The sequence below is a fragment of the Bos grunniens genome, chromosome 16 (genome assembly GCF_055505025.1).
Source record: "Bos grunniens cultivar Pamir isolate PY7600 chromosome 16, Bosgru_T2T1.0, whole genome shotgun sequence".
Taxonomy (NCBI): Eukaryota; Metazoa; Chordata; class Mammalia; order Artiodactyla; family Bovidae; genus Bos; species Bos grunniens.
Genome location: NC_141180.1, coordinates 20,255,417 through 20,399,595, shown reverse-complemented (window position 1 = coordinate 20,399,595; position 144,179 = coordinate 20,255,417). Strand labels below are relative to the sequence as shown.

The 144,179-nt window shown below is 39.1% G+C and overlaps 2 protein-coding genes and 1 long non-coding RNA gene across 21 annotated transcripts in view; all 3 read left to right on the top strand.

Moving 5' to 3' along the window:
- Positions 1–54,155, top strand: part of SOAT1 (sterol O-acyltransferase 1) — a 61,131-nt gene extending 6,976 nt beyond the window's left edge. For 2 of the 16 annotated variants that reach the window (XM_086343600.1, XM_086343594.1), the window contains 17 exons: positions 3,494–3,593; positions 4,576–4,622; positions 5,195–5,323; positions 18,959–19,017; positions 36,242–36,390; positions 37,765–37,824; positions 39,127–39,234; positions 39,985–40,267; positions 41,905–41,983; positions 44,010–44,091; positions 44,379–44,424; positions 45,454–45,583; positions 46,826–46,923; positions 48,145–48,243; positions 49,289–49,424; positions 49,982–50,127; positions 51,934–54,155. In XM_086343600.1, the coding sequence (XP_086199726.1) occupies positions 5,200–5,323; positions 18,959–19,017; positions 36,242–36,390; positions 37,765–37,824; positions 39,127–39,234; positions 39,985–40,267; positions 41,905–41,983; positions 44,010–44,091; positions 44,379–44,424; positions 45,454–45,583; positions 46,826–46,923; positions 48,145–48,243; positions 49,289–49,424; positions 49,982–50,127; positions 51,934–51,990 (1,656 nt within the window). In that variant the 5' untranslated portion in view covers positions 3,494–3,593; positions 4,576–4,622; positions 5,195–5,199 and the 3' untranslated portion in view covers positions 51,991–54,155. Of the gene's footprint in view, positions 1–3,493; positions 3,594–4,575; positions 4,838–5,194; positions 5,324–18,958; positions 19,018–36,241; positions 36,391–37,764; positions 37,825–39,126; positions 39,235–39,984; positions 40,268–41,904; positions 41,984–44,009; positions 44,092–44,378; positions 44,425–45,453; positions 45,584–46,825; positions 46,924–48,144; positions 48,244–49,288; positions 49,425–49,981; positions 50,128–51,933 lie in introns of all 16 variants that reach the window. The other 14 variants (XM_086343603.1, XM_086343596.1, XM_086343597.1 and 11 more) reach the window with 7 other exon arrangements.
- An 8,001-nt stretch (positions 54,156–62,156) lies between these two features.
- AXDND1 (axonemal dynein light chain domain containing 1) lies at positions 62,157–141,660 on the top strand. 4 transcript variants are annotated; one of them, XM_086343585.1, is made up of 27 exons: positions 62,157–62,494; positions 62,857–63,048; positions 65,515–65,687; positions 66,683–66,786; positions 69,884–70,004; positions 70,647–70,732; positions 73,119–73,175; positions 77,586–77,688; positions 78,922–79,043; positions 83,227–83,367; positions 84,055–84,159; positions 92,003–92,123; positions 96,668–96,769; positions 97,616–97,779; positions 99,297–99,372; positions 101,955–102,189; positions 104,115–104,316; positions 104,709–104,802; positions 108,338–108,534; positions 109,542–109,638; positions 111,956–112,096; positions 120,480–120,590; positions 128,973–129,086; positions 132,034–132,138; positions 137,770–137,852; positions 138,703–138,941; positions 141,394–141,660. In XM_086343585.1, exons 2-27 carry the CDS (start codon positions 62,970–62,972, stop codon positions 141,456–141,458), a joined length of 3,237 nt encoding a protein of 1,078 aa, XP_086199711.1. In that variant the 5' UTR covers positions 62,157–62,494; positions 62,857–62,969; the 3' UTR covers positions 141,459–141,660. The 4 variants fall into 4 exon arrangements, with proteins under 4 accessions (XP_086199711.1, XP_086199708.1, XP_086199709.1 ...); XM_086343582.1 differs by lacking the exon at positions 111,956–112,096; XM_086343583.1 differs by lacking the exons at positions 73,119–73,175; positions 77,586–77,688; positions 78,922–79,043; positions 111,956–112,096.
- LOC147356293 (uncharacterized) lies at positions 117,765–118,889 on the top strand. Its single transcript, XR_015143201.1, has 2 exons — positions 117,765–117,897; positions 118,662–118,889. It is a non-coding gene; the product is annotated as an uncharacterized LOC147356293 (long non-coding RNA).
- Positions 141,661–144,179: the final 2,519 nt, after the last annotated feature.

Sequence of the window (144,179 nt, the reverse complement as noted above, 5' to 3'; positions counted from 1 at the left end):
GGTTTTTTGTTTTTAATCTGGGCAAAGACTGACTGCTAGTTCCAGTAACTGAATTAGGAAAGATGGAAGAATGGAGTTGGCCGGAACATCAGGAGTTCACTTTTGGTCCTGTTGAAGTTTGAGATGCCCATAGGACATCTACCTACATAAAGGGGTCCGGTAGGCCTTTGGATAGGAGTCTGGAGCTCAGGGAAATCTGGGTCTGGTGAGGAGAGAAGGGTATCATAGTGAGTGAACTGGTGGTGATCAGAGGGTTAGCCACTGGAAATTAGAATTATGGACATGGTGCACTTGTTGGTATCAGTAAGTTCTAGGGGAGGATTTGACTGGGACATAAGAACAGCTTTTTGGAGAAAGAAGGAAGTCTAGGAACTTGGAGACCAGGAGCTTGGATCTAGGAACATGGATGTTGAAGTAAAAAAAAGCGTGGAAGAGTTACTGAAAGGGAGACAGGAGGAGTGAGTGATGTATTCATATTCTTAGTAAACGAGGGGAGTGATCAGGAAGACAGTACATACAAAGAGAAGTATCAGGTGTGATAATCTGACTGACCTATTTTAAGGAAGGGAAGGAGGAACAGTAACTTGGAAATAACAGAAAATGAGGAGGATAACTTCCTCTCCTGTGTTGTTAATAATAGAAGGGCAAGAAAAGACAGTGATCTCACATACAAGGGCAGTGATTCATGCCAGCACCTAGAAACCACTTAGAATTAATGACAGTTTGAATTTTTAACTTTGCAGTAGCTGAAGTAGTTTGCCTGTGTCTAGATTGGTAAGAGTGGATTCAGAGTCCCATCTAAATGAATAGTCAAAAATTCATCTCTCTCCTTCATCTCACCTGGTTACAAGGCGTTCCCTTGCTTACACTCTTGCCCTCCTGTGGTCTGCTCTCCACACAGAGGCTGAAGGGATCCACCTTTGTAAGGAAGGAACAGTTGAACTGAGCGTTACTGTAATTTCCTTCCGTTTTCTGCCGCAACAGTCGTGTACTGTTACTGACATGGATAGCAGGAGGGACTCAGTTCAGACATCTTGTCATAATCTTGGATTTGGTCAAAATTGAGATGAAGCTTAGGTGATAGTTTTCCTTCCTAAATTCTGTGTGTATGACAGTAACAGAATTTATTAATGTTTTCTTGGAAGCCATATGATGCTTGAGCTGCGTTTGAGAAAGTGTGTAATTATGGAACTCTGCCATCATCTAACACCTATTAAGAGCAAACATGTAGAATTTGAGGGACAATGCAACTTTATATTTGTGTCATGTAGCATACAGGGCATAGATATGTAGGGATTGCATTCACTTAGTTAATTTTTTAAACTAGGTTGTTAATACACAGCAGAGTGCCAACATTTTATTATCTTTTTGTGTGTGTGCAGTAGTAGTTAACTTTCTAGATGTAGGATTCAGGGGTTGGAGGATTTACGTGAAGATGCAGTGTAATAGAGCAGAGACATTGACTACCTCTTGGTATTGTGATACCACATCTTGAGTTTTCCCTGCTGTCTTATGGTTCTCTTTTCCTGCTAATGGAGGAAACTGAGGGCAAAGATACTAGTATAGACTATGACATAAAGGTCTTTATGAGGAGTTGCTGTTTTCTTCTTTGGCTCACTCCATTGATCTGTGGCAGTGTAATTGTGCAAACTCAGTACTTGTGCTTTAGCTTGTGAAGTTAGGCCTTACTCGCTAGGTTGATGGTTCCCAGTCTCATCACCAAGGACTCCTTGTAAGTTTTTGCTACGGTGTACTCAGGCTTAGATTTTTTTCCCCTTTTGATCAGTTTAACAGCATTTGTTTGTCAAACTTGGTTGTTTGTTTTTTTTCTTTAACCTCTTTTACTGATTTCTCAGGGAGTTGATACAGTCTCAAGCCACAAGCAAAGTGACATAGCCTGTATTGCTTGCTTTATGTGACAAATGTAAAATTGTCTATTTCAGTTTATATTTGAAATATCCAAAGTAGCTTCCCCAGACCCTTAGTCTGTGGGGCCCCCATCCCCAGTCAAGAACAGCTGTCAATCTTACTGTTGAGTAGAAGGTGTAAAGCTGTTAACCGTGAAGGTGGCGCTCATTGGCGCTCTTCCATTGTAGATTTTCCTCTTTATTCTCTTAAGTTTAGAGAACTGTATCGTATTACTCAGAATAATTGGTTGTGGTATTAACTGATACATCACTTTCTGTATTAATACTTCCCACTAGATTTGGGGAATTCAAAGAGAAAATCCCATTTAGTCCCGGTCTTTAAGAAGCTTATGCTGAGTGGGAGAGGCAGATAGTATTGCCCACTGAGTGTATTAGTGTGACAGGACACACAAGGTGCGTTTGGACCACAGGGGAAGGTGAGGTGATCAAAGAAACCTTAGTGGAGGAGATGAGTCAGGGCCACCTGCTGATTAGAGTAGAGGCTGGGGAATCCAGTAGTTCTGGTTTTGAATCCCTTTTCTGCAGTTTTGAATCCCTTTATGATTTGGAGTAAACTAAATCACCTCCCTAAACTATGTTTTGAGACAGGAAAGAGTATATAGGAAGACATGGTGACCAAAGACAATACTGTGGGAATAAAATAGTTGTATTTACTTTAAAGATTATATTGAAATTAAAATAATAATACATGTAAAACATGTAAGGACTCAAAAGTAAGAGTCCCTATTTTTAATTCCACACTGTTAACCCCTGTATAATTCCTTTTTGAAACATCTTGGTTCTTCTTGCATCTTTTCTTTCTCTCTTCTTTGTCCCTGATTTCTTTTCTATCTCTTGTTGTCTTACTAGATAGAGGGCATCCCTCAGAGTTTAGTTGTCAGTTCTCTAATCTTTCGCGTTGAAGAATTAGATGTTCTTCTGGCTTCCTCTGTCAGTGTTACACAAATGATTTTAAATTTACCAGTAACCCTGACCTCTTCCCTAGGTTTCTCTTCTTAATTGAATCTATTGTTCTCCTAAAATTTCTACTTGATATGTCGGTCTCCAAATTGTATCCATGATCCCTTGGACTGTAGCCCACCTGGTCCCTCTGTCCCTGGGATTTCCCAGGCAAGAATACTGGAGCGGTCACCATTTCCTTCTCCAGGGGATCTTCCCGACCCAGGGATCATGTCTCCTCCTTGACACGTGGATTCTTTACCACTGAGCTCTACCTGGAACTATTCCATAATTCTGCTTCATTTGATTTCAACAACAACAACAACAAAAAAAAAAAAATAGAAGGGAAGTGATCTAGATTTGTCAGATTTTTACTTTGCCAAGCATTGGTATTTAAGAAAACAATCAAATTCACCATGTACTCCATTTTGTATGTAAAGGGCATTTTAACATAACTGTTTTAAAAGACCATAATCTTACGATTTTAAAATAATGTAGTGAATACTTTATTATGTTTTGCTTTAGACTGCCAAAAACTTCTGTATAGTTAAACACTGCTTTGGAGTAAGCATATTATAGTCTTGATATTGATCTGCCTAAAATTTGATTTTGATTATGTTTGTCAGTGCTTAAAATGGCCTGCTGCTAAGTCACGTCAGTCGTGTCCGACTCTGTGCGACCCCATAGACGGCGGCCAACCAGTCTCCCGTCCCTGGGATTCTCCAGGCAAGCATGCTGGAGTGGGTTGCCATTTCCTTCTCCAGTGCATGAAAGTGAAAAGAGAAAGTGAAGCCACTCAGTCCTGTCCAACTCTTCGTGACCCCACGGACTGCAGCCTACCAGGCTCTTCCATCCATGGGATTTCTCAGGCAAAAGTACTGGAGTGGGTTACCACTGCCTTAAAAAAGTCCTAATTTGTTAGGTCTTTACAGTTTGACCCCAGCTCTTTTTTCAAATCTTTTTCTATTATCGACTTAAGAAAAAAGAATCCAAACAGCAGGTGATGTTTGTAGTTTGGATCTGATCCAGGTTCTGATCTGACCCTGCCATTAGCTTTGTGGTCTTGGACAAGTTACTGTCATGAGAAGAAGCAAATAGTCCTGGAGCTGCTCTGGTGCAATCAACTAGGCTTTGGAGTTTCTGGGCGAGCCTGGCACTTGACAGCCAGGTCTTCAGGGTATTCTGTTGAACATAAATGGTTTCACTGAACGTGAGCTTTAGACAAGACCATTCTGTCAACATGATGGATCAAGATAAGAATAAGATCATGTAATCATCAATGCTTGCCCAAGTCACAAAGAATCTAGCATCTGTCTCCCCAGTCTACTGGGAATGATTGTTGCTGTTTTGCCAGTCGCAGCTTTAGCCACCCTCTACTCTGCCTCCTTATAGAGAAGATTTGTTGGTATACCCAATCATCAACCTGTCCTCACTTTCTGATAACCCTCAAGCCAGAGTGAACCCCTGCTTCTTTGGACTCTGCCCAAAATCACTTAGTCAGATCCCAAGCCCTAAATAAATCGCTTCAAATATTCTCTCCCTGGGATGCCCCACAGTTTCCCATGATACACATTCCTAATAAACTAGTCCAGCTGTTGGTATGTTCCTGGTGTATGTGTGGAAGGCATTGACCATAACTACCTGGAACCTTATTTTTTCTCATATGTGAACCAGGAGTAATAATAGGATTTTTTTTTTTTTTTGACAGAATTTTGAAGATTAGACAGAAAACTTAAAGCACCTAGCAGAGTCCTGGTAATTAGTAAAACTCAACAGAAGCTTGTTTCTTGTCCTCTAACGAAGTAGTCTGATCAGTCATGGGCCCCTGAGCAGGGCTTACAAGGACCTTGCTTTCACCCTTTCTCACCCATGGAGTCCTCCGTTCTCATCCTTCAAGACACAGGTCACATACCTTCTTTCCTATGAAACCTTTGCACCTCTTAATGATCTCTTCTGTCTCTGCACTTCAGGTATGTATCATTCTTACCACCCACTTGACTATTTATCGTGTTCTTTCCTGTGGCATCTTTTAACTTACCCTTTACTTAATTCTTAATTTTTTATGTACTTATGCCTTGTTTGTTCAACCTTTTTTTTTTTTTTAAGAATGGGGGCTCTGTTTTGAAACCAGCCAATGATTTTTATCAAGACTGATTTCTTCATTATTTGTTACAGTATCTTGTACTCAGAAAATGTTTAAACGTGATTAAAAGTATAACAAAAGGAAGAAAATATATCATTCGTCACCTCCCCTTAAATATGGTGATATTATGAAATTTACCTATGCCATATCCTTAGTTTAAAGCTTTTTATATCTTCTTTCCTAGACAGCATGGTAGTGGGTGAAGAAAAGATGTCTGTACGAAAACGGCTATCGAAGTCCAGTAACCATGCTGAGGAAGAGGAAGAAGGCCAGAGAGACTTTGCAGAGGAGTCCCAAGAGGCGCCTACTAATGGTGAGGCTTTTACTTTTTCTGAGGTGAATTAATGAAATCGGGAGCAAATTCAGTGTTCCTGAACAAGGATTACCATCTCTTTAGCTCTTAACTCCCCACTCCAGTACTCTTGCCTGGAGAATCCATGGACGGAGAAGCCTGGTAGGCTGCAGTCCATGGGGTCACTAAGAGTCGGACACGACTGAGCGACTTCCCTTTCACTTTTCACTTTCATGCATTGGAGAAGGAAATGGCAACCCACTCCAGTGTTCTTGCCTGGAGAATCCCAGGGACGGGGGAGCCTGGTGGGCTGCCATTTATGGGGTCGCACAGAGTCAGACACGACTGAAGCGACTTAGCAGCAGCAGCAGCAGCAGCAGCTCTTAACTGGCTGTGGTGTGAGGCATGCGGGATCTTAGTTCCCCAACTAGGGATCAAACCTGCATCTCCTGCAGTGGAAGCTTGGAACCTTAACCACTGGACCACCAGGAAAGTCCCTCTTAAGCTCTTAAAAATGGATATGCTGGCAGGCACTGTAAAGTGCAGAGGAGAGAAAGAAATTAAGAGAATAGAAAGGAACACTTCAGTTTCGTTACCAGTCAGAGCCGCTTTTGATACTGCTTGTGACACTGGTATGTGAATCGCTGCACCTCTCATAATAGAGGTGAGCTTTACTGATGAAAGTGGAGTTTGCAGTGTATGGTTTAATTTTATGTATTTGATAACAAAGAAACTAAAAAATAAGCCCTTTTAAAGTGATTCATTGAACAGTTTGTGGGTATCTACTATGTTTTAGACATCATTCATTCATCTTATTCAGTTCTTCAACTGCCTGATTCCTATCAGTATTTACTGGTGTTCTGCTAAGTGGTGCAGCTCCAGCAGTGATCGGTACAGATGTGTTTGCCCTTGTGAAGCTCCAAGTTAAGTGCATGAGAACCCCTCTCTCCGCTTTAACATAATTAGATTATTAGAAATAAGTGCTACTAATTACTCTTTTAATAGCTGACATTAGCATAATGAGCATAATTAGCAGGGTACATAACCTAGGTAAAAATCTTGGGAGAGACAGATGAGGGAATTGTGTTAGTTCTCATGTCCAGGTTTGCTTAACATGAATGCAAAGAAGACTGACACAGTACTTGTTTGTTAAGGTCAAGGTTTATGCTTAAGACTGATAGACTGGTAAACACAACTTCACTTGTTGTCATCTATTGCATCAGGCTATTTATTTTTGCTGTGACATTTGTATAGGTTTGATTTCAGTGAGGATTTGAAATTTGAAGCTTGTTTGGTTAACAGATAGGTGTGGAACTTTTTGAGATAGGTTATCTTTGGCATCCTAAGACTTTTTTCATAAAGAAAAGCTTTTGCTTTTCCTGTTCAAATTTAATTGTAAATTAAATGCAGCCACTGGATCAAGAATATAAATGTTGTTGCTTAAGTTTGCATAATGAAGTTTATTGATTGTTGGACTCTTAATTAGCTATTTATGAAATACTTATATTTGCACATGAGCTAGTTTTAGTGTGGCTTTAAAATGTGAAAATTGTGCAAAATGGTGAGCCAACATTGGTTAGAAACCTTCCCCTTCCATGATTTAGGGACTGGGTGCTAAATCACATTATTTTTATTGAAACTTTCTGCTATCGGATGATTTTCTCTCTGTGTCTCTTTTTTTCTTTTTTTTTAAATATAAAGACAGAAAACTTAAAGCACCTAGCAGAGTCCTGGTAATTAGTAAAACTCAACAGAAGCTTGTTTCTTGTCCTCTAGTGAAGTAGTCTGATCAGTCATGGGCCCCTGAGCAGGGCTTACAAGGACCTTGCTTTCACTCTTTCACATGTATAAAATACTTTATACATGTATTTAAACATGCATAACTTCTACATGTTTTCAGCACTCCTTATTGTCTTAGTTCATTAAGTTTTAATCGGTTCAGATTTTAGTGCGGATAATGAAAATTGAATTATTTAGCCTGAAACAAGAAGTCTGAGCTTCTCCTTGTTTTAATGTAAGTAATGCTGATCTGAAAATAGTGTTTCTCCATTTACTTTAACAATGATTCACTTTGGGGGAGTAAGCAGGCTCCTCCGTCCATGGGATTTTCCAGGCAAGAGTACTGGAGTGGGGTGCCATTGCCTTCTCCAGTTGGTTCCTGCAGGTACCCTTTATCAGGTTGAGAACATTGTCTATCTGTCTATTAATTTACAGATAATACCTATTTTTCACTGCCTTTTATTTTGCTACATTGTTCATTTGATAGCTGATTAATGAGTAAAGGTAATATGATGATAAATGGGGCTTCCAAGGTGGCTCATTGGTAAAGAATCTTCCTGCCAATGCAGGAAATGCAGGTTCAGTCCTTGGGTCTGGAAGATCCCCTGGAGGAGGAGATGGCAGCCCACTCCAGTATTCTTGCCTGGAAAATTCTATGGACAGAGGAGCTTGGCAGGCTACAGTCCATGGAGTCGCAAAGAGTTGGACATGACTCAGTGACTTGAGCATACATCATAATAACTACTAATAGTTTATCATATACCAGGCACTATTTTAAGTGTTTAACAAATATTAACTTGGTTAGTAGACTTCTAGTTATTTGATTTTAGGGTTCTTTGTGATACGTACATAAATGTTTGAACAGAGAGAACAACCTGCCTTATGTAAAAATTGAGAGTCTCTTGGCAAAAATAGATGAAAAAAAGTGAATATCATTGTTCTTGTGTAATTTGGCACCTTCATTCAGTTTATGCATCTAATCATAAAACTGACTGGTCTAGGTAGAGCTTTAATCAACTAAGTAGATTGAGAACACATTTTTTCCCCTTAGGGTAAAACCAAAACATGTTTGTTTTAGAAAGTACAGATAAACAGAAGTTCATGTGTCTATGATTTTTTCCTTGGCTGTATTCCTAGAAATGGTTTTTATTTATTTTGGCTGAACTGGCCCCATCAGGCAGCATGCAGGGTCCTAGTTCCCTGACCAGGGATTGAACCTATGCTCTCTGTAGTGAAAGCACCGAGTCTTAAGCACTGCACTGCCAGAGAAGCCTCTAGAAATTGTTTTTAGGTCAGTGGGAATAAATGCCTGTAAGATTTTGGGGCTGAGTATTGCCAAATCGCCCTCCGGAAATATTGCACTCCCAAGTAGCAATATGAGAGTGCTTATTTTATTTCTTCAGCCTTTCTTCAGTCATGGATGTTATGTAACCTTTTGAATAAACTCTATGGCATTTGAGAGATGACAGATTCCACTTTACTTGAAAAAAGGCTTTGTACAATGAGGCATAATTACCAGCAGCAATAAAGTTATTGAATATTAATTAGTACTTTTTATAGCTTTTAAGGTCAAAAGAGTGAGTTAACAGTCCTATGTTAAAAAAAGGAATTAAATAAATACAGTGACTAAATGGTATAGGAGACCACCTGCAGTGGGAGTAGGGGGGACAGTGCTTTAGAATGAAGGGGAGTGTCTCACAGAGGAGGTAGAATTTCACTTTGATCTTTGAGGAGGAGACTGGGAAGGGGCTTTTAAGAAAGCCAGGTAGAAAGGAATGGGTTTCAAAGGCATAGACTTAAGACTGTACAGTGTTATGTGTGTGGTGTTTTGTTCATTTTTGTAGAGGATTGTGGGGTGAGAAGGTAGTTCAGAGATGGATTTGTGCTGTTTTTATTTTTCTTTTACAGACAAGAGGACAAAATTGGAAAGGCAGAAGGAAATAAGCAGATAGGGTTTGGAGTCTTAACTATATATGCAGTCATTGACTGACTGCTTACTGGGTTGGTTCCGTTAGTGAATAGGTTGTTCAATAAAGTTCTTGGTGAAAATGAAAAATATGTCTTATTTTTATTTAAAACTGAACAAACTTCTTGGCCAACCCAGTACCTATATGGATGACTTATAGCCGTCAGACATACTTAGATTTTTTTTTCCTTAGGCAAAACCAAGGAGAGCAGCTGTTAAAGCATTCTTTCACTAAGTTCAGAAAGGTATTCGTTTATCTTCTTGCTGATGGTGCTGGCAGCTCTTCTGTTGCAGGTCCGAAGTAGATTTAGGAACTCCCTGCTATATAATACACTAGCTGGGAATTTTTTAATCTATGACAAACCTTATAACATTTCTATTAAAAGTTATCTCTGTTGATTTTAAAATAAGATTATATGATATTGTAAAAGTTTAATGGTAATAGGACCAATTCCTCTCATTGCGTATATGGGCAACACATACAGTTGATGCAGGTGTGGTGACAAAAAATAAATCAAAGTTAGCTCTGGTTGAGTAGTGTAGTTCAGGGTTATTTCAGTTGTAGGATAGAAATGTGTTTATAGCTTAAAAATTATAGACCAGGTGAGATTGGTATGTCCATTTATTGCCTTTGCAGTTTACCAATATTATACCTTTAAGATATAGATGAACTTACTTTTGTCCTCATGATAGATTGGGGCTATTTCCTCTTCAGTTGTCCTTGTTGAAGAAGTAAAAACAGTTTGATTTAATTAAGAAACAAATGGCTGAACTGTGCTTATTAATTTTAAAATTTTAAATAATGTATGTTCTTTTTTAAAAAAATCAAATATTGTAGAAGGTTATAAAGTAATAATTCTTCCCTTAAGTAATTCTGTTTTGCTTTTCTGTTTTTTCCTACTTGTGGAATCATATTGGGGATCTTTTCTGCAATTTGCTTTTTCTAAACTTTTAAATTCAATATATGTAAGTGAAGTTGTCTTAAAAGTATCTGTGTAGCACTTCTGTTGCACAGTGAAAATTGCTCAGTCCAACTTTTTGCAGCCCCATGGACTGTGGCCTGCCAGGCTCCTCTGTCCATGGAATTCTCCAGGCAAGAGTACTGGAATGGGTTGCTATTCCTTTCGCCAGGGCATCTTCCTGACCAGAGATCAAAGTGGGTCTCCTGCATTGCTGTTAGGGGCTTTACCATCTGAGCTACAAAAGAACCCTGTTGCGTAAATGCTTAGTAATTTGACTTGTCCCTTTTGGGTGGACATCTGGGTTGCTTCCACGAATTTAGACTATAAAAAGTACTGCAGAGAACATCCTTGAAACCATGTCCTTGCTTACTTGTACTTGTAGGATACATTCTTTAAAGTGAAATCGCAGGATCAAAGAGTTTTTTCTTTTAAAATTTAGATATTACTGTCTTTCTTAAAAATGTTATACCAGTTTATCCTGCCATCTATATTGTTTCCCTGTACTCTTGTTAATATGTCTGCTAATCTTTTTTTAAGCTTGCTAATTTGAAGGGTGGAAAACAGTGTCATATAGCATGAATTTGTTCTTATGACTTATGAGGCAGAAAACTTTTTCCATATATATATACTATATTTTTTCTTCAAAAGCCCTGTCCATTATTTTTTGCCCATTTTTGTTCCCTATCAGATGGCTGTTATTTTTCTTTTGTTTTTGTGAAGAGTTCTTTCTATGTTAAGGCAGTTCCTCCCTTTGACTATCATACACTATGAGTATTTTTAACTGTTTATCTTTTGACTTTGCTGATAGTGCGCATGTGTAGTTTTTATGTGATCACATAGCTCTTGTATTGCTTTTAGATGTCTTGTCATGCTTAGAAATCATCCAAAATTATGAAAAAGGAAAATGGATGATTTTTTTTTTACCTTTATGGGTTTTTTAAGATTCAATGTTTGATCCATCTGGAATTTATTTTTAATAATAAGTCAGCTGGGATCTAATTTACAGTTTTTTGAAATGGCTACCCAATTGTTTCAACATTATTTATTAAATCTCCTTTTCTGTATAATACTTATCACCCTCATTTCTAGTTCAGATTCCATTTCTCTGCAATAGTGTAGATGTGACTAGTAGAGAATTTTGAAAGGTTTTTTGAGGTCAGTGGAGCAGTAGAGGATTTAGATGGATTATACTTTTTTTTTTTAATCTCCCTTTTTGCTTCTAAGATTGATAAATGATTGATTCTTTCAAGGACTACTCCTAAACGCATCCATCCTATGGACATAGGGATGGCTTTCCCATGATGGTTTTAGATTATATATATCTATGTGGAGAGCAAGGTAAAGTTGGGATGAAGGTTTCTGTGGTATAGTCAATGAGAATTTTTTAGAAAATAACCAGGATTTTAAAATGAGTCTGAACTTCTCTAGGAAGTAAAAACTTGCTAGTCAGTGCCTACGCATTAGCTAATTCTGTACTTTACCACAAAGATACAAAGAAACACTAGCTAAAAGAAGTGAAACTTGAAACATGGTTATTAGTCACTACCATGTAGTCCTTAGTCATCTTTAAGAATTTAGTCACTATAAGTAGCACTTGATTTTTTAAATTGTAACTAATGAATTTTTAAAAACTTTTACTTTGTTTTGAGCTATAGCCCATCAACAATGTTGTGGTAGTTTCAGGTGAACAGGGAAGGGATTCAGCCGTGTGTGTGTGTGCGTGTGTGTGTGTGTGTGTGTGTGTGTGTGTGTATGTATATATATATGTATCCATTCTCCCCCAAGCATTCCTCCCATCCATGCTGCCACATAACATTGAGCCGAGTTCCCAGTGCCATACAATAGGTCCTTGTTGGTTATCCATTGTAAGTATAGCAGTGTGTACGTGTCCATTCCAAACTCCCAAACTGTCCCTTCCCTGGATTGAAATTTCCCCCCGGAACCGAAAGTTTGTGAGCCTGTTTCTGTTTTGTAAGTAAGTTCATCTGTATCACATTTTAGATTCTACATCAAGTGATACCATAGGATATTTATCTTTCTGACTTAGTATGATAAGCTTTAGGTCCAGTCATGTTGCTGCAAATGGAATAATTTCATTCTTTTTTATGACTGATCAATATTTTTTTTTCCTGATCTCTATGGCTAGAGATCAGAAGATGGGTTTTACTTCAGGCTCATTTTTTTTTTAAATTTTATTTTATTTAACTTTACAATATTGTATTGGTTTTGCCATATATCAAAATGAATCTGTCACAGGTGTACATGTGTTCCCCATCCTGAACCCTCCTCCCTCCCCCAGGCTCATTTATTTACTGGTCATGAGACTGTGGGCAAGATGGTTAGTGTCTTTGAATCTGATTTCTTTGTTTTGAAAATAGAAATGACACCAGCTGTCCTTTATTTATTTTTGGCTGTGCTGGGTTTTTGTTGCTGCACGGGCTTTTCTCTAGTTGCGGTGAGCAGGGCCTACTCTCCAGTTGCCATGCGTGGGCCTCTGTATACAGTGGCTTCTCTGGTTGCAGCTTCTGGGCTCCAGAGCACAGGCTCAGCAGCCATGGCGCATGGGCTCAGGTGCGCCTCTGCACGTGGAATCTTCCCGGATCAGAGATCAAACCATGTCTCCTGCATTGGCAGATGGATTCTTTACCACTGAGCCACCAGGGAAGCCCCTAGCTATCTTTTTATCTCACTGGGTTGTTATAAAGAATAAATGTGATGAGGTATAATCAACATTTTATAAATATTGAAATTTTGCAGCAAGTTTTTATTTTTTTTTGGCCCTACCACATGACATGCAGGATATCCATTCCCCAAGCAGGGGTTGAACCCAGGCCTTGTCAGTGAAAGTCCAGAATCCTAACCACTAGGCCTCCAGGGAACTCCTTGCAGCAAGTTTAACAAGGATGAGGATTTGGAAATTTGGAGACCATAGTGACTCCAGAAAAGAAGGAGTTACAAAAACAGGTTGGGGATGAATTACTAGTGAGAAAGTGAAGATAGAAAGTATAAATCACTTTTCTAGGACATGTATTGAAAAGAACAGCATGGGTCACAAAAGATGAGGTTCGTTGGAAAGAGCTGCCATTTGTTTCCAAAGGGCATTGTTTCCAAAATTTCAGTTATTTTTAATTTTGCCATTATCTCTGTACTCTATTTACTATTATAAAGATCACTGAAAAGTCCTCCTCCTAAGCAATAAATTCTGTAAAGTCATAGGCTTGTTTCAGTTACATATTTGTTTCTAAAATGATAAGTAAACATGTACTACTGGACAAAAATTCACAGATTTGATTTTGAGTACCACTGATGACATCCATATAATTTCAGCAAAATTTTAAAGACTGCATTGTCTCTGAGTGTAATGTGGGTGCTATAAACTACTCAATGTGTTGAATGATTTGAACAGTTTCTCAAAAGACTTAAAAAGGATCAAGGCAATAGTTTAAAGGGTTAGTCTTGAAAAAGAGATGGGCTACCCCTTTCTCTGACACAGGAGTAGTGGAGAAGAGGATTAAAGATAGTGAACATTAAAATACAAGATATTTTAGGAGTTGGTACCTAAAATGATCAATTGAAGGTAAGGTTGCCTGGTAAGGTTGGGACTTGAAAAAGGTGGAAAATGTTTGGATCTATGCTTGTGATGAATGTTACAGAAATTCATCAAGAGGCAAAGACAGATACTACATTTTTTTATTGCAGGCCTGGTTAAGACTTGACAGCATCAGTTTATATAGTGGGCCTATTTTCTATATTATTTCTGCAAGGTGTGGCAATTCAGAATCAGAAAAAGCAGATAGGCAATATCTGGGATTGGGGTATGGCTTGGCAGGTTCAGGAAATTGGTGGTGGTGATGAGGGAAGGATGGAAATAATGACAGAGGGTTAGTAACTCTTGGCTGGGTAAGAAAACTGGGAAAGCAAAAGAATAATTTCCATGAGAAGAAAATCTGTTTCCTTATGTTTCTTTTTAGAGCAATGAAATCTTTTCTAGAAACTGTCCAACAGACTTCTCATATCTCATTGGCCAGAACTAGGTTATAAATTAGGCTGTCTTCCTTTTGCCTCTTTATTCTTTTCTACCCTACTTAGAGTCCATAGCGTCAGCCTCCCAGGGCACAATCAATCCAATGGCTCCCATGCCCTCTTGTTTCTGGTAGGGTTTGGTCATGGTTGGGTTGGACAGCCCTGATAGGAGATCCAAGGGCAGAGAGTAAGGAGTGTTTTTGTAATGTCAGTTTCCTTTGGGCTGGGTAACCATCACTTCTATTCAGTTCTTTCCAAAGTGTTCTCTTTGGCTTTCCTTGGCTTTTCAGGATAGTAGCAGTTTTTGGTTGTGTGTTACTAGCCCTAAAATCTACACCATCTTTTGTTGTTTTTCTTAAATTTGTTGACACATTTATAAAAAAGTTCCTTCTAAACTCTTCTCAGTAACTATAAGTGGGCCATCTCTAACTGAGTACTCATGCCCATTCTTGAAGCAGTCTCTGGCAAGGGGAATGAGACACATACCCTTGTGAGGGAAGCACCAGCCTTGTTCACCATAGTCCCATGAGATTATAAAAAGAAACTGTGCGTGTATGTCAGCCAGACTTAGAGTAAATTTAGCCATCTAGAACAGAAGTTGTCATACACAACCACTTTCATTCATTTATGCCTGTAGCGCTTCTGGACCATATGGCCCCCCAAACCTAAAGTTCTCTCTGGCCCATTACAGAAAAAAAATTGCTGATCCCTGATCGAGGACTATACTGTTCAGTATGGTGTGGTTGAACACTTGAACTGTTGCTAGTCTGAACTGATTTAATATTATAGTTGTAAAATACATACCACATTTCAAAGACTCACTTGCATCTGTTTTTCCTTTTTCATGTGGCTCCTAGGAAATTTTAAAATACATATGTGGTTCACATTTATATATCTGTTGGACAGCTTTGATCTAGACAGTAACTGGTAACCTAGAAAGTAAGGAATTAAAAGCTGCCCTTTAGCACAAGCCTCTGTTAAGTACAGTAGGGCTTCCTAGGTGGTACTAGTGATAAAGAATGCACCTGCCAGTGCAGGAGACGTAAGTACAGTATTGTAAAGCTGAGAGAGCTTGGCACCTGGAGGCATGTGACTCACGGTCAAGTCCCAGAAGACCCAAGTCCTTACAAGTCTTCATGCTGTTTCCATTGCCTGAGATAATCTTTCCGAGTACCTGTTCACTGTGATTTTTCCTTATCATTTGAGACTCAAATATCAAATATTGACTTCCTCTGCAAAAGCTCACTCCACCCTCATGATTCCACAGCCCTTCTGTGTATTGTAATTATCTGTGTTTGCATATTTCTACTGAGAGCCTAAAGGAGGGGGCAGTTGAAATACATGCCTATCCTGAATGTATTGGGTTCTCAGAGGATTTTTACATCATGAGTAAATATATAATTGAATGAACAAGTGAGTTACTAATTTAATAAGTTTGGTTATTTGTCTTTTCCTTCTGGGTAACACTGGCAATAAATTTGGCCTAGTCGTATAAGTATAGGATTTTACAGGAGTCAGATTTAGTGAAAAGTCGTGAAGAAGCAGCCCAGGTAGAAAAGCATAACTTTCTGGAGCTGTTTAGTATAGGCCCCATTGCTCTCATTTACATTTTAATATCAATAAAAGTATTATAATAGCACAGTACAGTAATCTTTTATTTAACATAAAGATTATGTATAGTACAGTCTTTTTCTCTTTTTAAAAGGTGCTAACTTTAGGAAGGTCTTCATTAAAACTGGTTCAGATTAGATTTTTGATACTTCAGGGAGTGCGTTTTTAAATATTCAGTTCAATGTCGTAGATTCTACAAGTGTGAGGTAGTATTAATGAAGATAAATGTCTCAAGCCTGACTTCTTAGAAATCAGTAGGTTAGGAAAAAAAAAAATCGAGAGTAGTGTTCTTTAAGGATTTATCTTTAGGTCTACTAGTAGGTATTAACAGTTAATGATCAGTTAACAGTGATATTAATGATTTAGACAGATATTTCAGACACTACAAGGCACTCAGTCCTTGTTTATCACTACTTCCGAGTCAACATTTTAGAAATTTAGAAGCCTTGAGTTTACTCAGGTGGTTGGTTGTCTGTATATAGATCCTTAAATCATTGGATATTCGCTTTTATGGCATTATTCTTTTGATTTTTATGACATTTAAGTTTTGGTGGATAGCAGGAAAGTAATTTTCTTCTGAATGTTATATGAGGTTAATTTTAAGGTGAAAGAAAATGAATTTTAAATGTATTTTTCTCTGACTTTATAGAACGTTACTATTACTTGGAGTGGGGCCTTCAGAGATTCTAGTCTAACTGGGAAAAAGTTTCCCAGCTTTCCAATCTCTGACTCATCAAACCAATTTGAAATGGTGGTGATGTTATTTATGGATAGACACATTCCTTTTGGAAGTGATGCACAGTAGTGAGAATTAATCTTTGGTGTCTTCTTCCCCATCTCCCTGTGGTCGTTAGTTGAAGGAAAGAAGCTTCTGTATTCATTTATTTGTGAATCCATGGTCTGATCATAGTAGAGAGCTAAATAAAAGTATTTTTTACAACTGATAGAAAAATCAAGTGGATATTTGTTTCACCTTCATATTTCTTGCCTAATAAGGTACCAGTTTGATACCAGTTTAATAAGGAACCATATCATCAAAACTTATCATCTTTCCACTCCCAGTGCCATTGTTTTGACTTATGGCAGTATTATTTCTTGTCAGGATTTATTGTATTTCACTTCTGTGATCCTTTCTTTCTCTCCTGCCAGAGAGTGGACTTTTCTAATATCAGATCATTTATTCTTTTGCTTAAAATTCTTAATTTCCTCAAAGCTGTTGTGATACAGACCGTTCATGGTATGACCTCCAGCCTCCTTCCCAGTCATAAATTCCACTGTTATCAACGATTAAAGGTATTACTTCACTGCCTTCTGGCTTCTTCTGTTGTTGGTATTGATGAGTCAATACCAGCATAATCGCAGTTCTCTTGAAGGTGATATTTTCTTTCTTGTTGCTTTCAAGGGCTTTTTGTAGTTTGCTTTAAAATAAACCTTTGTGTAAAAGATAAATTAAAAAAAACTCTGTATTATACAGTTTTACTATCATATATCTTTACCCAACTTGGGATTCTTTGATCTTCCTTTGAGGACTGGCATTTTTTAACACTTGTGGAAAGTTTTCAGCCATTATTGCTTCAAGTTTTTTCTCTCATTTTAGGGCTTTTATTAGATGTATTTTGGACCTTCACATTCTCCATGCCTTTTTTCCAAGGTGATTATTGTGAAAAGATATAAATAGAGGATTAAATAAGTTTTATTTCAGTCATAAAAATAGTAGACCAATAAAATTGACGTAGAAGACTATGTAAGACATGCAGATATTAACAGTCTAACAAATGAAAACAGTGTGCGTAATGACTCCATTTTTATAATATGTATATTTATAATATTTAATATTACTATTTGATATTTACCAAAGTAAAAGAACAGATGATATTTACCAAAATATTAGTTACTCAAACACCATAGGGTAGTGGGTGATTTTGTTAGAGTTTTGTGGGGGCAGGGGGTTTGGATTTTTAAAATTTTTCTATAAATGAAAACAGGGAGTCTGTTCTCATTTCTCTTGTGTGTTTACCTAGGAGGTGGAATTTCTGGCTCATACGGTAATAACTCAGTATTTACTTTTTAAGGAAGTTCCAGACTTTTTCAAAAGCACTACCTTCTCAGCAGCAGTGTGAGAGGGTTTTAATTTCTCCGTATCGTGGTCAAAATTTTTCCTCCTCACTTAAACTGTTTTATTTGTACCAAGTAGTTCCACTCTTACAAACTTCATTTTTACAAGCATGTATTAACACTTCTCTAATTGCGTAACGGAACAGTTGTCACATCCAGTCCTTCTCAAAATTTCGTGCTGGTGCAGCTCTTTCTAGCTTTGCTGAGATAATTGACACATAACATTGTATAAGCTTGAGGTGTACAGTGACCAGCACTTACAGCCATCATACTGGGTGTAAAAAAGCAATATTTGTGGTTTTGATTTGCATTTTCTTGATGGCAGTGATATTGAACATCTTTTCAAATGGTATCAACCATTTGTGTATCGTTTTTGGAGACATGTCTATTCAGACACTTAAATGGACTGTTTGTCTTTTCCGTTGAGTTGTAAGAGTTGTTTACGTGTTCTGTATGCAGGTTCCTGATCAGATTTGCAAGTATTTCCCCTATTTTGTGTCTTTTAACTTTCTTGATAATATCCCTTGGAGCAGAAAAGATTTTTTAAAAATTTTAGTGAAATCCAACTTATCTGATTTTTCTGTTGTTGCTTGTACATTTTACTAGTCATAGTTACAGGATCTATTCAGAGAATCTGCTAAGTCGCTTCAGTCGTGTCCGACTCTGTGCGACCCCATAGACCGCAGCCCACCAGGCTCCCCCGTCCCTGGGATTCTCCAGGCAAGAACACTGGCGTGGGTTGCCATTTCCTTCTCCAGTGCGTGAAAGTGAAAAGTGAAAGTGAAGTCACTCAGTCGTGTCCGACTCTTAGCGACCCCATGGACTGCAGTCTACCAGGCTCTTCTGCCCATGCGATTTTTCAGGCAAGAGTACTGGAGTGGGGTGCCATTGCCTTCTCCGTCAGAGAATCTAATTTCCTGTTATTGTCAGAATTGGATTTTGTAGCATCTTATGATTAATACAGTTGTAAGCATGGTATGTACCTATAATAGTGTTCTTTTTACAGCTTACCATTTTTATGTATAAATTTCCTTCTATTTATATTGCCTATGCTTCCTTTTTAAAAGTTGTGTTATGTTTTGTGGTTTTACCAAAGTTTGTACTTGGTCATGTTTCGCTTGTTTTTTAAGTTCATGATTTAAATAATGCTGATGGGTAGCTCTCCCATCTACTTAAAAATTACATTTTTTCTTTACTTAGGTCGGGTTGATTTAAAACAGTTGATATCAAAGAAGATAAAGTTGACAGCAGAGGCAGAGGTAAGTAATTCTCTCTTCCAGAAACAAAAATGTAGATTTTAGAGTAAACGGTTTTATTCAGTGCAGTTTTTAATGTTAAGCTGTTTAAAGAACTATTTACTTTTCTTATCAGTTGACATTATCCTGTGATGAACAGGATATGCAGACCCTTATGGCAGAAAGTGAAGAGGAACTAAAAAGCCTCTTGATGAAAGTGAAGGAGGAGAGTGAAAAAGTTGGCTTAAAGCTCAACATTCAGAATACTAAGATCATGGCATCTGGTCCCATCACTTCATGGGAAATAGCTGGGGAAACAGTGGAAACAGTGTCAGACTTTATTTTTTTGGACCCCAAAATCACTGCAGATGAAATTTAGAAGCCTTGAATTGAATTTAGAAGCCTGGTGATTGCAGCCATGAAATTAAAAGACGCTTACTCCTTGGAAGGAAAGTTATGACCAACCTAGATAACGTACTTAAAAGCAGAGACATTACTTTGCTTACAAAGGTCTGTCTACTCAAGGCTATGGTTTTTCCTGTGGTCATGTATGGATGCGAGAGTTGGACTGTGAAGAAAGCTGAGCGCTGAAGAATTGATGCTTTTGAACTGTGGTGTTGGAGAAGACTCTTGAGAGTCCCTTGGACTGCAAGGAGATGCAACCAGTTCATTCTAAAGGAGATCAGTCCTGGGTGTTCATTGTAAGGACCATTGTTGAAGCTGAAACTCCAGTACGTTGGCCACCTCATGCGAAGAGTTGACTCATTGGAAAAGACCCTAATGCTGGGAAGGACTGGGGGCAAGAGGAGAGGGGGACAACAGAGGATGAGATGGCTGGATGGCATCACTGACTCAATGGACATGGATTTGGGTAAACTCTGGGAGTTGGTGATGGACAGGGAGGCCTAGCATGCTGCAATTCATGGGGTCGCAAAGAGTCGGACACAACTGAGCGACTGAACTGAACTATGATGAACAGGAAAATAAGATCTACCATCTTGTCATTCTGCCTAAGAACCAGATTATCATTTTTTTCCTCTGCTATCATACATCTTTTACCAGTAAAATTCAGTTTTAGTGAACATGATACAGTTGATGCTTGTATAAGTGCTTGTGTAGGTACTTTATGAAAGTATCTGTCATGGTTCATAGTGAATAATGGGCCTTCAATAAACATTGAATCTGAAACTAGAGATTCCCTGTTAGGGATATAGAACAAATAGAAATATCAATTTGCAAACCACATTAAGAGATTTCAGGAATTCCTTAGTGATGCAATGGTTAGGACTCAATGCTTTTGCTGCTGTGGCCTGGGTTCAATCTCTGGTCAGGGAACTAAGATTCTGCAAGCTGCTCAGTATAACCAATAAATAAGTAAGTAAACAAACAAAGACCTTTCAGGCAAGGGAAACAGTTCTACAAGTTTGAATTCACCAGCGCCTTCAGGAAATCTGGAGAACAAAGAACACTTAAAAAAAATGAAGGACTTCTCTGGTGGTACAGTGGATAAGAATCCGCCTGCCAGTGCAGAGGACATGGGTTCAGTCCCTGGTCCAGGAAGATTGCACGTGCTTCAGAGCAACTAAGCCCATGCACCTCAACTACTGAGCCCATGTGTTGCAGCTGCTGCAGCCTGTGAGCCTGGAGCCTCTGCTCTGCAATGATGCATAGCCCCTGCTCATGGCAACTAGAAGAAGCCTCCATATACCAACAATAACCTGGTGCAGCCAAAAATAGTCAATTAATTCATTAAAAAAATCAACTACTATGTGTGCCTGAATGTAAGTTGGCTTCAAATGCAAGGCAGACAGACTCCCTTTCTCCCAGTAAGATTACTTCCAAAATTGATTAGCCAACCTGAATATATAAATGTCCAGTGATGTAGATGAAATAGCCCTGTTTTCATTTATTAATTAGTCACATGTGCATGCATGCATATACACATTTATATTGTTGCTAAATTGTGTCTTTGCTGTCCCGTGAACTATAGCCTGCCGCCTCCTCTGCCCGTAGGGTTTCCCAGTCAGGAATACTAGAGTGAGTGGCCATTCCCTACTCCAGGGGATCTTCCCAACCCGGGGATCAAACTCATGTCCTACACTGATAGGTAGATTCTTTACCACTGAGCCACTAGGGAAGCCCCCTAAAAGGGGGGTCTGCCTTGTATTTGAAGTCAGCTTACATGCATGTGGGCTTCCCTGTTGGCTCAGTCAGTGAAGAATCTGCTTGTAGTTCAGGAGACCCAGGTTTGATCTCTGGATTGGGAAGGTCCCCTGGAGAAGGAAATGGCTACCCACTCAGGTATTCTTGCCTGGAAGATTCCATGGACAGAGACTGACTGGCTATAGTCCATAGGGTCGCAAAAAGTCAGACATGACTGAGCAACTAACACTTTTAACTTTTTTCACTTGCATGCATTTATACAGAATACTTTAAATTTAGATATTTTTATCTTATTTTGTGAAACAGTATATGTAAGATAAAACCAGATATATAAGATAAGCAGGGCATAGCTTGAGCAGAGGTATGGAGGTAGGCAACTTAAACTGTATCTTGGAAACGACACTTGATTGACATCTGTGCCTCTGGTGGGATATGATAAGAAAATAAAATTTGGGCTAGATTGTAAGGCATTTTTTTCCTCTTCCTTCATGCCCTTATTCATGAAGCTCTTTCTGTGTGAAATTTTCTTTAACTTCCTACCTTTACTAATCAAAATCCTATATATCCTTCAAATTCTCCCTCAAATGCTGGTGCTTCTGAAGTTTTCTGAAACCCCAGCTTGAAATGTTATCCGTCCTACTTTATACGTCTAAGTTCTTAGTTTATGCCCGTAACATATACTCTATAATTGTTACACACTGCTTTGTTCTGAATGAATCGCCAAAATTCCTCTGGTGAACTTACAGGCAATTTAACTTAAGAGTGTTTTGATTGGCAGTTTGGTATCAAATGAGATTGAACATCTTGCCATTATTAAGGAATTGGAATGTTTTTGAGGGAGATGTATTAGGAATGCTCTACCGATATCAAAGTTGAAGAAACTATTGAGTTTGAAGATGAGACCACGTTGGAAGCTCCTGTAATATTTTTAATAGTGACGGGGGAGCCTGGTGGGCTGCCGTCTATGGGGTCGCACGGGGTCGGACACGACTGAAGAGACTTAGCAACAGCAGCAGCAGCAGCAGTGACTAAACAGGGGCAGGGAGGAGAAGGGAACCTGTTTAGAAGTCCTGTTGTGTGCTAGGCCTTAAACTAGGTGTTTTATATATGTAACCTTATTTACTTAAATTCTCCTTTCATAACAGTAATGTCTAACTGGTTATATTTTTTTTGTTGTTTTCTTTTATTGATTACACTCACTAACGTGAAATGACCATTAAGATGGCAGGTATGTGAATATTTTTCAGAGCCATGAAATTTACTTGTTCTTTTCCCTTGTGGGTCTTAGAAATAATTTTAAAGACAAATGAAAATAAACAATCTTTCTAGTCATTTGTTATTTGGTGTCATGTTCCAATCCAGTTGGCACACTTTTCCCTTAGTGTTTAAAGTGCCCCTTCAGCTCTAATAGTATGTATCATTGTGATGTATGTAGCTAACTTAAACTTTGGCTCCTAATTCTCTACTTCCTATTGTAAACAGAATAGATAATCTATAGATTGTATTGGGCAACTCTTTCAGCTCCGTGTAACTAGTTGTCAGATATAAATACAGTATGCTGCTGCTAAGTCACTTCAGTCGAGTTCCGACTCTGTGCGACCCCATAGACGGCAGCCCACCAGGCTCCCCCGTCCCTGGGATTCTCCAGGCAAGAACACTGGAGTGGGTTGCCATTTCCCTCTCCAATGCACGAAAGTGAAAAGTAAAAGTGAAGTCGCTCAGTCGTGTCCGACTCCTAGCGACCCCATGGACTGCAGCCCACCAGGCTCCTACATCCATGGGATTCTCCAGGCAAGAGTACCGGAGTAGGGTGCCATTGCCTTCTCCATTAATACAGTATACCTAGTTAAATTTGAATTTCAGACAAACAACAGATAGTTTTGTTAATCATCATGCAATATTTGAGACATAACCTAGTCTCAAAGTTAGTTGTTTATCAAATTCAAATTTGTTCTTGTTGCTTAGTTGCTAAGTTGTGTCTGACTCTTTTGTAATCCCAAGGACTGTAGCCAGGCTCCTCTGTCCATGAGATTTCCCAGGCAAGAATACTGGAGTGGGTTGCTATTTCCTTCTTCAGGGAATCTTCCCAACCTAGGAATTGAACATGTAAAGATGTTAAGAAGATTAAGCAAACTCTTTAGTCCTAAGGGAAGAAAAATGAGAGCGATGATGGCATTAGTGGGTTGAACTGATTGAATTTCTTCAAGTCACTTCTAGATCTAAATGCTGTCATAAAAACTTTGAAATACTCAATTAAAAAAAATCTGGTGCTAGTGGAATCATACGGCATTGTGTAACTCTCAGTCATGACCTTTTAAAAGCCTCGTAATTGTGTTGTAACAAGCCTTTAAAGATCTTGGAACAGTCCAGTTTATTTCAGTTTAGTCACTAGCTGTCTTTTAAGGAAGTTTTCTGGAGGTTTGGTCAAACCAATTTTGCTTGTATCTCATTGGCAAGAACTTAGTCTCCTGGCCACACCAAGGTGCAAAAGGAGACTGGGAAATTTATTTATTCTGGGATTTAAGTGCCCAGGTAGCAAATTAAGGGTCCTGATACTAAGGAACGGGGTGGGAAATGATAGATTGACTGGCAACAGTCACTGCAGCAACTGTCCGTTGTAGTTCACGACCCCTGGTCTTCTGATCATTTCTTACCTTCTTCTGGCTGTGTAAGTGTGACTACATTCTTCTGTTTCCCTTTCTGCCTTTTCTTATTTTATTTAAATGCATAAATGTGTTAGTCTTTAGTCTACTTGGAACCTTGAGAAAGTTCATTGTTCTTTGTGATCTCATCACTTTCTTACAAAATGAAGAAATGTCCCTCCTGTATACTGCCTTTGGGGGTGTTCAGTAATTTAGTTCTGTGAACAACACTTACTTGGTCCCTTGGTCTGTCGTGTACTACGTTAGGAGCTGAGATTTTGTAGAAGTCATTTCTCATGGTAGCTGGTACTACTACATATAAAATGGATAAGCAAGAGGAGCAACAACTGAATTAGATACCTTTGAAGTGTTCATTGAAAGCTATAAAGTGATGTTACTATTAGTTGGTATATGTGATGAGAAATTATGTGATGTTAGAGCTCTATTGAAAAGATTACAGGTGATGGTTACTCTCTGTTTTGTAGTTAATGAGAATCCAAAATATCAAAATTAGTAATGTTCTGCATATCACTGATTGAGGTACTTTTCTTTTCGAATATTTGTTTTCTATTTTAGTGCCAAAGAAAAATCAGTGGCATATTAGATTAAATACTTTCTTCCAAAAGAAAAAAGAAAGCACAAAGTTTAACAGATTTTATTTTAATGTTGTGATACCTTATAACAACAGGCAGATTGTTTTAAGCACAGGAGGAATATATTTTCTTAATGTAGGTTTTTTCCTGATTGTAGAAGTAGTATAGGCTCAATGTAGAAAATTTATACGAGACAAAGTATAAAAAGGAAACACAACCCATATACCCATCACTTGCAAATAATATTTTGGTTTATTTCCTCCCAATAATTTGTTTTCCTTCTTGTATCGTACATGCAGATCCAAGTAGACACATGTGGGCATTTGTGTCATAGATACACTGGCAAAATCAGCATCAATCTATATAATCAGTTTGTGTATTTTTCTTAACATCATTTTTTGGGCTTTTTTGTGTGTGTGTTAAAATATTCTTTGAAAATGTGATTAAGAAAAAAATTATTTCATGATAGTCATTTGTATGGATACATCATTTGGTAACTACTGGGAATGTAGTTTTACTCCTTTCTGATTTTCTGGCATTTAATAATGGCTAATGAAGTGAAGGAGGTAGGCAATGATGATGAGAAGCAGTAAAGTATACCATTTGAATAGTTAAGATGAGGGAACTACCTAAGTAGATTGAGGTTAAAAAATGTATTTCAGGTCAGTTTAGGCTGATAACAATGTGATATCAAGAATATTAGAGTCTTACGTTGGGAGATAGCCCAGGATGAATTTCATTTTAAACAAAAAGGGATTAAAATTCAGAGCTCTGATTTCATTAGTTCCTGGTTTACCTTGAACTTTGTCTTGCTTATTAAGGACTGTGTAATAGTTATACTCAAGACTTTTTTTTTTCCTTTGGAGGAGGAATTTATTATAATGCACAACTTAGACTGTAAACTTATGCTAAACAACACCTTTTTACTATATTACCTGCCATTTTCCGGCTACATGTACGTACATCATTGACTTCTTAGGTTTTACTTTTTTGACTTTTTTTTTTAATCATATAGAAAATATTTTATATAAAGTATGGTGGAAAGCAATGTAATGTAATGTGAACTTAGGTCATAGACTGGAGTTCTGATCCTAGTTCTGTAGCCTACGAGTGGTGACCTTGGGTAAGTCACATCACTTGTTCAAGCTTAGATCTCTCATGTGTAAAATAGGCATTCTGTTACATACTTCAGAGATTGTTTTAAGACTAGAAATAATACATAAAAGCCCCTTAGAAAGTATCTAGCATAAAGCAGTCATTTAATTAACAGTCATTGCAGACAATAATGATTTTTACTCCCTTCCACTTAATAGTTTCCACAAAGAAGTCAGGGCTATGTATTATTTTTTTTTTTAGTATCTACCTTCTGCTTTATATTAATAATAGACATTGAATAAAGTGAGCAGTTGTATGAGTAGGAGTTTTGGTGGCAGGAGTTGATTTCAAACACTGTTAGGAAATTTGTTTATCACCTGTTGTCTTGGCAGTCGCTTTGCTAAGAGCTGGCTGTACAGTGGTTAACAAATAGACATAGTTTTACAGCCAAGTGGGGAAGGTAGACATTAAGACACCAAAAAAGAACTATATAGCATTTCAGATTGCATTAAGTGCAGTGATGGAAAAGAATAAGATGCAGTAACTTTAGAGTGAATTGTCAGGGGAGACCTCTCTTGGAGAGTCAATTTAAACACTGTGTTAACCTCTTCTATTGTGTTCCCGGCTTTGCCTGAAACGGTCAGGTTTCTGGTTCCATGCCACTGTGAGGTTAAAAGATTCTCTGTGCAAAGCCAGGCAGTGAATCAAGAAACAAGTAATTCATGAACTAGTGATATGACGTTATGGAGTCAGAGTATAATTTATTTTTAAATTTCTTTTGTACTTACTAAGTTACCATTTTATTAGAAAAGGATATAATAACTCAGGAACAGCCAGGTGGGAGAGATGCACAGGGCAAATATGGGGAAAGGCCGCAGAGCTTCCATGCCTGCTGAGGGTGCCATCCTCCCGGCATTGTCATATGTTCACCAGCCCGGAAGCTCAGGAATACAATATTTTGTGCTCTGGGCTCAGAGTATATATTTTTACTTGGTGTTTCTTTCTCTCAGCCTGCTTTTTTTTCATACCTCTGTAACTGTTACTTTATCCAAAAACAACCCTACTCTTTTCTAATTTTAAGATTTAGTCAGTCCAAAGTAACCTCTGTTTGGAAGGCTTTTAATTGTAGAAGTGTTCTCCTTCTAAAGTGCAAATCTGAATATGTTTGTAAACTTTGTGCTTATTAAAACATCATGGTTTCTAGTTGTCCTTAGGATAAAATGAAAAATCCTTAAAATGAGTGAATTCTCTGGCAGTCCAGTGGTTAGCACCTCTCACTTTCACTGCTGAAGGTGCGGGTTTGATCCCTGGTTGGGGAAACTAAGATACTACAAGCCTCGTGGCTGTGGCCAAGAATTAAATCTTAAAATGGCTTAAAGGTCTGTCATGAACCCGTTTGCTTCTCCAGCTTCGTCTGTGATCACTAGTGCATGTCTTCACTGTGTTCTAACAATAGGATCTTTGTTTCATGGTGGTTGTTCTGGATTCTTAAAATCTTAGAGGTTATCTTCATCAGCTGCTTGTTTTAAAAAATGAGGTTCTTTGATAGATTAGAAAAGCAAGGTGCTTAGATAGTTTCTAGTTAATGGTCTGCCTCCTTCCATCATCCTTCTGTCCATCTGTTGTGCTGGGACCATCATAGTCCATGGCTGGCTGAAATGAGTGTTAATAGGGATGAGATTGAGAAGATAAACAAATTAGAAAGCCTATAATCATCAGTCTCCTTTTCAGATTATTGATAGACATTTTTAGACAAATTTATTGTGGTCATGTTTTGAAATTCCTATTAAAACCAATTTCGTGTAATAGAAGAACTCGGAAGAAGGCTGAAGTGGAACACTCCTTGTACTATGTTTTTCTGTGTTTCCTCTTACAAAAGGAATGACAGTAATAAGCAGTCACTCTTTATTTTTCATCAGTACTTGGCTATGTGAAAGAAGGAGGCTAAAGAAACTTAATAGTGTCCACAATAGAGTTCTTCCTTATGTCCCAGTGGCAGCAGCTTCTATCAACTTTAATTTCTCAGAGAAAGAGGACAAAGGCATTGTTGATGAAAAAAATTAGAAAGTCCTTTTAAAAAAGAAATGAACATTTTTATTCGAGCCAAGTTGAGGATTATAACCTGGGAACAGCCTCTCAGAAAGCTCTAAGAACCGTCCCACCTACGAGAGGTCATAGACACTTATATTTTGAGTCAGAGGCTGTACATTAAATGACATTATTGACAGCTTACACAGTCCCCGTGGAAACTGTGGGTCATTGGGGCCCTTTACAAGGTTATCTCTGAAGGAGTTTTGGTGGCAGGTTGTTGTGAAGGAGTTGTGACCCTTGAGGAGATTAGGAAGGTATGTTATCTCCTAAGGAGGTCAGGTGCATAATATATGCTAAAGGGGAAGGAGAAGGTTTGGACAGGCAGAGAAAAGATTTGTTTGATCTGTCTTGTCTTGCCATAAAATATACATTTTACATCATCAGCATTAAGAAATGCCTTTATCAAACCCAAGTCTGTGTGCCTGGTACACTGTGAAACCAAACAAACTGAAATGCAGAGTTTAGAGCAGAGAAAGGTGTATTACAAGGACCAAGCAAGTGTTACTCAAAAACTGGCTTCACTCCCTGGTGGGTGTTTGTTGAACCAAAAGACACAACTAGGGCAAAGAACGGGAGAGTGATTTATTACCTGGAAAACTCTGGGAGTCTTTCCCCAAACAGTGTCTCTCCAACAGTAAAATTTGGAAAGTCTTAACCTAAGGGTACCTGCATACTCATGAAGGGGCTTGAGCTGAAGAAAATTGAGCATAAAATTAGGCCAGAGGTCAACAGAAGCTTTCGTTGATTGGAGGTCAATATCATTATTCCAGCATCTACCTTGGTGAGGACCTTAGTTCTTGCTGAACTGGAGGATTTATTGTGTATCCCTTGAGGAGGAACTAGGATTGATTAATCGCTGAACAATTGTTTTTTGACTCTTTTTTCCTTTGTTTCATGCATTCCCTTACTTCCATTAATATCTTTAATTACTGAGACCTGTTCAAAGGCAAGCATTGTGACCAGGCTTAGATCACAAAATTTCTTGAGGCCAAAAATGGCTTCTCTTTTGTCAAGAAAACCATGTCTAGTTTTCTTTCTCTGGGGATTTTCTACTGTACCTGCCTGCCCAAGGAGAATGTGTGGCTCGTGCTCAAAAGACCCGAACTCCTGGTGGTTTTCAGGGAAGAATTTTTAAAGGCAACTTTTGGGGTGACAGGGCAGCATTTAGGGAGATAACTATAGAGTGTGTAACTTTTCTTCTGATTGATTGGTAAAGAGGTAACAGGGTGCTATTCTAGGAATCTCAAATCAGCAACCTTCTGGTTGGACCAGTCTGCGGTGTGAGCCTAAAGTTACCATCTTCCACCTGGAATTGTTTCTGAAGAACAATTTGAAGATATGTATCAGTTAGTTAAGTGTTGAATAGTAGTAGAAGTGTTAGTCATTCAGTTATGTCTGACTCTTTGTGACCCCACGGACTGTAGCCTCCCCAGGCTCCTTTGTCCATGAAATTGTTCAGGCAAGAATACTGGAGTGGGTAGCCATTCCCTTCTCTGAGGATCTCCCTGACCCAGGGATCAAACCTAGGTCTCCCACATTGCAGGCAGATTGTTTACCCTCCGAGCCATTACATTACTCCTCAGAATATCCCTTGAGGAGGAACCAGGATTCTGTTTTACTGTTGAACTATGTATCTTGACTGCTTTTTCTTTGTTTCTGCATTGTTGTTGTTCAGTTGTTCAGTCGTGTCCGACTTTTTGCGACCCCTTGGATTGCAGCACGCCAGGCTTCCCTGTCCTCCACTATGTGCCGGAGCTTGCTCAAGCTCATGTCCACTGAGTCGGTGATGCCATCCAACCATCTCGTCCTCTGTCATCCCTTCTCCTCCTGCCTTCAGTCTTTCCCAGCATCAAGGTCTTTTCTAATGAGTTGGCTCTTTGCATCAGGTGGCCAAAGTATTGAAGCTTCAGCATCAGTCCTTCTAATTAATATTCAGGGTTGATTTCCTTTAGAATTGACTGGTTTGATCTCCTTGCAGTCCAAGGGACTCTCAAGAGTCTTCTCCAGCACCACAGTTCAAAAGCACCAATTCTTCAACGTTTAGCTTTCTAAAGAAATGGTCCAACTCTCACATCCATACATGACTACTGGAAAAACCATAGTTTGACTGTACAGACCTTTGTTGACAAAGTAATGTCTTTGCTTTTTAATATGCTGTCTAGGTTGATCATAGCTTTTCTTCCAGGGAGCAAGCATCTTTTAATTTGCATGTTTCTGCATTAGTAACATCTAATTAGTATGAATCCGTTCTTTGGAATGCAGAGAAGGTTTAGGAGGCTCAAACCTTTTTCCTGCAGACAAGAAATAGGGAACACAGAAAGGTTTTTATACCTGGAAGGGCCCCACAGGGTCCTGCTCAGTTTCACTTCCACTGAAAGAGTAATTCAAAATGTAAAAGTGATTTGTTTGTTTCAGGAACCTTATTCAGGGACCCTGAAGCCCAGGATATAGTCTCTCAGTGACTCTTAGGGGAGTGTTCAGAAGAAGCAGGTGAGAAGTCAGATTTGTGTGTGTGTGTGTATATATATATATACACACACACACACATACATATATGTGATTTTTATATATATATATATATATATGATTTTTGCCTGGAAAAAACATACAGTCAAGCATAGAAAGATTACTGACAGTCAGCTTACTGTCTAGGAGTCTGTATATCCAAAGCACAGAGTTTTTCTCCATTCTGAATTCCCCTGGGGGCAGCGGGGGACTGTGGATGGGATGACTGCACTGCCTGTGGCTTGACCCGTATAGAGCTGGAATGGTGGGCAGCATTCTTTGTTTACAGTAGAAGTTTTGGAGTATGAGGGGAAAAGGAAGGTGATCGAGAATGGTCTGATTGCCAAGGAGGGTGAGGATAAGGAGATTGCTGTAGGCTTTGGGAATTGCAAGTTTTTTGGCATGTGTGGCAACAGCTGATGTGTGGGTGAGACTAAGGCACAAGAAGAGTTCGTGCCTTGAAAAGCTGACTGAGTATGTTTGAGTTGGGTAGATTAAGACCTGATTTCAGTAGCTTTTACAATGTCTTTGTACAAACACACATTGTGTTCTCTCCCCTCCCCCAGCCCCCATGCTTCTGGGCTTACTTAACCCAGTACTTAATTAAGAAGGGTACTGATTCCAGGGTATGATGAAATGGCTTGATTCCTCATTACCACATCTCAAGATTCCAGGCTTCTTTTTGTAATGCTGAGTAAGATTTCAGTGAACTGATATGAGTAGGGGGTAAAGTGTTAAGACCTTAAATGGTTTAGCCCCTCTTCTGCCATCCTCCCCTTCTTTTCTGACCTCAACTCTTATCACTCTTTTGCTTCAACTGTGATGTCCTATTTCCCAAACATGTCAAGGCTGTTCCTGCCTCAAGCCTTTTTACATGTATGCTTTTTTCTTTCTGGTACTTTTCCCACATATAAATCAACTGCTGCTAAGTCGCTTCAGTCATGTCCGACTCTGTGCGACCCCAGAGATGACAGCCCACCAGGCTCCCCCGTCCCTGGGATTCTCTAGGCAAGAACACTGGAGTGGGTTGCCATTTCCTTCTCCAATGCATGAAAGTGAAAAGTGAAAGTGAAGTCGCTCAGTCGTGTCCGACTCTTAGTGACCCCATGGACTGCAGCCTACCAGGCTCCTCCGTCCATGGAATTTTCCAGGCAAGAGTACTGGAGTGGGGTGCCATTGCCTTCTCCAATAAATCAACTAATTTGTGCTTTTACTTTATACAGATCTTCTCAAATGTCATCTTAATCTTTGAGGCTTTCCCTGACCTCTCTATGAAAAATAACACCCTCTTTGCCTGAGTCCCTCTTTATTTCTTGCCTTAACACCATCTGGCATCCTGTATGTCCTGTTTACCCTCATTGGAATTTTAAGTTCCGTGATGACAGGGACTAGGTTTTTTTCATTGTCATATCTCACCAGTGCTACAAACATTGCCACAACAGTGCCCAGAACTGTCCCTAGCACTTAGTGGATTGAATGAATTCTTTCCTTTCTTCTCTTTCAGTATATTTCTACATTGGACATTTTTGTAGTTGGACAAAACCCTTGATTTATTAAGCAGTTCAGTTCTTTTAGGTTAGTGCAAAAGCATTAACAGAGTTTAATGAGAAAAGAACCTTTTTTTTTTTTTTTTTAAGTGCCACTTTTTTGGGTGTTTTGTTTTTGGTTGGGGAAGCATCATACCTATTGAAAAATTTCAAAATGAAGAGGGGCATGTAATTGAAACAAGCAAAAGAAAGTAAAAATACTATTTGAATAATCTTAATGTGAACAAGGAACAACAGACTGGTTCCAGATAGGAAAAGGAGTTCGTCAAGGCTGTATATTGTCACCCTGCTTATTTAACTTATATGCAGAGTACATCATGAGAAACGCTGGACTGGAAGAAACACAAACTGGAATCAAGATTGCCCGGAGAAATATCAATAACCTCAGATATGCAGATGACACCACCCTTATGGCAGAAAGTGAAGAAGAACTAAAAAGTCTCTTGATGAAAGTGGAGAGTGAAAAAGTTGGCTTAAAGCTCAACATTCAGAAAACGAAGGTCATGGCATCCGGTCCCACCACTTCATGGGAAATAGATGGGCAAACAGTGGAAACAGTGTCAGACTTTATTTTTCTGGACTCCAAAATCACTACAGATGGTGACTGCAGCCATGAAATTAAAAGACGCTTACTCCTTGGAAGGAAAGTTATGACCAACCTAGTTGGCATATTGAAAAGCAGAGACATTACTTTGCCAACAAAGGTCCGTCGAGTCAAGGCTATGGTTTTTCCTGTGGTCATGTATGGATGTGAGAGTTGGACTGTGAAGAAGGCTGAACGCCAAAGAATTGATGCTTTTGAACTGTGGTGTTGGAGAAGACTCTTGAGAGTCTCTTGGACTGCAAGGAGATCCAACCAGTCCATTCTGAAGGAGATCAGCCCTGGGGTTTCTTTGGAAGGACTGATGCTAAAGCTGAAACTCCAATACTTTGGCCACCTCACTCGAAGAGTTGACTCATTGGAAAAGACCCTGATGCTGGGAGGGATTGGGGGCAGGAGGAGAAGGGGACAGAGGATGAGATGGCTGGATGGCATCACTGACTCGATGGACAAGGAGGCCCGGCGTGCTGCGATTCATGGGGTCACAAAGAGTCGGACACGACTGAGCGACTGATCTGATCTGAATGTGAACAAGTAATTTTATAAAACTCTTTATTTCTTCCAGGGGACATAGGTTCTCTATGTTTTGTCCTTAAAACTGTAGCAGGAAGGGGAACCCTTTCTAGGGCCCAAGAATGGGCCCTTGTCTAACACTGGGAGGTGAATTGTCTTGAGAAGACACACGTGCTGACAAAGCAAGAGACTTTATTGGGAAGGAGCACCCGGGTGGAGAGCAGGAGAGTGAGGGAGCCCAGGAGAACTGCCCTGCCGTGTGGCTCGCAGTCTCAGGTTTTATGGGGTGGGATCAGTTTCCAGGTTGTCTCTAACTCAGGGTCCTTCCTGGTGGTACGTGTAACACTCAGCCAAGATGGATTTGAGTGGGCATTCTGGGAGGTTGGTAGGACATATGGACTGGCATCTCCTTTCTCTTTGTGACCTTTGCTGAGTTTTTCTGTTTGGTAGTATTAGATTGGTGCAGAAGTAATTTGCGATTTTGCATTGTTGAACTTTGCCATTTGATATTAGAATACATTCTTAAATAAATGTGGTTGTGTTATACATTGTTTTAATGCGCATTTCTTGCTTTTTTTTAAACTAATGACTTATTAGTTGCTGTGTATTTTATATTTATTTTAGACTAGGAAATGATGTTAGACAAAAAGCAAATTCGAGCGATTTTGTTACTTGAGTCAAGAATGGGTCATAAGAATCAGAGACAACTCACAGTATCCACAACACATTTAGCTCAGGAACTGCTAGCGGATGTACAGTGCGGTGGTTCAAGAAGTTCTGCAAAGGAATTGAGAGCCTTGAAGATGAAGATTGCAGTGGCTGGCCATCAGTAATTGAAAATGATCAATAGAGAGCCGTCATCGAAGCTGAGCCTCTTAAAACTTACACAAGAAGTTGCCAAAGAACTCAACCATTCTTTGGTCCTTCCGCATTTGAAGCAAATTGGAGATACGTGAAAAAGCTCGATAAGTTTTTGCCTAATGAACTGACCACAAATCAAAAATATCGTCATTTTGAAGTTCCATTTTCTCTTGTTCTGTGCAGCAACAACAAACTGTTTCTTGATTGGATTGTGATGTGGGACAAAAAGTGAATTTTATATGACAACCAGCAATGATGGCTTAGTGATTGGACCAGAAGAAGCTTCCAAGCACTTCCCAAAGCCAAACTTGCACCGAAAAAGGTCATGGTCACTGTTTGGTGGTCTGCTGCTGGTCTGATCCACTACAGCTTTCTGAATTCCAGCAAAACCATTACAGCTGACGAGTATGCTCAGCAGATCAATGAAATGCACCAAAAACTGCAATGCCTCCTGCCAGCATTGGTCAACAGAAAGGGCCCGATTCTTCTCCATGGCAACGCCCAACTGCATGTCACACAGCCAGTGCTTCAGAAGTTGAACTAATTGAGCTACAAAGCTTTGTCTCATCCACCACATTCACCTGACCTCTTACCAACCGACTACCACTTCTTCAAGCATCTGGACAACTTTTTGCAGGGAAAACACTTCTACAACCAGCAGGAGACAGAAAATGCTTTCCAAGAGTTCATTGAATCCCAAAGCACAGATTTTTACGCTACAGGAATAAACTTTTCTCATTGGCAAAAATGTGTTGACTGTAATGGTTCCTATTTTGATAATAAAGATGTGATTGAGCCTAGTTATAATGATTTAATGTGGTAAGTTTTCATAGGTGGCTCAAATGGTAAAGTGACTGTCTGCAATGCTTGAGACCTAAGTTCGATCCCTGGGTGGGGAAGATCCCCTGGAGAAGGAAATGGCAACCCACTCCAGTACCCTTGCCTGGAAAATTCCATGGACCGAGGAGCCTGGTAGGCTACAGTCCATGGGGTTGCAGAGTCGGACACGACTGAGCGACTTCACTCTCTCACTTTCTCATGGCCTGTGGGATCTTAGTTCCCTGACCAAGAATGCCCAGGAATTGAGCCCATGCCCCTTGCAGTGGAAGCAGAGTCTTCACCACTGCACCGCCAGGGAAGTTCCTGCACTCCTGTTTCTTCAGTGCTCCTCCCTTGTTTCTGCATTCCATTCCTTTGATGATTAGCCGCCAATTGAACCTTTGTAAGGAAGGTCAGGGAGGCTGAATGAAGCCTGTTTCCTTCAAACAAGAAACTAGGGCACAGAAAGACTTTTGTGCCCAGGAGCCCCATAGGATCCTGCTCAGTTTCACTGTCCTGAGGGCTGGGGTTTCAGTGTATTCTCACTGCCCAAGACTTCTCCCACCTCCCCCCAACCCAACATTTGAGAACCCTGGGAGAAAGTAGTTTGAAAAGCTTTCACATAGTTTCATTAGATACATTAATATTTTAAGGCTTTGCTTTTAAAGGACTTGGTCAAACTGTTAAGAGTCCAGGACTTTCCTGATTGTCCACTGGTTAAGAATCCACCCTGCAGTGCAGGGGACATGGGTTTGATCCCTGGTTGGGGAACTAAGATCCCACATGCCATGGAGCAACTAAGCCAGTGCTCCTCAACTCCTGAGCATGCGTGCCACTAGATAGTCCATGCGCTGCAACGGTAGATCCTGCGCAACGCAAGGAAGAAGATCCTGTGTGCCACAACTGGATCCTGTGCAGCCAAATAAATATTAAGCCCAAATTGAAACATTCCAGAAAGCAAAAACAGAATCCAGAAAAAAGGCCACTTCAGATATTTTAGGTTCAACCTAACTAATATAATTAGAAGGGAGAGCATTTCTTTTTTCTTGTAGAAATTAGTAAGTAATACTTTGTTTTTCTTTGTATAGATGAGTCCTGCCAGTTTAAAAATACCACAATTTACAATTTGAGCATCCACAATAGGTGGCCTATTGTAATTTGAAGAAATTTTTTTGGCCAGTGCTTTTTGAAAACTCTGAATTTGTAAGTTTTGAAGTGTTAAAATGTATAACAATTCTGTTATAAATGTATGTGTTATAGAGTAGATAAATATATATCTATGGAGATAGGAATAAATGTTGTATAAATGTTGGTATCATACAGTAAAGACACGACTTATAAACACTGGGTACTTGGTGCTGAAGGGGTTGATTGAAAAGAAGGGGACTTAAAATTGTATAATGGTGACATAATATTGATTTTTACTTTGTTTTCCATATAAAAATTTGAAGAGAAGAAAATACTGTTATTTTTAGCATTTCTGTCATTTTGGTTTTATATGTCATTCAGAGGAGTTCATTTAGTAGACATAAATCATCATGTTGCTTTTTCAGTAGCAGTTTCTGAAACTATAAGTCAGATGTATATAGAAATCACTTTTCTGTTTTTACTCCTGTGAATTCACTTAACATGGATTTCTTTTCATCAGCTCTGTTTAAGAGTACCCTTTAGGGAACTGGGTTGGAGAACTAAGATCCCACATCCCGTCCCCTACAGCCAAAACAAAACAAAACAAAACAACCATAGAACCCTTTAAAAAATATTAACAACTCATAAACTAGTTAGTTCCTAATGGTTTTCTTTGTCTTAAAATTCTAGGAATTGAAGCCCTTTTTTATGAAGGAAGTTGGCAGTCACTTTGATGATTTTGTGACCAATCTCATTGAAAAATCCACATCATTAGACAATGGTGGTTGTGCTCTCACATCCTTTTCTATTTTTGAGGGAGACAACAATCACAGAGCTAAGTAAGTACAAATAATTTCTTTTAATGCACACATATAGTCTAGTACAGCTCAGTGGGTACAATGCCTGGGTTCACACCCTAGCATCACCTTTTGTTAGCTGTATATTGCTGTTTTAACCTCTTGAAGGGTGGGTTTCTTCATCTTACTATGTGGATTATAACAAACAGCATACCTCATTTAAGACTATGCTGACTCATAAAATAACCTGGACAACGCTTGCTGAAATCTTTACCTTTAAACGAAACAGTGACCCTATGAGGCAGATACTTTAACTGTCCGCATGTTATAAGTTTGGGAAACTGAAGCACAGAGCAGTTAAATGTCCAAGATAACACAGTGGGAATTTGAACCCAGAGTCTGTCTCCAGCATCAGTACTCTTCTCTAGATCATTATCCTGCCTCCCTATTGTACTCTGTACAGTACTTGTAATAAAGTACAATGCAAGTAGTTATTCTTTTTGGTCTGTCATCCAGAGCCATAGAGGGAAGGGAGGGCTGTCAAAGGCCAGTGTGTGCTAATTGGCCATTTTGTGCTTTCTTTGGTTTTATGCCTCGTTGGTCTCTGACAGTCTGCTGTTCTGGAGAACAGTTTTGATCAGGAGAGTCACGAGAAGTGCTAGCGGTACTACAAGACACCCTGAAGAAGATGATAGAGATAGATGTTAAAATGGGAGGTTTTAGTAACTGGAGGCACTTTTTTAGATCATGAGGCTGTTGGGGATTGTTGGAAGACCTTAGGGGTTGTTGTTGTGAGTCGTGAAAGTTGTGTCCGACTCTTTGCGACCCCATGGACTATACAGTCCATGGAATTCTCCAGGCCAGAATACTGGAGTGGGTAACCTTTCCCTTCTCCAGGGGATCTTCCCAACCCAGGGATCAAAACCCTGGTCTCCCCATTGTAGGCGGATTCTTTACCAGCTGAGCCACAAGGGATCATACGTATCAGTGCCGTTTTGGAGGACAGATCAATAATAGTATGTGAACTGAGTAAAGTATGGCTGGAGTCTTGTCCTTAGGAATATTTAGGAGAAGGAAGAGTGGTTGTCAACCTGTCATTCCAGGAATGCTTCTATCTCCATAGGGGCTGGGCGGGCATTTCCAGGAGGCTTTAAGTGCTCCTCTGGTTAGGTTTGCCTAACATCTCTTCCTTCCTAATCAGATGTGTCTGCACCTACCTCATAGCATTGTTCAGAAGGAGCAAATGCGTTAACATGCATAAAACCCTAACACAGTACCTGGGTCATAGTGAGAAGGCAGTTAATTAATATTACAAGCTATAGTTGGTAGTATTTATTCCTTCTCTTTAGCCATAGGTTTAAATTTCTTGTAATACTTGAAGTACTCATATTTTATTTTAATTTTTGGTCTTCCCAGAGATCTGAGAGCACCTCCGGAACATGGAAAGATTTTTGTTACAAGGCGATCTGTCTTAGAGTAAGTATTTTTAGTTGTTTTGGTTATTTGTTTGAATTTTTAAAAATCAAGCTATTCTGATTGTTAGAATCACTGTGTAGTCTATGAATGTTTGTTTGTTCTGTGTTCATATAATCCATTAGTTTTGATACTTCTTTTTGTACATTTGCCATCTCTTGCTCCTCTTTTGGAGAAGGCAGTGGCACCCCACTCCAGTACTCTTGCCTGGAAAATCCCATGGACGGAGGAGCCTGGTAGGCTGCAGGCCATGGGGTCTTTAGAGTTGGACACGACTGAGCAACTTCTCTTTCACTTTTCCCTTTCATGCATTGGAGAAGGAAATGGCAACCCACTCCAGTGTTCTTGCCTGGAGAATCCCAGGGACGGGGGAGCCTGGTGGGCTGCCGTCTCTGGGGTCGCATAGAGTCGGACACGACTGAAGCGACTTAGCAGCAGCAGCAGCAGCAGCTTCTCCTTTGATTTTTTTGGTTCTGTCTCTGGTTTCAAAGGAGAAGTTGTATGTAAGAGTGGTTATTGGTCCTCTGATAAATTCCTTGAAGTTGTGCTTCAGAGAATTGGTTACCCAAAGAGCTGGAACAAAACTTTCCCAATTAGGTAAACCACTTTTGAGAGAGTATTGCTGCCTTCTTGATACATAAGTTTTTTTCATCTCTCTTTGGCTAGGCTTTGAGACTTGATAGTTTTCTCAAATTTATTTATTTTAGAACCCTAGTTGTACAGATTTTTTTTCCTTAATTATTAATATTTATTTATTTGGCTGTGCTGGGTTTCAGTTGAGGCACATGGAATCCTTAGTTGCAGTGTACAAACTCTTAGCTGCAGCATGTGAGATCTAGTTCCCTGACCAGGGATCAAACCCAGGCCCCCTGCATTGGAACCTCAGAGTCTTAGCCACTGGACCACCAGGGAAGCCTCCTTATTTTGTTTATTTTTAATTGAAGGATAATTACAATATTGTGTTAATTTCTGCCATGTATCAATATGGATCAATCATAGAAGTTATGTAGATTTTATGGGGGAAAAATAGGCTATGTAGACTAATTGTGGCAACCTCATTTGTGAACTGAAAATTAAAAGTGCATTTTGAGTAGGTAATGAGCATTTCTTTTGAAATGCTCTGTGAGTAGGTAATTATTATTCATTTCTTTATAAGAATACTGATACTCATTAGTAATGTTTCATGATTACTGTTGAGATAGTTTTGGAACATGGATCAAGCATCTTCTGAACTACTTTGAAGTAAAGTCTTTAATATTTGGTGTTTTAAAATGCTGATTAATTTTATTTGAACTGTATTTATAGTGAGCTGTTTGAGGTGGACCACATCAGAACAATATATCACATGTTCATTGCCCTCCTCATTCTCTTCATTCTCAGCACACTTGCAGTAGATTACATTGATGAAGGAAGGTAAGACAGCATACCTGTTTAGTGGATGCATGGGGTGTTGAGAGTTTTCCCTGTATTTATATTCTGGAAAAAAAAAAGATTCAGTTAAACTGCTTCAGAAAATCCCAGAGCAGCTGGTTCAAGAGTGGGATTCCTCTCTCTTGAAAAGTACAACCAAAAAGAATATTAAAAGTTTTATTACTTTTAACTTTTTAAATGGTCTGTTTTAATAGGCCATATTAGTTGTTTCTAGGTAATTTTCCTTTAGGAAAATTTGGAAAGAATTTTGTATATATAACATCAATTTTTCTACTGTGGTATGTGTTATATTTTGTTTCAAAAAATCGGGTAGCTTATTGGAATTTAATGTTTGAAATTTGAGATAATGATGTAATGTATATTAGATTTTCAGATTGTACTATTTCTTTCTGAAAAACCATCGTTTGTACATAACTGATTGCTGTTTGAACAGTTCAGATATTAACTTTGCCATAGAACATTTCAGAGTTTAAAATACATTAATGTGAGAATCTACTCATTGGGAAGTTCTGAGTATTTTAGATATCATACGTTCAAAGACCATATTATCCTATGGCTTTTAGAAAATAAATTGTGAAGTGGAGGCTTAGGAGCACAAATGTTATATCCATGACTCTGTTTATTAGTGTTGTTTCCTGAAGTTGAGGGTTTGGGGTCTGAAAGTTTTGAATTTTATGAATAAGTGTGTATTAAAAAATCCACTTCTGTGTTCTTTGTGTTTTTCCTCCCCAGGCTGGTGCTTGAGTTCAATCTCATGTCTTATGCTTTTGGGAAACTTACTGTTGTTTTGTGGACGTGGCTCACCATGTTCTTATGTACACTGACAGTTCCTTATTTCCTGTTTCAACGCTGGGCCAGAGGCTATCACAGGACTTCTCACCCAGTGGTCCATTCTTTCATACACTGCTTCCTTTTTGTGGTCTTCCAGATTGGAGTTCTAGGTTTAGGACCACTTTATGTTGTGTTAGCATATACACTACCACCAGCTTCCCGGTGCATTGTTATATTAGAACAGGTAAGATTTTGAGTGTGCCTAGTGCAATGATTTGCTTAGTTAATAATAATTCAGTTACTTTTGTTTAGTAGTTGGATACATTTTCATATCTAGTTCTTTAGGCTCTTAATTATAAAATTAAAGTGTTAGCTAGATCATCTTTTAAAATTTGTTCTATCTTCAGTGTTCTCTAATTCTTGATAATTGAAATAAATTGAACTATTCTGGATGAATTCAAATTCAGTTTTTGAACATTTTTTGTAGAAGCCATCTAAATTAGAAAATTTTTTTGTCATTAAAAACTCTACTTTTAAAGTGTCAGATTGATTGTTTTGTCATATAACCATCTAAAAGATTTATTTTGCTTGTATGCCCTTCAGAATTTTCTGACTTATATTGGCTATCTGTAATGTAACAATGGATTGGTTCAAAATGGGGAAAGGAGTACCTTAAGGCTTTATATTGTCACCCTGCTTGTTTAACTTATATGCACAGTACATTATGCAAAATGCCGGGCTGGATGAATCACAAGTTAGAATCCAGATTGCTGGGAAAAATAACAACAACTTCAGATATGCAGATGATACCACTCTAATGGCAGAAAGTGAAGAAGGACTATAGAGCCTTTTGATGAGGGTGAAAAAGGGGAGTGAAAAAGCTGGCTTAAAACTCAGCATTCAAAAAACTGAGTTCATGGCATCTGGTCCCATAATTTCACGGCAAAAAGAAGGGGGAAAAGTGGAAGCAATGACAGATTTTCTTTTCTTGAGCTCCAAAATCACTGCAGGTGGCTAGTACAGCGATGAAGTTAAAAGACACTTGCTCCTCGGAAGGAAAGCTATGACAAACCTAGACAGCATATTAAAAAGCAGAGACATCGCTGCTGACAAAGGTCCATCAAGTCAAAGCTATGGTTTTTTCAGTGGTTATGTACGGATGTGAGAGTTGGACCATAAAAAAGGCTGAGCAGCAAAGAATTGATATTTTCGAACTGTGGTGCTGAAGAAGACACTTGAGAGTCCCTTGGACTGCAGGGAGATCAAACCAATCGATCTGAACGGAAATCAGTCCTGAATATTCGTTAGGAAGGACTAATTCTGAAGCTTCAATACTTTGTCCACCTGATGTGAAGAGCCAACTCACTGGAAAAGGCCCTGATGCTGGGAAAGATTGAGGGCAGGAGAAGAGGGCATCAGAGGTTGAGATGGTTGTTTGGCATCACCGATTCAATTGGCATGAGTTTGAGCAAACTTCAGGAGATGGTGAAGGACAGGGAACCCTGGCGGTTTGCAGTCCATGGAGTGGCAAAGAGTTGGACGTGACAGCCACTGAACAGCAGTAACAGCAACGCTCTTCTTGGTTGTCTGTAATGCTCTGTTTGATGGAAAGGACTATTTCAGGGGACTTTCTTTGAACAGGCTTTTAATTTTTCAATTCATAATATACATGTAATAGAGGTGTTAAATGCAAAATAATTTGAGTAATAACATATCCCTCTTTAGAGGTCTTCACTGTTTTAGTCCGTTAAGGTGAGTTTGAATTGGCATATACAAAATTAATAGCTCTTTATGTGATTATAATCTTGTGCTGTTCAGTGGTTGCTTATAGGAGATAAGACAGTGATAGAAAAGTCATCTTTCCTTCCCTCTCCTTTGCAGATTCGTTTTATAATGAAGACCCACTCATTTGTCAGAGAGAATGTGCCTCGGGTACTCAATTCAGCCAAGGAGAAATCAAGTATGTAATTCCAGAATTCAAAGGATTGTTCATAGGGTATTTCAACCTTAGGGTATTTACTGGGATTGATTGTATATTACATTCTGTAGACATTATGTTTGATTTTAAATATAAGGATCCAAAAAACAAAAAACCCAACTTGTTAGGAAGGAGAAATATATATATATATATATATATATATATATATGGTCTGTATTGATTTGGAAGACTTTCTTGTTGTTTCCTGATTGTTTCTGTTTTACCTTTGTAGCAACCCAAATTTAAAAACACTGATTATTAGACTCTTGCAACTTTGCGTTATTTGTGTAGAATGTTTTGTTTTTTTTTTAATTTATTTTAATTTGAGGATAATTACTTGACAATATTGTGATGGTTTTTGCCATACATCAGCATGAATTGGCCACAGGTATACAAGTGTCCCCTGCATCCTGAACCCCCCTCCCACTTCCCTCCTCACCCTATCCCTCTGGGTTATCCCAGAGCCCTGGCTTTGGGTGCCCTGCTTCATGCATCAAACTTGCCCTGGTCATCTATTTTACATATGGAAGTATACTTGTTTCAGTGCTATTCTTTCAAATCATGCCACCCTTGCCTTCTCCCACAGAGTCCAAAAGTCTGTTCTTTACATATGTGTCTCTTTTGCTGTCTTGCATATAGGATCATCATTACTGTCTTTCTAAATTTCATATATATGCCTTAATATACAGTATTAGTGTTTCTCTTTCTGACTAACTTCACTCTGTATAATAGGCTCCGGGTTCATCCACCTCATTAGAACTGACTCAGATGCGTTCCAATGGGAAATGAGTAATATCCTGTTTTATATGTACCACGACTTGCTTATCCATTCGTCTGGCAGTGGACATCTAGGTTGCTTCCATGTCCTGGCTATTGTAAACAGTGCTGCAGTGAACATTGGGGTATATGTGTCTCTTTCAATTCTGGTTTCCTCAGTGTGTATGCCCAGCAGTGGGATTGCTGGGTCGTCTGGCAGTTCTATTTCCAGTTTTTTAAGGAATCTACCACTGTTCTCCATAGCGGCTGTACCAGTTTGCATTCTCACCAACAGTGTAAGAGCGCTCCCTTTTCTCCACACCCTGTCCAGCATTTATTGTTTGTAGACTTTTTGGTGGTGGCTTTTCTGACTGCTGTGAGATGATACCTCATTGTGGTTTTGATTTGCATTTCTTTAATAGTGAGTTATGTTGAGCGTCTTTTCATGTGTTTATTAGCCATCTGTATGTCTTCTTTGGAGAAATGTCTGTTTAGTTCTTTGCTCACTTTTTGGTTGGGTTGTTTGTTTTTCTGGTGTTGAGCAGCACGCAGCTGCTTGTATATTTTGGAGATTAATTCTTTGTCAGTTGTTTCGTTTACTGTTATTTTCTCCCATTCTGAAAGCTGCCTTTTCACCTTGCTTATAGTTTCCTTTATTGTGCAAAGGATTTTAATTAGGTCCCATTTGTTTATTGTTTCTATTTCCATTACTCTGGGAGGTGGGTCATAGAGGATTTTTCTGTGATTTATGTCAGAGAGTGTTCTGCCTCTGTAGAATGTTAATAGATTCATTATGCCTATGTGCTTTCTCCTTCCAAATCAAGGAGCCACAGGAATAACTTAACTTAAAAGAATTAAAAGTGAAGTCACTCACTTGTGTTTGACTCTTTGCGACCCCATGGACTATAGCCTACTAGTCTCTTCTGTCCATGGAGTTTTCCAGGCATGAGTACTGGAGTGGGTTGTCATTTCCTTCTCTAGAGAATCTTCCTGACCCAGGGATTGAACGCAGGTCTCCCGCATTGCAGGCAGGTGCTTTAGCATCTGAGCCACCAGGGAAGCCCACAGAGGGATTGGTAATATTCAGTTAATTTAGGGATAAGAAGTCATCATTTTTGACAGAGCAAGAGGAAACATCATGAGCTAAGGAGAGGTAGCTATTTGTCTTCCCTATTATGTGCTTATTTTCCCCTTTCAGTTTTGCTGAAAGAAAATGAAGAGCCTCCAGTCTAACATAGTTTCCTTTTTCCAGGCACTGTTCCAGTACCCACAGTCAACCAGTACTTGTACTTCTTGTTTGCTCCTACCCTCATCTACCGTGACAGCTATCCCAGGTAATGGCACTAGGAAGCAGAAATGGGATAGCACCAGAATGTGCCAGGAGTGAGGCGGTTAGGTGGGCCAGTTCATGCAGGAGTACAGAGCAGGAGTCCCACTGGCGTAGGAAATCCCAAATGGTGATTCTAGCAACCTGATTGGATTGTAGTAATTCTCAACAGAATTATACATGTATTTCCTACATCAAAAATGATGTTCTGTGTGGGGAAAATACTGTGAGGATCTTTTTTAAAGTTCAGTTATTTACTTTATTGAGAAAGTTGTTTTGTTTCTTCCTTTTTAGGACCCCCACTGTAAGATGGGGTTATGTGACTATGCAGTTTGCACAGGTAAATTTTTTTGTGCCTGAGGTTTGTTGATTGGTAGATGGGGATTTGAATACAATAATAACTTAATATATTTAAAATGTTGGTAAATTTATGTCTACCAGGAGCTCTAAAACTCTTACTGAAGTCTTATATATGTATATATATGTATGTGTGTGTGTGTGTGTGTGTGTATATGTATTTTAATATTGTGGTAAAATCACATAGTGTACAACATACTGTTTTAACCATGTTTAACTGTACAGTTCAGTGGCACCAAGTACATTCATGTTATTGTGCAACTCTCACCATCATCCATGTCCCGAAATTTTTCACCTTCCTAAATTTCACCTTCACCCATTAAACACTAACTCCTCGTCCCCTCTCCTTACCCTAGCCTCTAGCATTTACCAGTGTTGTTTCTGATTCTATGAATTTGACTATTCTAGATATCTTGTGTAAGTGGAAACTCTTCCCAGTACAGTAACTGGTATTTGCTTTGCCAACACATCAAAAGTAATTTTCTATAATCAAACTTTTTACTGTAATTAAAGTAATTCTATGTGGTTACTTCCGTTTGCATCTACACTAATTTTCCCCTCCCTTTCTGTTTTTTATTTTATTATTTATATATATATATATGTAGATGTAGATGTGGTCTGACACTCCCCCAACCCCTTATCTGTATCATAAATCCCAGAAGAACAAATTTTAAAATCTTGTGTCAGTCAAATACCTATTTATGAAATAGGTTTTTTTGTTATGGGTTTCACGTAACAGGAAAAGCAGATTTCAAAGTCTGATCTTTTAAAAATGCCATTTGGTAAAGGCTAGAGAATGGGTATGATAGATATTAGCCTTGAGTACTATCTCTGAAGGATTAAAGTTCAGCAATCTTATACACTCATGTTAAATGGTGTGTGTGTGTGTATATATATATATATATAAACATTAGTGTATGGATCACGTATGTATCTTTTGAAGGAAAAAAAATCACTTTTTATCTTTCCTGATCAAGCCACCATTATTCTAATGATCTTTGTTATGTTCCAGGTTTTTGGTTGCCTTTTTTATGTGTACTACGTCTTTGAAAGAATCTGCACCCCCTTATTTCGGAATATCAAGCAGGAGCCCTTTAGCGCTCGTGTTCTGATCTTATGTATATTTAACTCCATCTTGCCAGGTAATGTGGGTACTGGTTAATATGGCCATTCATGAAATTGCAAGGAAAGCAGAAAGCTATTGCATATGAGCACCTTTGACTGACCTGCTTTTCACTATAAACTCATCTACACATCTATACCCATCTCTGATCTCTTTCCATATATCCCACAAATGAAGCATACTTCCTGTCTCTGGCTATTGTTTCCATTTGTCGTCTCACTTTCACTCAAGTTTTGCTTTCTCTGACTGTAGTGAATGCACATAGTCCATATTTATGCTTTATCTTCTCATTCACTGTTCAGTCACTGTACTCTGGCTCCTGATTGGACCAGGCCATTGAAATGGCCTTTATTAAAATCACTGACCTCCTCCAGTAGTTGGTTTAGCCCTTAATCTGTTTGATCTCCATGAAGCATTGAATGCTGTTGACCGCATGTTAAAGTCTCTCTTGCCCCTCTTATTCTTTCTGGCCATGCCGTACATAGCAGTGAACAGCTTAGTTTCCTTTACTTACTCTTTCTCTTTTCTCTACCCATTAAATGGTACTGTTTCCTGTCGTCATGTTCTCTCTTCCTTTCCCTCTCCCTGAGACATTTTCTAGTACCACTCCCTGCTTGCCCTTCAAGATTTACTCCAATAAATCTATCTGTCCTTCTGATAGAGTACGTGTTACTTACGTATATCTTCCCCACTAGGCTACAAATTCCGTAAGCTCAAGGATTGTGTGTTATAGCCAGGTCAGCCAGTCATAGTCTCTCCTACACAGTCTTACACATAGTAGACAATATTTTTGAAAGGGATGGGCATATAAATGAATATTTTAAAATACTGTGTAATGTATATAAAGTGCTGATGAACTTTGTTTATAGTGGAGATGCTATTTAGTATTTGGTATTAAAAAATAAACAGGCATTTGCCTGGTAGAGAGGTATTAGAAAGTTGCTTCCAGGTTGTGGGATGGATTCAAAGGCATGGAGTATTTTAGAATGACAGAAGTCTACTACCAAGTTAAGCCATACATTTAAGCATTTTCATTAAAAACAAACTGGGTCATTTTCATCTATAAAACCCACTTGGAAGAAAGTCATTTCTTTACTGGGTTGAAATAGCTTTCAAAAAATACCATATCGTTTCTGGAATGGATAAGGGGAATAATAACTTTAATTTTACAAAGTAATTTAGCTAAGCAAATGACAATATGTAATTAACTTACTAGTATATGAGCAATTTAGAAAGACTCTAATATTCATCTTATTTTTAGGTGCGCTGATACTGTTCCTTACTTTTTTTGCCTTTTTGCACTGTTGGCTCAATGCCTTTGCTGAGATGTTACGCTTTGGTGACAGGATGTTTTATAAGGTAACATGTACTTGGACCCATCATTCTCCTTTTCACGTTTTGTTTCCTCGTTGTTAAGTATTTGAATATTGTTGGCTACTAGCTTTTTAACATAAATGTTGTGAAGTCATTTTTCCCCACAGGTTTTACGAATATTAAGTCAGAAATTTTGTTGCTGATAAAGGTGGCATAGTCTTGTCTTTTCTGCTACCTCTAACATCTGCTGCCTTAGATCCACATTTGCTTTCTACTGGATCCCATACTGGTGATTATAGTGGGAAAGCATGTGTCCAGAGGGCATTCTGAGACTTTGCTGACTTTTTATTTGACTATTTATTTCATTTGAAATTGGCTGTCTGGTGCTGTAGGAGTGATGTCAGCAAATTGTTCTACGTAAGATTGTTCAACAGTTCATGAAGGAAGTAACGTTTCCCTCCTTTGTTTTGAAAGGCTTTAATTCTGCTTCAGATAGTATTCTTATGCTTCCAAAGTTGATATTAAGTTGTAGGCTGAGGCAGATTGGTTCATAGTGTTCTGTCCTAAGTTGCTTCAGTCATGTCCGACTCTTTTTGACCCCGTGGACTGTAGCTTGCCAGGCTTCTCTGTCCGTGGAGTTCTCCAGGCAAGATTCCCTGAGTGGGTTGCCATTTCCTCCCCCAGTGGTATTCTGTAATCCTACCCAAAGCCCTCTAGAGTTTTGTTTGTTGATGTTTTGACAACATTCTAGGCCTACCCTACTCTTCTCTCAAAAAAGCAGTGAGTGTGTAGGTTTTAAGATCACTGGTTTGATCTTAGAGGGAACAAGATACGCCTATGCTGTCTCACTTGTTGTGCAGCTTACATTTTGCTGTTTATGATACCAGCAAACTGATCTTGAGGGTTATCACACAGAGTCTGTGACCTTCAAATTCTCTCATTGTGTTTTAGCAAGGTAAGTGATTGTTACTTAGATGAACATTAGGTTACTTAATGATTATGTGGTGTGTCTTCCATCATAACTTGTTTGATGACGATGAGACACAATGAACCTGGGAACTTAATCATCCGTTGAATTAGGATTAATGTCACATTGAACACTAATAACCAAAATGCCTTTGAAGATTTTTCTGCATCAGTGTTTGACCAGCAATTTATCATCACACTCTCTGCATGTCTCATTATGTGCGTATGTTCTCTGGGAGGATTCAGGAGGTTTTGCTTTGGCTTTGTTTATGTGTTTACACCTTTGCTTTTTTTCCTCAGGATTGGTGGAACTCTACATCGTACTCTAACTATTACAGGACCTGGAATGTGGTGGTCCATGACTGGCTATATTACTATGCTTACAAGGACTTTCTCTGGGTGAGCAGTGAGGTTTAGTTGAAATTGTTGAAGAAACAGAGATTCTTTTCCAAAAAGTATTAGTATTGTACAGCTGAAAGAAATTATCCTTAGTTGTCCGCAATTTTCTTGTGAGCCCGTAAGGTCTCAGAAGTCTTCTGCTTTGAGTAGTCCTGCATAGAGGACCAGTGTGTACAGGTGCTAGGATTAAGACCATGTCTTCACTCTGGATTTCACGGCTGCAATGTAAGAACGCATGGAGGCATTTGGAGAAGCTGAAATGATCCACCCATAGTGGTTGATTTTTTTTTTTTTTTAAGGAGTCTCATTGCTAACAGATAATCTCCAGTCTCCCCCTTACTTTCTCCATTTGTTTTTTGTTTCTGTTCCTTTTGTTAAAAGTGGAGAAAGCTCCTATGGTCGAATTTACAACTCTCCAGTATAGGTTATTAATGTATGTCTTCCAGACATTCTTTACAACAGAATTTATTTAGACTGACTTAAATGTAGACAGTTAACACTGGTATCTGATTAACACTGATGTCTGGATTGTAGGTTTGAATTGTTAAGTAAGGGCACTGTTGGCTGAATGACAGTGTGTTGTGGTACAAATGACAGTGTATGTGAATGTCCTTCACTTGTAAGGGTAGTTTGACTTATGGATGAGGCAAGTCCCTTGTTTCTGAATCTTAGTTTTGTTACCTGCACAAATGGTACCTGCCCAGTCTACCGTACAGTGTTACTCTGTGTCCATTTATAAATGAAAACTAGGTTTTGTCAACCATAGTGTGTTACAGATATAAGTTACTAATGGTTTTGAAGATATGCTCAGTCTTTCAGCATTAGTTTTGGAAATGCCTCATGTAGTGAAATAAGGATTTTTAAGCACAAATGTTTTTTGTCATTATTTTAGTACATGTGTATTACTCCGAGGAGTAAACTTAGAAAAGCAAATACAGATCTGATTAAATGGGTGCCTTTAGTACGTTTTCAGTGTGTCTTGTGCAGTGCACGTTTGACGACTTACTTTTTGAAAGTTGCCCTTATGTTTTTCCTTTCACTGCAGTTTTTCACGAAGAGGCTCAGGGCAGTGGCCATGTTAGCTGTCTTTGCCGTGTCGGCCACGGTGCACGAGTACGCCTTGGCTGTGAGCTTGAGCTTTTTCTATCCAGTGCTCTTTGTGCTCTTCATGTTCTTTGGAAGTGAGTGTCTTGGCATCTCGTGAGTACTGAATATAATGCTAAAAGAAAACAGAACATTGATGTAGAAAACTAGATAGTAGTCATATCAAGGTAGTGTTTGTCAGATGGTAAGAACATTCATTTTGAGTAATTATACACAATTCTGTTGCAAGATGTTTACACTTTGATGTTGGGAAATGAGCTAAATAACCTCTTGAAGACTCATACAAACTATAAAAAACCTTGCCATTCTTAACACAGTGTTCACCCTCTGAAAAAAACTAACCCTTTTTTTGGGTGGGGTGGAGAGGGACAAGTTAGAATATGAATGCTTTCATGGAATATATATTTTCACCTATTCAGAATACTGATTGATTTCTAAATAATCACTGATTAATAAGTTTTAACAATGAAGCTTCGTTTCTACTTATATGACCAGTGGCCAGAATAGAACTGTATGTATACAGTTGAAGCTGTTTATGGTAACTGAATGATTATAGCAAACATCTGAGTCTCCTAAACTCCTGGTAGATTGTTTTGATGACTGTATGTAACTTTTGTTGTTTTCATAACTTTAGTGGCTTTCAACTTTATTGTCAACGATAGTCGGAAAAGACCAATTTGGAATGTCCTGATGTGGACTTCCCTCTTTGCGGGCAATGCAGTCCTCCTGTGTTTTTATTCTCAAGAGTGGTATGCACGTCAACACTGCCCTCTGAAAAATGTGAGTCTTCAATCAAACTGGAGTAGAAGAGTAACCTATTTGTCCTCTGATTATGAGAGTTGTGGGCAGGATTAAGGGGAAGGGAGTAGTGGAGACGGTGATTAATTAATGTTAAGGGGAGGGAAATGTGGAATAAAAGCAGTAACTTATCTAATCTTACTGTACTGTCCTTGAACTTTTCTTTTGTTTTCTTCCCATGAACTCTCCTAGTTCTTGGTTCTGTCTCTCTTTTTTCCCTCCTCATCTGATTTTTCTTTAGCTCCTTCTAATATTCTTCCTGTGCCCTGAAAATGCAGGTCTTCTCCAGGGTTTTCTCAGTGGCATGTATATCCATTCAAACCCACAAATATTTATCTTTTACCTCTTCCTTCCTAAAGTAATAAACTCTTCATAACAGTGTTCTGGAGAAGGCAATGGCACTCTACTCCAGTACTCTTGCCTGGAAAATCCCATGGGCAGAGGAGCCTAGTGGGCTCCAGTCCATGGGGTTGCTGAGGGTCGGACACGACTGATCGACTTCACTTTCACTTTTCACTTTCACGCATTGGAGAAGGAAATGGCAACCCACTCCAGTGTTCTTGCCTGGAGAATCCCAGGGACGGGGGAGCCTGGTGGGCTGCCGTCTATGAGGTCGCACAGAGTTGGACACGACTGAAGTGGCTCAGCAGCAGCAGCATTCAGGGATTGAACCTGTGTCTCTTGCGTCTCCTGTATTGGCAGCTGGATTCTTTACCACTGCACTACCTGGGGAGCCCATAACTAAAGATACCTGAAATCAAATCAATCCATTTCCCTTCCAAAGCTTCTGCTGTCCACCCTGATTTTGCTGTGCTGCTCTCAACCCCTCCTTATTTCCTACGAATCCCCTTTGTGCATTTGAACCAATTGCTCTGAACTCTGTCTCTCGTCAGTCTGCTGCTCACTCAGATTTCACCTGTCAGATTTTATCAAAATCCAGTTTGGATGCAGTGTCATCCGTGAAGCTTTTTCCAATTCTTGCTCCATCTCTTTTCTATTTCTGAACTTTCTCCTCTTCCTCATTTAGATAATTCAGTAATTTTAAACTTTGTATTATTATAGTAATTTGTGTATATTATCATCCTTATCCCACCACCATTTAGATTTTGGGTGGTGCTCATAAAATAAAACACAAGATACAGAAAAAGGGTAATGTCTATTTGGAATTTGGTCAGGAGTCCATGCAGTTTTGTAAATTTTGCTGGACTTAGCCTCATGTAAAGCTTCTAAATCAAGTAAATCTGTGCTGTAGATAAAAATGATGAACTTTTTTTGAATTAGTGAGCTGCTTATAGCTTAAATGCTGGAAGGCATTTAAGACATGTACAGTACGTGGGCTTCCCTGGTGGCTCAGTGGTAAAGAGTCTGTCTGCCAATGCAGGAGACATTTGGGTTCGATCCCTGATCTGGGAAGATCTCACATGCTGCAGAGCAGCTAAGCCTATGTGCCATAGCTATTGAGCCGTTGCTCTAGAGCCTGGGAGCCACAACCACTGAGCCCACGTGCTGCAACTCCTGAAGCCCATGCACCCTAGAGCCTCTGTTTCACAAGAGGAGCCACCACAATGAGAAGCCTGCACGCTGCAACTAGAGAGTAGCCCCACTCGCCGCAACTAGAGAAAAGCCCAGGCAGCATCAAAGACCCAGTGTAACCAAAAATAAATAAATACATAATAAAATTTTTAAAAAGACAGTACAATACGTAACAGCACCCCCTTAATCTACCCCATACCTCATATGTACGGAGCATACAAACAAACTACTCTTCCTTTTTTTTCCCCCTTGCAGCCCACGTTTCTGGATTATATCCGGCCACGTTCCTGGACTTGTCGTTACGTGTTTTAGAAGCTTGGATATTGTTTCCTTCCTTGACACTGAAGATTGGGTATTACCTGACTTGGAGCCAGCATCTGTTTTCAGCCATCATGAAGTTATCTGTGTTATTTGGACCACTTCAGGCTTTACAGATGGCTCACTCCATTCCTAGGTCACCTGAAAATGAGCTGTTAAAAGTTTACTGGAAGTTTGGACACTTTTAAGCAGTCAATTTTTTTCCTTTTTGGGAAAAGGGAAACTTGTAGCTGATGTAACAACAGATTTTTGCTAAGTCATATCAGCTTAAATCTCAGAAATTTGGTTTTGTTTCTTAACTCCATCTAATTAGAGACCAAACATCATGTTTTTTTTGCCACTGAATTAGCCAGAATGCTGCTGAAGAAATCACTTAAGTACCTGTGGCTTAGAAATTTTTTCATGCACACTATTGGAATGTATGCTAATAAACCATGCAATTGGGAAAGAAAATAATGTGGAATGTTTTCCTGTTTCTAGTAGAGAAAATATCTATTTTTCCAAATATAATCTTATTACATATCCTAATTTGTATTTTTAAGTTCAGGTCTATTCAATTTTTATCTTGTTTTTGCTATACTATGTAGTCATGATATCTGTGAAGCAAAATTATCCCTTACACCTTGAATTCTTGAGTTTGCATCCATAATATTATATATCGAGGGGGACAAAAGCAGGAAGAGAAAAAGGAGTGAGGCCGGACAAAGAAAAATATTTTCTAATGTATGAAGCAGTTTTGAAAAAGAACTTGCAGAATCAATCACGTGTTTAAACTATTTTATTGTAGAACTTATGTGGAAGATAAATTTTTTGTTGTTGTTTAAACTTTCAGGTAATAATTTCTTTGAAGTTATTTAGAAGTAACCATTGGTATAGTTATTTTATCTAATGAATACTGACCTCCGTTGTTTTGCAGACTAGTGAGTCTGTATCATAAGTATTAATCACAACCATTAATATTAAAGGGAATACTAAAGATCCAGAGAAGCTGGCTTCTGCATTCACTCAATTATTCTTAATGGTAGTATACTTTAGGTACAGTAAATAATAGGTGGTCATTTTCAAGAAAATGTACTTTATTGTGTGATGTTCCCATGTTATAAGATGCCTAAGGCTAATAATACAATGTGGTGTGCAGGAATTATTTTGGTTGTTTATATGAGGTATGATTATGTCTGTAAAGATGGAGCTTTGGAGACCATGTAGGTCCACCCCAAAGAAGGGAGACTTAATTACTCAAAACTGGGAAAGCAGCCAACTTGAGAAGCTATTATCTTGGTATTCTAGTAGCCCTATTGCTGTCTAGAAAGTTGTGAGAAGTCTTTTTCAAATTGACTTAACGTCAGTCTGAACCTCACAGAAAGGTAAGTAAAATTTCTTGAAAGTCATAACTGTTGTGTGTACTGCAAGTGCCCAGCTAAGGCCCCTCTTTTATTTCCCATATTTTTGGTCCAGCTGAGCTTAGGCAAATCCAGCCTCAACAGACAAAACTGTACCTCAAGGAAGGTTATTTTTAAAAGGTACTCCACATGTTCCTAAGCAGTAATTATCTGTACAGTGGTATTGTAGTTGTAATGGAATAACATTCCAATAAGACTGCTTTAATATAGCTCACAATTTCCAGCATTTTTCTAAAAATTAAAATGAGTCTATCACTGGAACTTAGAACTACATTTTAAATACAAAGAGGGAGCTGAGAAAAGCACACTGGTTTAAGATGTGGTTATGAATAAGCCAGTCTCCTGAAGCGAGAGAATGGAATTCTTAGGTCTGTATTTTTTGTTCAGTACTGTGAATGTACACTCCATTGAGAGGACTTTTGCTGTGTACTCATTCTGAATACTGTATTTATTAGACTGATCAAGGCTGGGTTTTGTTTGTTTGTTTTTAAACTCTCATCCTCCCTTTGTTTATTAGTACTTTTTTTTCTACCCAAGATTTTAAAGTGACAACAAATAATATGTATATAATTATAGACTGTTTAGAATGATAAGACTGTCCTAAGATATTTTGAGAAATACTTAAAGGAAAAGCCACTTTCTGTGAAAGACATTAGTTTAACAGCCATGATCTTAATATTAGCTGCTTTTATTGAAAGTCTTGCCTTTAGAGAACTACTTACACTCTTCTAAACAAATAAATTAAACTAAAACTTCTTACTAATGTGTTTCAGAAAGATTTATTGAGTTTGTTTTTTCATTCCCTTCTTTTGTTAATAGCGGTGGAAATGATTTTCACTTATGGAATGATACTTTTTTCCTTTTGAAAAGTAATGAGGTTAACATTTCTTTCCTATAAAGTATTAATTAATTAATTAATTTTCTATAGAGTTAATCATTAGTTTGAGTGTGTTACCTAAGAGAACAACTAAGATCTCTAATGTCATACATTTGTCAGATGCTTTTATTGTTGGTTCTGGATAGGGAAGGAAAATGGAGGGTGCTTTTATTGGTTTTTGGTGGATTAATTACTGCAATTGCCTAGGTAAAGTTGCTTCCTCATATTAGAGCTTAATTAGAAAACCAAGGCTGCAATTCATTTAGTATGGGCAATTTTCATCATAATATAAAAACTATACTTGCCTGAAAAATTGAATCCTGAAGTCTTTATAGGAAACATAACAGAACATTGTGTGTTGTAAAAGTTCGTTACATGGGCTACATAGGCTAAAAAGATGTAAGTTATGAGTTGTTGAAGCCTTTTATACAAAAATATTTTTGTTTTGTATAGAATTATGTAATTTTGAATAAAGTTCATTGTTCTCTCCTGGGGAAAATGACGAAGATAAACTAGCATATCTGTGGTAAGTAGGTGGCCTAATACATAATACAGTGTAGTAGTTTAAATATGTTAGTTTTGAAACCTTTTAAGAAAAATTAAATTGTTAGGCTTAAGCCCAGCATATAAAACATAAAATATAGCTGCTTCTGGTTCAGATCGGGATATAGGGCTGGAGCCCTTCTTGTTTGGTTATACCCATTTCCTGCTACTCAGAATACCCCGTTTGTAAACCACCAGTGTGGCAAAAACAAAAAAGTCCATGTACAGACTTGTAATTAAGATAACCTCATACTTACCAGCAGTGGGGCCCAAAGTTGCTGAATTTATCAGAGCCACAGTTTTCCTTCTCTGTAAAATGGGGATAATAACTACCTCACAGGGTTGCTACAAACAAGTAGCCCTGGTAGAAATAGGGCCTCATTATTTTCTTACTCTCCATAAATTTCAAACCTAAATCCTTAGTATTATTTCATTGGAATCCTTAAAAAAAAAAAAAAGACCTGGGCAAGGAAAATGTTTCCTGCACACTCCCAAGAATATATTCTTTTAAATAGATTCGCAGGGTGATGTGCATTGGCTTTGCACCTTGATATAATAGACTCTCGTGTAATAGAATTGGTAACAAGATTGCTAAAAGCATTCCTGTTGCCAACTCCAAAATTACTTTCAGATTTATCTGTTTAGTATTAGGGTAGGGTGGCAAACTTCTAAGAGGAAATTTTACTTGCCTGAATAATTGAATCCTGAAGTCTTCATAGGAAATATAATGGAACATTTTATGTTGTAAAAGTTGGTCACATGGCCTACTTAGCCTAAAAAAGGTACAAGTTATGAATTTTTGAGGTCTTTTATGCAAAAAATACTTTTGTTTTCTGTGGAATTATGTAAGTATTTCTGCTTTTACCTAAGTATTAAGTGTTTAGAACTAGTGTATATAATACTTAGAAATCGTGGAGGTAAAGGAGACTAATAAGGCCTTTCTTGTGCCAATATAAGAATACTTCTAGTCTTAGAAGGTAGAATAAATCTCTAAATGGAAGACAGTTCATACTTCTGTTAATAAAGCTTAAGTGACTTATTTACTAATGGAAAATTCCACGTAACTTATATGGTTTATGTAGTAGTTGTGTGTGTGTGTGTTTACTGTCAAAGAAAGCTCTGCCTTGGATATTCTTCACATCTCCAGGCTTTTATGTTGATGGCTCAGAAATGGAAGGAACTGGGACATAAATGTTTTGAAGAATAAATGAATATTATTAGTGAAGCTTATGTAAGGATTCACTGAAGCCTCTGTCAGGTCACAGAGTGCTGGAACCCAGTTTTTAAAGAAGGTAGAATACGGCTACACTGGTTGAAACAGAGGAGTCCTCCTTGCTTGGTGCACTGGTGCTCTTCCCCACCCTGAATTTAATGCCCAGTTTGAAAGTCAATAGATGCTAAAATTCATAAGCTTTAGGTTAGTAGGAAAGCTGTGCAGGCCATATAATCTACTAAATCCTTAATAAAGTTTGTCTTCCCTGTAAAGACTTATTCTGAATAGCTAATTTAGATTTGAGAAAAATAGAGGCCTAATTTCAGAAGTGGTAGTTTTTAAAAAAAATCTAAAACTATCTTTGTACTCCATTTTTTCTAAATGCTTTCTTCCTTATTTCTACATTATTACATTCACACTTCTGCAGTGAATATGCCCCTCCCAACAGAAGGCCAGCCTTTATGCTAGCAGATACATCAATCACTGTGCTTTGTGGTGCTCTTTAGTTTATCTTAATGAAGTGGTAGCCTAAACATCCAAGGTGTTTAGAATTAAAAGGGGCCATAGAGATTATATTGTTTTTATTTTCAACCCTTTCCTCATATTTCTATCAGCTGTTAGCCCCAAACCCAGAGATCTAAGCATATAAACACAGAAGCAATGAAGCAATAGAACTGTCCAGTTGATTTTGAAACATCACGTATTGAAGGTGTTTGTGCCAGGCACTATGCTTGGTATTGAGAAATACGACGACTGAAAAGAGAAGTTTTCTGCCCTTCTGACATTGGTTTTTCAGACTAGAGGCATATACAAAACTGTTAGGTGTCATTTTGGGGGGGCTCCAAAGAGCTCTGGTACCATAGTCCTTTATGTCTCAACACTGAAAAGAATTTAGCAAGAGGCAAAGTGAGAGATTTTGAGAGAAGTGATTTATTAGAATAGGACACTGTGAGGTTTACAAGTGGACAGGTGAGAAAGGCTGTATCCCAGAACTTACTGGGGCTGCAGTTTTATAATCAGAGTAAAAGTGGGGAAGGGGAGAAGAACTTTGACCTTCTTGAGTAGACAGACATTATGCTTCCATCGTCAGCTCCTCCTCCAGGTTGAACAGTGGAGTTTTCTTGTCCCTACATGACCAAACTAGATCTACAAGCTTACTGTTTTTTTATGTGTGCAGAGAGTATGTCCTAGGGACCATCAGCTTACTGAGCTCACTGGGCAGGGTGTGAGTCTCACACCACCATTGTTTTATTATTTGGGGGGCATGTCTCATGCTTCTGTTACATGGTTTTGTGGTTAAGCAAACCTGCTCTGTTGAGTAATCATAAAGGGGTCTCCCCCCTTCTTTTTTTCTATTTACAACTCCCTAGTGGGACTAACTGTTTAATCACCTGCATGTCCCTTTACTCTGTCCCTATTTCCCTCCTCCAGTTGTTTAACCTTTTGTGCTTAAAAGTGGGTAAAGGGCAATCGATCATTAGCTACTTCTGGATGAGACGAGACGTAGGTCAGCCTAGTGAAGGGATAACATCTGGCTGTCCCTTCTCTGTTGGGAGAACTGTAAGTCAATGTCATTCTGGTTAGCAGCATCCTTTTTAGTTACCCCTCTTAGATGTTAAGCATTGGAGGATGAATCTACAAAAAGATTGAAAAGAAATACAGCAATAAGCATTAGAAAAGTCATTAAATTCTTAATTAAATTACATGGTGGATTTTAACATGAGAAGAAAACTTTTCAATAGCTAACTATTGCTCTGGTGAAGGCTTCTGTATTTATGGAAATGGCTGTTCCAACCAAGGCGATTATCCCAGGGGAAACACACCCAAGGGTGAGGAGAGACCTTTGTACTCCAGGTTAACCAAGGGGGTAATTTTCGGTTTAGCTATTACCTATAGCTATGCAAGTTATCACTAAGTGCCCCTATGGTTCTGCCTCCAAGAGACATTTCTGATAAAAATCAAGAAATGCACTTTTTTCAGTGTCTGATCTAAATCTGGCAGATAAGTTGGGGAATTTTTCTGAGGACCCTGATCATTTCACACAGGAGTTCACCTGGTTAATCAGATCTTTCGATTTCACCAGGGGGAATTTACAGATTTTTATCTCACTGCTACACCCCTGAGAAAGAACAGCATATGATACTGGTAGCCAGAATCCATGCTGACGAAATGACAGCCCAAGCCCAAGAGGGCCATTCAGTACACCAGGTGGGGAACAAAGCTGTCCCCAAGGCAGATCCACGATGAAATCACTAAATTTATTGATAGGGATAGATGGGGTCATATGATTGTTTTTAATAAGGTATAAAAAAGTTACAGTGAAGCCTGCTAATTAGGAAAAAAGTGGAAGGAGTACAACAGGGACCAGATGAAAATTCTGCCCTTTTTCAAGGGAGATTAGTGAAAGCTTTTTAAAAGTATACAAATGTGGATCCCCCTTTCCCAAGGAACAGGCCCTTTTGGCTATGCATTTCATACCCAGTCTGCCCCAGACATCAGACACAAAATTTAAAAAACAACTGCTGGTCCTCAGACCCCTATGAGCTATTTGGTCCAACTGGTTTATTTGATTTTTCAATAACAGAGATCTGACCAAAAAGGTGGAGCGCACCCAGAGAGAGAAACAAAAGGCCCAAATGCTGACAATGGCTTTGTCCACTTAGGACAACCAAAGGGAGACCAGGCTTTCTGTGCTGTTTGGCCATGGTGGGCCACAAGGCCCATGGGTACCCAGACAAAATCATTGTGCCCTGGGTGGACAGAAGACATCGGGAGCGAAGATTGTAATCGATGGGCCCTTTGCAAGCAGCCAGGGCTTTGGAGGGGCTTCCCTGGTGACTCAGATGGTAAAGAATCCGCCTGCAGTGCAGGAGACCCAGGTTTGATCCCTGGGTCGGGAAGATCCCCTGGAGAAGGAAATGGCTACTCACTCCCAATATTCTTGCCTAGAGAATTCCATGGACAGGAGCCTGGTGGGCTGCAGTCCATGGGGCCTCAAAGACTAGATAACGACTGAGTGACCAACAGGGCATTGGAAGAGGAAATGCCTCAGATGCAGAGAGTGATGGGGGTCCCTCAGCCTTCGATGCTTTCACAGTCAAAACGCCACTGGGGTCCAAGTCCACGAGTGGCTTTGCCTAGAGATGCCATCTATATAACTAACACCAAAAAACAGTTCTGTCCCTCGAGGGGCAGGGAAGCCATTTTCATCACCAAAGGATATTAACAAAAAATAAAGAGATTAAATCTATACTGAGAAGACCCTCAAATATAAAACATTCTAGGCCTAACTAAAACAGATTGAGGCCTTAAGTGATCCTCTTCCAGATTTGGAAACTGCTTGGGGTAAAACGGTTTGAATCTTCAAAATCATGGTCATAATTTCTTTTAATGATTTTCTAATGCTTACTGCTGTATTTCTCTTAAATTTTTTGTAGACTCATCCTCCAATACTTAACATCTAAGAGGGCTAAAAGGATGGTGCTAACCAGAATGACGTTAACTTGCAGTTCTCCCAATAGAGAATGGACATTCAGCCAAGTTTTTACTCCTCCTCCAGGCAGGCCTATGTCCCTTCTCACCTGGAAGTAACCACCTTTCAATCATTGCCCTTTACCCGCTTTTAAGCATAAAAGGGTAAACACCTGGAGGAGGGCGTGATAGGGACAGAGTAAAGAGACATGGTCTTCCCAGGTGGCTCAGTGGTAAAGAATCAACCTGTCAGGCAGGAGATGTGGGTTTGATCCTTGAATTGGGAAGGTCTCCTGGAGAAGGAAATGGCAACCCACTCTAGTACTCTTGCCTGGAAAATCCCATGGACAGAAGAGCCTGGTGGGATGCAGTCCATGGAGTTGCAGAAGAGTTGGAAATGACTTAGCAACTAAAGAACAATAAGTGATGAAAACTAATCCCACCAGGGGGTTGTAAATAGAAAAATTGTGGGAGGCCCCTGTAAGTTAATGATTATGCAATGGAGCAGGTTTGCTTAGCAACAAAACCATGCAACAAAAGCATGAGACATGCCCCAAATAATAAAGTAATGGTGGTATGAGACCCACATCCTGCCCCCTGAGCCCAGTAAGTTAATAATCCCTAGGACATGGTCTCTGCACACATGAACAGTAACTTGCAGACCTAGCCTGACCATGTAGGGGCAAGAAAACTCCCCTGCTCAACCTGGAGGAGGAGCTGATGATGGAAGCATGATGTCTACTCAAGAAAGTCAAAGAAGTTCTCCTCCCCACTTTTCCTTTGAAAAAGGTGTAAAACGGTAGCCCAGCAAGTTTTCCTGGTGTGAAATTTCCCACCCACTTGTAAACCTCACAAGTATCCTATTCTAATAAATCATTTCCTATCTATCACTTGTGTGCACAGTTGTGTCACACTCTGCGACTCCCTAGACTTCTGCCAGGCTCCTCTGTCCATGGGATTCTTCAGGCAAGAATACTGGAGTGGGGTGCTATTTCTTACTCCAGGGGATCTTCCTGACCCAGGGATTGAACTGGAGTCCCTTGTGTCTTCTGCATTGGCAGGTGGATTCTTTACCACTGGGCCACCTGTGAAGTCCCACATCTATCACTTGCAGTCATGTCCGACTCTGCGACCCTATGGACTGCAGCACGCTATGCTTCACTGTCCATCACCAACTTCCGGAGCTTGCTCAAACTCCTGTCCATCCAGTTGGATGGTGATGCCATCCAACCATCTCATCTGTTGTCCCCTTCTCCTCCTGCCTTCAGTCTTTCCCAGCATCAGGGTCTTTTCCAATGAGTCAGTTCTTTGATTCAGGTGGCCAAAGTATTGGAGTTTCAGCTTCAGCATCAGTCCTTCCAGTGAATATTCAGGACTGATTTCCTTTAGAATTGACTAGTTTGATTTTGCAGTCCAAGGGACTCTCAAGAGTCTTCTCCAACACTTTGCCTCTTGCTAAATTCTTTTCTGCACTGAGACATAAAGGACTATGTTACTGCAGCTCTTCAGAGCCCCTGACATGACACCTAAACAGCTTCATCTAAATGCAGGGATTCCACCAGCACTACTTGGCATTAAGATTCCGTCTTAATACAAAATGATCCTGAATCTGGGCAGCAGAACTCCGAGGCTTTCCAGGGGACAGACATCCCACCCCACATCCCCTGCCTCCTGTTTGTAGAAAAGCTTTAGCCTTCTAGGCCTTCCCCACGTTCTAAAGAGCAAATTCAGAGAAGTGAGAACACTTAGAAACAAAACAAGTGAGATAAAATAACAGTTTAAGCAAGTCAAGGACACTTAGTTCCTACTCAAAGGCTATAGATAAATATTCTGAGCCATATCCTCCAGTTGTTTTATAGATAATAACCCCACCACCAGTGGGAAGACAGTGAATGCTCATGAAAGCACATAGACCCCAGACCGTTTGAAACAGTAAGGTTGATGTTGAAATAACACGTGGTTAACTCGCCACTAATCCGCAATGAATCAGAAAAATGTCTACAAGCTGATCAGGTGCCTGTGGCCAGTTTCTCACCTTGCTTTTGAAAACCTCACTGAGAGCCATCAGGGAATTCTGGTCTTTTGAGCCTGCTCTCCTTGCTTAGCACCTTGCGATAAAGTGTATTTTCCTTTATCATAATCAGATGTCAGTCAATTGGCTTTGCAGCCAATCGGGTACAGCAGAGCCGATCATGGTGGTGTTGAGAGGGGGGTTTCAGCATCTCTCTTCCAATGTATTTATCACATAACTTCCTGTGAACAGGTTTTTAAGCAGTAAGACCCAACGATTTGATCGGGTTGTCTCTGCCTGAGGTGCAATTTCCCCACCGACCTCCAGCTAAAAAGTTCTGTACCTAGGAATGCCTTCCGCCCGCAGGGAAAGTGGGGGTCGTGGTAGGGGTTGGGGTATGAGGGGCGCGGATGCAAGTGGCTCTGAAGTATCCAAGGAAGACTCGATGGAAATGCCAAGGACAGAGGCAGCATCCGCAATAATGCCTCAGTTGATAGGATTGATGGGAACTCAGTACTTGTTGATCACCCCATTTCCCCTGAATTTGGCTTCTGGAAAAACTGAGGAAACAAAAAAGTGGAATGAAGGGACGGCGAAACACTCGCTCGAGTCGGATCCCGCCTTTGGTCCCAAGGTGAGAGAGTGGGGAGGTCGAGGGGGTGGGGCGCGGGGCGCGACACTGGCTAGCGCCTGCGCCCTGGCGCCCACCTGCTTCGGAAGCCCTGGGATCCACTTTCTGACTCCGTGAGAACGGCTCGATTAAACGTTTTTATTCCTCATGCAACTGAAAGTGAGTTAGGATTTAAAACACATCCGATCCCCGAGAGACTGTTTCTTAGCCGTCTCCGTCGTCCGCCGGCACCGCCGAAGGCAGCCGCCATTGAGGGTTGCCAAGGCGCGGGGTCCTGGGTTTCCATGACAACACGAAGGCGTCCGGGGAAAGGCGTGGCGACAAGATGTCTGGCGGGAAACACAATTTACGGGTACGGGTGGCAAGTGTCCGTTTCCCACCACTTCTGACGGCAGAAACGAGGTCGAGCTCTGCCCGACCTCGAGTCGGTGAAGCTGCGAGCGCTAGGGCGGCCTGTGGGGAAGCCGGGATCCAGCCGACTCGCCTCGAGCCAGGGGCGCCCTTAGGTGGTACCGGTGGTCGGAGGGGTGGGTCCAGGGTGTCCTTCCCGGCCTGGGCCCAGGTATTTTAGCTGCATCAGATATCTTGGGAGAGCCCAGAAATCTCCCCAAAGAAAACCCAAGGTAGATGAATTGTAAACTCCAAATTTAACATGAACACTAAACGGGTATCCCTCCCTCCCTCCCCTTCTATGTCTCTCTTTTTTCCCTGCAGGTCTGTGTTGCGCTCTGCCAAACCCAAGTACTGAATGCCGGTAATATGTTTGTAGATTAGCTTTCCGGAGGGGTATTTCAACTAATTACAGAGAGTGCTAGGCCTTGCTTATAATGTCACTCCCGAAAACACCCTCCACGTCAACACCTGAGGGCAAAAACTTGAAAATCTCTGCATTCAAGGAAGAGACAGGTAACGTTCGTCAAGGCATAAGTAATCATGACCATAATCAGAAATCACAACCATTCACTTTTTTCCTTAATCTGAGATTTCAGATACTTTAATTAATTTTGTTTTACCAATATACTTGTTTAAATAAAATCAAAAGCCTTGCCTTTTATAATATTTTGCAGTCCTACTCGGCATAAGGATTGTAATTTTTTTTTTTTTCAAATGCTGATGAGTTTTATATTGTTCTAAATTCAACCTATTTTAAGTACCAGTGGTGGTTTGAAACAGTACTTTCTGGGGTTTTGGGGTTTTTTTGTTGTTGTTAAGGAACTAGTTTGTATCAGGTTTTAGTAATTACTCTGAATGAAGGTACTTATATAAGATTTTCATTCATATATAGATGTGCAGATCTGTTCTAGAATAAGAATCTGCCAGACTCATTTCTCCCCTTGTTATGTTAAAGCCTCCTCCAGCTTACCTACATCTTGTTTTTAGGAAAGACTCTGCTAAAATCTACTTACCTTTTTTTTTTTCTTATTTCTTCTGATATTCTGACTCCATCCCAAACTCACAAGAGATAAAGATTTGGTAATATGAACTTTAGGTGTTCTGATGTTCATTAAAGCATGATACATCCTTACAAAAATTAAAATAAACCATGCTATGTGAGAAGCATAGATTAGTGGAGAGTTCTTTAAGGAGAGTGACAGCCCAGCCCTCCTTGACTAACTACATAGGAGACTTTTCCTATATTAGGTGTTCACCTTCTCTTTATATCATCTGCCCTCATTGAACTCTGCAGAACATTCTTTGTACTGAGTGTTACCTTACTAATTTGGTCAGATTATTCTACTCCTTTTTTTGTTTGTTTGTTTTTGAGCGAGCTCTGGGAGTTGGTGATGGACAGGGAAGCCTGGCATACTGCAGTTCATGGGCTTGCAAAGAGTTGGACACTACTGGGCGACTGCACTGAACTGATTCTACTCTTTTTATTTCTAACAATCGCAATTCTACTGTTAAATCCAACTCAAATCCCTTCCACTCTGTAAATGTTCTGATTGAATTTTCACCTTTGAACTTAGAAAAAATTACTAAGTAATTTGACAGTTTTGAAGAGATTTCTTTTGTGATTTTCATATCAAAGGGTAAATAGACATTCCCATCATCTTTATGCTGTCCCAGTTAACTGATCAAGTTAAGTGAGTTGTTTTCAGTTTTGAATTTGGAGTAATGGAGGTTTATCATTGTACATGAGTTTTTTAACTCATGTCTGATCTGAGTGTAACAGAGCAGAATGAGTGCAGCCCTTAGCAGCCAGCCATTACTGTGCCTCATTACTCCACACCCTGTTACTAGGCAACAGGTCTTGATCTGCCGATGCTTGGTGCCTTAGTGCGCCCCGCTTGCAAGCAACCAACTTGCAACCAATGAAGGGTTGTCAATTGTCCTTCTCAGCCATTGGTCAACACCGCAGTGGCCCGCTGATAACTGTCAATGAGGGATCATTGGGGAAGTGATTCAATCAAGGATCAGTGGTGTGGTGGTTATCAGGTGGAGAGTGAGGTAAGAGACAGATACAGGTCTTCTCCTGGAGGCTCTCCAGCTTACCCAGTTTTGGGCCTAGGTGAGCTGGAGGGTCCAGGGAACAGCCTGTGGGGCTCCAAAGCCCTCATTAAGGCCCTCCACTAGCCTTGGTCCAGGCCTTGAGGCAGCAGTGAAATTCTCCGTTCCCTGTCTCTGAGACCTAAGAGCAATGGCTGTCTGCCTGGGTCACAATCTGTGAGACCTGGTCTCCCCCACTTGGGCGGCCTAAGGAAGCAGAGGGCCATCTGGGTTGGAGGCCTGGCTCCCTCATGGATGACAGCTGGGCAGGGTGTGGGAACCTGGCCCTGAGGGAGCTGCCAACTGAGCTCTGTCTCCTCTTGGCCGGGACCAGGACCTTGGAGGGTGAAAGTTATACCTTGGAACCTTCCTCTTTCTTGTCAGGACAGAGAATACCATTCATCTGGTAGAGATTTACAGGAACATCACTACCTGACCATGACTGGACCTTAAGAACAAAGAATCTGAGAAGTCTGCAACAACTAACCATGCCCATCCCTCCCCTTTTGCTTTTAAAGGGACTTGTTGAAAGCTTTCAGTAACTTTGAGATTCTTAGGGTATGAGCCACCCATCTCCTCATGTGAATCTGTAATAAACCTTTCTCTGTTCCAAACATTAACGTTTAATATTGATGGGCCTCACTGTGCATAGGACACACACGATTTGTGATTTCGGTAACATGAGTAGGGCAAACAGTATGAGTTGTTTTTTTTTCTTGACTAGATGATTCAGTGTTTTAAATATTGTTGCTATTCTTGACAACCAGAAGCAATGGTTCTCTCTGTCAGCAACATATATATAGGATTGATGAGACAGCCTGGAAATCTCTAACTGACTAAAACAAAAAAACTACAGTAAGCTTTTCTTTCCCATTATTTTCTTAGGACTTCCTGAACTAAAGGAGAAAAAAATTTTGGTGGATCGGTCACAACCCCTTCCTACTTCCCTTCAAAATGAGTTCATCCCTGAGGAAGTTCTGCTTTCTCTGACCAATGCGGCCAATGCTGGTCCTTGTCCTGAAAACTTACTGCCTCCTAAGAAAATTAAAACTCCAAAGGTGTGTGTGTGTGTGTATGTGTGTGTATAAAGTACTTAGGAACATTTATCTTGACATCCAGTTCATTAAGTACTTATTTAATATGTTTTGTATTCCAGATTGTCTTAAGGATATTTTAAAATTAATTCCTAGATTGAAAGCTAAAATATTTTGCATGAATACTTTCAAGGAAATACTTGAGTATATCCATTAACCTGTTTCTGTGTGATTTACCTAAATGATCGTTACCACTCTTAGTCTTGATGTTTTTCTTTTTTAAAAAAAAAGTTATTTATTTATTTGGCTGACTCGGTCTTGTTTGCTGCACATGGGCTTTCTCTAGTTGCAGAGAGCGGGGCCTACTCTCTCCTTGCAGCACACAGGCTTCTCATTGCAGTGGCCCCTCGGTCATAGCTGAGCACATGCTTTAGGGTGCCCAGGCTTCACTGGTTGCTGCATGTGGGCTTGTTAGTTGTGGTTCCTGGACTCAGTATCAGTAGTTGTGGAGCCCGGACTTGGTTGCTCCGAGGCTTGTGGGGTCTTCCCTAGCCTGGGAAGTCCTTGTGCCCTGCATTGTAAGTCAGGTTTTTAACCGCTGTACCACCAGGGAAGCCCGGAGTCTTGATATTTTTCTTTCACTATTAAGTTGTTCTAGTTTCAATAATAATTCTTCTTGTTATCCAATAAGAATTATATTTTTTCTAAACAGTATCCAAATGCCTTTAATGTACTCAAAAAAATGATTAAGAATGAATTTCATTCATGCCAGTCCAGGTTCAATGCACGATGCTGGATGCTTGGGATTGGTGCACTGGGACGACCCAGAGGGATGGTATGGGGAGGGAGGAGGGAGGAGGGTTCAGGATGGATTTTCTTTTAAAAATTTAGAAAAAAAAAAAAAATCAAGCAGATGAAAAAGAAATCCTTAGGTAATAAAAAAAAAAAAAAAAAGAATAGATTTCATTTAACTAGAGCGCCCTCTGCTGTGTATTCATGGTTTTTTTTTTTCTCCCCAGGGTACTCTTCCTCGCTCTGTTGACCACGTCTGGCATAACCCTGTCCGAAGAAATAAGTTCAAATACCTGATTGACCATCCAGTTTCCCTAACGGGAGCTGGAAGGTAAAGAAGGAAGATAGTGGGGTAGATGCAGATGAACAGAGTCATTATCTCATTTTGTATGATTTCCTTGGGAGGAGCAGAACTGGAAAAATCACAGACTCATGGTTTTAAAGCTTGAAGTATCTTTAATGAACCAGCATACAATCTGAAGAGGGCAGGGTCTACCTTTTGTGTATGATCATTCTCAGTAGGAGGCAGCGGAAGCTGGCTCTTGTGACGTTTCACTCATTTAAGTTTGCTTTGCTGTGCCTTTGTGTACCTGTCCCCTCACTCTCCTGTCCCTTGTTGTACCCTAGCAGGAGGGACAGTATCAGGCAGAACATCTTTAGGGCCTCTTTTATTTGCACTTCTGAGAAAAACTAGGTAACAGTTTTATGACATGCAAAAACTTGAAAAATAAGTGCTTGTTAGCCCCTGGTTTTCCTCAGAGCAAACCCTAAACCTTTACACGTGTGTGTGCTCAGTTGCTCAGTCATGTCTGACTCTTTGCAACCCCATGGACTGTAGTGCATCAGGCTCCTCTGTCCATGGAGTTTTGCAGGCAAGAATCCTGGAGTGGGTTCCATTTCCTACTCCAGGGGATCTTCCAGATCCAGGGATCAAACCCAGGTCTCTTGCGCCTCCTGCATTGGCAGGCAAATTCTCTGCCACTGCACCACCATCAAGGAAGTGATCAAATCAGCGAGTTATATTTGTTGTTTTTATATCATTCCTAAAAATATCCAAATTGTCAATATTTTCCCTGTGAAGATTGTGATCTAATTTTCTGTGTGTGGTTCATTTATCAATTTACTCCCTCCAAAAAAAAAAAAAAAAACTTACTCCTGCCATGCTCCTTATTGGAATACCACTTAATAGTGAGTTTACAGTTACTAATACTTGGGTAGATTATTTGTTTTTTCTGAGTTCAGTTTCTTATTTGTAAAAAGGGAATAATAGACTTACTCTATTTTGTGTACCTGTCAGGGATATAGAAAGCACAAATGAGATAATGAATATAAAGTGAAAGTGAAGTTGCTCAGTCGTGTCCGACTCTTTGCGACCCCATGGACTGTAGCCTACCAGGCTCCTCTGTCCATGGGATTTTCCAGGCAATAGTACTGGAGTGGATTGCCATTTCTTTCTCAAGGGGATCTTCCTGACCTATGGATTGAACTTGGGTCTCCCTCATTGTAGACAGATGCTTTACGGTCTGAGCCACCAGAGAAGTCCTCATATATTTCTTTGAGCCCCTTTTTTGGGTGGGGAGGCAAGAATAATGGAGTGGGTTGCCATTCCCTTCTCCAGGAGATCTTCCTGACCCAGGGATTGAACCCGGGTCTCCCACATTGTAGGCAGATGCTTTACTGTGTGAGCCACCAGGGAAGTCAATGAATGTAAGAGCACTTGTAAAACTGTACACTGCTGTTACTGCTGTGTAAATATAAGGTGTTATTCCTCAGTTATGTCTCAGTGCTAGAAAAAGTGGCAGAAATTTAGGCTATGGACTTCTGTGTTCTGGGGCTCTGGTGTCATAAGTATTGGTACTTTATTTTATGCCAGTGGACCATGACTTTAATTATTAACATTTAATAATTAGTAGTTATGAGATATTTGAAGTACTTTGAAAAATTATTAGCTCTGAGTGCAGCAATAATCTGACATTAAAATGTTAATGTCAAATGTCATCTAAGTAGGAATTTTTTAAAATGTGAAGATCTGTAGTATGGCAAGACAGGACAGTGGCCTCTCTGAAATGTCCTCACTGGAGTCCTTGGACCCTGTGGATACATACCTTACGTGGCAAAGGTTATCCTGATTTGGCATTGGCAAGAGACAAGAGGAGGGTGATGATAATATCAATAAGTGTTAGTGACAGATATTGAGGACAAAGGATGGGACAGAATCAATTATGGATGCTGAGATTTTTGATGAGTAGAGTGGTGGTGCTAACTGACAGAATTAGAGATTACAGAAGCATGACAAGTTAGAATGGGGGGAGAATTATTTAGTCGTATCTAGAAGTTCGGAGAAGGCAATGGCACCCCACTCCAGTACTTTTGCCTGGAAAATCCCATGGACGGAGGAGCCTAGTTGGCTGCAGTCCATGGGGTCGCTAGAGTTGGACACAACTGAGCGACTTCCCTTTCACTTTTCACTTTCATGCATTGGAGAAGGAAATGGCAACCCACTCCAGTGTTCTTGCCTGGAGAATCCCAGGGATGGGGGAGCCTGGTGGGCTGCCGTCTATGGGGTCGCACAGAGTCGGACACGACTGAAGCGACTTAGCAGCAGCATCTAGAAGTAACAAGTATGATAAGGTGAGATTTGATAGTATAGCCAAGGGAGAAAGTGTAGGGAAAGCGCAGAGGAATGAGGCTAGGATGTTGGAGAACATTTCCATTTGGTAGGCAGGAGGTCACAGAGATGTCCAAAAAGGAGTGGGTGGGACGAGGGAACCAAGGGAGTCCAGTCATACAGAGGGCAGGGGAGAGAAGAGTATTTTTAGAAAGTGAGGTGATCAACCCTGGAAAATACCTGAGAAGAACAGTGGAAGGTGAGAACTGGTGACTTAACTGTAGAAAGTCATCCTCAGCTTTCTGGAGGATGATTTTAGCAGAGAGATGGGAAGGAAATCAGAATTGCAGGGAAATTTTAAGAAGTCTAATGTTGAGCAGAAAGTGTGAGGTAGATCAAGGTAACTTAATGACAATGCACAGTCAAGGGAAGATTTTTAGAAGCAGAAATGACCTGAGTTGTAGACCGGAGGGAATATTCCAAGAGAAAAGGAAACACACAGAAATTATAATTGATGGAATGAGATCCCCAAGGATGTGGGCAAAGATGAAATGAAGGACTAAAGTGGAGGAAATAATCCTGGGGAATAGAATACATCTTAATCTGAGGTTGAAGGAAAGGAGAAAGAAGTTTGAGGTGGAGAAGAGGATGGATGTGGGGGAAAACCCTAATGCCTCAGCCTTCTAAGTAAAATAGGAGGTAAGGGGACCAGTTTTGTGTCCTTTTTTACCCACTAGAAGGATGTGTGTGGGCATTACCCACTTTTATCCAGTAGCCAAACAAAAAACTTATTTTGTAAATTTTTATTTTTTAATCTTAGGGATATTTCTTTTCTGTATGATGTTAAATATGTTAAAGGAGAGACGAGGGAGAGTGTGGTTTGTCCCCCACGAACGGACCATGCACTGCAGGCACGTGATGGTATCATTGTCCCTCATAAGGTAAATGAAGTATTTGACAAATAACTTCCTCTCCCTCTCTCTACTTAAAAAAATCCTCAAACTATAAAGCCATGTGAAACTCTAACGGCCTGCATTGTTTAAGTTTTCTAATTTTTTCATGGCACTTTCTAATTTTTTCTAGAAAAGGGAATTTACTGGGAGAAGATCAAATGTATCTTAAGCAGTTTTCCAAATTACAACTATTTAATCTTGAAAATACAGTATAGGAGCCTAGGTTTTTTTTTTTTTTTTTTTTTTTTAAGAAACCCACAGTTTAAAGTTGTAGAGTACTTGAAAGTAACACATCATAAATCAGCTAGATTTCAATTTAAGAAAAGGCAGAAAAAAAAGTTGTAGAATTCTTATTTTTGGCAGGTTGCTAAGGTAAATCTGAAATAACTCTTGAATTTTCAAGTCAATAGATTTCTTTGTTATCTAATACTAAAACCAAGATTGTTCTTTAATTCATGGTTAATTTTTTAACCTGTTTTCTGCTAAAAGTTTATTATTCCTTGCCATGACCCATATTACTAAGTGTTATTTCTCTAATCAAAATCTCTTAATAAATAGTATCCTTTGGGGATAGGTATTAGGATTTATATGACTCATCTAATGTTTTTATTCTTGTTCTTTCTTTTTAAGCCAAAGAAACTAACAGATACATTGATTCCTGAAGAATTTCATATTGTGTCAAATACCGGAGTTTCAGGTTTAGAGTGTTTCGATGAGTGAGTACTGGGGTATATGCTGCATATCTGACAAGTTAAGCTGTTTTCTGCTTCCCAGACATAGAGGAACCTGAGGCATTCACTCACGTTCCTAGGCAGTTGTTTGGTTGCTGAGTTGTGTCTTAACTCTTTTGTGACCCGTGGACTGTAGCCCGCCAGGCTCTTCTGTCCATGGGATTTCCCAGGCAAGAATACTGGAGTGGGTTGCCATTTCCTTCTCCAAGGGATCTTCTCAACCCAGGGATCGAACCTGTGTCTCCTGCATTTGGCGGGCAGATTCTCTACCACTGAACCACCAGGGAAGCCTTTTTCTAGTCAATATCTACAATGAAATGAATAAATGTTTGGCTTACCATGCTAATAAAATTTAAGGACGGTATCAAAAACTAATGAAAAATGTCTTACTTAAAAGAGTTTGAAGCAACAAGAATTTACTGTATGGTGCAGGGAACTGTGCGATTATAAAATATTCAATATCCTGTAATATCTTCAATATCTTGTAATAACCTATAAAGGAAAATATTCTGAAAAAAATATATATATATAACTGAGTCACTTTGCTGTGCACCTAAAAGTAACCTATATTGTAAATCAGTTATATTTTGATTTTTAAAAAGTTGAGACTTTTGTGATTAAATTGTTTTCTTTTTCCTGTTGTTTAATTTTGAATGAAAAAAAATTAGATCTTTGTTCTGAGTGCTTGCTTCTTCTTTAGAAATGGTTTTGAGCAATAACAAAGGAAAGTAGCCCTCTAAGTTGAAACCTCTTAATGCGCGCTCTAGGGCTTAACTCCACACTTCAAACTAGTCATTTCCAGTTTTCTTTGATTCCTGCTTTATGAGGTTGAAAAAGGCTTTATTTTCCGAAACAATACTTGAATATTTCATAATTTGAAATTTGAAAAACTAAAACTTTGGACTAGTTTTTATAGTAAAATATCCAGAAGCTGTCATTCATTTCACCTTATCCAGTACCTATGTTATATGGCATTTCCTTATAATGGTGGGTTTCAGAACAGTATTTTGCCAAAGGGAACTAAATGCAACTCTTTTGGGGGATGACTTTTAATTTTTTATGTAATTTTAAATTACATAAAATGTTACAAAAATAAGACAAGGAATGTTATAAAAATGTTACAAAAATAAGACAAGGAGTACATGTCTTACAAAAATAAGACATGTACTCTCTCCTGACTCACTGAGTAATTAATTACGTTTTGCCTCATTTGCTTTAATACACACACACACACACACACACTCACTCTTAAACTATTCAAGAGTAAGTTGGAGGCCCTCATGACCTTTTGCCACCGAATACTTCAGTGTGTGTTTCCTTACAAAGCACTAGTTATAGATCCTGTTGATGACTTTTTAGCTCCATCATTCTTGTATGTACTAGCTGCTGTTTTACAATATAGATTCATGGATTTCTCCCTTTTTTTGGTGAGTCATATTTCTTTGCTATCATTGATGTTCACGTTTTTCCTGATTTTGCTAATGCCAGCTCCTTTGAGCTGGCTCTTGTGTTCTTTAGGCACGTGCCCATCATTCTTTGAATGTTCTCTTATTTTCAGGCTCAGTGAGATTTTCAGGTTCGTCTTGGATTTCCCAGCTCCAGCTCTGAAATGAGCTACGAGTCACTTCTTCGAGAAGTACTGTTTTCCTTTTCGTGGAGAAGAGTTCTCAGCAACCAAGATCTGGGTGCTAGGCATGCTCATTGCTCCCAGGGTACCATTGCTTCTAGTCCCTCTCACACACTCACTTTTGAAACTATTTTGAGCCTTTATAGTCCCTGAATATTTTTTATGAATCTAAATTCTGAAAATGGACCTTATTAACCAACTGTGTTCCAGTAGGGGGCAGAAACAAAGTAAATGTTTTTCAACTGGAGGAAGAAAAAAGATACATAAATAGTAATAAATTTGAAGAATTGCCATGTGGTTCTCATTGTGATACCCACTTAGGTATAGGCACGTACTTCCAGGCGACAAATGTGTGTGTTGGGCATCAGGAAAACTGGGTTTGGTTTCATCTCTAGTTCTTATTAATTTTGTAACCTGTTTAGTCACTTAACTTTGTTGACTTCGGTATTCTTAGAACATTCTTCCACCTTTGATAGGTCATTTTTTTTTTAATGAATCAAAGAAATTTTTGTATTGTGATATATTGGAAAATGTGATTAATGCTCTTTTACTTAAATGTTTTAAATCTAAGTATCATTATATCTGTGTCTGTAGATGTCTAAGGCCATTTAAGTATGATCTTGTGTGTAAAACAATGGACCTTTCTGATTGTCCCCAAGCTTCTCAATTCTGTGAGATCTAAAGTTTTTCATGTTTTGTTATGTGATAAATAGGCCAAGCATTTACCTGTCTTATTTATTGCAGCAAATATACTACTCTCCTCACAGACAGCGAAAATAGGCTATTGCTCTTCCCATCCATGTAAGTACAGTTTATTTTGAGAATGTTTCTAAGAAAGAATAACTATATATTTTTCCCTTTTTATTGGTAGTTTATTACATAAAAATAATAAAATTATCATAGAAACCCAAGACAATGATTACCTACATTTCTGTCATTTATTCAGTGCTTTCTTTGTCCAACTGCATATTGATTCTTTACATATTTATAATAACATCAAAGTGCTAGAAAACACTTTTTTAAAAATTACCATTTTAAATGTTTCTTTTGTTCCTGTTTTTAAATTTTATTATGGGAAGAATATTTAATATGAGATCTACCCTCTTAATAAAACTGTAAGGGTGAAATACAGTGTTGTTAATTATAGGCCCAGTGTTATACAGCAAAGCTCTAGAACCTTGCATTATTGAAGTATTACGGCCTTGATTAGCAACTTGTCATTTCCTTCTCCCCACAGCCCTTGCAGACTGCTGTTAAACTCTCTGATTCTATGAGTTTGTCCATTTCACGTGAATGGAATCAAGCCCTGCTTGTTCTTCTGTGACTGGCTTATTTCACTTAGCATGATGTCCTCTTGGTACATTCATGTTGTTGCAGAGTACAGTGTTTTCTTTTTTTTTAAGGCTGAATAATATTCCTGCATATGTGTGTATACTTCTTCTTCATTCATTCATTGATGAACGTTTAGGCTGTTTCCACTTCTTGGCTATTGTGAATACAGCTTCAATGAACATGGAGTGCTAATCTCTCACCGAGATCCTTTTTTTGGGGGTAGGGGGCCCCGCTTTGCAGCAGGCAGGATCTGAGGTCCTTGACTGGGAATCAGACCTGTGCCCCATGCAGTGGAACTGTGGATTCACTGGGCCACCAGGAAGTCCCTCTCTTTGAGATCTTGGTTTCAAGTCTTTTAAGTGGGATTACTGAATATATATAAAATACCTTTATATTCTATGTTTAACTATTAGTATTTCTCTGTTTTGCTGTAGGCTTTTTTTCTTATCTATCTTTGTGTATCTATCTATCCTATCTATCATTTTCTTTTTGATTGTGAAGTATCTGGTATTAACACCTCGTTCAGTTCAGTTCAGTCACTCAGTCATGTCCGACTCTTTGCGACCTCATGAATCACAGCATGCCAGGCCTCCCTGTCCATCACCAACTCCCAGGGTTCACTCAGACTCATGTCCATCGAGTCAGTGATGCCATCCAGCCATCTCATCCTCTGTCGTCCCCTTCTCCTCCTGCCCCCAATCCCTCCCAGCATCAGAGTCTTTTCCAATGACTCAACTCTTTGCATGAGGTGGCCAAAGTTACTGGAGTTTCAGCTTTAGCATCATTCCTTCCAAAGAAACCCTAGGGCTGATCTCCTTCAGAATGGACTGGTTGGATCTCCTTGCAGTCCAAGGGACTCTCAAGAGTCTTCTCCAACACCACAGTTCAAAAGCATCAATTCTTTGGTGCTCAGCCTTCTTCATAGTCCAACTCTCACATCCGTACATGACTACTGGAAAAACCATAGCCTTGACGAGACAGACCTTTGTTGGCAAAGTAATGTCTCTGCTTTTGAATATTCTATCTAGGTTGGTCATAACTTTCCTTCCAAGGAGTAAGCGTCTTTTAATTTCATGGCTGCAGTCACCATCTGCAGTGATTTTGGAGCCCAAGAAAATAAAGTCTGCCACTGTTTCCACTGTTTTCCCCATCTATTTCCCATGAAGTGATGGGACCGGATGCCATGATCTTCGTTTTCTGAATGTTGAGCTTTAAGCCAACTTTTTCACTCTCCACTTTCACTTTCAGCAAGAGGCTTTTTAGTTCTTCTTCACTTTCTGCCATAAGGGTGGTGTCCTCTGCATATCTGAGGTTATTGATATTTCTCCCGGCAGTCTTGATTCCAGCTTGTGCTTCTTCCAGTCCAGCGTTTCTCATGATGTACTCTGTGTATAAATTAAATTAGCAGGGTGACAATATACAGCCTTGATGAACTCCTTTTCCTATTTGGAACCAGTCTGTTGTTCCATGTCCAGTTCTTTTTTTTTTTTTTTTTTTGAGTACTTGGGCCCCCACGGAGCAGACGTGGTTTATTCAGTGTGTGAGACAGGAAGCTGCAATACTTTGGCCACCTGATGCGAAAGAGCCAATTCATTGGAAAAGGCCCTGATGCTGGGAAAGACCGATGGCAAAAGGAGAAGGAGGCAGCAGAGGATGAGATGGTTAAGATAGCATCACCGACTTAATGGCCATGTCCAGTTCTAACTGTTGCTTCCTGACCTGCATATAGGTTTCTCAAGAGGCAGGTCAGGTGGTCTGGTATTCCCATCTCTTGAAGAATTGTCCACAGTTTATTGTTATCCACACAGTCAAAGGCTTTGGCATAGTCAATAAAGCAGAAATAGGTGTTTTTCTGGAACTCTCTTGCTTTTTCCATGATCCAGCGGATGTTGGCAATTTGATCTCTGGTTCCTCTGCCTTTTCTAAAACCAGCTTGAACATCAGGAAGTTCACAGTTCATGTATTGCTGAAGCCTGGCTTGGAGAATTTTGAGCATTACTTTACTAACATGTGAGATGAGTGCAATTGTGCGGTAGTTTGAGCATTCTGTGGCATTGCCTTTCTTTGGGATTGGAATGAAAACTGACCTTTTCCAGTCCTGTGGCCACTGCTGAGTTTTCCAAATTTGCTGGCATATTGAGTGCAGCACTTTCACAGCATCATATTTCAGGATTTGGAATAGCTCAACTGGAATTCCATCACCTCCACTAGCTTTATTCGTAGTGATGCTTTCTAAGGCCCACTTGACTTCATATTCCAGGATGTCTGGCTCTAGGTCAGTGATCACACCATCGTGATTATCTGGGTCGTGAAAATCTTTTTTGTACAGTTCTTCTGTGTATTCTTGCCACCTCTTCTTAATATCTTCTGCTTCTGTTAGGTCCATACCATTTCTGTCCTTTATAGAGCCCATCTTTGTATGAAATGTTCCCTTGGTATCTCTAATTTTCTTGAAGAGATCTCTAGTCTTTCGCATTCTGTTGTTTTCCTCTATTTCTTTGCATTGATCACTGAGGAAGGCTTTCTTATCTCTTCTTGCTATTCTTTGGAACTCTGCATTCAGATGCTTATATCTTTGCTTTTCTCCTTTACTTTTCACTTCTCTTCTTTTCACAGCTATTTGTAAGGCCTCCCCAGACAGCCATTTTGCTTTTTTGCATTTCTTTTCCATGAGGATGGTCTTGATCCCTGTCTCCTGTACAATGTCACGAACCTCAGTCCATAGTTCATCAGGCACTCTATCTATCAGATCTAGGCCCTTAAATCTATTTCTCACTTCCACTGTATAATCATAAGGGATTTGATTTAAGTCATATCTGAATGGTCTAGTGGTTTTCCCTACTTTCTTCAGTAAGTCTGAATTTGGCAATAAGGAGTTCATGATCTGAGCCACAGTCAGTTCCCGGTCTTGTTTTTGCTGACTGTATAGAGCTTCTCCATCTTTGGCTGCAAAGAATATAATCAATCTGATTTTGGTGTTGACCATCTGGTGATGTCCATGTGTAGAGTCTTCTCTTGTGTTGTTGGAAGAGGGTGTTTGTTATGACCAGTGCATTTTCTTGGCAAAACTCTACTAGTCTTTGCCCTGCTTCATTCCGTATTCCAAGGCCAAATTTGCCTGTTACTCCAGGTGTTTCTTGACTTGCTACTTTTGCATTCCAGTCCCCTATAATGAAAAGGACATCTTTTTTGGGTGTTAGTTCTAAAAGGTCTTGTAGGTCTTCATAGAACCGTTCAACGTCTAGCCAGTATTAACACCTTGTGAAGGTGAAGGTGAAGTCGCTCAGTCGTGTCCGACTCTTTGCAACCCCGTGGACTATAGCCTACCAGGCTTCTCCGTCCATGGGATTCTCCAGGCAAGAATACTGGAGTACATTACCATTTCCTTCTCCAGGGGATCTTCCCGACCCAGGGATCGAACCCAGGTCTCCCACATTGGAGGCATCTATCCTATCTATCATTTTCTTTTTGATTGTGAAGTATCTGGTATTAACACCTTGTTAGCCAGTATTAACAACTTGTAGCCAATAGTAACAGCATGATGTTTATCACTCTACATTTTTCTGTGTTATAATCTTACACAGTAGGTATATAAAAATTTTTTTTGAGGGAGGAGAACAGAACATTATTTTCTTTTATGAAAAAGAGGATCATACTATTTGTATTATTTTGGTTTTTGTTTTTTTGTTTTGTTTTTGTATTTTGCTTTACTGTATTATTGATATCCCACAAGATTAGTACATACAGGTATAATGCTTTAAAATGCCATTAATATTCCATAGTATGTACATTTTATTCATACATATTATGTTCCTTTTGCCTTTTGAGCATGACCTTTCGTAACATTCATTATATAAATCTGCCCTCTTAATCTTTTAGGAAACCTAATAAAAGAATAGAAGTAGTCCAACTGAATGATGTGATGGACACTATGCTAGAGAGGGCTGGTGTGGAAAATCAGGAATATACAGGGCCAACCAAGGTAATTGCAAACATCAGTGAAAACTAGTGGTTAAGAGCATTTGCTCTGGAGGTGAAATGCCTGGATTGGAATCCTGACCCTGCCATTTATTAGCTGGTGACCTTGGGCAGGTCATTTAATGTATTTGTGCCTTGATTTCCTCATCTGTAAATTACAGATAATACTATTTACCTCATAAGGTTGTTGTGGAGATTAAATGACATGATGAATGTAAAGTGCTTAGGACAATGCTTGACATGTGGTAAACACTGTATAATTGTTTATTATTGTTATTGCATTTAACCGAATATAAGGCACCATTGATTATAAAACCCTTATTTTATGTTCCATTAAAAAACACGCCAATTAAGCCATGCTTTCTTACCACTTTTACTTTTATTTTGCACCTAATGAAAGAGCTTTTTCAGTCTTACATAGATATAGATTTTTTTTCTTTATGGGGCTATTTCTCTTCTGTTTTGTAAAGTTTTATTTTTATAGAATTTGAAATTTGTAGACAAGTTCAGTATAAGGCACTCCGATGTAATCTTCACCCAGATTCATTAATGGTTTACCTTGTGCCCTGTTTGCTTTATCATTCTCTTTCTCTTTCTCTATACATCCTCTATGTGTATGGGTTTTTTCCTGAACCATTTTAGAGTAAGCTGGCAACTTCATGCATCTTTATCACCAAACATTTTAGGGTATGTTTCCTATGAATAAGGACATTCCCTTACATATCTATAATATAGTTATCAAAATCAAGAAATTTAATGTTGGTATGATAATGTTATCTAATACAGGTCATATTCAAGTTTCAAATTTTATTAATTGTACCTGTAATGGCTTTTATAGCTATTTCCCCCTCTATTTCAGAATCTCGGGTCACACAGGACTTTTAGTTGTCATGTTCCTGAAACTGTTCTCTGGTTTTCTTAACTTTGATATCTACAGAATGTTCCTCAATTTTGGTTTGTCTGATGTGTAATTATTCAATTCAGGCTTTGTATTTTTGGCAGGTATAACATAGTAGTAATATTGTGATTTTGTCAGTGCATCATATAAAGAGGTACATGATTAGACACTTTATTAATGTATCATTTATATATATATTTATAAAGAAAAATGTAAGTGAACAAATTAATCTAGGTATTTCAAAAACTTACACTAGAACTTCAGAGTGCTTACCCCCTAAGATGTCTTTTACTGGCAAGACTCTAATAAATACTGATTGTCTTACTAATCTTTTGCCAGATGCACAAACTGCTTCATATACTAAAGAAGGAACAGACCATTTATAACACAGTATTTCATGAACTGATTCGACAAGTCAGTGTGGACTGTGCAGATAGAGGAGAGCTACTGTCCAAAATCAGGTTCGAGTTGTCACTGGAGTATCCCAGTTTCCTCCTGAATTTTGTAGAGTAAAAGTATATTATCTGAGAACTTCTTTAAGTTGATTTCTGTTGGGATGTTTGACACCTCCTCTTTTAGGATTGGGAATGAAATGTGAAAAAGTAGAAAAAGATAGATTCTGAAGACAGAGCAGTCTGGTTTTAAATCATCATCTAGGTGTATGACCTTGGTAAAGATCTGTACCTTAGTTTTCTTATCTGTAAATGAGGATAATAGCTATGTGAAAATTTTCATTTGTCTTTTTGTTCACTTGTAAATGCTATTTACTGAGTGTCTACTATTGGTCAGGCATTAAGATGCTTCATAGAATTGTGGTGAGGTTTAAATGAGAGCACAGAAGTAAGTAGGTGCTCAACACAAATGATTATTATAGATTATGGTTATAAATACTATTAGTACTATAATTCTTCTTCTTATGACTATAGTGCTTTCCAAAAGCTGAAAGGAATAGTGGAATACTGGGTTCTGATTACATATCTGCAGCTTACTTGCCCTGGAACCATAGGCAAATGATTAGATCTCTCTGATCATGTGTATCTCCTGAATGGAAATTAACAGTATACGTTTGCCCTATTTGTCCACTGTCTGCTTTGTGGAAACAGAGTGTGCCTCTCTGACAGTACTCATTAACTAGAAGCAAAGCCATTAATAGGAGACTGATCGAGATTAGAATACTAAGAAGTAGTTGGAACACCACCAAGAGCTGCAGAATGCTAAATCAGAATGAGGATTGGGACAAATGAAGGCTGAGTTGTCACTCTAAGAACAAAGTCAGGAAGGACGGATGAGGAATCAATTGGAGAGGAACTAGATGACTGTGTATCCAAAGTTTCTTTAGTGAGAGATTGATGTGAGTGGAACTCTTCCAGCTGATTTTAGGAGTTAGCTTTTACAGGCCAAAATAGGGTGGGGCCCTGTTCCAGGAAGTCTAGACAGAAAGAGATAGGGAAATCAAAGCCAGAATTGTTTAACAAAAATTGAGTCAGACACTAGGGAGACAAAAATACTAACTTCCAAGTGCCAGCAATAGGATCAGAATAGGGCTTGAAATGGGCTTCCCTGGTGGCTCAGAGGGTAAAGAATCCTGCAGTGTGGGAGACCTGGGTTCAATCCCTGGACTGGGACAGTCCCCTGGAGAAGGGAATGGCAACCCACTCCAGTATTCTTGCCGGGAGAATCCCCATGGACAGAGGAGCAACAGTCCATGGGGTTGCAAAGAGTCGGACACGCTGAGCAAGTAAACACAGCACACAGGGCTTCAAAGCTAAGCATTTAGAATAGGGTAGAGTTGGAGTTAAGAATACAAAGTAGGTGGGGATAAACAATGAGGTTTCAGGATGATTGCTGGAAACATTCATGATGTGTTTGAGGAATAGTGAAACACTTTATCGGTTCAGCGTCATCTAATGTCCGCTCTTCTGTTGTGGTAGGAGTTTTTTTTGAAGAGCTAGGGCTCACCTTCAATGAGGAAGACATCTGTTGTCCTCAGGCTGGTATCTTACAGAGTCCTCCCTGTTTCACAAGATTTGGGGAGGATCCAATAGATATCCCCAGCAAATGGTAACACTTCGAATGCCCCAGAAATACGCTGTATCAGCCCCTAGCTGTTTGCTTGTCCATTTCTTTGTCACTAGTTTTCTGCTTTATGTCTTTCTGATCAGCTTATGTGTGTGTCTTTTCATGCAACTCAGGCCTGTTGCTGTAGGAGGAGGGTTTCATATGAAACAGAGGTTCATAATAGCTGTTTTTTATAAGGGGAAGAATAACTGACAGATTGGTTATAAGCTGAGTAAGACTCACAGAAATAGGGCTACCACAGTAATTATTTTTGGTTGACACTATCTATGTTTATCTCTGCATGCAGGCACCTGACTTTTTTTCCGGTTGTTATTTTTTCCAGGATTTTATGGGAATTTTCAAATATACACATAAAAATGGAAAGAATTTTACTGTGAGCACACATACATCTAGATTCTGCCATTAATATACTTTTCTTGCTTTATGGCTTATCTGTCCATCTAGCCATCCTGGTATTTATCCACCAATTTTGTGTACTTAAAAGTAAAAGGCAGACATCAGTGTATTTCCCTTAGATACTTCAGCATGTATATCATGAATCAGTTCATTATCTATTTGCCATTTTGTTTCTTCTGAGTCTCATTCATGATGGTTTAATTGCATAAGTGTTTTCCAATCTTTGCTTGCTTAATTTGGCTAATCTTAACCATGAAATCCTTAGGGTGTAAATGGTGGATGCTTCCTGAAGAGATGATTTGCATTTTTTCTCTTCTGGAATCCTAGCTTCCTCCTACTCCCAGGTTGCCTGCTTTGAAGAAAGCCCAAGGCTTGGTCTCTGGGACCCAACATTAGCACTTGTACTGGGCTACCTCTAATCTTGCGTTTTCCTAGTGAATAATTTTTACTGGTTACACTTCCCACTCCATTGTTAGCTTACTGTATTTAGTTTGTTGCTGTTGTGTTTTTTTGTTTTTCTATTTCTAGAGGCTTGTGTTTCTTTCTGCGAGTGAAGTAATACTTCAGAAAGTATGCTTTATCATGGATATAATTGTGTGTGTGTTTTGTAAATAATTAATTTATTTTAATTGGAGGATAATTACTTTACAATATTGTGGTGGCATCTGCCGTACATCAGCGTAAATCAGCCATAGGCACACATGTAACCCCTCCCTCCTGAACCCTCCTCCCCCTCCCTCCTCACCCCATCGCTCCAGGTTGTCTCAGAGCACGGCTTTGGGTTCCTTGTGTCATACATCAAACTCTCACTGGCTGTCTGTTTTACATATGGTAATGCATATGTTTCAGTGCTATTCTCTCAAATCGTCCCATCCTCTCCTCCTGCTGCTGCTAAGTCGCTTCAGTCGTGTCCGACTCTGTGCGACCCCATAGACCGCAGCCCACCAGGCTTCCCTGTCCCTGGGATTCTCCAGGCAAGAACACTGGAGTGGGTTGCCATTTCCTTCTCCAGCGCATGAAAGTGAAAAGTGAAAGTGAAGTCGCTCAGTTGTGCCCTACTCTTAGCGACCCCATGGACTGCAGCCCACCAGGCTCCTCCATCCATGGGATTTTCCAGGCAAGAGTACTGGAGTGGGGTGCCATTGCATTCTCTGCTCCTTCTCTTACTGTGTCCAAAAGTCTGTTCTTTATGTCTGCATCTCCTTTTCTGCCCTGCACGTAGGATTGTTGGTACTGTCTTTCAGATTCCATATGTATACGTTAATATATGATATTTGTCTTTCTCTTTCTAACTTACTTCATTCTGTATAATAGGCTCTAGGTTCATCCTGTAGTTGTGTTTTAATGGAAAAGCCCTTCAGAGTGTGTTGTTCCTATATCGCCATGAGGGAAAATCCTAAAGAAAGTGTTTTAAAAATTGATGCTTCCCAATGAATGAGCTGCACACTGAGCTGATGAACTCCCTGTCACTTTAAGTGTGTAAGCAAGGGGTAGATAATTCTTTTTGTCAGGGGGTGAGAGATTCAACTAAATGATTATTCCAACTCAAAGATATTATAATCCTGGGGTCTCAGTGTTTAGAATATAATACCTAGATCACTTAAAATAAATGAAGACTTCTCAGTTATGGTATTCATAGTTTATCATCTAGAATCATTTCCAAATATTTTGTTTGATGTTGTTCAGAAGCAAGAGGAATTACTTACTGTACTTAGGGATTTACAGTTGGTGTCCTTTAACATTTTGGTCAATTTGAGAAAAGTGGTTTTATTCATGAATTTAATTTATAAAAGTCCCACTGTATTCAAGATACTGTCAGATGTTGTAAATGAATAAATATGTAAGACATAATTTTTATCCTCATAGAGTTTCTAAATTAGAAGAAGAAATAAAAGAAGTCGTTATTTTGTTTCACATCTCAGACATTATGTTCCAAATAACTATGGCTCTGGTTAAAATTCTCCATAGTTCATTCACTCGGCATTCAAAATTCACTCAGGAGCATGGCAAGAATTCACAGCCTAGTTCTTTTTCTAGCTTGTTCTTCGCACATAGCTTTTATGAGTGTCTGTTCACTATTTCTTTCCTTAAAATTATTTTTCTATCTCACATATTTTCTGGCTCCTTTTCCTTTCTGCCTGATGTCTTGTTTTCCTTTTTCTCACGCAGAGAGCGGTACGTACAAATGCTTGACCAAATTGCCCGGCAGATGATTGACTTCTACAAAGACATGGTAACTCAGCGAGTGATGGACCAGCGCATTTTAGAAGAATTGTACAATTTTAAGAATGTTATTGAGGAACTGACCAGGTAACAGCTGTGCTTATCAAAGCTTTGTCTCTAAAGAGAGTGAAAGATACCCAGGGAAAGTAGAATGATTAAAGGACTCTCTTACTCTCATTTCAATTTTTGCAACAGAAAGGCCTAGATAGAGATGTAGAGACATGGGTTACATAGGTTAACACAAAACTAGGGCTCTGTGTGTATGTATTTGATAGGGAAAAGACTCTTGTTCTTCCTTCCAAAATAGAGGTGCTTATCTTAATCTGGTTTACAGAGCAGTGCCATGATTATGGATATTAAAGTTCAAATCCCGAAGAGAATAAGCAGTATGTATAATAGCTATCACATTTTGTGATCGGCTAACCTTGTGGCAAGATGTTAGTGGCAGGAGTGAAGACAATAGAATAGACATGCCAGAGGGTAGGATAGAGCAGCCTTAAGGCCTTGGCTGCCAGTGTCTGCCTTCATTCCATTCTAGAGAGCTCTCTCTAGAGAGCTCTGCCTCTTCTAGCCTGTCTGATTCCATGGCTAAACCTGGTTAGAGTTCACTTGAATGAACACTAGATTTCTTGCCTTGGTTTATAGGGTAGAAAAACTGGGAAGAGATATAGACATGATAACTGAGAAGATTCCTGAGTATAAATCTGATTTCCTAGGCAGAAACTTTTTCAAAATCTTCAGCTATGACTGTAAAATTGGCTCGCTCTATTTCAGGGAACTCTGTCTGGTTCGGGCACATGATATAAAATTAACAAAGGAAGCAGAGAAGGCCCACAGAGATTTGGCACAAGCTCTTTTAGATGCTGAAAAGAATGCCAGGTGAGTTACCAAATGTTAGCCATTATGTCATATTTGCTTCACGCCTTCTTTCAAGAAATAAAATTTTTTAGAAGAATTTGAAGGTTTTTAAAATTACGGCAGTTCCTGAAGGAGTTAATATACATAAAGCTCACTGTATATGTTAACTCTTTCACATACTGTTGTAATACACATCTTGTGTCTCCTTGTATGAAAGTTTTCCAGGGATGTAAAACCTAGAAGTGGAATTATGGGTCATGGCATATTCTAGCCTTGTCTTGCTCAGTTCAGTTCAGTTCAGTCGCTCAGTCGTGTCTGAGACTCTGCGACCCTGTGAATCGCAGCACACCAGGCCTCCCTGTCCATCACCAACTCCTGGAGTTCACCCAAATTCGTGTGCATTGAGTCGGTGATGCTATCCAGCCATCTCATCCTCTGTCGTCCCCTTCTCCTCCTGTCCCCAATCCCTCCCAGCATCAGGGTCTTTTCCAATGAGTCAACTCTTCGCATGAGGTGGCCAAAGTATTGGAGTTTCAGCTTTAGCATCAGTCCTTCCAAAGAACACCCAGGACTGATCTCCTTTAGGATGGACTGGTTGGATCTCCTTGCAGTCCAAGGGACTCTCAAGAGTCTTCTCCAACACCACAGTTCAAAAGCATCAATTCTTCGGTGCTCAGCTTTCTTCACAGTCCAACTCTCACATCCATACATGACCACTAGAAAAACCATAGCCTTGACTAGACGGACCTTTGTTGGCAAAGTAATGTCTCTGCTTTTGAATATGCTATCTAGGTTGGTCATAACTTTCCTTCCAAGGAGTAAGCGTCTTTTAATTTCATGGCTGCAGTCACCATCTGCAGTGATTTTGGAGCCCCCCAAAATAAAGTCTGCCACTGTTTCCACTGTTTCCCCATGAAGTGATGGGACCAGATCTGGCTAGATGTTACCAGATACTCCCCAAGGTAGTTGTACCAGTGTATCCTCTAATCAGTGTATGGGATTTCCCTTTTGCACATATCTTTCATAGTCTTATAAATATGAAAATGTATCCGGTTTTTGTTTGCATTTTCCAAGTTAGTAGTTAGTAATGTGCATCTAGTTCTCTTTTAGATGTTAGTGACTCTACTGAGGTCCTAATGTTGTTATTCTATTTCAGGGGCTTAGCTGACTTTTTCTGTAAAGGGCCAGATGGTGAGATACAGTTTCTAATACAACTCTGCCTTTGTAAATGTGTGCCATTGTAGCGCAAAAGCAGCCAAGGACAATACCAGAACATCACAGTGTTCCGATAAAATTTTATTTACTGACACTGAAATCTGAATTTATAACATTTCCATTTACTACAGAATATTATTCTATTGTTTTTTAACCACTGAAAACTGTTAAAAAGTAAATCAAATACATAAAAAAATTTTAAAGTAAAGTTCTTAACTCATGGGGTATACTAAAACAAGCGATGGGCCAGGTTTGACCCACAGGCTGTAGTTTTCTAACTTCTATTCTATTTCATTTTCTGTTAGAGTTCTGATTACTAGGAAGCTCTTGGGTATGTATCAAAAGATACATCTGATTGCATTTTAATTTCTTATTTAGTTGATTTAAAATACTATCATAGAAACAGTACATGTGCCTTTTAAGAAAATCAATAAATACAGACAATCAAACATAAATTTTAAAAAAATCACAATTTCACTCCCTATAGATTACTACTGTAAATACCTTAGTGTATATTCTTATGGATCTATTTTTCTATGTATATGTGCATATGTGCATTGTTTAAACCAAAATTGTATTGTACATACTATTAGCCTGTTTTTTCAGTCAATAATCCATACCTGTTTCAGCAAGTTTTTACCTCATATATTACCCAATTCTTTTTTTTTTTTAAACTTTATTTATTCGGCTGCACTGTGTGGCATGTGAGATCTTAGTTCCCTGAGCAGGGATTGAACCTGGGACTCCTGCATTTAAAGCATGAAGTCTTAACCCCCGGACCACCAGAAAAGTCCCCACCCAATTCTTATTTGAACGTTCTTAATTATTCCCGAAATTAATTTTACATTGGGTTGTCCAAACCAGTACCCAAGCTAGTACCACACATTGTATCTTATTCTCTGTGCCTTTTAATCCAGCATTATCTTTTGCTTTTTTTTTTAACATGTTAAAGAGTGACCGTATTTTCTAAATGTCAAGAAAAACACAAATTTATACAAAATATAAATTCAAAAATAACTTTCTGACTTGTAATCTGTTTTATCACTTGCTAGAATGAGGGGTACCTTGATCATCTTTTGTCCGCTGAATGTACTACTGTTTTCTGTAGCTGAGTCATCCTTGTTATCTTAGTAAATAACTACCTTATACTCTGTCTTTTATCCTCTGATCTCTGGTACTACCTCTCTATTCTCTTTCTGAGCTGATGACCTTGCTTTCTAAAATACAGAAGGAAATTGAAGAGAGAGCTCAGTTCTCTCTACATCTCCCCACCCCGCTACATCTGTGTTCATACATTCGTGCTTTCCTTCTCACTATGGATAAACTGTCTCCTTTCTAAGGTCAGTCTCTCCACTTGTGTCCTATTACATCCGCTCTTAAGTACTCTTGATATTTTCAGCAAATGTTCCCTCTTTCTCCTGTATCATTAATATTTCCCTCTACTTTATCAGTCACATCAGTATATAAATATGCCGTAATTGCTCTCATCTTAAAAACAATAATAACAAAAGAAAACCACCCTTCTCTAGACCCAAAAGCCATACATAAAAACTTCCAAGTCTCTGAGCATGACAAATCCCCTTCTAGCTGTGGCTTCATTTCTCTGTTCCCCTTACAACAGACTTCCTCAAAAGGTTGTCGTACTCCTTTTCTCCACTTTCTGTCCTCCCATTATCACTTGAACCCACTCCAGTCAGGCTTTCAACCACACCATTCCACCAAATTGCACTTGTCAGAGTCACCATTGACTTCTGTATTATTATATCCAAAGGCCCATTCTCGATTCTCATTTAGCTTGACTTACCAGCAGCATTTGTCATAACTGACCAGTTGCTTTTACTTAAAACAATGTATTTTAGTATATTATGCTGTCCTAGTTTACTCCTTTACTCTTGGCTCCTTCTTATTGATATCCCTTACAGGTTCCTTTCATCTCGCCAATGTCTATTTATTTATTTATTTAATTGAAGTATAGTTGATTTACAGTGTTGTGTTAGTTTCTGTTGCAGAGCAAAGTGATTCAGTTTTGTGTGTGTGTGTGTGTGTATCAGTTCAGTTCAGTTCAGTCACTCAGTCGTGTCTGACTCTTTGTGACCTCATGAACTGCAGCATGCCAGGCCTCCCTGTCCATCACCAGCTCCTGGAGTCCACCCAGACTCATGTCTATTGAGTCGGTGATGCCATCCAACAATCTCATCCTCTGTCGTCCCCTTCTCCTCCTGCCCTTAATCTTTCTCAGCATCAGGGTCTTTTCAAATGAGTCAGTTCTTCACATCAGGTGGCCAAAGTATTGGAGTTTCAGCTTCAACATCAGTCTTTCTGATGAACACCCAGGAATGATCTCCTTTAGGATGGACTGGTTGGATCTCCTTGCAGTCCAAGGGACTCTCAAGAGTCTTCTCCAACACCACGGTTCAAAAGCATCAATTCTTTGGCAGTCAGCTTTCTTTATAGTCCAACTCTCACATCCATACATGACTACTGGAAAAACCATAGCCTTGACTAGACGGACATTTGCTGGCAAAGTAATGTCTCTGCTTTTTAATATGCTGTCTAGGTTGGTCATTACTTTCCTTCCAAAGAGTAAGCGTCTTTTAATTTCATGGCTGCAGTCACCATCTGCAGTGATTTTGGAGCCCAGAAAAATAAAGTCTGACGCTGTTTCCACTGTTTTCCCCATCTATTTCCCATGAAGTGATGGGACCAGATGCCACGATCTTAGTTTTCTGAATGTTGAGCTTTAGGCCAACTTTTTCCCTCTCCTCTTTCACTTTCATCAAGAGGCTCTTTAGTTCTTCTTCACTTTCTGCCATAAGAGTGGTGTCATCTGCATATCTGAGGTTACTGATATTTCTCCTGGCAATCTTGATTCCAGCTCGTGCTTCCTCCAGCCCAGTGTTTCTCATGATGTACTCTGCATACAAGTTAAATAAGCAGGGTGACAATATACAACCTTGACGTACTCCTTTTCCTATTTGGAACCAGTCTGTTGTTCCATGTCCAGTTCTAACTGTTGCTTCCTGACCTGCATATAGGTTTCTCAAGAGGCAGGTCAGGTGGTCTGGTATTCCCATCTCTTGAAGAATTGTCCACAGTTTATTGTGATCCACACAGTCAAAGGCTTTGGCATAGTCAGTAAAGCAGAAATAGATGTGTTTTTTTGGAACTCTCTTGCTTTTTCCATGATCCATCGGATATTGGCAATTTGATCTCTGGTTCCTTTGCCTTTTCTAAAACCAGCTTTAACATCTGGAAGTTCATGGTTCATGTAGTGCTAAAGCCTGGCTTGGAGAATTTTGAGCATTACTTTACTAGCGTGTGAGATAAGTGCAATTGTGTGGTAGTTTGAGCATTCTTTGGCATTGCCTTTCTTTGGGATTGGAATGGAAACTGAGTTTTTCCAGTCCTGTGGCCACTGCTGAGTTTTCCAAATTTGCTGACATATTGAGTGCAGCACTTTGACAACATCATCTTTTAGGATTTGAAATAGCTCAACTGGGATTCTCTTGCCTCCACTAGCTTTGTGTGTGTGTGTGTGTGTGTGTGTGTGTGTGTGTACACACACACATATATATATATGTATAAGCTGGAGATAGAATATATATATAAATATACTTTTTCATATTCCTTTCCATTATGATTTATTATAGGATATTGAACATAGTTCCCGTTTAATACAGTAGGATCTTGTTTATCTGTTTTATATATAGGAGTTTGTATCTGCTAATCCCAAAGTCCCAGTTTATCCTTACTCTATTCCCTTTTCCCTTTGGTTAACCATAAGTTTGTTTTCTCTGCCTACATCTCACCAATTTCTAAGTGTTGGCATGCTCATTCTTGGATCTTTCTTCTTTCTATACTCATTTCCTAGGAGAATCTATTCAGTTTCCTGGCTTTAAATGCCACATCTATATACTCTCAGTTCACAAATTTCTATCTCCAGCTTCACCCATGTACACCAATTTTGATCTCTAGCTTCAGTCTTTTCTTTGAATCCCAGACATGTATTCAACAGACTTAACGTTTTTGCTTAGATACTTAACATTTCCAAACTGAAGTCCTGTTCTTCCCCCTCAAATCTGCTCTTCCCACATTCTCTTCCCCTTTCAGTTAATGGTAACTCCCTCCTCCTAGTTGCTCCAGCAAAAAGTCCTGGCATTATCCTTGATCCCTTTTTTCTCTCACATGTCTCCATTAGCAAATTCTGTCAGCTCTCCTTTCATTATATATACAGAATCGTCACTACTTTAACTACTACCATCTTCATGTCTTGCCTGGGGTATTACAATAAACTTCTAAATGGCCTTTTTACTTCTGGCTTTACACTCTGTGAGTCTATTCTCCACACACCAGCCAGTGTGATCTCTTAACACTTGACTCAAATGATGTTATTTCTCTGTTCAAAATTCTTCAGTACCTCCCTATCTTACAGTAAAAGACCATTTTAAAAAAATCACAGGACTCCTCCTACCAGAATTTCTCTGACTTCTACTTTGTTCTAAATCTGCTTGTCTTTGTGCTGTTCTTTAAACGCACTAGGGTGGCCTGCTTTAGGTCCTGGAGTCCTTCTCCCCCAGGCAGCTGTATGGTTTCTTCCCTCCTTCTTTTGAACCTTTGCTCAAATGTATTGTCAATACGGTCTTTCCTGATCCCTCTATTTAAAATTGTAATACACTTCATATTCTTAATCCCCTTTATCTGACTTATTTTTATCCACAGCACTATCACTACTTAATATAGTATGTTTTACTTTAATTTATTTATTAGCTCTTCTAAATAAACTTTATAAGGGCAAAGTTTATTTTTAGTTTTTGTTTAGTTTTGAATATTACTTGGGATATAGCAGGCACTAAACAGATATTTGTTGAATGAATTAAAAAAATAAACTAGACCTTCTTTTGTGCTAATGTCCATCATAAGAACAAAACATCTTCTAAAATCAAAGAGAAGGGGAAGAAAAGAGAGGAAAAAGGTCTCACTTTCTTTAAACATTGATGGTTCTGAAGTAGGATGGTTCATGTTTTGCATGTGATTAGAAATTACAGGTAATATTTTTATAATGATTATTTTGTTGAAAATTTGGAAAATACAGACACACATAAATAAGAAAATAAAGAACATTCACAATTCTTTTAGAGTTAACTACTATTACTATTTCATTATGTTTTTCTTTTTTCTATGTATTTTTTTTAAATCATAAAGCTGAATATAGACCATTATAATTTGGGTTTTCTTGTTTTATGTTTTACACAAACATTTTTCCTACAGTATTAAGTATTAATACTTTATTAAGTATTAATTATTAAGTCTTATGTTACTATATTATATATTATATAATATATATAATATATTATTAATTAATGCTAATTAAGTATTAAGTATTAATACAGTATTAAGAACATGATCTTTAATTAGCAACAGAGTATTTTCATCAGAGAGCTACATTCTGTATTTTATTTGGCCAGTCCATTGTTTTTGGACATTAAAGTTATTTCTGCATTTTTTCTTTGGCTGTTATAAACAAGGGTCATTAATTTTAGTGCATAGCTAGTGCATTAATTTTAGTGTGTAGCTGTTAAGCTTATAGCTTGTTGAATTTTTACATGTATATTCATCTGCATGTATGTGACATCTACGGTGATTAATTTTTTTGCAGTTTGAACAAGTCGAAGCCTCCGAATAGAAGGAGGCTTTAGGAGCTGATGTTAGTGGCTAATGGCTTTCAATGAAATCAGAAGAATTTTATGTCACTAGCTTTTTATTCTTTCGGAAAAGTTAGTGTCCTTGTTGTTGTTTAGTTGCTAAGTCACGTGCAACTCTTTTGAAGCCACATAAGCTGTATCCCACCAGGCTTCTCTGTCCATGGAATTTTCCAGGCAAGAATACTGGAGTGGGTTGCCATTTTCTTCTCCAGGGGATCTTCCCCACCTAGGGATAGAATCTGCGTCTCCTACATTGGCAGGCAGATTCTTCACCACTGAGCCACCAGGGAATAACTAATATTCTTTAGGAGGAAGTGTTTCAAAAGGTTTGTGAAAAGCTGCCAATCACTTTATAACTTCTGTGTTTGTATTTAATCTTGGAAGGGCTTTTAATTCAGTTAGAAGGAAAAGATATATTTTGGTAAACATGAAGAAAAAAGATTTAAGATAAAGGTACTTAATTAAACTTAAGCTTTTGATTGGTATAGAATTTCTTTAAATCTTATGCTAATTATATATAATTTAAAAATATAGCTCACAATTATTGGGCTTTGTGCCTTTGTATCTTCTTAGTAAAGAATTCTAAAAAGCTAAAAACAGTTATATTACTACTACATTTATTTAGAATTTTTTATTAAATATCTTGTTATTATACCACTGGAATACCATGGTGTGAAAATTCTAGAGAATAAAGAAGAATACGATGAAAAGTGTTTAGAGCAGAGAACAATATATTAATCTTTTTCCTTAAGACCTCTGTAAGATTTATACATAAAATGTGAATATTTTTTCTTCTATTTCCCTGTATATTAATGTTACTAACATATCCAGCAGTTATGCCATAATTACCTTATGATGAGTTTTAAAGGAACAGATTGCCTGCTTTAGAACAAAGTTATTTTTTTGAGATATGTATTTATGTATCTGTTTTTTAATTTTTCTTTTAGAATTGTAGAAGAATATCATGACTTATATACATTACAAAGAGAAAGGATGGAGAGTGATATTAAACAGTTAATGGCGGAAAGAGATATCTGGAGCTCAGCTACGTATGAATTATCTGTAAAGGTTGTTTCATCTGAAATCAACTTCCTTTTTGGCTAGATAAAGTTTCATTTTATAATTTTCAATAATCTAGACAAAAATTTTGTTTTATTTTAAAATTTTTATTGAAGTATACTTGATTTACAATGTTGTATTTAATTTCTGCCATACAGCAAAGTGACTCAGTTATACCTATATAGACATTCTTTATTCATCTTCTTGTCCATTATGGTTTATCACAGGATATTGAATAGAGCTCCCTATGCTATACAGTATAGGACATTATTGTTTATCTGTCCTATATATAATAGTTTGCATTTGCTAATTCCAAACTCCCAATCCTTCCCAGCCTGACTCTCTTTCTCCCTTGGCAACCACAAATCTTTTCTCTATATCTCTGAGTCTATTTTTGTTTTGTAGATATGTTTATTTGTGTTTATTTTAATTCCACATGTAAGTGATATCATGTTACTTGTCTTTGCTTCTGACTTCACTTAGTACTATAATTTCTGAAAGGGAAAGTGAAAGTCACTCAGTTGTAATTCTCCAGGCCAGAATACTGGAGTGGGTAGCTATTCCCTTCTCCAGGGAATCTTCCCAACCCAGGGATCGAACCCGGGTCTCTGCATTGCAGGCTGATTCTTTACCAGCTGAGCCACCAGGGAAACCCAAGAATACTGGAGTGTGTAGCCTATCTCTTTGCCAGAGGATCTTCCCAACCCAGGAATCAAACTGGGATCTCCTGCATTGCAGGCGAATTCTTTACCAGCTGAGCCACCAGGGAAACCCAAGAATACTGGAGTGTGTAGCCTATCTCTTTGCCAGAGGATCTTCCCAACCCAGGAATCAAACTGGGGTCTCCTGCATTGCAGGTGGATTCTTTACCAGCTGAGCTACCAGGGAAGCCCTTGATAATCTCTAGGTCCATCCGTGTTGCTGCAAATGGCATTATTTCATTCTTTTTAATGACTAAGTAATATTTCATTATGTGTGTGTGTGTATATATATATATATGTATACATACCACATCTTCATAAAAATTTTTGTTAATTTTTATTTTTAAAAAATTAATTTGTATTGGAATATAGTTAATTTGCAATGTTGTGTTAGTTCTGCTGTACAGCAAAGTGAATCAGTTATATGTATACCTATATCCACTTTTTAAAAAATTCTATTCCAATATAGGTCATTGCAAGTTATCTGTCTTATATGTATTAGTGTGTATATGTCAGTCTCAATTTATCCCTTCCATCCCCTCTTTCCTCCTTGGTAACCATATTTGTTTTCTACATCTGTGACTCTATTTCTATTTGTAGATTGGTTCTTTTGTACACTTTTTTTTTTTTAGATTCCACATATGAACCTCATGTGATACTTGTCTTTGTTTGACTTGCTTCACTTGGTATGACAATTTCTAGGTCCATTCATGTTGCTGCAAATGGCATTTCCTTCTTTTTAATGGCTGAGTAATATCCCAGTGTGTATATGTGTTTGTGTGTGTATTTGTGTATGTGTGTGTTTGTGTGTATGTGTGTGTGTGTTTGTGTGCATGTGTATGTGTGTGTTTGTGTGCATGTGTGTGTGTATGTGTGTTTGTGTGTGTACCACATCTTCTTTATCCATTCATCTATCATTGGACATTTAGGTTGTTTTCATGTAGACAAAATCTTTAGAAATGAAGATATATATTTAATTGATGAATAATGCAACTATTCTATTATAAACCTTGAAAAGGAAAAGTTGTATTTTTTTCTCTTGTTTCTTCTCTACTGGGTACCTGCCTATTGCCCAATTAAGGGCTCTTTTTCACCAGAACCTATGAGTATGAGCAGGTATTCTATTTCTGTTGTTTGTGAATGTGTTAAAACTTTCAACTTTAATTAGATATTAATAAACTAGCGAAAGTGGTTCTTTTTTTTTAATGATGTAACTGTATTACGATCACTGGATAAGTCACTTTGGTTCTATTATTTAATACTTTGGTACCCAAGATGACAACTGAATTGAAATATGGCAGCCTGTAGACGATGACAAGATGCTTTAGGAAAATATTATAGCAATGTCCCACAATACAGTATTCAGTGTTTCCTGGTTGATTGCCTAATGTCACATCTGGAAATTACAATATTAACAGAAAATTATGATGCTAAACACATTCAAAATGTTTTCCCACTTTCCTCTGGAATAGTCAGATCTCATCTCTGACATGAAAGTTCTATTTTGATGCAGAACTTTAAAAGAGACATTGATATGTCCAGAGAAACAATTCTGACAGTAGGTATATGATATAAGAAACAAACCTGTAAAAGAAACAGACTCACAGATAGAAATGAACTAGTGGTTACCAGTGAGGAGAGCGAAAGGGGGAGGGGCAAGGTAGGGGCAGGGAATTGAGGTATGAACTAATATGTATAGAAAAATAAGCCACAGTTCAGTTCAGTTCAGTCGCTCAGTCGTGTCCGACTCTTTGCAACCCCATGAATCGCAGCACGCCAGGCCTCCCTGTCCATCACCAACTCCAGGAGTTCACTCAGACTCACGTCCATCAAGTCGATGATGCCACCCAGCCATCTCATCCTTTGTCGACCCCTTCTCCTCCTGCCCCATGAGTCAGCTCTTTGAGTGAGGTGGCCAGAGTACTGGAGTTTCAGCTTTAGCATCGTTCTTTCCAAAGAACACTCAGGACCGATCTCCTTTAGAATGGACTGGTTGGAACCACAAGAATATATCATATAGCACAAAGAATATTGTCAATATTTTAGAATAACTACAAATGGAATATAACCTTTAAAAATTGTCAGTCACTATGTTGTACACTGAAACATGTAATATTATACATCAGTTCAGTTCAGTTGCTCAGTTGTGTCCGACTCTTTGCGACCCCATGGACTGCAGCACTCCAGGCCTCCCTGTCCATCACCAACTCCTGGAGTTTACTCACACTCGTGTCCATTGAGTCGGTGATGCCATCCAACCATTTCATCCTCTGTCGTCCCCTTCTCCTCCGGCCTTCAATCTTTCCCAGCATCAGGGTCTCAATTATATGTTAATTTAAAAGAAAAAAGAAACAAATCTGGGAACTAGTATGTTCAGTGGGAGAAAAAAAACAAGGGAGTTACCTCATCTAGAAGTATTTAAACAGTAGAGAACTAACTGACCACGGATAAGAGATTCCTATAGAAGAATACCTTGAACTAGTAGGGTTTTGTATTAGATCATCATGCTTGCTCCTTGGAAGAATAGGTATGACAAACCTAGACAGTGTATTAAAAAGCAGAGACATCACTTTGCCAACAAAGGCCCATCTAGTCAAAGCAATGGTTTTTCCAGTAGTCATGTATGAATGTGAGAGTTGGACCATAAAGAAGGTTGAGGGCCGAAGAATTGATGCTTTCGAACTGTGGTGCTGGAGAAGACTCTTAAAAGTCCCTTGGACTGCAAGGAGATCCAACCAGTCCATCCTAAAGGAAATCAACCCTGAATGTTCATTGAAGGACTGATGCTGAAAATGAAGCTCCAGTACTTTGGCCACCTGATGTGAAAAACTGACTCATTTGAAAAGACCCTGATGCTGGGAAAAACTGAGGGCAAAAGGAGAGCAGGGGGTGACAGAGGATGAGATGGTTGGATGGCATCACTGACTCAATGGACATGAGTTTGAGCAAACTCAGAAAGATAGTGATGGACAGGGAAGCCTGGTGTGCTGCAGTTCATGGGGTTGCAGAGTCGGACACAACTTAAGTGACTGAACAACAAGAACAATAGGAAATAACAGCTATAATGTCAACTCCCTGAAAATAAGGACTATGTCTCTTTTGTTCACCGTTATATACACAGTATCTTGAATAGTCAGTTATTCATTGAATGACTTTATAATTGATTTAGTATATCAGTGGTTCTCAAAGTGTGGTCCACAGACCCCGTTGTGAGGTCAAAAGGAGTTTCATTGTAACACTGTTGATATTTGCCTTTTTCACTCTCATTCTCGTGTGAATGTACAGTGGATTTTTCTTGAAGCTACATGGTATGGGATATTACAACAGATTGAATTCAAAAACAAATGAAAATACAGCCCTATTATATTAAGGAAACGTTAAGAGATTTGTAAAATGTGAAACTGTATGTTCTTTTCAAGTTTTTGTTTTAGAAAACATAGTTATTTTTCAGAAAAAACTTAAAAATATAGTGGGTTTATTAATGTTTATGTGAATTAACAAATGTATATTTTAAATAATTTCAGTTAATTTCCAAAGCAATAAATAGCAGTTTATATAATCCATGTAAATAAAAGCTCTTTGGTGTTCTCAGTAATTTTTAAAAGTGTAAAGGAGTTTTGAGATAAAATTGTTTGAGAGTCTCTGCTGTATACCATGTTCAATTTGGTTCCAGTTCAGTAGTTTAAGAAAACATGGATTTGTGATTCAAATTAGTTCATGATTTAAAAAAGAAGTTGTAATCGAATTAATGATTCAATGAAAAATTGATAATGTGAAATTGGTTTGGGTTTAATAAATTACAATGGTTTGTTAATGTTTTAGGTTCCTAATTTTAGTACTTTCTAAAAATAGGTAATTGAAAGAAATAAAGTCCTGTTGGCTAAAAGACTTTACCTCAATGAAAAAAGCTGGAATAATTATACTAAGCATTTCATCGTACTGCTATCATCTAAGGTAAAGCTCGATTCACTTGAGTCATGGAAAAAGAGACTTCACCTATTGAGGGTTGAAACTGCAAGAAGCCTTTGTTAGTTTATAGATTAAATTTTAAATATAGTTTATATTTGTGCTTTATTGGGGGCAGAATGAAAAACCTAAGGAAAAGTGAATAAAGGCTCTTCTTTTTATTTGTCTTCTGATTCAAGCAACTTCAGTAATTTATCTAAGTTAACACTGTAGATGTTACTTACAGAGTTATAGTGCTTAAACAAAAATTTAACTATGTTCATTGAAATAATCGGATTATTGATGTATTCTATGCAATCTGATGGGCAAATTCAGGGAGCACATTAGGTTGCAAAGAAAGGAAGTGACATTTAGTATGTTTCTAGAGTCAAATCATTTACACTAGTCAATTAGTTTAATTCTTACAACAATCCTGTGAGATATATATTAGGGTCTTTATTTTTTGAAAAAGAAAAATTAATCTGAAATTAAATAATATCCCCCAAGCCAATAAATGACTAGGATTTACATTTCGTTCTGTTTAACTTTGAAATTCCTGTTTTTTCGAATGTACTGCCCAGCCTGCCAAGTCCTGTGAGGAAACTGGGCTCATATTGCAAAGGAAAAAAATCTTGATTCTAATTTTTTTTTTTCACTGTGGAAAAATTCACCACCAAAGGGACTATATAATAGCATCACTGATATTTTGAAAGAGGAATATCTGTTCAATTTTTGGATCCATTTTCTATGAATGTCTCTAGTATTAACAGTATTAATAATGGCCTGGTGCATGCTAGTAAGTATTTGTTACATGGATAAACGAGTAAGTGGTTCAATTCCATGCATTTTATCTAGGACACTTCAGACCTTGCACTATTGCAGAAGTTGACACAGAAATGGAAAATTTTAGTGAATAAATTTCAACAGGAAGTGGAGCAAAATGAAGAGGCTACAAGGGAGAGATTGCAAAGCGTGAAGGACGGCCTTGTCAAATGGCAGCAGTTCTTCAGAAATAATTCGTGGGTCTTCAAGAATCTTGTTTTTCTGATTATATGACATCATGTTTGATAACTCAGTCCAGATCTTTCTCTCTATATATCTCATTTCTCTTTTACCCTGTAATTACTCTGACATTGATTTTAGTGGGGTAACCAGCTGGCCTTACAAGGGCACAATCCTTCTAGGAGCCTGAATGGTCTTACATCATATTGATCATACTGATCCCTGTACCAAACTGCTGTTGCTTCCATTGAAATCCAACTCTTTCTTTTCTTTACTCTCTTTTTAAAATGAAGTCAACATAATGTCTGTTGGCACACTTCATATGCGGATCCATCTGCAAATTCTGCAGCATAGTGCATGTGCAGAGAAGTGGAATCAATGACTGGCAGTTACTAGGAGGTTGGTTTTGATTGGATATCATACTTTGTAACAGAAATTTTACAATGGAAGAAGCTGCCTATAAAGTAGTGAAGTGGAGGCTGGTTGACTAAATCATAGCCAAGGTTAGTGGGAATCTATACTTTAAATGCAGGCTGCACTCGATGTTTTCTAAAGTTTTTTTTTTTTTTTTTTAACTTTAAGATGCTTTGTCTGTTGAGGAAACACATTTAGGTACTATTTCCATGTCAAACTGAGAAGAGTAGTTTCAGTTTTTCATATCCTCTAAGTACTCTTGCCTGGAAAATCCCTTGGACAGAGGAGCCTGGTGGGCTGCAGTCCATGGGGTCACTAAGAGTTGGACACAACTAAGTGACTTCACTTTCACTTTTCACTTTCATGCATTGGAGAAGGAAATGGCAACCCACTCCAGTGTTCTTGCCTGGAGAATCCCAGGGATGGGGGAGCCTGGTGGGCTGCCGTCTATGGGGTTGCACAGAGTCGACACGACTGAAGTGACTTAGCAGCAGCAGCAGCAAGAGGTGTTCCAGTTAGTAGATTGGGAAGTGGCAGCCGAAGCTGGTATATATCCAAGCTGGTTGCTGCTGCCATTGCTCAACTCCTCCTGCTTGTTGACTCTCAGCTGGGAGAGGAGACCAGTGGCAATGGCTTTCTTCTCCTTTCTCCTCAGGAACAACTTTGATAGCTTTCTTCTTGTGGGGCTTCAAAAGATACTAAAGGAAACACTTTTTTATTTTTTAACCAGAAGTTGGGGCTCCTAGCCTAAATGTTGAGTCTTAATTATTCTTTAGGCTTCCTTTCTCTGTATATATTGCTTTGGCCGCTGTGTTCAGCAGGAATTATTCCTATGATGACCTAATTTTGGACGTTGAGGACCCAGAGGCTACCCTTCTAATACTGTCATGGCTTCTGACCCTGTAACTTGCTTCCTCAGGTCTGATTATGATCTGAATTTATATTGTATTTGTCAATTTAAAAATGAATGCCTGTGAGGGAGAGGCTGAACCTGGAAGGCATTTGGGAAAATCATTAGGGAGAAGTATATTATTAATTGTTATATTATGTGTGGATTCATGATTTTCTTTGTTTATATCTTGTCCTGAGACCACACTCTTGCTCTTTTTCCTTCTTTCAGTGAAAAAGACATTTTATCCCCCCATAAACAAAAGACACTTGAATCAATCGTTCCAGACTTCAAGCAGTGGCTAACGGTAAGACTTTCTAGTAAACAACTTGGTAATCAAAATGCTGTTTGCAAACTTGTCACTCCTTACCTACAACTGAATCATATCTCATCCTTTAAAAATGCCGTACTAGGTTTTATGAATGACAAGGAAAACATTAAAACTCCAGAGGCTTTAAAAGTACTCTTAAATATTCTGTTCTCAGTTCTGTTTTTTAGATTTTTGGGTCAAATAAAATTAGGTTGTCAGTAAAAAGATTAGGAAAAGATACTTGGGTGGCAATTAAGGTAGTTCTGATTCTCTCATCTAATTGTCAGACATAAACAACATCCGTGCCTCTCATGTGCTTGGCTTTTGTCTTAAGGACACATTGGACTTTCAAAATTAATAACATCTTTTTACAAATTGTGGTAAAATATACATAACATAAACTTCCCATTTACATCATTTTTATGTACAGGTCAGTAGCCTTAAGTACATTCCCTTTGCTGTGCAACCATGACCGCCATCCATGTCCAGAACTTTTTCATCTTCCTGAACTGAAATTCTTCCTGGTAAACAGTAACTTCCCATTTCCTCCTCCCTCCAGCCCCTGGCAACCGCCATTCTACTTTGTCTTTATAAATTGACTACTCTAGGCACCTCATATAAATGAAATCATGTAGAATTAATCCTTTTGTGACTGACTTATTCTCTTCAGCATACTACCCACAAGGTTTATCCACATTGCAGCATTTATCAGAATTTGCTGCTTTCTTAAGGTTGAATAATATTCCATTGTATGTATAGAACACACTTTGTTTATTAATAATGTCTTTTTAAAGTAACATTTTCAAACTTTGAAAATAGGTTTCATTTTGCTAGTCAAATTGCTATCCTGTTACAGTAGTCTGGTAAGGGAAATATAATATTCAGTTCAGTTCAGTCACTCAGTTGTGTCCGACCCTTTGCCACCCCATGAATCACAGCATGCCAGGCCTCCCTGTCCATCACCAACTCCCGAAGTCTACCCAAACCCATGTCCATTGAGTTGGTGATGCCATCCATCCATCTCATCCTCTGTCGTCCCCTTCTCCTCCTGCCCTCAATCTTTCCCAGCATCAGGGTCTTTTCAAATGAATCAGCTCTTCACATCAGGTAGCCAAAGAATTCCTCCAAATGTTAACATCAAACTCATGACCTAATGAAATCTCATCCAATCCCAAGAAACCATTTTCTTTTCTTTTGGAATGATTTGAGCAGAATTGAAAATGTTTGTTGTCATACATACAGTATAGTTAGTTTAGCGACTTTTTTTTTTTTTTGCTGACAAAACAAGAGATTTTATTGGGAAAGGGCACCCGGGTGGAGAGCAGTAGGGTAAGGGAACCCAGGAGAACAGCTCTGCCACTTGGCTCGCAGTCTCCAGTTTTATGATGTTGGGGTTAATTTCTGGATTGTCTTTAGCCAATCATTCTGACTCAGAGTCCTTCCTGGAGGTGCACTCCTTGTTCAGCCAAGATGGATGCAAGAGAAAAGGATTCTGGGAGGTGGTCAGACATGTGGTGTCTCCTTTTGACCTTTCCTGAACTCTTCCTGTTAGTGATGGCTTATTAGTTCCATGTTCCTTACCAGGACCTCCTGTTGTAAAGCAACTCATGCAGATGGTTACTATGGTGCCTGGCCAGGGTGGGCAGTTTTAGTCAGTGTGCTTCCCCTAACAGAAGGAACCTAGATATTCCTGGGAAATTTGACTTTCGCCTGCTACTTCATAAGTGAGAGGTCAGCAAGTTGGTACAAATAATTAGACCAGCGACTTACATTTTTTAAATGTTCATCTGTTTGACATTGCATGGATAAAATTGAAAAAATCATGCTTCTTTTTTTTAGTAGGAATAGTAGTAATTTTCATTCATTAACTTGTCAGGCTGAAGGTGCTTTCCATATGTTATTATACTTTTTCTTCATTGTATCCACCTGAGGCAGGTTCTGTAATCCCCCATCTTCCAGATGTGGAAATTGAAGATTAGAAGTGTTAAGTAACTTGCCTTAGTTACCTATAAATGATAAATGGCCGAGTCTGTCTCTTAATTGCTCTGCTACAATGCTTTCCAATACTGGTTGCTAATAAGTGTGGGTGATTTGTTTACACTATCTGAGTCTTGGAATAATGGCAAACTTTATATATAAATTGTAACTTATTTTTTCCACAAATACTTATTGATATTTCAGGTATATCACTTGTACTTCGGGTTAAACAAACGAAAACTTATACATTCTAGGAACTTTCCCAGTATAGTGGGGATCATATAAACAGAAATATTACATCCTTATCAAAGCAAATAGTGATTAAACATGCTCAGCTCTCTGAGGCTTAATTGCCTCTCACTAATATTTTTACCTACATAGGATTGAATATAATTATTTCATCCTGGTAAACTATGGGTTATCTTATAGAGTATCAAAATTAAATTCATTTTAATTTTGATAATAGAATGTATGTCATATGAGGAAATGATATGACAAATAAGATATATAACTCCAGAATATTTGGGAGTCACCTGAGTAGACTTTGATGAAGTCATTAGTGAATAATGTACTAATTTCCTCATCCCCCTTTCACTCTCCAGATGTTGACTGAAGACAGAGACAGATTTTCTGGGGATCTTCTAGTGTCAAAATACGATTCTCTCAAGATTATTAAACGGTTACAGGAAAACTGGACAGATATTGGGCTTGGGATATTTGGTCGCCATAAAAGTATGGAGGGAAATATACCACCAGAGCAGAAGCTCATGGAGGAAATTTTGAAAAATATAGCAAGACTCTACAAAGAATTTGAAATAAGAATAAATGGGGATAATGGTAAGGAAAAAACCAATGGTAATGATAATTAGATGGCTTGAAAGTATAAAGCATTTTAATACTAATTATTAGTTTCAATACAATTAATATTGAAAATCAAAATAATACATTTAGTTTTAAAAATCAAGCAAAATAAAGCACTAAGTATCACTTTATTGAGACATAATTCATTACAATGCATCTATTTAAATATATCATTTGATGAGTTTAATGTGGCTCAGATGGTAAAGCATCTACCTGCAATGCAGGAGACCAGGTTTGCTCCCTGGATTGGGAAGATCCCCTGGAGAAGGAAATGGCAACCAACTCCAGTACTCTGGCCTGGAAAAATCCTGTGGACAGAGAAGCCTGGTAGGCTACAGTCCATGGGGTTGCAAAGAGTTTCACTTTCAGTGTATTCATAAACATGTGCAACGAGGTAGTAAATGGTTTAAAATAAATGAAGTCATTTATTAACAAGTCATTTTGAAAACTCCTAAAAGATTACTGATGAAGGCAGTGAAAATATTTTCATCAAGGACAAGAAAAAGTTGGTTTTTTTAAAAATTATTTCTCTTTATATATCTTTGAAATGGGAGTATTTTCATTTCTTATTTTGCAAATGAGTTTAGACAAAGGTAATCCCAGGGACAGAGGAGCCTGGTTGGCTACAATCCATGGGGTTACAAGAGTCAGACACGACTTAGAGACTAAACCACCACCACCACCATTTGTTTGGAAAGGGTATTCTGCCGTGATGTCACAGTGAATCAATCAAAGATTAGGATCTAGACTTGCTTCTTATTCAGACCAAAACTCGGAGAAGGCAATGGCAACCCACTCCAGTACTCTTGCCTGGAAAATCCCAGGGATGGCAGAGCCTGGTGCGCTGCTTTCTTTGGGGTCTCACAAAGTTGGACACGACTGAAGTGACTTAGCAGCAGCAGCAGCAGACCAAAACTATATGTAAACCTGAACAATGGATGAGGAGCCTGGTAGGCTGCAGTCCATTGGGTTGCGAAGAGTCGGACACGACTGAGCAACTTCACTTTCACTTTTCACTTTCATGCATTGGAGAAGGAAATGGCAACCCACTCCAGTGTTCTTGCCTGGAGAATCCCAGGGATGGCAGAGCCTGGTGGGCTGCTGTCTTTGGGGTCTCACAGAGTTGGACACGACTGAAGTGACTTAGCAGCAGCAGCAGCAGGCCAAAACTATATGTAAACCTGAACAAAGAGCTAAAAAATGACTCAAGAACTATTATCTGTTCTTGTTTCTGTTTTAACTATCCTGTAATCATGAAGAAGCTGTTTTTCATCATTGTCTTCTTAACAGGATAACTCAGTAAATTAATGCCTTTAACAGAAACTGTAGTTCATGGTTTCTGTGTTTAATGCATTTCATTGTCCACCAAGAAGATAAGACAAAGTAAAAACTATCATCAATAAAAATAGTCCATCAGTTAGAAAAGCACTGATTAGATAGTTTTTATTCACTAAATATTTGTTTAGGAGCTACTCTTTGCAAGATTCTCTGCTAGGCAAGCTGTAGAGTAATAAGAAACTAAAAGAAGACATGCCCCTACCCATTGTGCTGCTAAGTCACTTCAGTCGTGTCCGACTCTGTGCGACCCCATAGACGGCAGCCCACCAGGCTCCCCCGTCCCTGGGATTCTCCAGGCAAGAACACTGGAGTGGGTTGCCATTTCCTTCTCCAACGCATGAAAGTGAAAAGTGAAAGTGAAGTCACTCAGTCGTGTCTGACCCTCAGCGACCCCATGGACTGCAGCCTTCCAGGCTCCTCCATCCATGGGATTTTCCAGGCAAAAGTACTGGAGTAGGGTGCCATTGCCTTTTCCGCCCTACCCATTAGGATCTCATAATTTATTATTGAAATAGTAGACTTACAACTACTTCCGAAAGTTAATGATTTTCTCACTTTTCCAGGTACCTCTAAAATTCTCCCAACTTTGATTAGTTCTTTTGAATTCTGTTCTTTCAAGTTGGAAAGCCTCCTGGAGTTTCCTGACCTGCTTCTTGAAGAATGGGAGGGACTTAATGAAAAAATTAATGAGATGAAGTCTCAGTTGGATTCATCGTTATACATTATTGGCACTGTTCCGCAGTACATAGATATGGATTCTGGCCTGTAAGTTCTCATAGCTATCTGCTGGGGAGAAAGGAGTCCCCATTTCTCAGTACTTAGCCTCAATAATGGGTATTTGGGATCAAATGAGAAACCTTGACATCCTGTTCCTCCCAGGAAGAAAGCCATCTGACTGGGGGCTGGAGGGTGAGAGAATGTAAGGTCTACATTATTCACGACTGGCTAATGTGAGGTGAGGTTAGGAAGGTTGTCAGTGAGTAGCCTTTCTACCAAATATCTCAGGGCTTTGATTCACCTTCCTCTGAGTTCTCAAACAATTATCCACGCCAAAGTTTACTAGGCCCAGCCAAATGAAATTCTTTCTTTTATCTCATATTTACTTTTATACTCTTAAGTAAGTCACTTACCTTTATTTTACTTGCTTTTCCCTTCAGGGAACTACAAACACATATATTTAACATGATTCAACAGTGGCTTTTGAAGATAGGCGGTGAGATTAACAATGGTAACATGGAACTTCAGCGCCAAGTATGTACTTGCAGGAATTTATTAGATTGTTTTTTGCCTTGGCTGCGAGTTTTCTTCCAGGGAAAAACCAAGTCATGGCTAATTGAAGTAGGAGATTGGGAGGGCAAAATGGGAACTTACATAATTACTCAAATGATTTTCAGTGGATTTTTAAATGAGGTATGTTACTGCGTTTGGAATGAAGTTTCAGCAATGATCAAAAGTTTTTGAGATCCAGTTATTATCTTTACTCTTTACTCAGTATACTGAAAAAAATTTTCCCTCAATAGTGTTAATCATTTTAAGGATTTATGTTGGTGCCCTTGACTAGCTGAAGGGCTGACAGAAATGTGTTTCTAGAAAGAAAGACAAAATGCTACAATACAATTGGTTTATAGTTATTAGAATAGGGACTTGCCCTGCCATTCTGAGGAACTGAACCTGTGGACTTCTTAACTATCACAACATGAAGTAGTAATTTCCAATGGATGTCTTAGTTTATTATATTTACTCCCACTTCCTAGTCTTAATTATAATCTAAATTTACACAGGAGACTCTTATTATAAGTAAGTATAATATGCAAATATTTGATGTTACAAAATTGATAAAATGAATTTAGCTAATTTTAATATTGCTTAAATTAGGAATTTGAAAGGCAGAGATCAGTGTGTTATATGGGAATGCTACTTATGAAGCATTATATCAGCCTGTGAGCATGTTGTAAATATAGAAACACCAAGAGTTGAGGAGCAAATATGTTAAGACTGGAAATATGGATACAGGGGATCACCAGACCCGTGAGAAATTTCTGATTTAGAACACAACCAGAAGTAAGAAGAAAAAGGGTAGGAGAGTGCCTGTCACATAGTGAGACTCAATAAATATTTCTTTGAAGTAAGAAAGGACATTCCAACATTGCTAATGTTTTATGGTGTTGCTACATTAACACCTTCTTTGATGAGATACTCAGTTTACTATTGGGGATTATCTCTGGGGAATCATAGTCTCAATTTTTAATATTATGGAATTCAGTTTTTATAATATAGGATTATTTAGAAAGTACCTTTATATACTTCTCCATACATCTCCATTTTGATGCTATAAGATTATAATGTAGTTAAACTGAATATAAAACTTGCAAGATTATATATTTCTCAAGAAATTGTATATATCCATATTAATCTATATTAATTGGTATAAGTATTTAAAAATGGAAAATTTTTATCTTTATTTCATTCACCATTCATTTTTCTTTCTGATCCACTTTCTTCCAGATATTTTTTGTTTGTTTTTTTCTTTATATCTTTACTTCATCTAATCTGTGCTGCTTGGCAGTAAAACCAATCTTCAAAGATTTTTTACTGTGTATCTCTATCAGCAAAAAATCATTGAACAATTCATTTCTAACTTACATGTGAGACTTACTCTATTGACTTTTTTTCTACATTGTAAAATATATATGACTAGTCAGAAGAGATGAGATGAATAATATTTCAAAATTATTTTTAGTAATGATTTTTAAAAAAACTGATGTGATCAAACAGGCTTCATAATTTTTTTTATAAGCACAGGTTAATGCTTAGTGACAAAGCCATCTGAAGGTCTGCTTCTAAGTTCAGTTTACTTTGTTACTTTTTTTTTAAAGGACTGTCATTGCTAAAATAATAGCTTGCAAAGAAGCGATCCAAATTGAAGAAATTCATTATAGTAAAATTTTCCATCTGCCATAATGTCAGTCAGTTGTTTTTATAAACATGAGACAATGCAGCATTTCTTTTTTTAAACAAAAGATTGGCAATCAATTGAAACACTTTATTTGTAAGATTTTAAAACAATTAGAAACTTATTTCCAGATTTTCAAGTATATGAATTTGAGAGTTTTAATAAGTGATCCATATATCATTTTCAGCAACAAAATCAAACCAAGATGGAAATCCTTCCAACTGTCCATTTTCAAAATGACTGCTCTATAGCATAAATTTATTTTGTGTGGGTGCAGTTAAATCACTTCACTTGTGTCTGATTCTTTGTGATGCTGTGGATCATAGCCCACCAGGCTCCTCTGTCCATGGGATTCTCCAGGCAAGAATACTGGAGTGGGTTGCCATGCCCTCCTGCAGGGGATCTTCCTGACCTAGGGATTGAACCCTCATCTCCTACACTGGCAGGCAGGTTCTTTACCACTAGTGCCACCTGGGAAGCCCAAATTTCTTTCACTCATTGTTAACATCAATTTTATATATTAAAAATAATTTTGGCCGTGCCATGAGGCATGGGGAATTTTAGTTCCCCAACCAGGGATCAAACCTGTGCCCCTTGCTTTGAAAGAATAGAGTCTCAACCACTGGACCAGGGAAATCCCAACATCAATTATATTTTGAAGGGTTGAATTGTGATTTTTTTTTTTTAATATCAGCTAGGAGATGGCTGTTTTGCCACTTGTCATCCCTGAAAAGATCAGTAAATTTGAAACAAGCGTGCCTTTTTATAAAACACTTCATCTTAAAATTTCTCCTAAGAATTTGGTATCTGAATCACAATAAATCTGGTTTATTATAAAAATCATTTTCACTCTCCGTCTAATTAAAGAGAATGATTCCGTATCTTTGTGAAAGTAAAAGATATTCTTCTGTGTTTAATTTATTCTAATTTTAAATTCATCCGTGAAGTATTGCATGACCTTGTTTCTGTCATTTAGTCTCTTTAATATAGGTTTGAAATGAAGATAACAAATATGACTGTTTATTTCATAAGCATGCTTTAAGGACTTATTAATATTTTATGTAAGCAAAAATGACAGTATCATTCAGGCCATTGATGTATGAAAGAAAAGTTTAGAGAATTAATTCTCTAAGAAGAATTAGTGTAGTTGAGAAGCAACAGGGTTTTTGTGGGGAAAATATCTTTGACTTGTGAAAGGTAGTAGTCATTTTAACTCTTTCTCAGGAAGAGTTGCCCTTCCCCTAACTCTGCTGCTACTGCTGCTGCTGCTAAGTCACTTCAGTTGTGTCCGACTCTGTGCGACCCCATAGACGGCAGCCCACCAGGCCCCGCCGTCCCTGGGATTCTCCAAGCAAGAACACTGGAGTGGCTTGCCATTTCCTCCTCCAATGCATGAAAGTGAAAAGTGAAAGTGAAGTCGCTCAGTCGTGTCCGACTCTTAGCGACCCCATGGACTGCAGCCTAGCAGGCTCCTCCGTCCATGGGATTTTCCAGGCAAGAGTACTGGAGTGGGGTGCCCCCTAACTCTGGTCCTCACTAAATCCCCTGATGGGCTTGATTTGATTGAAGGGTTGGATTGAGTAGATTAGATTCATTAGTTTGGTTTGACTGATTTAATTTGTATCAGCTCCTCACTAAAGCCTATGGTCCTCAATAAGGCCTGACACTGTTCCTCACAAAGACCTGACTCTGATCTAAGGATTTAATCGATTGGATTGATGTGATAATTGATTTGTTACAAAACAGTTCTATTTTAAACTTTATATGGTTTTTGCTGTTTTATTTATTTTAAGTGGGTCATTTATATTATAATCTTTTTTTTTTTTTTAACAGATGGATGAATTGCATATACCCATGATCCAGTGGATGGTAAATTTGCTGATTTTAATGATACCTGACTTTCCTGATCCAGATATTCTCATAAGTCTGGAGAATAGTGCTGAAAAACGTGACCTCGGAATTGCCAAGTTAGAGCTAGATGCAATGGCCCTGGCAAAAAAGTTGTCCCAATATTCCAGCTATTTGAGCAGGTGAAACTATCTGGTTATTGTATTATTTCTGTTGAAAATTAAACATGGCATAAAGCAGAGGAAAAACACTGTAAATCAACTATACTCCAATAAAAATTGAAAAAAAAAAAAGCAGAGGAGAGAAGGGCAGTTAGTAGTAGCAATAAGGGATTGTTTTAAAACCCTGAAAGAAATACTAGGTCAGTTTTTAAGCTAGCTTCAACACTGTCCTGTTGGAATGTGAAATTTTGGTGTTTCCTTAATTACTTTAGAATTCCTTTGAAAACAGTGTTAGCATAAGCAGGATAGGAAGTGTATATGTATGTGGGAGTGAGAAGTAAAACAAAAAAAAACAACAAACCAAACCAGCTGCATAAATAAATTACAGTTTTACACTTATTGTGGGGGGAGTAAGTGTAATTTGCATATGTAATTCCATGCAAAATTGAATGTATACTTTTATATGTTTTACTAAACACCAACCAAAACATATTTTAAAAAAGCAAAAAGTGAGGAACTTTCCTGGTGGTCCAGTGGCTAAGACTCTGAGCTCTCATTGCCAGAGGCTTGGGCTTGATCCCTGGTCAGGATCTAAGACCTGTGTCTTAGGTCCTGTGGTCAGGAACTAAGACCCAATGCAGACAAATAAATTTTTTTAAAAAGAGGGAAAAAGCCTTATATCTGAAAAGCTCGAAGATTCCCATCGAACGAAGAAGATGTCTATAAAACTGTACTTTATTAACTAGGAAGCATACTGTCACTATGATTACTTCAGATTTGGGAAGTTGCTTTTACAATTTAGCCAGTTTTGCCTTCATTTCCGTTCAGTGTTGCCAATGGTTGAACATGACTTGAATGGAGGGGAGGGGGAGGATAGGACTGAGAAACTGAGCAAGAAACAAATTATTCTGTGGTCAATCAGTAGCTTAATTATTATGGTAAACTTCCACTGTATTTGGATTTATGAGAGAAACCAGCAATAAAAAGGTGATGCTCTGTATGTGTGTGTGTGTGTGTGTGTTTTTCAGTTGTTGCAAAGAGCTGGTAGTAGCTATGGCTGTGAATAAAGCAAGTCACTTAGAAAAAAATCCTGATAAGGAGCTTAATGAACTGGAGAAGATGAAGGTAATAACTCTATACTCCCCTTACTTTTGCTTTGTTTGTTTTAAGTAGACTTTTTGGGCATAATTGCTTTACAACAAACTGCACATACTTAAATGTGCAATTTGATAATTTCTAAAATGTACATACACTTGTAAAATAATCACTATGATTGAAAAAGGAGCATATCCAACAAGCTCAAAGTTTCCTTGTACCCCTTTATAATCTCTCCTTACAGCCTTGTCCTGTCCCAGGCAACGTCTGATCCACTTTCTAACCTCAAAGATGAGTTTTCAAGTTTTAGAATTTATATCAATTGAATCATACAGAATATATACATTTCTTTGTCTGACTTCTTTGACCAAGCAGAATTATTTTTAGATTTGCACTGTTGCTTTTGTCAAAATGGCTTTTTAGTGCTGAGCAGTATCTCATTGAATGGAAATACACCATTTATCAACCATTCTTTGCTGATGAACGTTTGAATTATTTCCATTTTTTATTATTACAAGTAAAGCTTCAATGGATATGCACATACATATGCACCGCTTTCATTTGTCTTAAATAAGTATCTAGAAATGGTTAGGTCATATGGCTTGCGTTTGTAGCTTTTTGAGAAACTGTCTTCTACGTTCCTGCCAGCAGTATATGAATGTTCCAGTTGTTTCACACCCTCACCAAAATTTGTTTCAGACAGTGATTTCAATTTTAGACATTCCAGTAAGTGGCTCGTGGCATGCCATTGTAGTTTTAATTTGCATTTCCTTCATGATCAGTGATGTTGAACATCTTTTCATGGGATTATTTGGCATTGCATCTCCTTTGGTGAAAGGTACAAAGCTGCTAAGAGGGTAGATCTTAAAAGTTATCACAAGAAAAAAAAATGTAACTATTTGAGGTAATAGATGTTAACTGAATTTGTTGTGGTAATCATTTTGCAATACATACATATATCAAATCATTATGTTGTACATATTAAACATGTGCAGTGTTATACATCAAGTATATATCAGTAAAACTGGAAAAGTGCTAAAAAAAACAATTGTTTTATAATTTGGTTACTGGTTACTTGATATGTTTAAGTCGTTACAAGTGAAATAAAATTAATAAACTGTTCATGGAAAAAAGGCAAAATATCTGCTCAAATCTTTGGCCTTTTATTATTGGTTTGTTTGTTTTGTTATCATTGAATTTGAAAGTATATTATATATTCTGGATAAAAGTCCTTTATCAGATGTGTGATTTAGAAATATTGTCTCTCAGTCTGTGACTTCCTTTTCTTCTCTTAACAATGTCTTTGGAAAAGGGGAACTTCTTAACTGATGAAGTCCAATCTATCATTTTTTTTCTTTTATGGGTCTTCTTTTGGTATTGTTATCTAAGAAAAATTTTGTATAGTAACATCTGAAGATTTATAGTTTTAAGCTTTGTGGGTTCAGATCTGTGACCCATTTTGAATGACCCGTTTTTTTCTTTTCTGGTGCCAGATATGGGTTGAAGTTCACTTTTTGGCATTTGGATATCCAGTTGTTTAGCACCGTGTGTTGAAAAAAACTACCCTTTCTCTATTCAGAAGCCTTTTCATCTTTTTAAAAATCTGGAGGGCACAGCAGCCCACTCTAGTGTTCTTGCCCGGAGAATCCCCATGGACAGAGGAGCCAGCAGGCTACAGTCCATAGGGTCCCAGAGAGTCAGACACGACTGAGCGACTAAGCACAGCACATTGATCGTATATATGGATATTATTCTGGATATTCTACTATGTTCTATTATCTGTATGTCAACATTGTCACCATTATCAATTTTGTTTTGATTGCTATAGTTTTATAATGTTCTGAGATTAGTAATGTAAATCCTCCAAATTTGTTCTTTTTCAAGATTGCCCAGGCTATTCTAGGTCCTTTGCTTTCCATATGTGAAGTTCTTAGAATTAGCTTATCAATGTTTCCAAAGAAACCTATTAGGATTTTTCTTATGATTACATTTTATCTATTGATTAATTTGTGGAGAACTGATATCCTAACAGTATTGAGTCTTTGGGCCTGTGAAAATTATATATCTCTTCATTTACTTAAGTTCTTTATTTCTTTCAGCAAAGTTTTGTAGTTTTCAGTATATAGGTCTTTGTAAGGTTTATTCCTATGTATTTTATATTTTGGTACTGTTACAAATTATATTATTCTGTAATTTCAATTTCTTATTATTCTTTTGTAACAGAATTATCATTGATTTTTAAAATTTTTGATTTTATTGGAGTATAGTTGATTTACAATGTTGTGTTAGTTTCAGGTGTACAGCAAAGCGATTCAGTCATGCATATACATGTATTCATTCTTTTTAGGTGTTTGTTTATGTATTTTTGGCTGTGCCGGGTCCATGTTGCTGCACACACAAGCCTTCTCTAGTCGTGGAGAGCAGAGCTACTCCTCCTTGTTGTGCACAGGCTTCTCATTGTGGTGGCTTCCCTTGCTGCAGAGCTCAGGTACTAGGCATGCGGGATTCAGCAGTTGTGGTGCCATGGACTTAGTTGCTCCGTGACACACGAGATCTTCCCAGATCAGGGACTAAACCCATGTCCCCTGCTTTAGCAGGCAGATTCTTATCCACTGGACCACCAGGAAGTCTCTATTCATTCCTTTTTAGATTCTTTTTTCTTATAGGTGATCACAGAATATTGAGTAGAGTTCCCTGAGCTCTATAGGATGTCCTGGTTCATTATCTATCTTGTATATAATAGTTTGGGTATGTTCATCCCAAGCTCTTGATTTATCCCTTCCCCCCATGTTTTCCCCTTTGGTAAGCTTGTTTTTGATATCTGTAAGACTTTCTGTTTTGTAAAAGTTCATTTGTATCATTTTTTAAGAATGATTAAAAAAATTTTTTTAAATTAGATTGCACATATGAGTGATATGATATTTATCATTCTCTATCTGGCTTCACTTAGTATGATAATCTCTAGGTCCTTCCATGTTGCTGCAAATGTCAGTAATTCATTCTTTTTATGACTGAGTACTGTTCTGTTATATGTGTGTATATATATATGTATCACATCTTTATTCCTCTGTTTATGGGCATTTAGGTTGCTTCCATGTCTAGGCTATTGAGCACAGTGCTACAATGAGCATTGTATCATGATTTTTAAAATATATTTATTTCATATCTTGTGACCTTACTGAACTCACTTATCCCTGCTAAGAAGTTTTTTTTTTTACCCTGGATTCCTTAGAATTTTCTATGTACATAATTATATCATCTGCAGATAAGGACAGTTTTATTTCTTTCTTTCTAGTTTACCTGCCTTTAATTTCTTCTTCTTGACTTCTTGACTAACTAGAGTCTCCAGTACCAGACTGAGTAAAAGTGGTGAGAACAGACATCCTTGTTATAGTTTGGGGGAAAGTATTTATCCTGTCGTCTTTAAGTATAATGGAAGGATGGAAGGTGTAGGCTTTTCCTAGGTGTCCTTTATCATATTGATGAAGCTTTATTTTTATTCCATGTTTGTTAAAAATCTTTTTAGAGTCAGGAGTGAATGTTGAATGTTGGATTTTATCAAATCCTTTTTCTGCCTCTACTGAGACAGTCGATGAGTTGTCTTTTTTAGTCTTTTAACATGACCACTAACATTGATTGATGTTTTATTATTTATTTATTTATGACTGTGCTGGGTCTTCATTGTGTGCGTGGACTTTCTCTAGTTGCAGCGCACAGGCTGCTTTGGTGGAGCACAGGCTTTAGGACACACAGGGTCAGTAGCAGTGCTTGGGTTTTCTAGTTGTGCATGGGTTTAGTTGCCCCATGGGCATGTGGGATCTTAGTTCTCTGACCAGAGATCAAACTCATGTTCCCTGCGTTGGAAGGCAGATTCTTAACCACTGGGCCACCAGGGAAGTCCCTGATTGATTTTTGAATTGAATATTAAATGAACCTTACGTTCCTGGTATAAACCCCACTTGATCATGGTGTACTATCTTTTTATATATTACTAAATTCAATTGGTTGAAGTTTTGTGTAGAATTTTTGCATTGATGTTCTTGAAGATACTGATTATATATTAGTAGTTTACTTTGTTTTTTAGTATTTTTGGTTTTGATATTAGGGGTAATGTTAGTCTCTTAAAATGAGTTAGAAAGTGTTTTTTACTCTTCTATTTTATAGAGCAATTTGTATAGAATTATAAATTATTTTTTCATTAAATGTTTGATATAATTCACCAGTGAAGTCATTTAGGTTTGTGAGAAAGTTTTAAGTTACAAAGATAGAGCTATTCAGATACAAGGCTAGCCAGTTTCTCTACTGGGTATAAGGAAATTTCCTTACTGCATATAGGGCTATTATATCTTCTTGAGAGAGCTCCTTAGCTTTGGTCTTGTAAGGAATCTGTAATTTCATCTAAGTTGTCTAATTTATTGATGCAGAGTTGCTCACATTATTCCCCATTATCCTTTTAATAATTATAGGATGTCCACTCTTGTCCCTGTTATTGAAAATTTGTATTTTTTCTCTTTTTTTTCTCATCAGTCTATAAAAAGATTTGTCTATTTTTTTGATCTCAAAAACTTGATTTTGCCTTTACAAATTTTTTTCTATTTTTTTGTTTCGCTAATTTCCACACTGCTCTTTATTATTTCCTTATTTCTACTTATTTTGGGTTTAATTTACTCTTCCTTTTCTTGTTTTATAAGGTATGGTGACTCAGTTGGGTAAAGAGCCCGCCTGCAGTGCAGGAACTGTAGTTTGATCCCTGGGTGGGGAAGATCCCCTGGAGGAGGACACGGCAACCCACTCCAGTATTCTTGCCTAGAGAATCCCTGGACAGAGGAGCCTGGCAGGCTGTAGTCCATGGGGTCGCACAGAGTTGGTCACTACTGAAGTGACTGAGTACATGCACATAAAGTATAGCTGAGCTTACGATTTTGAGACCCGCCCATAAACAGTAGAATGGATATTGTATTATGCTGTATCAGGACTGGTGTATAGAATGTAGTCAGTTTTCTGTTCTTTGGTCTGTTTGATGTTTAAATGGCTGTTCTCTTTAAATTCTGTGATTTTATGCTCTTCTGTATGTATAATAGATCTCACAGTTTTTTTAAAAATGGATTATAACAAAATTTTATGTGTAATATCTTACTAATTTAAAAATCTCTAAGAAATGGAGAATTTTAGGAAAATATACAGTAACATTAATTTTAGAAGGATAAAACTGGTCAGTTTTCAGAGAAGAAATTGATGCATTTGTTGAAAATGAACCTCAAAATTTTGCCTGGACTCCATAGATGTGTTCAGACTTTGAAGGAGCAGGTAATCCCCATGCCAGTTTAAGAGCATAGGTAATGATTGAACCTCTCCCCAGTTTATTTCATATAGCTGGCAAAGTTTTTTTTAACCCCAGTAAATTATAGGAGAAATAGTGTTAGTGTTAGTCGCTCAGTTGTCCCTGACTCTTTGCAACCCCATGGACTGCAGCCCACCAGGCTCCTCTGTCCATGAGATTTTCCAGGCCAAGGATACTGGAGTGGGTTGCCATTTCCTTCTCCAGGGGATCTTCCCAACCCAGGATTGAACCTGGGTCTCCTGCACTGCAGGCAGATTCTTTACTGACTGAGGTACAAGGGAAGTCAAATGAAACTACAAATGAAGTTTAGGAGAAATAAACTTCATAAATATAGATGCTAAATCCAAATTTTAAAATAGCAATTCCATTCAGTAGAAACTGAAAATAATAACACTATGAATAACTGGCATACATGTCAGGAGAGTAAGAATATTTTAGTATTTGAAATATGTTTTTATAGGTATATTTTACTTCTCATCTAGGAACTGAAATGTCTTTTAGTTTTGTTTCCGGGAAGACCTCAGAGGCATTGTTTCCAGCAGATTTGTGTGCCTCTGAACTGAATAGTCTCTTGGATCTTGTAGCCCTTATATTGTGCATCTAAAGTGTGCTCACATGTTCTCAGGCCTGCTGCTACCCACCCAGATGTAGTGAATATCCTGGTTTTGGTAGGCTGGATCTGCCATAGATGTTAGTAGGGACTCATTGGCCTGTTTTGTTATACACCTTATTTCTCATTTACTTAAATGGGATAGAGCTATGTGATGAGACCGCATTTTCAGATAAGGGCGATTTTAGAATGAAGATTCAGGGTACTTTGAGGTATATCTCCTCATTAAAGTTAAAGCTATAGAGGGGAATTCCTTGGTAGTCCAGTGGTTGAGATTTTGCCTTTCAATGCAGGAGGTGTGGGTTCCATCCCTGGTCAGGGAGCTCAAGATCTCATATGCATCAAGGCCAAGAAACCAGAGCATAAACAACAGAAGCCATATTGTAATAAATTCAATAAAGACTAAAATTAGTACACATAAAAAAATCTTTAAAAAATGTTAAAGCTATAGCAATATGGGGGAGATGTTATGGTGAGGGGATCTTGGGGACTTATATAAAGCCATCCAGGACATTCTCTGGTGGTCCAGTGGTTACAACTTGGTGCTTTCACTGCAGGGTCCTGGGTTTGATCCCTGGTCAAGAACTAAGGTCCTGCAAGCTGCATGGTGCTGCCAAAAAACAAAAACAAAAACCCGTATTAGGAGATTTTATGAGAGCTTTGTGTAGTGGACCATTCACAGCCTAATTCACCCCAGCCCCTGACTGGAGGTCCATGACCTAACCATCTCTGAGAACCTATCCTTTCCACCAGGCTAATTTGGTCTTCTGTTAAGCTCTTTCTCATTTATTTACTATCCTTTTGCCAACAATTTCAGATTAATAAACTGGGAAGGTGTTATCAGAAAAGGCTGAGGATCTGCTCTTCCACCAGAAGACTTTAATTGGTCCTATGCTCGGGCCTTTTTTCCTCCCAAACGCATCTGTCCCCTCTTTAAGCCTGAGGCTGAGGCCGTTCAACAGGTGCATCAAGCTAGTTTATGGCTTAACAGCCATGCACCTGCCCTGGAACTGCCTCAGTACTCATTATTTTATTTTTAAATTAATGGTTAGTTCCCCTCTCATTAGGGTTATCTTCATTTCAAATTCATCCCCATCCTGACTACTACTGTCTTCCCCTCGTCTCCTGGACAAGGGTATGTGAATCTTTATGACATCAGACTCTGGAACTTATATGGCCTCATGCATATCCTACAAGGTGAAGAGTAGAAGATGATTCTCCAGAGAAGCTTTCTCTAGTGTGGGCATACTGTGATGCTGTGTGGCTTGTAGCACACCCCAGCCACATTCCAGCCCTTGAAGAAGAACATCTTGCCAACCCAAAGGACTGATATTTGACCTTAATGATGGTTTCCCACAATCTGGTATTTCTTGGGCTCCTTCCTGATAAATGTGAGAGTTGCATGATGCTGGACTGGTTTCTGGATCAGGAGGCCTCTTCAATCAGCATCCTCTGGAGTTTGATCACTCTTACTGATGGTTCATACTCCACTTTACCATAATAATCCCCTACTTCATGAAGTCTTGGGAATGATCTAGTTCCCCAAGACCATGAAGGCAGTGCAGCAACTAATGACCCTATTTGCCTCCCATCTGATCCTGGTGTATTCATTCGGACCTCACCCAGCTGGGCTGCCATCTTCCAAGAGGACTCAGTTCTTGGGATTCTTACTTCTATGCCTATTTCTGAAAAAAAGATGATCTCAGTGCATATCAGCTGCTTCACTTGGGAATGAGACTTGCTTATGCTTTCATTCGCTGTTTAGGAGCACTATATCAAAGAGTCCTGGCATCCAGTCAGACTACAACACTGGGTCCACTACAGCTGAAGCAGCTGCTGAAAACCTAGAATAAGCCAGATAGATGTCTTTTTTCAAGTGTGTTAGGTTGGTCATCTATAATGTGCCAGGCGTCTAGATTTAGAGTCACTGATGCCTTGGGGTTTGTTCATAATCTGAGCAATCAGGAGATTACCTGGAAAGATTTCTGAGATAACCTTCAGCAGGCCAAGACTGGTGGAAGACACACACTGACCAGCACCCGATAGTTCTGAGAACACGTGGGAAGGAACAATCCTTTCAATGCCAAAGAAATACCTACCATGGTAGAAATGAGAAGACTTCTGGCTGGCGCCCTTCACACTGACTTTTGGCTGCAGTTGATGCCATTCTTTCTTGTCGTGCCCTGTGTAATCTATCAAGACCCTGCTATCCACCTTGGGCCACAGTAACCTTTATGTTGCCCAAGATGCTACTGCCAGTTTGAGGATTTGAGCCTCTGAAAAGAGTGTGACTTTGAAGAGTGGTGCTGGAGAGTTGCCTCTTGCAGTGTTCCAGCAGGTAAACTCAGAGATCTCAGCTTTGTTACCCTTTTGGGGGGACCTGGAGATGATGGATTCTTAATAACTGCATTACCACCGTAGACCCACCACTTATAGCCTGTGGCCTTTTGTTCTTCTGTTTTTGATCCTCTACAATAGGCTTTACATTTAGGACCTTCTCCTTCTCCCCAGACATGAATTTTAGTCTTTCACTTCACATCAGAAGCATTTATTAACAGCCCTGAATCAGATGTTATCAGAATCAGAGTATTGATGGAAGGAGATCCACGTGTATTGATTGGCAACCGAGCTATCTCCATCTAGCTCATCAAAGGTGGTGTTAAAGGTTTTTTAGGAAAACTTCCTTGACTCTATAGGTAGCCTTGAAACTTTTATCAAAAATTCGTATTGGGACTTCCCTGACAGTCCAGTGACTAAGACTCTACACTCCCAATGCTGGGGCCTGGGTTTGATCCCTGGTCAGGGACCTAGATTCCCCATGCTACAATGGAAAGATCCCGCGTGCCACAACTAAGGCCCCATGCAGCCAACTAAGTAAATACATATTTTTTAAAGACTCGTAGTGATATTTTCCCACCGGATGTTCTATGGTAGTATTTTCAATGTCTCAGAAGTTTGTAAGAAAATGACTAGGGTCTGCTTTATAGAATGCAATTCAGCTGAAAATAGTTTATTTCTCATGGATGGTGAACTAACTCTGAAGAACTAAAACTTTTAAAAGGTCATTACTATTTTCAAAATTGACAAATGTTTTTGTTCTAGGTATGATAAAGTTAAAATATGCATCAAATTTTGCGGCTGGAAGGATCTTTAGGGGCAGTGGTATGATGAAGGCTCAGGCTGCCTCACAAGAGCTGACTGTGCAGACCTCTTCCCAACTCCGCATTCAGTGATAACATACTAAATTGATGACTACCATTGAAATTGCCCTATGAGAGTATATATTTTGGAATTCAACAAATGCTACAAATTAGGGATCCCCCCCACAAATAAATATTTTACCAGCTCCCCAGTACATAGGGGTCATCTAGAGTAAACCAACAGCTTCATCTGTTTTTAATAGATGAAGACTATTGAGAGTTTACTCAAGAAGCCACAACCAATTAGAAGAACTAAGGACTAGAACCCAAAACTTTCATCTCCCTTGTTTGATCCTCTTTTCTGATATGCAGTAAGACATTGACCTAACTCTTTGAATGCAAAATTTAAACTTAGTGATGTTAACAGAGCTGTGGTAAACTTATTTGTCTGAAGAGTCTTCTATTCCTTATTTATAACACAAGGGTTTGGATTAGATTAAAAAAATTTTTTGGCTCTGATTTTTCACAATAATTCCACAATAAAAGTTTAATCACGAGAAAAATATGAGGCATATTACTGCTTTTTATGGTTTGCTTCAGAGAAGGCAATGGCACCCCACTCCAGTACTCTTGCCTGGGAAATCTCATGGACGGAGGAGCCTGGTAGGCTGCAGTCCATGGGGTTTCGAAGAGTCGAACTCGACTGAGCGACTTCACTTTCACTTTTCACTTTCATGCATTGGAGAAGGAAACGGCAACCCACTCCAGTATTCTTGCCTGGAGAATCCCAGGGACAGAGGAGCCTGGTGGGCTGCCGTCTATGGGGTCGCACAGATTCGGACACAACTGAAGCGACTTAGCAGCAGCAGCAGCATGGTTTGCTTCAAGGACCTAAAGTGGGTGATTATTTCCCCACATGGTAAAATTTCTTTTTTTTTTTTTGATGGTGTGAATGACCAAATCCCCTTCCCCAGAGAAATAATGCTTCCTAGTTCCCTCTGCTTTTTCCTCACTAATAAGGAATAATGCATCTTTTAAACACTGAATCCAAAGCTTAGCTGGTAGGAGATCTTAGTAAAGGTAGTTTTTCTGTTCCCTTTGTGGGAATAAGACCTGCTGTGGACCAATCGTGTTATCTTGATAGATAAGAGATGAGTTCCTTTTCTAAAAAAGTGCTTCAACTCTATTCACTCACTTTATTGGGGGCAGGAAAAGTAATACTTTTGTAGTGGTTAAGAGCCCTGTCCACCTGGATTAGAATCTAAGCACAGTACGTAAATATATACGTGACCTTGAGCGAGATATTTAACTGCTCTATTCCTCAGTTTCCTCATCTTAAAAAATGAGGCTAGTAATAGTCTCATAATGAGGGTCGAATGAGTTAGTAATGTGGATGCATAGAACAGACTGCTACATAAGTGTTTGCTGCTGTTATTGTCATGTAATTGACCCTGGTCAGTTGCATAACATTTATTGGGACAAGTCATTAGACCTTAGTAAATCCAACAGCCTTTCTGCCTCTAATTTTATAGCACTTCACTACTTGTCTCATTTCAACCCAGATCCCAAACCCTGTTGATAAGAGATGATATGATTTAGGTCTATATTAATAGAAAATCACTTCTACACAAATCTTTGAACTGAACTGATACAAAGTTAATTGAATGGAGTTATATTTAGAGGAATTACTCTTGGCAGTTCCTCAGTAGGAGTAAGTGAATAAATGAGTTGGTATAATCTGATTTTTTCTGTTTAGTGATTATCTTTGGTCTCTTCTCAGAAAGAATGTTATGATTGGATCACCACATCCTCTCACCTCCTTTCTGGTCTCAAAGGCAGAAAAATTAAGTTACTGACACATGAAGAAAAACAGCAGCTCCTTGGAGAAGAGGTATTTGCCATACATTAGCACTGGTCGTCATTCACGCTTTTCCTGTATTTCAATAGATAAGAGCACCTTGACTTTTTCCAACCAATGTTTTGAATCCTCATTCATTTACTCTATGAGAATTTGGGTTCTGACCAAGAGCACTGGCAGCTCTTCTCTCTTCTAAAGAAGAGAGTCCTCACCCAAACATCTCTCTTCACTTTCTTGGAGGGTGATTTTGCCTCCTAGGATATGGCAACGCACTCCAGTATTCTTGCCTGGAAAATCCCGTGGACTGAGGAGGCGGACAGACTACATAGTCCAGAGGGTCACAAAGAGTGGGACGTGACTGAACTCGGCACAACACATTACAGAGGGGAGCTGCCTGCCACTCCCTGAGGCATCTCCTCAGACTTCTCTGCTGCCCACACCCCTCCTCCTGCACTTAGTCTCAGTCTTCCCATCAAGGTTATGTCTTCCTTTGGGTACTTAATCTCATGTGCATTGTCTTCTTTCTTTAGTATCTTTAGTGCCTGCCTCTCTAATGATTCCATTTTATCAATGTGTTCAGTTCAGTTCAGTCGCTCAGTCGTGTCCGACTCTGCGATCCCATGAATCGCAGCACGCCAGGCCTCCCTGTATTAGCAATCTATAATCACGGTCTCTCTTCCATCTGAGAAAATATGTCCCTTGATTTTTTCTCCTCCTTTACTACTTCTTTCCTTCCTTCCTAGCACAATCACTTTTCTTAAAACTCTATGTAAAGTCCCCCAGTGAGCTTACTGTCAGATTCAGGTGTCTCCAATCCCATATTTAACCTGACTTCTCTGTAGCATTTGATACTGTTAACCATTCACTTTTTTGGTCATCTCTCTTTGCAAGACAAAAACTCCGTCTTTCTCCTACTTCTTTCTTTTCATGTAGTCTTCCACCTCTGCCTGCCTCTTAAATATTGATATTCTTTCCTTGGCTTATTTTCCCTCTCATTCAACACTCTCCACATTGCTATGTTAATCCTGTAGTTTTAACCACCTGTTAACTGAGGATCCCAAGTCAATGAATATCATGTACCTAATGGCTTCCCTGGTGGCTCAGCTGGTAAAGAATCCACCTGCAATGCGGAAGACCTGGGTCAATCCCTGGGTTGGGAAGAGCCCCTGGAGGAGGACATGGCAACCCACTCCAGTATTCTTGCCTGGAGAATCCCCATGGGCAGAGGAGCCTGGCAGGCTACCGTCCATTGGGTTGCAAAGAGTCAGACACAACTGAGCACACAATGGCAGTCACAAACGTTTATTTTTACTTCAGTCTGATGGAGTTCGTCTCCAGCAAAGTCTGAAGAAGCTCCTGTTGCTATTGGAGCCATAAACTATACAGGTGTGATCTGATGGCATATATGTCAATGCTCTTGGGTCTAAGAAGGAAGTTTCTGTCTATACACTTGCAGGACTTCTGTTTTACATTTATTTAAAAAAAATTTTTTTTTAAATTTTGGCTGTACTATGCGGCTTGTGGGAGTTCCCCAACCAGGGGTTGAACCTGGGCCACAACAATGAAAGCTCTGATTGTAACCAGTAGACTACCAGGGAACTCCTTATTTTACATTTAAACACTGAAAAAAACACCATCTTTCTAAGTTGTACACCCTTAACAAATTCTCATTTTTTCTTTGCTGCCCAGATCTTGGCCAGAATTATTTTGAATTAACCACTGAATGATTTCATTAACATTATATATCTTAAATTACAGTACAATTTTAGAAACTTAATGAAGTACCATAGATATAATCTTGCCTGCACTTCAGATCTAGGGAAAAATTCAAGACCTAAACAGAATCACAAAGACTTAAGAACAGAAAGGATTTTAAATGTCATTGAATTCAACCAACCATCAGATGCATGAATCTTAGTGTAACACCTACACAGTTGATCATTAGGTCTATATTTGAGTATCTGAAGTGATAGAGAACTTTCAGAGTTAGTCCATTTGTTTTTGGTGAGCAGTGACTATTAGAACGTTATTCTTTTATTGAACAAAATGATAGACATTTCCTTGTAGCTTTTTTCCTACCTTCTGGTCCTAGTTCAGTCTTTGAGTTTGTATGAAGAGGCTGTTACGTCCTCCACATTATAGTATTTCCCACTATTCTGTATTATGGTATTTCTAACATTTGAAACTAGCTATATTCAACCTAAGTCTGTGTCTGGGTTTTCTATTATTTTATATTAATCTGTCTGTTCATTAGTCATCACCACAGTGTTTTAATTATTGAGGCCTTATGATACATTTTTATATTTGGTAGGGCCAGCACTTCCTCACTAATCTTTTTGGGGTGTTTGATGGCTATTCTTGTTTATTTATTCTTCTATATAATCTCCCTCTAGAAAATATATGATGCTTTAAAACTCAGGTGATATTAAATTTATATACTAACTTAGAACACACTTTTATGCTGTTGAGTAGTCCTGTGAAGAATATGGCTGACAGGATGTCCACCTGTATGCCTTTTAATAATGTTTTATCGTTTTCTCATTTTGCACATTTCTTGTAAGGTAGGCTTAAATATTTTATTTTTTGATATTTTAAATGGAATCTTCTTTTCCATTATACCTTCTAATTGGTTACTGTGTATATATTACTGATTTCTGTATTTTAATTTTTTGTATGGTGACTCTACTAAATTATCTTATTATTTTAATAACTTTTCAATAAATTCTTTTGGGTTCTCCAGATATTCAATTAAACCACCTACACATAGAAATAGTTTTACCTCTTTCCCCGCCCCCCCCAATTATTATGCCTTTAATTGCTTTTTCTTGTCTAATTGCATTGAATTATTCTTCTCCTCTTTCCTTCTGCCTTAATCTTTAGAATTTTCTTTAGTGAGGACCTGCTGAAGGCAAACTCAATTTTTGGTTGTCTGAAAATGTCTTTTTTTCACCTCATTCTTAAATTTTTTGCTGTGTATACAATTCTAGGATGATTTTCTCTCTGCACATAGAAGATACTATTTCCACTGTTTTCCAGGTTTTGTTGTTACCAAACTGACAATTGAAAATCCAGCTGTCAGACTTCCTTTGTGGCTCAGTGGTAAATAATCACCTGCCAATGCAGGAGACACGGGTTCGATCCCTGGTATGGGAAGATCCCACACACTGCGGAGCAACTAAGCCTTTGCACCACAACTGTTGAGCCTGTGCTCTGCGCACCCTAGAGCCCATGCTCTCCAGCAAGAGAAGCCACAGCGATAAGTCTGTGCACTGCAACCAAGAGTAGCCCCCAGTCACTGCAACTAGAGAAAAGCCCATGTAGAAAGGAGGACGCAGCACAGGCACAAATCAATAAGTAAAAATCCAAAAAATCTTTTGAAGTTAATCTCTCTGGCTGCATTTAAGATATTCTTTTTTATTTTGGCATTTTGCAGCTTCACTCTGATAAATATGGATGAAGTTTTTCTTTTTTAAATTTTACTTGGGATTCTCTTGGTTTTTGGAATCTTTGGCTGGGTATCTTTCACTGGATTTGGAAAATTCTCAGTCATCAACTGTTCAGTTATTGTCTCTACTGTATTTTCTCTTTCCTTTCCTTCACTCTGAATGGATATATATTGGAATCTGTCCCCAGTGTCTTTTAATTCTTCATATTTTCTATCTCTTTGCCTCTCTGCATTGATTCCTGGATGATTTTTTCTGACTTAATTTCCAGTTCACTGATTTGCTCTTTAGCTGAGTTTAATCTGCTCTTAAAGCTTTCTGTTGAGTTTGAAATTTAATTGTTAAAGTTCTATTTGGTTCTTTTTCAAATCTGATTATTTTTGTAATCTTTCATAGTTTCGATCTCTTATTTCTTTTAAAGTTTAAATATAACTATGTAGCCTATCTGATAATTTGAACATATATCTATATAAGATATTAACTACAGTATTATTTGTAACAAAATATAAGAAACAATATAAATACTGATCAATAGAAAATTACTTTCATAAATTATGGTATGTTCAAGTAGTAGAATTCCATACAGATAAAATAGATGATTATATAGTGAAATAAGAATCACCCATGATATGCTATTGAGAAAAGCAGATGAAGGAACGTAACATTTATTATTATTTCATTTGTATGAATGTGTTTATATGTGGATAAAGCAGACTAGAATATTCAACAAAGTGATTCAAGTTGTTACCTCTGAGGGTTGAGATTATTAATTTCTCTGTAATGTTCAAATATTTTATAGCAATAGTGTGTTATCAGGAAAAGTATTTTCATTTTGGAAAAATATCCTAATATACTATTTTTCTACACCATGTACATAATGCTACAGCATAATTTAAAATAGCTATAAAATATCTTATATGGTTTATACTATATTTTTTAGTGGCATTTTTCTATTGTGGGTATTAAGCTTATGTATAACTTTGTTTTATAAATATTGCTGCAATAAACTTCTGAAGGACAGTCTTTAGTCAATATTTGTGCAGACTCCACTGAGGTATTCAACACTGTTGACTCCTTCTCTCTTCGCTTTTTCCTTGTGACCCTTTCACACTTCTGAGGCAACTTGTAGCCTCCTTTCCAGTCTCCTCTTTCTTCCCTGACCCTTTTTGTGACTAGGTTCCTGTCCAAATAAGGCCTTGTCCCCTAGTCATTTCACAAGTTCTCCTTTGGCAATATAATTTACTTTCTTGGCTTGAAATAAATGCAAATAACTGTTAAATCTTTATCTATAATCAACAGCCTTCCAATCTAAACTCCAGATCCACAAATTCAGCTACTTACTTATTTCGCCCCTTCATGGGTCACAGTCTTGTGTAACTCAATGAAACTGTGATCCACCCTATGTAGGGCCACCCAAGATGGACAGGTCATGGTGGAGAGTGCTGACAAAATGTGATCCACTGGAGAAGGGAAACCACTTCAAACCACTTCAGCATTCTTGCCTTGAGAACCCCATGAACACTATGAAGAGGCAAAAAATGACACTGGAAGATGAACCCCCTAGGTCTGAAGGTGTTCAGTACCCTACTGGGGAAGAGCAAAGGGCAATTACTAATAGCTCCAGAAAGAATGAAGCAGCTGGGCCAAAGCAGAAATGACACTCAGTTCTGGATGTGTCTGCTGGTGAAAGTAAAGTCTGATGCTGTAAAGAACTGGAATGTTAGGAACTGGAATGTTAGGTCCATGAATCAAGGTAAACTGGATGTGGTCAAGCAGGAGACGGCAAGAGTGAACATTGACATCTTAGGAATCAGTGAATGAAAATGGACAGGAATGGGCGAATTTAGTTCAGATGACCATTATATCTAATACTGTGGGCAAGAATCCCTTAGAAGAAATGGAATAGCCCTAATAGTCAACAAAAGAGTCTGAAATACAGTACTTGGGTGCAACCTTGTAAACGGCAGAATGATCTCACTTCGTTTCCAAGGCAAACCGTTCAGCGTGACAGTAATCCAAGTCTATGTCCCAACCACTGATGCTGGAGAAACTGAAGTCGACCGGTTCTATGAAGACCTACAACACCATCTAGGGCTAACACCAAAAAAGAGATATCCTTTTCATCATAGAGGATTGAAATGCAAAGGTAAGAAGTCAAGAGACACCAGGAATAATAGGCAAGTTTGGCCTTGGAGTACAAAATGAACCAGGGCAAAGGGTAGTTTTGTCAAGAGGATGCACTGGTCATGGCAAACACCCTTTTCCAATAACCCAAGAGGCAGTTCTACACATGGACATCACCAGATGGCCAATATGGAAATCAGATTGATTATGTTCTTTGCAGCCAAAGATGGAGAAACTCTATACAGTCAGCAAAAACAAGTCCTAGAGAGCTGACTGTGGCTCAGATCATGAACTCCTTATTGCAAAATTCAGGCTTAAATTAAAGACAGTAGGGAAAACCACTAGGTAATTCAGGTATGAACTAAATCAAATCCCTTATGATTATACAGTGGAGATGATGAATAGATTCATGGGAATAGATTTGATAGAGTGATTGAAGAACTATGAACGGAGGTTTGTAAAATTGTACAAGAGGCAGTGACCAAAACCATCCCAAAGAAAAAGAAATGCAATAAGGCAAAGTAGTTGTCTGAGGAGACGTTACAAATAGCTGAGGAAAGAAGAGAAGCGAAAAGCAAGGGAGAAAGGAAAGATGTATCCAGCTGAATGCAGAGTTCCAAAGAATAACAAGGAGAGATAAGAAGGCCTTCTTAAATGAACAATGCAAAGAAATAGAGGAAAGCATTAGAATGGGAAATACTAGAGATCTTGTCAAGAAAATTGGAGATATCAAGGGAACATTCCATGCAAGGATGGGCATGATAAAGGACAGAAACAGTAAGAATATACAGAACTATATAAGAACGGTCTTAATGACCCAGATAACTACAATGATGTGGTCACTCAACTACAGCTGGAGATCCTGGAGTGTAAAGTCAAGTGGGCAGTAGGAAGCATTACTCCAAACAAAGCTATTGGAGGTGACAGAATTTCAGCTGAGCTGTTTAAAATCCTAAACGGTAATGCTGTGAAAGTTCTGCACTCAGTATGTCAGCAAATTTGGAAAACTGAACAGTGGCCACAGGACTGGAAAAAGTCAGTTTTCATTCTAATCCCGAAGAATAATGCCAAAGAATGTTCAAATTATCATACAATTGCATTCATTTCACATGCTAGCAAGGTTATGCTGAAAATCCTTTAAGCTAGGTTTCAGCAGTATATGAACTGAGAACTTCCAGATATATATGCTGGGTTTCAAAGAGGCAGAGAGAGGAACCAGAGATCAAATTGCCAACATCTGTTGGATCATGGAGAAAGCAAGGAAGTTCCAGAAAAACTGCTTCATTGACTATGCTAAAGCCTTTGCCTGTTTGGATCACAACAAATGTGTGGAAGATTCTATAAGAGATGGGCGTACCAGACCACCTAACTGTCTCTTGAGAAACCTGTATGCAGGTCAAGAATCAACAGTTAAAATCAGACATGGAACAACTGACTGTTTCCAAGTTGGGAAAGGAGTATGACAAGGCTGTATATGGTCACCCTGCTTATTTAACTTCTATGCAGAGTACATCATGCGACATGCCAGGGTGGGTGAGTGACAAGCTGAAATCAAGATTGCCAGGAGAAATATCAACAACCTCAGATATGCAGATGGTAACACTCTAACAGCAGAAAGTGAAAAGGAACTAAACAGCCTTCTGATGAGGGTTAAAGATGAGAGTGAAAAAGGTGGCTTAAAATTCAGCATTCAAAAAACTAAGATCATGATTCCATCACTTCATGGCAAACAGAAGGGGAAAAAGTAGAAGCAGTGACAGATTTTATTCTCTTGGGCTCCAAAATCACTGCGAACAGTAACTGCAGCCACAAAATTAACAGACACAGAGACATAACTTTGCCAATAAAGATCTGTATAGTCAAAGCCATAGTTTTTCCAGTAGTCATGTAAGGATGTGAGTTGGACCATAAAGAAAGCTGAGTGCCAAGGAATTGATGCTTTTGTGGTGCTGGAGAAGACTCTTGAAAGTCCTTTGGACAGCAAGGAGATCAAACCAGTCATTCCTAAAGGAAATCAGTCCTGAATATTCACTGGAAAGACTGATGCTGAAGCTGAAACTTCAGTGCTTTGGGCATCTGATGTGAAGAGCCGACTCATTGGAAAAGACCCTGATGCTGGGAAATATTGAAGTCAAAAGGAGAAGGGGGTGGCGGAGGGTGAGATGGTTGGATGGCATCATCAACTCGATAGACCTGGGTTTGAGCAAACTCCAGGAAATAGTCAAGGACAGGGAAGCCTGGTGTGCTGCAGTCCATGAGGTCACAAAGAGTCAGACACGACTGAGTGACTGAGAACAAGTTGCTAGAGTGATTGTTTTGAAATACGAAACAGGTCAAATTATTGGTATGTCAGGATAAAATCCAGTCTCCCTGGCATAATATCCTAGTCCTTCCTCTGACTGTGCTCCTGTCCATCTGCTTCTAAGTTTTTGTTCTATTGACTTCCTTTTGTTCTTAGTGCCAGTCATGTGCAAATAACATTCTCTGTCTGGAACTCACTTGTGCCATCTTTTTTCTCCTCACCCATCCTTCAAGAGGAAACGCAGACATTGTGTCCGCCAAGAAACCTTCTGGATTAACCCTCTCTTTCACCCCTGCCCAATACCAGATCTGGCTTAGGTGCTCCTGCTCTTTGACTATATGTCACCATAGTATTTTCTTGTCCACTAAACTGTAAGCTGCTTAAGCCAGGGACTGTTCTTATTTACCTTTGTATCCTTATCACTAGCATAGTGCCCAGTTACAAAATTAATGCTCATTAAATATTTTTTGAATGGAAATATTGGTAATCTTCTGCATAAATATTTATGTCCACTAAGCTACAATATAGTATTGTTGTGTCTAATAGGATATTCTAAAAGGATTAAGTGAGCCTGAAGCAGGAAAGATTCATAAAGAAATTGAAGAAAACATGGAGGACAAGAAACTTGAGAAGGAAAAGAAAGAAGAGAGTGCAGAAGAGGTAAGATTATTTAGTATTATTTCCTTTTCCTTTATATTTTTAAAGAAAATATATAATGAATATATATATTTAAAGAATGAATATATAATGAAAAAATATATATATATTTGAGCCTCCAAGATGGCTAGTGGTAAAGAATCCCCCTGCCAATGCCAGAGACATGAGTTCAATCCCCGAGTCAGGAAGATCTCCTGGAGAAGGAAATGGCAGGCTCTATAGTCCATGGGAGTCAGACTCGACTTAGAGACTAAACAACAGCAACAAATGCAGTGTGTGTATATACATGTGTATATATACTATTGAAAGTAGAAATAGATTATCTGGAGTGAACGCTTCAACTTCCTTCCTTTCCTCATTTCAGTTCAGTTCAGTCGCTCAGTTGTGTCCGACTCTTTGCGACCCCATGAATCGCAGCACACCAGGCTTCCCTGTCCATCACCGACTCCCGGAGTTCACTCAGACTCACGTCCATTGAGTCAGTGATGCCATCCAGCCATCTCATCCTCTGTCGTCCCCTTTTCCTCTTGCCCCCAATCCCTCCCAGCATCAGAGTCTTTTCCAATGAGTCAACTCTTCGCATGAGGGGGCCAAAGTACTGGAATTTCAGCTTTAGCATCATTCCTTCCAAAGAAATCCCAGGGCTGATCTCCTTCAGAATGGACTGGTTGGATCTGCTTGCAATCCAAGGGACTCTCAAGAGTCTTCTCCAACACCACAGTTCAAAAGTATCCATTCTTCAGCACTCAGCTTTCTTCACAGTCCAACTCTCACATCCATACATGACCACTGGAAAAACCATAGCCTTGACTAGACGGACCTTTGTTGGCAAAGTAATATCTCTGCTTTTGAATATGCTATCTAGGTTGGACATAACTTTCCTTCCAAGGAGTAAGCGTCTTTTAATTTCATGGCTGCAATCACCATCTGCAGTGATTTTGGAGACCAAAAAAATAAAGTCTGACAGTGGTTCCACTGTTTCCCCATCTATTTCCCATGAAGTGATGGAACCAGATGCCATGACCTTCGTTTTCTGAATGTTGAGCTTTAAGCCAACTTTTCACTCTCCACTTTCACTTTCATCAAGAGGCTTTTTAGTTCCTCTTCACTTTCTGCCATAAGGGTGGTGTCATCTGCATATCTGAGGTGATTGATATTTCTCCCGGCAATCTTGATTCCAGCTTGTGCTTCTTCCAGCCCAGCATTTCTCATGATGTACTCTGCATATAAGTTAAATAAGCAGGGTGACAATATACAGCCTTGACATACTCCTTTTCCTATTTGGAACCAGTCTGTTGTTCCATGTCCAGTTCTAACTGTTGCTTCCTGATCTGCATACAGGTTTCTCAAGAAGCAGGTCAGGTGGTCTGGTATTCCCATCTCTTTCAGAATTTTCCACAGTTTATTGTGATCCACACAGTCAAAGGCTTTGGCATAGTCAATAAAACAGAAATAGATATTTTTCTGGAACTCTCTTGCTTTTTCCATGATCCAGTGGAAGTTGGCAATTTGATCTCTGGTTCCTCTGCCTTTTCTAAAACCAGCTTGAACATCAGGAAGTTCACGGTTCATGTATTGCTGAAGCCTCATTTAGATTTACCCATACTTGCATGCACAGTTATGTCTTTATTTTCCAAGGATAGAGTGCCCCTCTTCCTTTCTAAATTCAGCCCTTTCCTAACTGGCCTCATTCACCTATACAACTGATAACTACACAATCTACCTCTCACTCTGATGCTGTTTCTTTATCCTTTCATTGCCATATTTTTCAAATAGTTGTTTAAACTCCTGGTCTCCACTCCTCAGCTCCCACTCTGAGCTGCCTTTTCTCACTCCCCTCAGGCCATCCACACTTCTCTTTTCCTTATCCTGTCTCCACCCCTGCCATGGCATTAATAATAAAAATAACCCTTATTGGGGCATTTGTAATAATAATAATAATGAAAATACAATGATAACTACCAATAATTGAGTGCCTACCACGGCCTATATGCTTTGCATGTTATCTCTTACTTACATAATACAACCTCAAGGTAAATATTATTGTTCCCATTTTACAGATAAGAAAACTGAAGCTCAAAAAGGAACTGATGTACTGAAAACCATATGCTATTAAGTGGCAGAACCAACATTCGGACCTAGTTTAGTCTGCCATAAGAGCCCTTGTAATTCCTGGGTGGACTACTATTTTCTTTTTCTTTCAGAACTCATGATTACTCTCCATTTTGTCTTAATTTACTTCCCTGGGGTGTTTCTTTGCTGTGAATAGTTTAAATATTGGCATGACCCCAGACCATGACATACATCCTTTACTCACTTTACGTACTGTACAAAAGAATAAAAATATTGTATAACACCCATGCCTCTTTTGATCAGCATTTTCTGCTTTTCTTCTGTTATAGTACTTGGCATATAAAAGGCAAAATATATGGAATACATTATTTTTTGGCCACTAAATCTGTCATACCTATTAAATCTCCTCCTTCCCTTCTTCTGACATCTGAGTTCAGGCCCTTTCCTTCCTATTTTACAAACTCCTATTCAGCTTTCAAATGTCGTTTCACTGTAAAAAAAAAAAAAATAACAAAAACCTAAGGTGTCTAGACAAAATGCAGGGCCCTTTTCTGGGTACACATAGCTCTTGGAACTTACCTTTATGATCACAGTAATCATGTAGACCATAATTATTTTATTGGTTATCTCTCCCACAGTCCTATGAGTTCCTGAGGTCTGAAAGAAATCCTCTTTGTTCCACAGTTACTTCCCTTTGTCCCCACTTCCCTATCCCCGCTAATTTTTCCCACAGTGTTTCCTGTAAGTCTTCTAAATGCTTCCTGAATGATGAAAACAAATGGAAAACCAAAGCTTCAGACATGGTACCAGGCAACTTGCCCTGCCACTGGGTCACACACCAGCTCACTAACAGGTCTGTGGTATTTCTATGCCCTAGAAACCTTCGACATCCACAGAAAAGGAAAAAATCATTCGAGTCATTGGAGAAGATGAAAATATTCATTCCCAACCTCTATATGGAACAGATGCATTGTCTTCTTGGGTATGTATCTGCAACTCAGCTACGAAATTCAAAACTAGAAAATTTAATATTATGTAAAAATTATATGGATCTAACATAACTTTTAGCATTTCTAAGAGAACGCTTAAGTAATATATTTTCCAGATTTATTTTTCTCCCAGCATCATCCTTGGAAAAACTCTTGTTTGTTCACAAAAACTTTTCATTCTCTTCCTTAAAACTCATTTTAAAATCAGCATTTCATCCCTTTCTTTAACTTAACAATATTATGGTCAATATTTGATCAATTTAAAAAATGTATTTGTTCAACAGACTCTATTGATAACTGTGATAAGAACATACCAGCAACCACAAGAATTCCTGAGGAACTGGAAACCTTTAGACAGTAGCTATGGAACCTCAGCAGGAAAACAAAGTTAAAACTCCTTCACAAAAAGTTCTAGGATCATTTACACTTAAGTTAGCTCTAGATTTGTATCTCTCTGTACAGGATGCCATGACTTTAGGAATCTCTGGGTGGGCTTCATCCCACTAACCCCCTGAAACTGGTATGCAACATTCTGTCTGTATAGTCATACTGTGCATTTTCTTGGGGAGCAAGGGGATGTGCTGGAAATCCATAGACATCATCAAATTTCTCAACCTCAAAGTTAAGAACCATTTCATTGCTAGGAGTCTGACCCGTCTGAGTAGGAACAGGCATGGCGAGCTGTGCTGAGGGTACTGGTGGATAGCAGCTAGATCACTAAAGTGGCTGCATGGTCCAGAGTAGAGGCAGATTGCAGGGATGTATGTGAAGGGAGGTTGTAGGAAATAGGCTCCAACTCTGGGAGGAAGAACTGGGTGAAATGATGTGGAGAGTTAGGCAGGAGCAGGCGAAGTTGGAGAAAGAGTGGTGCAGGGGGGTTGGGGGGGTTGCAATCACATTCTTCCAAAGTAATGCCTTTTTAACAAGTTTCTAAAATTATATGTTAATATGTCAGTTGATAGGCTTCCTAGGTGGCTCAGTGGTAAAGAATCCGCTTGCCAATGCAGGAGACACATGTTCGATCCCTAGGTCAGGAAGATCCCCTGGAGGAGGAAATGGCAACCCACTCCAGTATTCTTGCCTGGAAAATCCCATGAACAGAAGAGCTTGGCGGGCTACAGTCCATGGGGTCACAGGGTCCGGCACGACTGAACTGAGCATGCACACATATCAGGTGAGAAGACTGTGAGGCAAAGATGTAGGGGTAAACGATGCAAATGCAATGTCATGAGACATATTTTCTAAAAAAGCAAACAAAGGGTAGCACTATAATGAGAACCCCCCACCAGTCCCACCCAAAACCTTCCTACCCCAGATTTTCTCCCCTGAGGTAAAAGCCCTGCTATGCTATCCTGGCAAGGCGTCAGTGTGCGTGCTAAGTCACTTCAGTCATGTCCGACTCTTTGCGACCCCATGGACTGTAGCCTGCCAGGCTCTTCTGTCCATGGGATTCTCCAGGCAAGAATACTGGAGTGGGTTGCTGTGTCCTCCTCCAGGGGATCTTCCTGACCCAGGGATTGAACCCTTGTCTCTGTGTCTCCTACATTGGCAGTCTGGTTCTTTACCATTAGTGCCATCTGGGAAGCCTGGCAAGGCATCAGGGTCTGGCCTACAGTGTGGCGAGAAGCAGCCAGGAAAACAGAAGCCTGTAGCCTGGGGCAAAATGGAGGGTGCGGTGCTTGTCTTTGATAGTGTGGGGCTCCTGCGCCAGGATGCCACAGTTCCATCTGATACAGTGTGGTGCCGTGTGGCGAGCCCACCTGAGGACGATGCGGTCCAGAAAGTCTATCTCTCAGCTTTGAAAAGTTGCTAATGTTCTACTATAGATCCCTGAAAACCCAACTGGCCAGGTTCTCGTTGACCCTGAGGCCTAAAATGGACTAAAATGCCATCCAGATATACTTGCAAGTTCCTTGAAATAAGGGAGAATCACATTCATCCTAGGGGTGGTGACTACCCCACAGGTAGAAAGGGATCACCAGGTGCTCAAACAGAGGGGCCCTGTGTGCTAGGCAAGTGAAGACAAAGTTGATCTTTGGGGACGTCGGTACCCAGAGAATGAAGATCCTTGACCTGGAGGAGGTCAGAGATTCAGGGTGGGAGGTGGAGCCTGGGGGAAGGGTGCTGTCTTGATGTGGACTGTGCTGTGGATTCGGTGGGGCAGGAGGGGCCTTGGCTCTGTGCTCTTTCCATTCATAAAGACATCGGGGCTCCCTGAGGGCAGTTTAAGATTTTAAAACTTCCACTGTAGAAATTTCTTTTGCTTTGTTTGCTTGTTTTTCTTTTATCCTTTTTTCCCCCCTGTCTTTCTTTTTTTCTTTTTGACAGACACTTGGCCTCTGGCCCTAAGAATGTAGCAACCATTTAGCAGGGCTACAGATCCAAGGCACTGGTTCTATTGGGCAGTGGCTCTCTCTTTTTATGGTCTGCAAACACAGCTCCCAGGAGGCAGTTTGATTGACACTGGGGAAGGAAAGAGAAAAGGAAAGAAGGGACAGAGAAGCAAAAACCTTGTGGTTTGCAGGTATAACTTGTCATGTCCACCGTAACTAGGAGAGGGAGAGGGATGGACTATCAATTATTCAAAACTCTCTTCACTTAGCTGGAAATTAGGACTTTGTGGGATTCCTGAAGACTGTACTCAAAGCAGGAACCGTGCACAAAACTCCGCCTGCTGTGCCTGTTTCAGTCACTATCCTGTCTGGCACTTCCTGATTTCACTGGTGAATCAAGTGACCCCAGTAAGCAGCCCTGACTCTGCCTCTGCACATCCTAAGGTGCCGCCTGATTTAATCAAGTCTGAGAACTTGCCGCAGGGCACCCCTTGTGGCCCTCTCTGAATGCGAATCATTTCAAAGTTGTCCCTGGAGGAGAAGCAGCCTGAACTCTGTAACAATTCGCTGACGGGTGGAGGTATGGGAAGACTAAATTCAGCAAACTCTCCCGGAGGCTACCCTCAGTGTTCAGCTGACCCCAGGCACTGCCCCCTGCTGCACGAACTGGGTTGCCTAAGGCTCAGCTACCCTAAAGAGCAAGATGTTAGGAACAATCTCTTTTAGGCCTGCCTTCAAACCACAGGTTCTGCCTGTTTGTAAAGAGTTGTAAATTTGAGGGAGACGGGAGATTTTTGCTGATTACCTCTAAACTCCTTTGAAAGAAAGAGTAGGGGTCAGACTTGGAGGATCAGCCATATTTCTTTCACCGAGCTAAAGGAAGCGCTTAGAAACCTGTGTTTTCCTTCCACAGTACCGTGTATCCCCGGCGTAGGTATTAAGAGCAGTGACCAAATTATCCATCTTTTAATGGCAGCAGGGAAGGGTTCTTGGAATTGGTGGGTCCGGAAAATATGTCCAAAGCTGACAGGGTCACTGTGGCTGGCCAGGCATTCAGTACTCAGCATTGGATTCCAAGGAACTGGGTCTGAAGCCAGATCCTCCCTGAAATAGTCTCAAGCTAAAGATGTTAGTCCAATCTAAAGCCCATTAGTGGGTTTCCCTGGTGACTCAGTGTTAAAGAATCCTCCTGCCAATGCAGAAGATACAAGTTTGAATCCCTGGTCAGGGAAGGTCCCACACGCTGCAAAGCAGCTAAGCCTGTGTGCCCCAACTATTGAGCCTGTGCTCTAGAGCCCGGGAGCCACAACTACTGAAGCCACTGCGATGAGAAGCCCGTGCACCATAACTGGAGAGTAGCCCCTGCTCGCCGCAACAAGAGAAAGCCTGCACAGCAACGGAGACCCAGCAAGGCCAAAAATTCATTAAGCCCATTAGTAGAGTCAGACCTCAGGAAAACCAAGCCCAAAAGGCCAAAGGTATAATTGGAGTCTGACAGAGAGACTAGCTGCAAGCCACAGCAGGCTGGCACAAACAAGGACGGCCAATGCCGTTGCTTCCAAGGCCACGTGGCCCGTGTTTGTCTCTATTAAGTGGGTGAAAGAGCGTAAAAGCCAGAGGAAGCTTCAAATATGGAAAAAGGGCTCAAGGCAGAGTCTCTGTGATTTCCTTTGAGGCATCTATATCCAGTGGGCTTCCCAGGTAGCTCATTGGTAAAGAATCCAGTTCACCTGCCAAGCATGAGATGTGAGTTCAATCTCTGGGTCGGAAAGACCCCGGGAGAAGGAAATGGGAACCCACTCCAGTATTCTTGCCTGGGAAATCCCCTGGACAGAGGAGCCTGGTGGGCCGTGATCCATGGGGTTGCACAAGAGCTGGGCATGACCTAGCAACTAAACAACAACAGTCTGTATCCATATATATGGCTGATGCAGGGAAGTTTGCTCCTTGGCATACATAGAGGAGGCCATAATTCTAGAAACCCAACCGTCCAGCATTTTGGACCATGGGAATTTCCTACTGAAGGATTTGCAAAGGACCACAAAACATTAATCTGTACTTGGTGGTTTCAAAACAGAGGAATGCTTCGCTGGCACATTGTAACTAAATATCTGTCTTTTGAATGAATGAGGAGAGTCAGAAGGCTGAAAGGTACCGTTCACAGAGTACAGTCCTGATCTACTTTGGTTTCCACCTGTAGTTAAAACTGCTTCATGTCGCTGTACAAATCATGTGGAATTCCAGTTCCAGAAGCCTCTTCTGTGAAAAACCTTCCTTTTGGATTCAAAGAATAAATAAATTAGTAGTATGTGCTGTATAAGTGAGGCCACGTGACACATTGCTGGTCCAGCCCGAACAAGGACAGATTTATTATCCGAAGGGGAGGCAAGACAGAAAGGGGAAAAACATGTGACTGAGACAATAGCAAAAGAATAAAAGAGCTAGAGGAAAAGTGAACTCGTTTGATAGTTTATTTTTGCTGGTTTGCTTTTAGAAAAAGTGAGCATAGTGCAGTACCATGTGTGACTGAGGATGGAGAGGCCAAGATGAAGGTTTTGCTTTAACCACTAGATCTTTCTGTGATGATGGCAGGCTGCCTATCCTCTTAGGTCCCCCTTTCCATCTAGAAGGTGGGGTTTACCTTTTACATGTCTCTGTTGGGGAAATGTGGATAAAAGAGATTTTTTAAAGTACACAGGTCTGGAAAAATGCCTCATAATGTTCATTTTCACATATAGTTTTTGTCTTCTAAATTTTCTCTTTTGTCTTCCTCTTATTTTGTTTTCTGGAGTATATTTAAAGTCAAAATAAGTAAGAGGTTTTTTTTTTTAATATATTTTCTCTACTTTGATATCTGAAGTTTCCTAAGAAACGGAAAGATTTGATTGGATTATGCAATGTTATGTGCTTAGTGAAGTAAATTATTAATGAGAGAAATATAATTGATTTCCTTGATATTTAACTTGGTTAGAGAAATATGTTTGCCCTTCTCTTTATTTTTTAAACTTTCTCTTCTTTCCCTGCTTCTTTTTGTTGATATTGTTTTCCCTGCTTCTTCTTTACAACTCTAATATAGTTTTATATCCACCTAAGTATGAATAATTGGCAATCTGGTATGGTATTTGGCCACAGTAAATCCCTGTTCTTCTTTCATATTAAGAGTGTGTTTAATCATCTACTATATAAATATGAATAGTAGAAAAAGATAGCTTGGTCCAGAACATCCTGAAGAAGGAGGCTATTTACTGTTGGGACTTTCAGTTCATTCATAGTACATACTTTTCTTGTCAGAGAGAATCAGCTCATCAAGGTACATTGGCCCCAAAGTATCTTGAAGCAATGGCTATACTTGATCGCACACAGGAGAAGTTAATGTAAGTATGAGACACCACAATGGTAAGAAGACAGAGATTGTTGTCCAGGAGATCTAGCTGAGAAATGCACACTTCTTGGCTTATTTTTCGTTCTCCTGTTTCCTTTTTCCTTACAAGCAGGATGGGTACCATCAAATCGTCTGGAGGCAATGAATTAAACTGCTCCAGTAGGGACAGCTGTCCTCAGCTACATTGGAGATGGAGGAAGTCCAGTGTTGTGTGTGTATATAGGGTGGGAACAGAGTGTGAGGAGTGATCCAGCTCAGTATGTTTTAAAAGATGAGCTAGAGAAATAAATGGAACTAGAAGAAGCTATTGTGTGCAAGAAAGAAGGTTACATAACCCAAATGGTAGGAAGGACAATAGAGTTAAGATGGCTAAGAAACTATGAGAAGAAGAGATATAGACATACATGTTCTAGTTATTTAAGCACACTTCAAACTGGTTTTTGCTTCTGTAAGATCTGGTTTTAAAGGTGCTGGAAAATAAGGGACACTATTTTGTTTGCTTGTTGGATTATATCAATATAGAGAAGCCAAGCTTAATCACTGAAAAGGGTTCCTTGGCTATTGGTGGAGAATTCCAAATATCCAAAAGTCAGTTTCATTAAGAAATTATAAATATATTCTTAAATCGCACCATGACTGCAACTCTGACATTACCTTCCAGAGTAGCTCCTAGACCCTCAATTCTTGGCTAAACATTGATGCTGCTGCTTTCTTTGTTTGTGCTGTTCATATATATTCTTCTCATCCCACTACCTTTTTTGGACAATGAGTTTCTAGATCTGAAAGATACTTTTTCAGACCTTTCCATTTTATTGTGTTTCTCTGGACTTTGTCAACATCAGAGAGGTCGAAAGCAGAGCCAGACAAGCTGAGGAGAGGTTTGATGATGTGAATGAAAGACTTCATTATACCCTTATAAGAAATAAAGAACTGGAGAAAGAATTAGAGGAAGTATTGATGAAGTATAAAGTGAAGGAGTCTGAAGTAGAAGAAGAAGAAAATGAAGCAGAAAGAGAAGAAGAAAAAGAAGAAGAAGAAGAAATCAGACCACAAGACAGATCCTCAAAATCTCCAAAGAAAGGTGAGCATTGCTTTCTCATTTTTGCTTCATTTGGAGAAGGAAATGGCAACCCACTCCAGTATTCTTGCCTGGAGAATCCCATGGATGGAGGCGCTTGGTGGGCTACAGTCCATGGGTCGCAAAGAGTTGGACACGAATAAGTGACTTCACTTCACTTTATGAGTGAAAACTTGATTGGGTCATAAATATTTTAGAAGAGCTTACTATTTTTCGTGGTGATCTACTAGTTCATACTTCTCCTAGGAATCCATACACACACACACACACACATCCAAATGACTAGCAATGGTGACTGATAAACTAATATGAGATACAATTTTAACTTATGAAACTGGCAAAGCTTTTTAAAAACAAAGAATACAGTGCTGGACAGAGGGCGCAAAGTAGTTTTACAAATAATACTTGTGGGTGGACAGACAGGTATAACTCTTTGAGAAAGCAGTTTGAGAGTGTATATGGGTAGGCCTCAAAAATATACATGTATTTTGACTTAATAATTTCACTCTTGAGAATCTAGTCAAAGGAAATAATCACAATTTTTTAAAGCTAGAAAAAAAGACCAGAACAAATATGCCTAAACATTGATATACATTGTCTCTGGTTGCTAAAGGTTTATGGGGAATGTTGTCTTTAGTTTTTAGTACTTGGTGGATTGGCTATGATGAAAATAATCTTTATTCAACAAGAAGAGGAATTTCACTCTTCATTTTCTTATCTCTAATTAATCTGTAATCTTCCCTCAAAGAGTTTTTAATATCCCCAATATTGGAGGCTATTTTTTGATTTTTGCTTTCATCTTCAACCTGCAGTCTGTTCCCAGGACAGGTTCTGGTGCCAGGGGTGGTACTGGGCAGATATCTATTATCTATTTTTCTCTGTCACCTCTGTCTCTACCTCCAGCAAAAGCAGTAAGTTGGCCAGTCACTCACAGTCTCTGGCCCAGCTGTGCTGTATCCTGTCAGTACTGGAGCAGGAGGAATCTGAGTCCATTTTCTCTCCTGTTAACTCTGAACTGGTAAAATGTTAATCATTCCCGGTGTGAAGATCCTTTAGCCTTAGGTCTGAATGTATGTGAGGTAGTTTTCATGAATTAAAAAAAAAAATTTATCTTCTATTGTGGTGTGATTTTATCCCAATAATCTAGAAACTAGACCTTCCCTAGATTGTTGTTGCTAAGTTGGGTCTGACTCTTTGCGACATCATGGACTGTAGCCCATTAGGTTCCTCCACCCATGGTGTAAATTACTATATGCAAATCACAGAAAAGGTCTTCGTGTTAACAACATGGGATGAGTGACTTTAGTTTCGTCCATTTCCATAAAAGTCTTGGGGATTAGTTTAAATACAAAAATAAAACATTTTAATAATTTTAGGCGGAGGATAACTATTCAGTTAGGTCCCAGCCTGCAAACAATAACCCACACAACAAGGATACAACCCCTCTTCTCCCTCCTTTCCACACCCCTCATCAGAGTCACTGCTAGGGATTCAAAAGTAGAGGATGAGAAGCCTTGCAAAGCTTAGGGGATCAGGCTGCTAAGCAAGGCAATCCCCATGCCATGCAAGTGACCTAAACATTTCTCTGAAAAATCCACAAGTTAGACATTCCTTAGAGTTAGCAGGCAGCTCCTTTGAAAAAAAAACAACACACACAGATACCTTGGAGCAATCTGACGTGCATATGGAACATACTGGGTCCTATTTTATGAGTTAGTGCAGGGAGATCTCTTGTCTCCTAATCGTTGTTCAGTGAAGGAATGGAAAATCATACAGTGAAGGAAGGAGCCTTGTGAATGCTGAGTAAGGAAAAGATTTGGATGGAGTAGGAAGACATTTATTTTTATGTCATTATTTTTAACAGCGAATCACTGTGTTCTGAATTATTGATGGAGAAAGGAATGGAGCTTGGTGTTTACAAAGATGAATGTGGCTTAGTCTCTGATCAAAGTGAGGCCTGTGATGAAGAACGGGGACAAGACAGGGTGTGAACAAGGGGACCGTTGAATGCGGGACGAAGATGGCTGCAGCCAGTCAGAAGGATTCTCAGAAAACTGAGAAGCTTCGTTTCATGGTGCAGTCAGCAGGCTTGTGTAGGATCTGTGCATGACAGATTGGAGGGAACAGGGACCAAGAGACACACAGGGGTACAGCCATGGATATGGGAGGGTTCTAGATACCCAGCTCTATTTGAAAATTTTTCCCTAAGTTTGGGGTATGTACTGGAAGGAAGAAAGGAAGACATATTGTTCTTTCTCTTCTATCCTCATTACCCATAAACCTTGAGAACATACATTCTCAATCCCAGTAACCAATGTGGAGTCGAATTTTGGGCACATGGTTTGTAGCTTGGGGCTTACTCATGCAGACAGAATTTTAAAAATGCTTTGTAAAATCAAAAGTCCTTAATGAGTATAAGGTATTATTACTACAATAATTGTTTTGGTCTTTTCAGAGATACAGCGCAAGGAGGGTTCTAAATCCAAACTCCGGACTAAATCCAAGACGAAACCCAAATAGCAACCACAGGATGCTGGGCTACACCACACCACACCCATCCCAGATATCTCTGCACTTTTGAACTGACAATGTGGCTCAACTGACGGGACTCCCTTTGCAGTAGACAACTCAGGAACATCTTCTCGTTAAAGTCACAGTGATGGCTCTAGGCAATCAATCAATTAGCTTATTTCCAAAATTAAAAATGGTTTGTGTAAAGGTTTTCTAGCCTCTTCAGTTGATTTCCCAGCAGAAGTCTATGAAAAGTGTCAGCTTCTGTCAAGAAAATTATGCTTTCTGAGGACTTTGAACTCTGCAGAGGAGAATGGCAAATAAAAAGCATTATTTTTTTCAATTTAAAAGAGGGGATCCTGATAACACTGTTAGGTTTCTGCAGCATTTTCAGATTTCTTATTTCAGAAAATAAGAAAGAATCCTTTTAAAATAATTTTAAAATTAATTTTTCCTTTTTAAATTTTTTTTTCTTCTCTTCTTTTTAAATAATTTTATTTATTTATTTTTGGTTGTGCTGGGTCTTCGTTGCTGTGTGGGCTGTTCTCTACTTGAGGTGAGTGGGGGCTACTCTTTATTGCACGGGTTTCTCATTGTTGTGGCGCCTCTTGTGAAGCAAGGGCTGTGGGTGCGGGGGCTTCAGTAGTGGCCGCGTATGGGCTCAGTGGTTGCGGTTCCTGGACTCCTGAGCACAGGCTCAATAGCTGTGGTACACAGGCTTAGTTGTTCCTCGGCATGTGGGATCTTCCCAGACTAAGGATCAAATCTGTATCTCCTGCATTGGCAGGGGAATTTTTCACTGAGCCAGGAGGGAAGACCCTTACTCCAGGCATTCTTAAGATTTATCTAGTCTTCACAATAACCCTGCAAAGTAGGTGGAGGAGAGACTGTTTATCCCCCATTTCTCAGAAGATGAAATTGAGGCCCCAAATGGGCAAAAACTCGCCAAGACCTCAGAGCTAATTGCTAAGACCCCAGCTCGCTGGCTCTGTGTCTGGATTGTCCGACAATGGTGATGGGCCACCAGGCCATTGCTCAGATGACTTCCTTCACAGGGGCCAATGTTATTGAAGATTCACCCAGAATCTCCATTTTTCACTTTTATTGCCTTATTTGTCTGCTCTGTTCATGACCCTGGGTACATCTTGGCATTAGAGATGGACCAAGCTTCAAAAGTATGTTGCAAATGACAAATGGACATCTGGCCGGTCACTCAGCAAGGAGTCCCTCTTACCTCACTTCTCCGGGCTCTGTTGCATTTGTTTTATCTCCCCCTGGCTCCAGACACCTATGAGATTTCTTGACCTGCTTTGGTTCCACATATTTGCTGTTCCTTTGGATTTATCTCCTGGAATTGTAGGATTTTGTCTGTTCCTTAAGCCTCAGAAACCCTCTGACTACAGAGTCCTCAGCCTTGTTTAAACCCAACCCCTGGTTAGGCCTGCCTTGACCCACACATACCAAAGTGTTTGTGGGGTGGGTTTCAAAATTGCTTGGGGTCAATCTAGGCCTACTAGATGACTCCTTAATTCTGGGGAAAGAAAACATGAAATTCTTCAGACAACTGACTAGGCACATGGCCCACCTGAAAGCCACAGATCAAGCTACTGGCTCACACTTCCAGGTACCACTTGGTAGGGCAGAGCAAGCCCCACCTTTTCACTTTCCTAGAGAGATTCTTGAATGATTCTAGCAAATTGAGGTTTTTTGGTGAAATTTTAGAACACTTGAAAAAAATTAATTCCCTTCTTTGTAGGAATGAGCGGTCGTTTTCATAGAAATCAGCCCCCGTGCCTGAACACAAGGGTCTGGCCCCTCAGAATGTGTCAGCTCCGTTAGGTGGAAGGCTGTCTTAAAGATCAGAGTGAGGCCAGATGCCACTACAATTAGAATGAGATGTTGGGTACCCAGTTGCGGTGGCTTGGTTGTGAGTCACAAAAACCCATTCTTGCAACCCCCAAATGAAAAAATAATTTATTGAAAGCATATTGGGGAGCTCAAATTGAAGGATTGAAGGAGAGTCTTAAAGAACCAGGCTAAGAATAAGATAGGATCAGGCAGTTTAGATCAGAAGCAAAATTTGCTTTACCATCTCACCCACCAACTGAACTCCAGTCATTTCTTCCATCATTATATTATTCTTAAAGTCCCACGAGGGAGAAAGGCCACCTTGTAGTCACAAACCACCCATGGATGTACCAGGGATGGTGAGAAGGCGTCAGGGATCTCTCTAGCTTCTTAAAAGGGAAGGAAGGACCCCTGGCTCTTCTGTTTCGTTGAGACAGAACACAGTACAGGGAAAGGAAATACCCAGATAAAATCAGGCTGGTGGTAGGAAGGTGTAATGAACATTTGGTGGTTTAAAAAAAAAAGTATTCTACAGAGAAGGCCTCTGCACTACGGCTTTCTGAAAGTTGTCTTGGGCATCTTCACTTTCCCAAGTAGCTGACTTGTGAGAAATTTTAGGTAGTCCTTGAGTCACTGCCGTATCTTCTCAAGATGACCCTGAGGTGGTCCCCTGAGCAGAGTGGAGGGAAGAGCTCTTATTATGTTTCTCTGGCAGTGAGGCTCCTGTGCATGTGACAAAGGAGACCAGCCACTCTGTGCTCAGCTGTTCAGACAAAGCTGTGCTGACTGGATGGGCCTCATCACACTCCTCAGTGTCCCAGTCTCAGTGGTGACATGTTCCACATCCCTAGGGAGCCGAGGTGCTAGTGTCTTAGGGACCTC

Bases quoted from the DNA above. Each gene is read 5' to 3' on its own strand.
- AXDND1 (XM_086343585.1), top strand. From the start codon at position 62,970: ATGTCACTCCCGAAAACACCCTCCACGTCAACACCTGAGGGCAAAAAC. The intron at 70,733-73,118 runs GTGAGTACTGGG...TATTTATTGCAG, and splicing joins GGTTTAGAGTGTTTCGATGA to CAAATATACTACTCTCCTCA. The intron at 79,044-83,226 runs GTTCGAGTTGTC...TTTCTCACGCAG, and splicing joins GAGCTACTGTCCAAAATCAG to AGAGCGGTACGTACAAATGC.